Below are 108,450 nucleotides of genomic sequence, written 5' to 3'. Positions count from 1 at the left end.
AGGTGAAGCTACAAATGGAGTGCAAGACTCATGGGCAATGGCACATACTAGATGTTCCCCTTGACTTAGCACAAACAATTTCATAAAAGATGCAGTACAAACAGAGAAATCTTTTCCTCAGAACCCCAGCAGAATCTACGGAAGAATAAAGCACACCACTGGGCAGCTTTCCAAAATCACTTGTCATGTGTTTAACTTGCTTGGAATAAGCCCTTTCCTTTTTTATCCTTTTTACCCCAAATTCAGCATGAAATAACCTCAAACTTGAGTATCCTACACTGCCAAGTTCCAAATACCATATTTTTCCATGTATAAGACGATGGTTTTTATTATTAAAAAATGTTAAAAATTGGGGGTCGTCTTATACACGGATATTGCAGGGGGCACGGGTGACTGGTGGCAGCCGTGAGCAGGAGATTGTCAGTGGTGATTGGGTGGGTGATTGTTGGCTGTGGCAAGGCCTGCTGACGATTGGCTGCTACTATAGCAATTGGGTGGCGATTGGCAACTGCTGGCGGCAAGCGGGCAGACGATTGATGGGAGGCGTGCGATTGGCAGAAGTGGTAAGGCGGGTCAGCATTTGTCAGTAATCCCCCCCCAAAAAAAGGTCAACACCTCTGGGCAATCTCCTCCCGTTTCCTTAATTTGGGGTCCCAAAAAATAGGGGACATCTTATACACAGAAAAATACAGTAGTCCATGGAATCATTTCCCAACTATAAGCCATGGAACCTGCTGCACCCTTCTAGTTTCTCATAAGTGTGTATGGTTTGGAGCTGTCAACTTTTATGAGCCTGTGGGCACATATGCAAACCAGAGAAACTCATAGTCACCATGCAGACACTACAACCACACACAAATGTGTACACACATGGCACGCATGACAACTACATGTGTATCAAAACCACACACATGCGTGCACATTAACTCTCCTTGCCAGAAATTAGTTTGTGGGGCAAAGGGTTTGCTCCCCCCCAACACGGGGTTTGATAGGAGATCTTCCTGGAGACTACAGCTGAAGGAGCAAGAGTTAAATTCACCTCCCTAGCTTTAATTTCTAGGAAGATAAACCTTCACTGAAGAACACATGCAGCAATTAGGCTTCGGGAGGAAAGCCTGTTGGCGCCTGGCACCCACAAAGTCCCATCCTGCCCCCCACGCTGAAATTTGGCTTCAGAATTTTTAGTCAATGGAATTATTTTAAGCTTAACCTCAAAACATGGAGCATTTTTGGCATGCCCTCCCACAATACAATTATGCTGGGGGGGGAACCCAATTCAATCCTAATTTCAGCTGGGGGTGGGCACACAGGTACAAAATAATGTCTCCGTGGGTGTTGGCAAACCATGACAGATAGGTCCCATAGATGAAAGCTAACTATTTGAGGCTTGCAAATTGGGAGCAAGGCAAGGATAATATGAAAGAGATTGTACCTAGATGCTTATTTTCCTCTTTACCCCTTTTCATAAATGGCAAAACGTTATTACAAAATGTAAACAACCAAAGGAAACCTATAATAAATATAGTAAATGAAGAACCCAAGCTCAAAATCCCTGGATGTGTCATAGAAAAAAATCCTGGGCCTGTTCTCCCCCTATTCACAAAGAGTTTCCCCAAACAAACCATACAGCCAATTGGGAGTCAGGACAGCAATAATTTCCTACTCAAATTTTCTTCTACCTCCTGTACAAACCTCCCCCTCTAAAGAAAACCGACACATTGCCACTTAAATCAGTGACCTGTTGCCCTACCTGCAGTAATGGGAAATAATTATCCTACATCATTTCTGCATTGGCTATTGATGTACTTTTCTCTCTCTCCATCTAACAAAAGCCTGTTGTGTCCTTGGAAAAATTGCATGCATGTTTTATTCTTAAACACTTTCTTATCTTTGTTCCATCCTCCGGATTCTCTCCAGTTTATCAGTTCCCCTCCATTTCCAGCAATTAGGGATGAGGAAGATTCACTTTGCATCTAAAGGCAAACCTACCTCATTCACACTTTATGAAACACAAGAACTGAAACACAGCAGTCTTTCAAAATGTGCACCTCTTTGAACTTCACAACACTGTCCTCCAGCCAAGCAGTGTGTACAAAAATGCATATGCCAGGATAAAAGTTTGCATGTAAATGCATCTAGTAGTGAAAGTTACATACATAAATGCATTGTATTTGGAAAAATTGCTTTGCAAAAATCTGTGTAAGGGAAAATTGCTCACAAAATGTGTATATGGGCGAAATTTGCAAAAAAATGATCATGAATTTTCATCAGAACTCCCCCCCCCCATCGTAAATGGGAATCATGAAAATGTAGAGAACTGAACTTAAGCTTGGGAAAATGAGAGACTGAAATCGACACGTTCTCTCATCCCCACTGACTATTTATAATTCCACATGTTATCTTCCAGCTGAACATATAACCCTCCAGTGGAAGCAAATCAGGTCCAAATTATACATTACAAAGCAGGCAGGTCCAGGAGTTTCAGGGTTGCTTTTAAAGTGAAAACCAGCTGGAACATGGGGAGGGGGTGTATGCAATTGGAAGCAGAGGGTTTTCTGCTTTTCCCACCCAAGCACACATACCCCCATACGTTTTTACCTCGCACAGCAGGAGAAGCAGCTGGAGTACTGCTGTTGTGAGTTTAATCACAAAAAAGCAGTCAGGGGAAAGACTTAAGCAGCCCTCTGCTGCCATTTCAACACTCCCAGCTTCAGCCTTCTATGGCTGCTTTTCATTAAATAATTTGTTTTAAAAGTCAGGATGCTGTTATATGCTTCTGCCATGTAACATCTGGTTTGGTCCACCAGAGTCTTCAAAAAATAACCCGAGGAAAAATTATTTTAATGATTGTGATCATAGTAAACCTTTAAATACTGGGACTTCTTGGGCATTCCACATAGGCATAGGTTTGTAAAACTGCAATCCTAACCCTGCTTGCTTGATTTCAGTGGGACTTACTTCTGAATAAGGATTGCAGTCTAGGGGCACTATTTTCCAGTGGGATTCAGTCGCCTTCTGGCAAATTCAGGTTGCCTGGTAAAAGCTGATATGGAGCTCTTGCACCTGATTCCCTAAAACAAACAAAAAAACTGGAATTTGTGAGGAAAGTGTCAGGAAAATACATTGGAAAGTGTGGGAAAACACTTGTCTAATGCAACATCATTTAACCTCTCTACAAACAGGATTCAAGATGACTTCAACAGGTTGGAGAAGTGGGCCCAAATTAACAAAATAAATTTCAATAGGGACAAATGTCAAGTTCTGCACTTAGGCAGAAAGAACCAGTTGCGTAAATATAAGATGGGGGACACCTGGCTTGCCAGTAGGACATGTGAAAAGGATCTAGGGGGTCTTAGTAGACCACAAGCTTAACACGAGTCAGTGGTGTGATGCATCAGCAAAAATAGCTAAATCCAATTCTAGGCTGCATCAACAGAAATATAGTGGCCAGATTAAGGGAAGTCATATTACTGCTCTATTCTGCCTCGGTCAGGCCCCACCTGGAGTCTTGTGTCCATTTCTGGGCAATATAGGATATTGACAAGCTGGAATGTGTGCAGAGGAGGGCGACTCGGATGATCAAGGGTCTAGAAACTAAGCCTTATGAGGAATGGTTGAGGGAGCTGGGTATGTTTAACCTGGAAAAGAGGAGACTGGGAGGATATATGATAGCCATCTTCAAATATCTAAAGGGCTGTCACACGGAAGAGGGAACATAGTTGTTTTCTCCTGCACTGAAGGGTAGGACCAATAGATCCAAATTATAAGAAAGGTGATTCTGATCAAACACTGGGAAGAATTTCTTAATGGTAAGAACTTCACTTGGAACCAGTTTACCTATGAGATGGCCTTGCCCCATATGTACCTACTCAACCACTTCCATCTGCGGAATTGGCACTTTTACAAGTGCCCCATAACACCTGCCCCACATCTGTAAGAACTCTATTTAGTGTGGCAGCACCGGCACTTCGGAACTCTGTGCATTGATAACAGAGAGGTGCCTTTGCTGTATTCTCTCCGGCACCTGCCCAGATGTTTAGAAAGTTTGTGTGAGTTTATTCTACCATAGTATATAATTTTTTTAACCTATACAGTGGTACCTCGGTTTAAGAACTTAATTCGTTCTGGAGGTCCGTTCTTAACCTGAAACTGTTCTTAACCTGAGGTACCACTTTAGTGCCGTCGCCGTGTGATTTCTGTTCTCATCCTGAGGTAAAGTTCTTAACCTGAGGTACTATTTCTGGGTTAGCGGAGTCTGTAACCTGAGGTACCACTGTATTCATATAAATTTTATGAAATAAATAGCTGTTCGACAGTAAAAGGGACTACCTCAGAAGGTGGTGGACTCTCTTTCATTGGAGGTTTTTCAGCAAAGGTTGGATGGCCATCTGTCAGGGATTCTTTAGTTGCAATTCTTGCATTGCAGGAGGTTGGACTAGATGACCCTTGGGATCCCTTCAAACTCTACGATTCTATGATTCTATTAACAGAACTTCTGGAAGTGACCTTAGATGGCATTTGGGGAGACAGACCAGAGAGACAAGTGAACAGCAACGTCCCACCCACCCCCTCTTTCACATACTTTAATGTCCAGCCTTGTTTCTGAATGCTTGAATAGAATAGCATTTAGCTTTGAAGTTGCCATTTACCCTTTGAAGGCTAAATAAGCCGCCTGTGGTTATTTCAACATAGGACACAGTGAGATACCAAAATGTGCCACATAAGAAACCTGAGGTGGATACTGTGGGGCATATCCTTCCATCTTGTAATTTTTACCCTGGTTTCTGTGATCGTCCATTTAACCTCCTACTGACCTCCTTACATGCTAGGTCAATTAATTATTATGTGATGCATTTGTTTCTAGACAGTAACCTACCTGTCGATTTGTCAGTTACCACATCTTTTCAGCAGCAGGAAATAGGGTTAGAAAGCAGTCAAGAAAGCTGAAGTATTTCCCCATTTATTTCTGATTTTTTAGATACTGCTTTTCACGAAGGAGTTGCAAAGCACTTTGTACAGGGATATTAAAACAGCGAGCACAAATGATTAAAGTAATAAAATGGCAAAGGCAAGTTATAAAGGGGGTGGGGGAGCTTTTTGAAAGCTAAATCTTTCCTCCTTTTAGAGTCTCCACAGTCTTCTGAATGCCAGTTGCTGTGTCCTGGGAGCCACAAGAAGGGAGAGTCTTCATGAGCTCAGGCCCTGCTTGCTGGTTTCCCACAGGGAGTAGGCTGGCTACTGTGAGAACAGGATGCTGGACTAGATGGGCCATTGGCCTGATCCAGCAGGGCTGCTCTTATCTTCTTACATTCTTGAGACGGTTCTTGAGTATCCCTGTGGGGGGCCTTTGGGAAATGGAGAAGCCACCTCAGCAGGAAGCGGGGTGTATTAGTTGCATGATCCTGGATGGACCAATGATCTGGCCTAGTGAAAGGCAGCTCCCCGTGTTCCTAATTTTGGCTAAAGAGCTATGTGTGTCATGGGCTCTGAGTTTTAAGCGACAGGCTACCTACACACCATACATTTGAAACACATGTGAAGCACACAACTTTCCCCAGAGTATCCTGGGAACTAGTTTGGGAATTGTAGTGCTGGGGGGAGGGGTAAACCACAGTTCCCAGGATTCTTTGTGAGGAGACATGTGCTTTAAACATATAGTGTGTACACAGCCTTTAGAAACAGAAAAAAGAGGAAGTTATTCCAACAAAATATTCAACATCTTATTCAACATCTTTATCAACGACTTGGATGATGGACTCAAAGGCATCCTGATCAAATTTGCAGATGACACCAAACTGGGAGGGGTGGCTAACACCCCAGAGGACAGGATCACACTTCAAAACAACCTTGACAGATTGGAGAACTGGGCCAAAACAAACAAGATGAATTTTAACAGGGAGAAATGTAAAGTATTGCACTTGGGCAAAAAAAATGAGAGGCACAAATACAAGATGGGTGACACCTGGCTTGAGAGCAGTACATGTGAAAAGGATCTAGGAGTCTTGGTTGACCACAAACTTGAAATGAGCCAACAGTGTGACATGGCAGCTAAAAAAGCCAATGCAATTCTGGGCTGCATCAATAGGAGTATAGCATCTAGATCAAGGGAAGTAATAGTGCCACTGTATTCTGCTCTGGTCAGACCTCACCTGGAGTACTGTGTCCAGTTCTGGGCACCACAGTTCAAGAAGGACACTGACAAACTGGAATGTGTCCAGAGGAGGGCAACCAAAATGGTCAAAGGCCTGGAAACGATGCCTTATGAGGAACGGCTAAGGGAGCTGGGCATGTTTAGCCAGAAGAAGAGGAGGTTAAGGGGTGATATGATAGCCATGTTCAAATATATAAAAAGATGTCACATAGAGGAGGGAGAAAGGTTGTTTTCTGCTGCTCCAGAGAAGCGGACATGGAGCAATGGATCCAAACTACAAGAAAGAAGATTCCACCTAAACATTAGGAAGAACTTCCTGACAGTAAGAGCTGTTCGACAGTGGAATTTGCTGCCAAGGAGTGTGGTGGAGTCTCCTTCTTTGGAGGTCTTTAAGCAGAGGCTTGACAACCATATTTCAGGAGTGCTCTGATGGTGTTTCCTGCGTGGCAGGGGGTTGTACTCGATGGCCCTTGTGGTCTCTTCCAACTCTTTGATTCTATGATTCTATGAAAATATTAAAAATATGATAAAACATCAAACATTAAAAACTGCCTTCAGATGTCTTCTAAAAGTCAGATAGTTGTTTATTTCCTGGACATCTGGTGGGAGGGTGTTCCACATGGTGGACGCCACTACCGAGAAGGCCCTCTGCCTGGTTTCCTGTAACTTCGCTTCTCTCAGTGAGGGAACCGCCAGAAGGCCCTTGAAGCTGGACTTCAGTGTCTGGGCAGAATGATGAGGGTGGAGACGCTCCTTCAGGTATGCTGGGCTGAGGACTGTCAAAAGCAGTCCTGAAAAACGCTAGGGCCACAATTTTGTCGCCTGGGTTCTCCCTTTTCATCAACCACCTCCCATCCCATTCATACCCTCATCCACCTTCTGGTGAACTGAGCTTGCCTCCCAGTTTGTGCTGGCCAACATACACCCTGATAAGGATTTATTTTTTTATTGCCCACAGGAAGCAAAATACATTATAAATACCTTAGTGCAATAATAGGCATAAACCCAGGCTGAATTTCCTGAAGTGCAACCAGTTCCACAGGGATACAGAGGGCATGCAGCCTGCTCTGATGCACGTCTACTTGAAAGTACAGTATGTCCCTTTAGGTCCAGGAATACTCCCTTGAAAGTATCCACAGGCTGGTAGCATAAAGTGTGGAGAGGAAACTTTCAGGGAGAAGCACCTTCCACTGCCAGCAAACTGCTTAAAGGTGGCCTGCCGTGTCAGCAAACTTGGCATGAGAGCTCTTGAACAAATGTATCAGTACAAAATATTTGCTTGACCGCAGGACCTTTTAGTGATAGCTAAAGTAACAATAACTAGGAATGTGCATATACCGAAGCACATACTATGGGAGTGATTACAGAATTCAGCTTTCTGAGCCTCATAGCATTTTATATGTATAAAGAGCAAGCTGCTAGCCCTCATGGCCATAGAAATAGCCTTGATGGTACGTGAGGAATGCCATGTGAAATGTCAGAAGCCAGAGGCATAGCTGAATAGACTGTAAAGCTCCTGGACCCATGGCCTGCAAAACCTGTTCTTTATAAAGCGCCATGTCAGGAAGTGGAGCTATATAAATATGAATTGATGCTGGTTCCAATGTTTATCAAGATTCCAGTATTTCTGTGGTTGTATACTTCCTTGCCCATCTCCATGACTGGGAAAAGTAAAATGAATTATGGAAGTAAAAAAAAAGTTTCATAGCAATACTTTTAAAATGTGACGGTCTCCAGTTTTTCTTTGAATCATGTGGAATTTGGGTTATCTTTAGATACATAGCTATAACTTTTGTGGAGAAGTGGTGGAAAGAAAGGCGGGCAGAGTAAATGGGTTGGTTTTTTGTCTTCCTGAATCTTCCAACATGGTCCAAGAAGAAACTTCAAGATGATAGGGTGGGAGGGCAAGGGGAAGAGAGGAAAGAATTACACTCATTCTTCACAAATTTCATATATTTATTTGTGCCTTTATGTGTTTTTGGGGGGTGGGGATGTATGGGTGTGGACACACACACACGTATACACAAACACACACCTTCTCCCCATTTTCAAGCCTTAGCAGGTTAAGCTGTGTAGCCTGTGGGTTTAAATGCAACAGACTGCATTTAACTGAGTTTCAAGCTCCTTTTTTAATTCAGTTTTCTTAAGTTATGCAGGCATGTACCCAGCAGCAGAGTAGAAAATTTATGATTATTGGTGCAATTACATTTTAGAGTGCCCCAGGGGCTGCTGCTTCTTGCCTTGTTAAACCAAATTCCTCCTAAGCTGGGGCTCTCTGTCTTGCCACAGGGCGACACTATCGGTGCTTCTGCATGTGCTGGTAGCACTCTGAACAGAAGGGGAAGCTCTCACAGCAATAAGCCAACAATGAAACAGAATCAAGGGATGTGCTCCCCTCTGATAGGAAATCCTGATTTTACTTGGACATCATTTAAAAGTAACAACATCACAGATAAAAATACAGAGAGCAAAAAAACAACCCACTTTGGATAGATTTGCACGCCTTATTTTTAGGTTGCCTGTAACGAAAAGTTATTTAGGCCACTCGTGGAATAAAACTAGCAAGTGAAAAATATAACAATGCAAAAATACAGCAAGAGAAAACATCATTAGAACAAATAAGGTCTAAACCAGATAAAATGGGGGGGCAGGATCTACAGAGCTAAAACCACACAGCATGACTGGGATAATCAATCAACATATTAAAAATCCTTGCCTGGCACCAAAAACGATAAAGTGGGCACCAGATAGAGTTTTTTGGGGTGGGCATTCCACCACCACCAAAAAGGGCCTTTCACTTGTGGCAATCCTGCTGCACCATCCTTGGGGTGGGCACTCAAAGAAGGGCTGGTGATGATCTCAGGGTCCGAGTAGGCATGTGTAGGGAAAGGTCCCAAGCCAGTGTGGTGTAGTGGTTAAGAGCGGTAATCTCGTAATCTGGGGAACCGGGTTTGCGTCTCCGCTCCTCCACATGCAGCTGCTGGGTGACCTTGGGCCAGTCACACTTCTTCGAAGTCTCTCAGCCTCACTCACCTCACAGAGAGTTTGCTGTGGGGGAGGAAGGGAAAGGGGAATGTTAGCCGCTTTGACACTCCTTAAAGGGAGTGAAAGGCGGGATATCAAATCCAAACTCTTCTTTTTCTTCTTCTTCCCAAGGTGTGAAGGGTCTCCAGCACTTTGAATTGGGTCTGGGAAGAGACTGGATGTCAGTAATCATGCCTAATGCTGATATTACCCCTGTCCAGGACACCGAAGGGATTGAATACTTTTCTTATAGCAGGGTGGAGTGCAGGAATTTGTTGCTGGAATGTGACACTTCAGACCACTTCTCATTAAGGACACCCTTAAGGTTAAGGGTGTTAAGATTTCAAGAAGTCTAGACTCCAGAAGGCCACCTAGAAGCAGTTTGCTCCATTATGAGGCGCTATCTATTATTAAGAGGCAGTGTAGTGTTTAGTTCTACCTGGACACTGAGGTCCAGCGCCGAGGGCCTTCTGGCGGTTCCCTCACTGTGAGAAGCCAAGTTACAGGGAAGCAGGCAGAGGGCCTTCTCGGTAGTGGCACCCGCCCTGTGGAACGCCCTCCCACCAGATGTCAAAGAGAAAAACAACTACCAGAGTTTTAGAAGACATCTGAAGGCAGCCCTGTTCAGGGAATCTTTTAATGTTTGATGGATTACTGTATTTTCATGTTTTGTTGGAAGCCACCCAGAGTGGCTGGGGAAGCCCAGCCAGATGGGCGGGGTATAAATAATTATTATTATTATTATTATTATTATTATTATTATTATTATTATTATTATATTAATTATTATTATTATTATATATTATTATTATTATTATTATCTTCTTCTTCTTCTTCTTCTTCTTCTTCTTCTTCTTCTTCTTCTTCTTCTTCTTCTTATTATTATTATTATTATGTAAGAGAGGACCTGGGGGCCAGGGTTCAGATCCCCACTTGGCAGTGAAGTTCCTTGGGTTACTGCCTCTCATCCTAACCTACCTCACAGGATTGCTGTGGGGATTGAATAAAGAGAGGGAGAACCATGTAAAGCACCTTGAGCTCCTTGGAGAAAAAGGTGGGATATACAGTGGAACCTCTAGTTACAAACTTAATTCATTCCGGAGGTCCGTTCTTAACCTGAAACTGTTCTTAACCAGAGGCGTGCTTTTGCTAAAGGGGGCTCTTGCTGCTGCCACATCGCCAACACACAATTTCCATTCTCATCCTGGGGCAAAGTTCTCAACTTGAGGTAACTCTTCCAGGTTAGCAGAGTTTGCAACCTGAAGTGTTTGTAACCTGAGGCGTTTGTAACTCGAGGTACCACTGTATATGCAAATTTCCCCTTGTCATAAGTCTGTTGGTCCTCAGAGACTGTCACCACTACCTTTTGGGCAACTTTGGAGGGGGATGATGAGTGAGTGAAATTATTATTTTCACAAATAAAAAGCCCATAATTCCAAAAGGAAGGAAAGCATAAGCATAGGAAAAATGTGATGTTTACTACTACTGACACAATGTGCAAAAAGAAAATGGAGATGAAATTGAATGTGGCAAGTAGTGCTGGTGGAGATGTGCCAGCTATAGCTGCTTTTTGTCTGGCAGTGTGCTGAAAGGTAAATTCAGACATAGACTAATATTCTCCCAGAGGTTTGGACCCTGGAAATGGAAGGGCATAGCAAGCTAGACTCCCAGCCTCTGATTGGCCAGCAGGCTGAGCTCAACACCTCTCCAGAGAAGGTTATGCAAAAAACATAGCCATAGTCAAGGCAAATGAGTGTTTCTGTGTTCTATAATGTTTTCTTCAATAAGCTACTAGTCATTTCATTTTTATCTTTTTTATTCAAGTAGATGTATGATTGTGATATCTCAACAATATCAAATGTGATCGCATATCGCTTTCTTTTTATTCCATTACCTAAGCAGGTATTATTTTTTATTAAGTTTATGAATAAAATATGTTGCATATAAATTATAGCAACATTTTAACAGTCGTTCATAAATAACTATCATAATGGCCGTTGAGTCTGTAATACCATATAGCATCCACTAGTAATCTGCTCTAAATTTCAACAATATATAGAGAAAAATGTATTGCTGTATCTCATTTAAATAGTTATTATTCCAATAAATTATGAAAACAGACTCTTTTTCAATACTTCAATATTTTCCTGACTTCTATAGTAGCTCCTTGAAAAGTTTTCAATTTCTTCTTCTTCTTCTTTTAAAAAAGCCAAACCAATACCCCAAATCTTTTTGGTATATGTGAAGTTGTCAGAGGCTTGGCAATATTACAAATGAATTACATGATCTCTAAATCCATTGCTTTTTCCCTAGAAAAATAGGTGCCAGTACTCACCATGAAGTTGTCACAGTAAGTGCCAAACTTTTTAACAACAACCAAAAGAGGTGCTGGTACTGCATATCCTTGAGTACCCCCTGAAGAAGAAGAAAAGCACTGTCTAAATCAATTGGTTCAATTCTGCCCTTTAGGTAACTTTGTTGAATCAAAGGTGAAATGTTCTGGAAGGCCTGGAAACACCATCTTGGTAGTCAAGATAACCCCAAAACTCATTGGATGTTGTTGCAAGAATGAGCTTATATATTATACTCACTTGCTTTGATATATGCTAATAGGCTTGCTTTGATGCTGGGCTTATCTGTGGACCCTGGGATACTGGGCTCTTGGCCCAGAGAGGGGAGCCAACTATAACCTTTGGATGGTTGCCACCTGTGGCCTAACCAGTCGGGTGAATTTATCACTCTGACATTTTTGACATCCTTTCTTTGGTATCTCTGCAGCAAACAACTGTGACAAGCCCTTCTTTGGGCCGGCGGATTGGGACAATAACCCAAAAGAAAAATCTTTGGATCCAAAGAGATGTAATATCCTGATATGTCCCGAATCTCATGTATAACATTCTTCCAAGAAACAAGACTTATAATACACCCGAAAAGTAAGCAATATGAATCATGACGTGACAACCCTGTGCCCCCACCAACCTTAAAAATACTTGTGGTCCCTGAAGAATAGGCTGAAGTCTCCTGACACTCTGTTATTACTATTCCTTCAGCTACTTCCCCCTTTGAGATGGTGGCTCATGTTCTCTATGCTTCGCAAACATTCTTTACCCAAAAGATTGTGTCACCTGGTGTGAGTCAACTGTTTGCAAGAAAAACAACAGCAGCAAGAAGTACCCAGAGTGGAACCTGGGATACAACTTAAGGCTATCCTTTACTTCATTATCCATCACTCACCTTATGAGTCATCAGCAAAAAGGGATGTGTCCAGGATGTTTCACCAATAGTTGAAAACTAGAGCAATACAGTGATGTTTCATGTTGATGTAATTATTCAGGGTGTTAAAGTGCATAGAAATCAGGATTGTAATCTGGAACATGAACAATTATTGGACACAATGTTGGGTTCAGCTTGCAAGTATCTTGATGTCTCAAGTTATAATATCTTATTTATACTGCAGCATCAGAGTGAAAGTGGACCAGTCCCTGCCCTGAGGAGCTTATAGTCTAATATTCACACATCAGACAGGTATTCTGAGAGGCAGCACAGCATAAAGGGCAGCAGGGAAGAGAGGGTGGAGCCATTTGAGGGAGCCTTGGGGCAGTGGGTGATGGTGGAGCTGGCGGAGCAGACCTGTATCGAGATATAGGAGCCGAGGGATAAGGGGTGGGAATAACACATGAAGGATTTCTAAGGTAAAGGCAAGGAGCTTGTGCTACACCTGGGAGCATAGAAAGCCAATGAGAGAATTTAAAGAGAGAGGTTGCATGATTATAAGAAAAAGAAAGGTGAATGATTTTGGCAGCAGAGTGCAGAATAAGCATGAGGGATCAAGGTGGGACAACAAATGTCCAGCAAAGAGAAGGTTTTGGTTGTCTAGGTGAGTGTTTTTGCCAAGAGTACAGAGAGGAAAGGCCATATTTCTGCACTGCAATGTAAAAGCAGAAATGGCAGGACTTGGATACAGACTGAATATGGGAAACAAAGGCAAGAGTGGAGTCTCACCATGGTAGCATCTCCAAACTGACAAAAGGGTGAACAGAAATCTTTTTACCCCAGTGCCTAAAACACAATGATGGAGCCAGGAAAGTTTCCCTGGGTAAAGCATTCCATAAATGGGGAGCTACCAATGGAATTGCCACCCTCCACACCTACGACAGAGGAGGCACCCAGAGAAGGGCCTCTGTTGATAGTGTCCAGGTAAGTTCATGAGTACTTCAAATTGTGCACTTGGAGCTGTCTGTGGTGCTGCAACTACTGACCTGTCTGGTCCCATGGACTCCTCAGCAGGACCAGAACAGGGCAGCTACCATATTTTTCCATGTATAAGATGCCCCCTATTTTGGGGGACTCAAAATTAAGAAAACACCCCTCAGCATGACCCGTGTATAAGACGAGCCCCAATTTTAAACCTAATTTTTTGGTTAAAAAAAAAGACCTAGTCTTATACACGGAAAAATACGGTAATTTGGTGCGCATCACTAAGACCTTGGTGGGCAAAATGGGTGGAGTTGTTCTGACTCACCTTTGCCCACTAGGTTCTTGGTGCATTCCATCCCCCATCCCAGGAGACCCCTCCACCTTGGGGCACGCACCTGGTGTTGGGCCATAGAGACATGCTGCTGGTATACTGCTCAACTTGCTGCCTCACAGTGTCCCTGGCTGAGCTGACTGAGATGGTCCCAACAGCTGTGTTGGAGGAGCCCAGTACAGTGCTCCTGGATGATGCCAATAGCCATGCTGAAGTCACCACTAGGACTTCATGGCAACCATGGATTTGTCTCAAATAGTCATTGGTCCAGCACACAGAGCAGGAAATACCCATATTTATTTATTTTTGTCCCAGATGATGATGGAGGCTCAAGTGGCCTTGGTCTCTTGGAGTGCTTTTTGCCAGCTCTGGCTGGTGAAGAAGAGTTTGGATTTGATATCCCGCATTATCACTACCCGAAAGAGTCTCAAAGCGGCTCACATTCTCCTTTCCCTTCCTCCCCCACAACAAACACTCTGTGAGGTGAGTGGGGCTGAGAGACTTCAGAGAAGTGTGACTAGCCCAAGGTCACCCAGCAGCTGCATGTGGAGGAGCGGAGACGCGGACCCGGTTCACCAGATTACGAGTCTACCGCTCTTAACCACTACACCACATTGGCTCTGGTGCAAGTTTTGGGTTGTTTCAATGCGCTGTTTGTGAGGCTGCCCATGCACTTGGTCCAGAAACTGCAGCTAGGACAGAATGCAGCGGCAACAGTTTGTGGATGGGGTTGCCAGCATATCCAATATATCACCTTAACCCCCTACCCCAATATAACCGTTCACTGTTGTTGTCTATGGGGGCCATGTGTGCCTGAAGTTCATTTTACAGCAGCTCAGATTAGCTCTTTCAGTGCAGGAGCATCTGCCATGTGGACCACACAGGCCATTGAAGCTAGACAGATTGTACACACATTTCATGGTATGCGAAAACCATTTCCATGGGCATTCCTGGAAGGATGAGTTGACTCCAGATGGGCAGTGCTGAATTTCTCTTCAGGGGTTGTTTAAAAAGAATTTTAATACTTCTGAAAAACTTGGGTTTTACCCGCCAAGGCTGTTGATACCACCCTCATGGGTGTCAGCATGTGTGGTGCTGTTTTGATTACACAATCAACAGCCCTCTCAGCCCAATGATCAGAAATGGAGGGAATTATGAGGAACTGAAGGGGGAACTTATGAGTTGGATGTTTTCTCCAAAGTAGGTAAAAGGCCATAGAGCTGGCAGCGGTCTTTGACAGAGCTCCCCAGGAAGCTTTAATGATCAACAGATTCCCCCCTCTCTTCCGCTTTAATTTACACACACACACAGCTTTGTGTATCCAGGCCTGCATGTATTTAAGGACCCAGGCTGTTATTGGCTGGTCCATCTGCTTTTAATCCATCACTGGACAACAGCTGGATTTTGGGCCACATTTCACTCCCTTCTCCCGACCTGACCTTCCCTCTGAAAGATTCTTGGCCTTCAGGCTTATGCAATGGGTACACCGTGTGTAGGCACACGCAGGCGCAGGTTACAAGGCGTTAACAGCACCAGCCAGCACTGCTGCAGGAAAGAATAATATTTCTTGTTCCTGGAGCAAGAAAAGATACTGGTGTTTATTCTCTGGGAGGGAACCCTGGCCACAACAGCAGCAGCATTTTCACAGTATTCAGTACATGCTGTTTAGAGAGGCCACCAACTGGGTTTTGGAAACAAGAATTGCAAATGCTGTTTTCATTAATATTTTTTTAAAAAAGAATTAATACCATTTCATTCAATGCATCCTTCCACTTCACTCTCGGCTTAGTACTGGCACTGACTTTCCGGTCACGGTCATTTTTCTGAATAAAGCCAAGCAGACATGATTTTTTAGGTTGTAAGTCCGCCAGCTGGGCCTATTCCCTGAGCCATAAGCAGTCCTTTCTGCTGCTACTAGTATTCAGAGACATACTACTCTACTCCTGAACATGGAAGGTGAAACTTAACATGGTGCTAAAGAAATAATTTCACCTGTAAAGCGTCAAATGGTCTACCATTGAATTATAGAGTTCGAAGGCACTCCTAATGTCCTTTAGTCCAGTCCCCTGCAATGCAGAAATATGCAGGTAGCTTGTATGGGGATCGAATCCGTGACCTTGGTTTTATCAAAACCACACTCTAACCAACTGAGCTAACTGGCATTGATCAGAATACACTGAGAACTGCCTTCTCCCATATGATCCTTCTTGTACACGTCATTTTCAGAAGCCCTCGTATGCTTTTTTGATTCCTTAGAATCTTCAAGGTTCTTGTTGCGCAACCAGCACTTTTCTGAGAAAACATAAAAAGCAGAACTGACATGCTTCTCTGTGATTAACTCTGCATCACCTCACAGTACGAATGCGCACAGAATCATGGAAGTGATCATCAAATGCAAATGACGTGACATTAGGCACCCATAAGACTACTGCAATGTGCTCTACGTGGGGCTACCTTTGAAGGTGACCTGGAAACTACAACTAATTCAGAATGCAGCAGCTAGACTAGTGACTGGGAGCGGCTGCCAAGACCACATAACACCACTCCTGAAAGACCTAAATTGGCTCCCAGTACGTTTCCGGGCACAATTAAAAGTGTTGGTGCTGACCTTTAAAGCCCTAAATGGCCTCAGCCCAGTATACCTGAAGGAGCGTCTCCACCCCCATCATTCTACCTGGACACTGAGGTTCAGTGCCAAGGGCCTTCTGGCGGTTCCCTCACTGTGAGAAGCCAAGTTACAGGGAAGCAGGCAGAGGGCCTTCTCGGTAGTGGCACCCGCCCTGTGGAATGCCCTCCCATCAGATGTCAAAGAAATAAACAACTATCAGACTTTTAGAAGACATCTGAAGGCAGCCCTGTTTAAGGAAGCTTTTAATATTTGATGAATTATTGTATTTTAATATTTTGCTGGAAGCCACCCAGAGTGGCTGGGGAAACCCAGCCGGATGGGTGGGCTATTATTATTATTATTATTATTATTATTATTATTATTATTATTATTATACAGTCATCCACTGAGAAGTAAGTTTGGGTGTGAAATAAGTTCCACTGAAATAAGTGTGAGATGTGCAAGAATTCACGTTCATTTCAGTGGTGCTCACTCAGCGAAACTTCCCGGGAGATTGTGTGTCCTGAGGCGCTCATTCTTTATCTCTACCACAGGAAGCAAACTATAACAGATGTCATGTGACAGATAATGTGTCACAGGAGGTCTCATGAGGGATCAGGGGTCTCAGGTGTCCTGTGACAAGAGGTTTTCTAAAGCAAACAGTTGCACTCTTTGAGTTTTAAAAACAAATATTTTGATAGGGTTTTTTCGCTCAGAGATAGTGCATATGGGCAACATACGCATGTGCCATGTGAAAGTTTGGAAGGCAGTTGTAAAATCTGTGATGTAGGAGTTTTTTAAAGCATCTTATTTGTGAATGAGGAGATTAGAGGGAATGCATAGGCCTCTCTCTGTGTGTGTGTTTCTGTGGAGCATGTCAGCACCCCTGAGAGCAAGACTAGCCCAAGCCAATTTACTGCCCAAGTCGAAGGACAAGATGGTGGCCCTCTCATTCCATGTACAGAAGCTGAACAGACTGGTATTTGGATCTTATTTCAGCAGACCTAATGGCAGCAGAGTGGCTTAGAAAGCACAGGGCAGGCCATATGGAATACACAGATCAGCTCTCCAACATTTCACTGCCATTCCCCACATCATCTGCCATGTTAGGCCGCTTCACTTTGACTAATGGTAGGGCCAGTCCTGCCTGAAAGTCCCCTTTTCATGCTGGACCGGTTTACGTGCAAATATTCAACACATCCCTTATTTTTACTACAGTATCCTCTGTTGGAAGACCAAAATGCACATCCTTCACAGAAACACAGAATGTGTATCAAGGTTTTGCTGGGAGAGAATACTGAAAATGTGCAAGAATTCTCGAAGATTATAGACAGGCTCTGAGATGACATAGTCAAGGTCCTTTAGTACTCTTGGGTGCAGCTCAAACATAGCCAAAGAAACCCTTTGAAATTTGTTTTTAACGTCTCCTGCAATCTTGCAAACCTGAATTGTTGGAGGATAGGGCTACGTCTGGACTGGGGGCTTCCTTAAAAAAGTTCAACAACTTTCGGGGTTTCCTGGATTTTTATTAGAGGAGAATGGAGCTTTTTACAGATGACCTGCTTATTGTGCATTTATTCTGATCTTCTTGCATGAAGTTTGTAGGGAGGTCATACAGTGTCTACTATTCACTGAACATTTATTCTGATTTGTTTTGTGGGGAAGTTATACAATTCTGTGTCATGCATTTTTTACCCCACGCTTTCCAATGTATTTTCCCATCAGTTTCCTTGAAGTCATGTCCAATTTCTTTTTTTAAAAATTTTTTATTTTCAATGCAAAATTACAACAAAAATTACAAACATTGAATCCAAAATAAAACAGTACTTTTCCTTGTTTGTACTGTTTCGATTTCATTTTTTTTATTGCACAAGAGCACCAAAACCACTTTAATTGCCCAACCTAAATTTGGCAGTATATGTTTAGGTAAAGGTAAAGGGACCCCTGACCATTAGGTCCAGTCATGGCCGACTCTGGGGTTGCGGCGCTCATCTCGCTTTATTGGCCGAGGGAGCCGGCGTACAGCTTCTGGGTCATGTGGCCAGCATGAGTAAGCTGCTTCCGGCGAACCAGAGCAGCGCACGGAAACGCCGTTTACCTTCCCGCTGGAGTGGTACCTATTTAGCTACTTGCACTTTGTGCTTTCGAACTGCTAGGTTGGCAGGAGCAGGGACTGAGCAATGGGAGCTCACCCCATTGCGGGGATTCGAACCGCCGACCTTCTGATCAGTAAGCCCTAGGCTCTGTGGTTTAACCCACAGCGCAAATAGTGCCAATCTGGAAGCAGCTGGAATGTCAAGGGCTGGTCATACACAAACAAATGATCCATGCTAGGACACAGCTGGTGACAACAGAGGTTTAAAACTGTTGGGAGTGAAATCTTAAACTGCATATATACCATGGCTTGACTCCAAAATAGCATAAAGTCACCCACTCCATTAGCATAAGGATTTCTGTGTGTGCAATAGAACTTCTTCCCCTCTGCTCCATCCACGTGCCCTCTAAATCAGTTTTGGGTTTTGCTTTCTGGAGAATATTTGGTGAGGAGAAGAAATTGGCGCATATGGGGGTGGGAGTTCTGTTGTGCAAGTGCAAATACTTGTGCTAATGTAACAAAGGCATTGGATACCACTCTGTACATTTAAACTATGCTCCCAAAGAATCCTGATACAGTAGTTTGTTAAGGATGCTGGGTATTGTAGCTCTGTGAGGAGTAAACTATCGTTTTTCCAAAGAATCATAGGAAATGTGCTTTAAATATATGATGTGTGTATGCTGTCTTAGAGGAGAGTACCTCTCTCTCCTTGCTCACAGAACAAGTGGCCGGCCTCAACCTTGTGCTTTCTTTTGGGCTGTAAAGACTCAAAGGACAATATCACTTTCTCATTTCACTCTTTTCTTGAGTAAATATGCCCAGTTGGTTCAACATTTCTTCATAGGTTTAGCATTCCAAATACATCTTATCTAAAGCTTCTTATCTGAAAACCCTTCCTCTGAACCTTCATCAGTTTGTCAATGTCTTGTGTGAAGTGTGCAACATCCCAAACTGGGGGAAGTAGACCGGCTGAGGCCTGATTAGAGTACAGCAGAGCAATGACCTCTTCATGTGCTTTCCTCACAGCGTTCCTGGCTATTAGTGAGTCGGGAGTTGGGGGCTTCCAGATATGGACAATATAGAAGAACCTAATCACTGCTGTTCTGCTTTAAGTTGGAAGTGGAATAGCAACTCTGCTTCCACTGAGGTGTGTATGGGACATCATCTACTAAAGATGGTATACTAGTCCTTTACGCCTGCCTCACCTCAAGAACTAATTGCACAAATTGAGGCAAAAATAACTTGCCCTAACAGAACATAAGCAAAGTTGTCTTGAACTCCAAAAATGCAACTTAATTTATCTACCTGCACTTGATAAATTCTCTTTCCTTCTTGTGAAGGCTCTGCATATGAAGGCTTAGTGGTGTGCAAAGGTCTGAGGCCTGCTAAGGAACACATCATGGTTATAAAGGATATGCTCCTTCAGTTTAAGCAGGAAATCTCAGGTGAATTGCATTAAACAGCAGATCACATTTGAGAGAAGATTAAGGCCATGATGCCTGTAAGAATACCTCTGATTACCTCTACTTCTCCATAACATCTGAGCCAGGAGAGGCTGTTTGGGATAACCAACCTCATATAACTAACATGCTTCAATCAAATTAATGCATGAAGGGGTTAATACCATAGAGTAAGCTGTCCTGCCAGGTTTAGCTAGGTCCACTTCCTGTCATCTTGGGAGGAAATGGGCAACCAAGCCTATTGTTCACCTTCAGTCTACCTGAGAAGCTCAGTGTGTGAAGAGGTTTCAGCTGGTTGCTCCACCTCAACTGCAGGGGTCCTACAGTTCTTGAAATTCTTATACCAATAATTTCGGAATTTTCACTAATTTGTAACTAAGCTAAGATTTACTGCCTGTGCAACTTTTCTGAAGCACATGAATCTGATCTTTGGAGAGTTTGTAAGTAAACCATTTTTAACTTACCTAATATGTGGTCTTTTCCTATGCAGGGGCAAGGGGGGAGATGGAAACTTTGGAAAGAATTTTTTTTAATACGTTTTGGAGCTCACTTAGAAGGGCATATTTTAAAGATCTAACAGTCTATATTTCCACACGTTACTTAGCTCCGTATTTTGTGGCTTTAAATCTCTGCTGGGGTTCCCACACCAAAAAGTACTTGCCCCAAACTTGGATCTTGACATGCAGGAATTTTTCTCATATATATTTGAGAGTATATTTGTAATCTATATTTCCTCTGGAAATAATGTAATGTTGTTTTTGTTGTTGTTTTTGGTGTACTTAAAAAGAAATGAAGAATCTCTGGGAAATGCCTCTCCAAATTTTAGCTCAGGGTGGTTAATCAGCATTGTCATTACAAAGTTACCGCAAAAGATTGCAGGAAATATTGACTCACCATTTCGAAGGGGTGACTTCTCCATGTCTATAGAAAAGTATAAGTTGGATGTAAGACCCTTATTTATGCCTTATTTCCTGTTTCTGTTTATTTCATTGACTTCCTAGGCATTTCTCGTTTTGTTGGAAAATGGGTTAATTCATTGACAGCCCTTCTTCAAACCACCACTGCTTTCCTTTTATTCCATTGACCTCAATTTCTGTAGAAAGCTGTCTATGGAATAAGGATTTCTAATTTCCCCTCTCATCCTGCTCAAGCGTCTTCTGTACAGCTTCCCCTTTCCCTTCTTCCTCTTCCTCTTCCTCCCCTCACTTCAGGCCTGACACTGCAGTCCCTTTGAGGGATTGCTTGCCTTGAGTCAGCAGAGTCTGCCTATCTTCCTGTCCTTGCTGATCTGTTTTGTGCGTTATTTAATGCAAATGAGGAAACAGAGAATGACTAGCAAGCACAAACACAGGAAAGCAGCAGGAGACAAAACAACTGCCTTCTTTTCCTAGAAGTCCATACCGTCCAACTTTTTCAGACCCCAAACTGGGATGTGCCTCTTCAGAGATGTGCTCTCAGCTGAGTCATGTTACCCAGGGCCGGATTTAGGTTTGATGAGGCCCTAAGCTACTGAAGGTAATGGGGCCCTTTATATGTCCAGCTGTCCTTTGTCAACAACCAATTGTCGCTGTTTTTTTGTGTTGAATATATGCTATATGGTAATTTATGGACCTAATAGGTATCTAAAGCCATTTGCACATAACAACATATGTATTTTATCAAAGGAATTGTTGAACTGAAATACAATTAAGAATGATATTAATAGTGAAACACAATTTTTTTCTCTTTAATTTTTTGGGGGGCCCCAAGAGAGTGGGACCCTAAGCTATAGTTTGTTTAGCTTATACGTAAATTCGGCACTGATCCTGCTTATATGTAAATCTGCCCAAGTACTTTTTTCAGGGCAAGAGCAAAGCACAAGATTGCAGTACCCAAAGTGGCTACTGTGATTTCACATACAGAAATAGGATGTCCCATTTTTTTCTGGGGCACTTGGCAGGTATGGAAGTTTCAATCCTGACAGCAGGGGCAGACTTTGGTAATATGGCGCCCTGAGCAAGGACCTAAATATTTCTTATTTTCACACTGATTCCTTTTGGTACAGTTTACCCATATATTTACTCATATATTGGTATTATTATTATAATCATTGGCTTTATTATTTTGTGCCCCCTCAGCACAGTGCCCTGTGAATGGGAACCACCCACAATGCCCTAAATCTGGCGCTGTTGACAGTCTTCATCTGCTAATACAGGTGCTAAGCAATCAATGTTCCAGAGAATCTCTGAGTGTTTCACAATCTCCCAAACAACAAAAGGAATAGCTGCCAAGTCCCACAAATAGAATCATCCTAGGATATCTATAGCCACCATCTCTGCTTTCGTGGAGCAGCAAAAGGATCCAACATAGATACATACAGTGGTACCTCGGGTTAGGTACTTAATTCGTTCCGGAGGTCTGTTCTTAACCTGAAACTGTACTTAACCTGAAGCACCACTTTAGTTAATGGGGCCTGCTGCTGCCGCCGTGCCACCGGAGCACAATTTCTGTTTTCATCCTGAAGCAAAGTTCTTAACCTGAAGCACTATTTCTGGGTTAGCGGAGTCTGTAACCTGAAGCGTATGTAACCTGAAGCGTATGTAACCCGAGGTACCATTGTACTTTGGGCTAACCCAAAGTCCAAACAACCCAGGATTGTAGGGTTGTTGAGGTAGACTGGGCAGTTGCTTGTCATATCAGGTCAGGAGACCTTTCCCTTCTGTTGGGAGCATAAATATGAAACATAGATTTACTTGCCTATAATTATACATTCAGGGACGCGGGTGGCGCTGTGGGTTAAACCATAGAGCCTAGGACTTGCCGATCAGAAGGTTGGCGGTTCGAATCCCCGCGATGGGGTGAGCTCCCGTTGCTCGGTCACTGCTCCTGCCAACCTAGCAGTTCGAAAGCACGTCAAAGTGCAAGTAGATAAATAGGTACTGCTCCAGCGGGAAGGTAAACGGCGTTTCTGTGCACTGCTCTGGTTTGCCAGAAGCGGCTTAGTCATGCTGGCCACATGACCCGGAAGCTGTACGCCGGCTCCCTCGGCCAATAAAGCAAGATGAGCGCCGCAACCCCAGAGTCGGTCACGACTGGACCTAATGGTCAGGGATCCCTTTACCTTAACCTAATTATACATGCACTTTTTAAAAATTAGATTCTAACACAACTGAGTGAAAGAGAAATCAATGGAATTCTGTGCCTTTAGTTTGATAATGCTCTGAAAAAGAAGTTCATAAACCCAGTAAAAGCACAGCAGTACGCTATAACCATCTGCCTTATCTAGGCTTGGGAGCATCTCTAAAGGAATTTGTTCAGGAGAGGGCACGTTGATGCAATGTGCCCCCAGCTTTTACTGCAGCAGGTGGTAGCTTTGTATGAGCATACATAAAATTCAGGACCTCCCAGTGTACGAGGATGGCACGGCGAGACTACGTACGGAGTGCTGAAACACCCATAGAGTTGGGTGAATTTGTCAGTTTTGGCCTCTCTCCTTTTCTCATTTTTCCAATCTTAATTTCAGATCTCTACATTTCTGCAGAAATTAAAATTCTGCATTAAAAAAATCTTTATGAAAATTCATCAGTATTTTAAAGTGAATTTCTCCTAATGGACACACTTTGCATGCAGTTTTGACTAATATATACATTTTTGCGGTACGTTGTGCATTTCACATTCCTGATGTACCAAACCTTCATGAAAAGAATGACTTCTTTGAATGTGTGAGTTTGGATATGCACTTCCCCCACCTGCACCCTGAACTGGTTCAACCCCAACCGGCTATGCCATGCAATTATTCTGAATGTGTAGATCAGTTTTAAGGTATGCCCAATATTCTCTGGAATGGAGACTTGGTGAGAGATGTTACTGTGCAGTAAAAGATGATTCACCCATTATATACCTGCCCTGAATTTCCTTGAGAGGCAGTGTGATTCTTACTCTAATTAAGCCTGCCCAGTCCCCTAACTGGCGCCAAGAAGTCAATAAAACCATCCATCTTTATGTTTCCCTATCAAATAGCATGGGAAAACCTATGACTCAAGCCCAAGCTTTGCAAAATCTCATTTCCACTTTGACTTTTCCTGTCATTTGACCCCTTGATCCCCCACCTTTTTCTTTTCCAAGGAGAGGCATGTTTGGGAAGATCTTCCCTCAATGTTGCTGCCTGTGTCTTTCCTTTAATATTGTTCTCTTGACTGGAAAGACTAAGTAGCATGTCCATACCTCAATGGAAACAGACACCAGTCACCAGCTTCCTGTAGCCGCGGCGTCCTCCCTGTTCCTCCAGAGAGCCATTATTAAGGAAGAAGAAAAATGTACTCCTTGCAGATATAGCTCGCTGGATTGGGAGCTGCTTGTAACATCTATGAAATGACTCGCTGTTTTTCTCCTTCCTGAAACAACTTTATTTTTAAAATATCTAATAATAGCTGATTGCAATTCATTTAGATAAACACTACAAGGCACCAGTCGTATTCCCCGTTGTAGAAACAACTTTCCGTTGCTTCCACAAAAAAGTAAATCCACACAGTTAATCGGGGATAGCACAGAAAAAAACAAGAAATATTCTGACTGATTCCCTATGGAGCCTCAATAAGGCACAAAGTGACCACCTTTTCATAGCCAACACATCACAAAAAGCCATGTTGTCCTGGACTGATGCCAGCAATCCAGAGATGTAGTAGGGGCATCCCTACCAGAGATTAGATTTGCCAGATAACCGCTGAGTGGCAGAAATGTTTGCTGAGCTTCTCTGAGTTCAAATAGAAGTATAAGATGCATGTGGGACAGGAAATAGTGTGTGGCATGGAGGTTTTTGGGGCTATGTGTGTTAAAAATGGCTTGACATTCTCCGTGGGAGGTTGTGTCCTCGCAACCCTAGTGGAACAGCCTCCACTGCTTGAATGGCAAGCAACTTGTAAATGCAAATGAGCAAATACTTAGCTTGTAGAAGAAGGATAAACAGAAATTTGAATCTGACTGAGGTGAAAGAGATTGTTTGGATGAGATGAAAAGACAATGTAAGGCCAGGCTTACAGGCTTGGAACTGGAGTGGCAGAGAAGGCAGCCAGAAGGACGCTTTTCTTCTTCTTAGGAAATGTGTCTAATAAGGATCAAATATTCTACATGGAAACAGCATGGTAATAAATTTGAATGCTTGACCAGTAGCTAACAGATCTACAAAGGGGAAGTCAAAGCAGTTCTAAATGCAGTCTAGGTAGTAATATAACAAATAATGCAATACCTAGTTGGGGAAGAATAAAATTTTCCCACTTTTACATGATCTACCATTTTTACAGGGATCCAGAAAGCTTGGAACTCAGCACTCATAGTATCTGCCCACTGAATTACATAATCATTGAGAATCTGGTTCAGATTGACATGACCAATGCTCTTCAGGGAATGTATTTATACATTTTTATTTAGAATATTGAACTATTTATCAGAAAACTCATGTGCCTATAAAATAGGACCTGACTTTTTAAAGCAGGGGTGCTAAGCTATGACCCTTCAGATGATGCTGTGCCATCCTCGACCATTGATGGTTCAGCAACATCTGGAGGGCCACAGCTTCCCCACGTGTTCTAAAGCAGAGACCTGTGGTCCTCCAGATGTTGTTGGACTGTAGCTCCCATCATCCCTGACCATTGGCCATGCTGGCTGGGTCTGATGAGAGATGGAGGTCAACCACATTTGGACAGCCACCAGTCTCCACCGCTGTGCTAAAGAGAATACATTTCGGCCCATCCAAGCAAAGAGCAAACTGGCTGATCCAGTTGCTAAGGTGGCTGTCATTGCTGCTCATTGCTGATGTGGATTTGGTGCCTTTCTAAGAGGCACTGTGGCACAGTCCAAATATTTCCCCCTAAGAATTCTGAAATATGATTGCGGCAGTTTGACGTATGCTTTTGTGTTTATAGAGGCAGAAGTACATAATTTTGTATGTGCTTATTTCCTCCCATTTAATTTGCACAATAGTTCCACAGTCAGGCAAAACTTGAAGGTTCTGAAAGATATATTAGAGGGGAGGGAGCAGCAGATTGGAGTAGGGCATTTCAATTGCAGGGGCAGGGTTCTTCCTATTGTTGTTGTTGCTTTTTGTGAGTGTATTTGTAACATACCTCACATCATCTCTCCACCAGGCAGCTGTCATGGCTAAAAAGAATAAGTTGGAGTTCTTGTTATTAAATATACCAAGAAAAAAAGCACACCAAGAACTCAGGCCAATGTAAGTTTCAATAGTGGGAGTGGTCCCTACTCACAAGTCAAGTCAATAGTAACAAAAACTAATCCATTCAAAAGTATGTATTCTGACAAGAAATACAAACTCAAGTAGAGATTACAAACTCTAACAGAGATTACAAACTCAAACTCATAAAGATACGTATTCAAGGACAATAATTCGTTACAAAGATTCAAGATTCAAATTCAAGATTCAAGATTCAAATTCAAATTCAAGATTCAAGGACAATAATTTGTTACAAAGATTTTCTCTTTTCCACTCAACAATAATGTTGATCCTTATAATTTATCAGCTTGCAAATGGAGATTCAGTTTCAATCATAGAGCAGAAGTCAGAAGTCAATTATGGATTAGAAACCAGGACAGGGCTCTGTTTTGATGTATTTACAACATACAAATATATAAAATTACATTAATAATGTAATAAATACAACAAAAGGTTTAAAAACAACAGTGTACAATTCATTAAAAAGAGCCCAGCATCTGTCCTACTTTAACAAACAGACTCTTGTTTTCAAAAAGCCTGGTCAATGTCAGCACCAGCCGAAGGTGCAATTATATATTTTACACCCCAACATTAGTTTCACAAGTAGCGTATCAGCACAGCTACGTCATGGGAAATGCAAAGCTCAAATACGGCAATCTTGCACAGACACCTCTTTCCAGTGCAGTAGAGCACGTTCTACCAGATCCATAGTGGGGATTTATTACCTCCATACTTGATAGCACATGGCCAATTGTAAATAGCTTGTGGTGTCCCTTTTTGCTTTGTCCCAGAAATCCTCAAGACTCCATGATTATTATGTTTGCTTCGGCAGCACATATACTATACTGTAAGACTGTATGGTTTTCAAGCCCATGTTTGGTTTTCATTTGATTTACTCAATTATTACTTAGAATAAGGCCTGCTGAGATGCAATGGCCTCAGTCACAGGAACATCCAGTTATCAAACAGGCAGGGTTAAGTCAACATTCCAGGAGAGTTCAACAATGGCAAGGCAAATAAAGGGCAGACCTCTGTTGCGTGCATCACACTGACCAAGAGCAGAATTGGCCAAGAGAGCCAATGGAAGCATTAGGAAATGGGGTCTTTCAGATGTCCCCCGTCTTCACCACTGATGCTAAGCAGGAAACAGTCCACTTCTGCTGTTATCATCTCAGCTTGGCCTCCACTGAAATAGCATTTTTAAGGAACCAAGATAAAAGTAGAATGACATTTTAGTACAGAAACAAAGAACTTCCTGTTTTCAGTTGAGCATCCTAGAAGCCTTGACTCTACTAGTCTGACACACCCATTACAGAGCACTGCAGCGCTAGCTTTACCAGAGGTCCCAAATAAATCAGGATAAATTGTAGGTCATGTTGTATTCCCATCTGAGTCCCGTGGCCAAGCAAGCAGGAGCTGGGAGTCTGCAAGGAGCATTTGCCTGAGAGCAGAATCCACATACGAAGTCAGATAGTCCAGAGGTCAGGGAATCAAGATGTCCAAGGGTCCAGATGGAGAGCAGGAAGCAGCAAGGTAGGGCCTGGAAGCACAAGCATTGTTTCCAGCATCTGGCTGCTGCTGGAAGCTCTGCTTAAGAAGGCTGAAGCCAGCTAGTTCTCATCAATGCCTTTTCCTCTGTGTCTTTGCCGGCTGATCAGCTGCAGATGGGAGTCACTCCTGGGCCTTCTCCACCTTCAGCAGGTGCAGCTGACTCCTGGGCCATGACAGGTCATCTCCACATCCATTGAGCACAGTGAGCTCTGCTTTTGTGCCTTAATGAAGGGAAAGGATTAAGAATAAAAGAAGATACCTCCTGAATGAAAACAAAAGGCCCTCTAGTACAATATTCTTTTCTCACAGATGCCTATGAGAAGCCTCCCAAACAGCATTAATATTAAGTGTGCCTTCAGCAGCAGGCCTTGGAATCTATTGGCATGTAGCAAATTGTTGATTAAAAGCAGGCAGTACTCTTAAATTTTTACTATTAGCCATAGGAAACAGACGAGCAGCAGGTTAAAAACAAATACTTTAGCTCTTCTTTTTGCCAATGGAAGATATCAACATTGCTCAGTAAATGCCTCAGGGGCATACCTAGGGGTTGGTCAGGTTGGCCCCTGCTCCTCAGAGAAGTGCATTGATTGCACTGTATTTTTCTTGCCCTCCTCAGGAATGAAAAATGATGTGTTTCTTGCTTGTCTGCATGGGCATTGTGTGTGTTCCTTTGGTATCTAGAAGGAAAGAAGCCTAAGAATGTTGCGGCAATGGAGGAACCCAGGACTGGGGTGGCTCTTCCGGGAATGTGGACAGCACTCACTCCATTGGCCCATCTGAAGGCAGATGGAAGTGGAGCTGCACAGAGTGAACGTGGATCAAAGGGACTGGATGCATCACTGGTGCCAGCCCAGTCCAAGACAACAGAAGCCAATCTGTGATGCAAACACACAAGCCTGGAAACTATCCCAGTACATTTGAGGGCATAAAAGAATAGAAAAGGCCTAGCTTGTTCACAATTATTTTTAGCCACCCACTTCCACCCACTATGACTAAGGTCAAAAGGCTATCGTCCCTCCTGGGAGCCTGGTGGTCTTTCTTTTCTATACAGGGTGGGGGGGAAGTATGAGGTCAGTGGCTTTTCTCCTTTGTTTCGTTGTTTTGAAGCTATCGAGAAAAATCTACCAGGTTCCAAAGAAGTGGCTGTGGTGGGATCATCTTACTGAAATCGCTAAATAAGTTCAAGCACATTGAATAGAATTGTTTCGTAACTTGGTGTTTCATAAGTGTCAGAAAGCAAGAGTTGGACAGTGGGAAAAGGCAGCGAGATCTGATTTATTCAAATTAGAAAAATGATATATTTTCTGTTTGCTATGGATGTGTACACATTTTCAGGGTACTTTTGGATACATCTACAGTGACACTTCACCTTGGGTTGTCAGGACATGTTGCGGCTTCTGTACTGTTAATATAAAAGGAAGAATTGGAGCAAGAGCAGTTTTCCCATGAGCACAAGCAATATGACAGGAGAAGAAGCTACATGCGCAAAAAGACTCCCTTCCATGGGGATAGCCAAAGGGGGGGCAAGAAGGGCCACTGACCCCCTAAATCAATAAAAATACATGGCTAACTGAGGTTCTGCCTTTCCCTAAAAAAATCCTGGCTACGCCTATGGTCCCTTCCATGTGATTATCAAAGACACAGGAGCCCTGTCCTGCATTGCACTGAATTTGGCAACCGTACATCAGGGTTCAGCTGAAGGCTGCAGTCAGAGGGGAGCCATGAATTATGCAACAAAGTTTTGAGCAGGCAAGCACACCAGAACATGCCACTGCCAGGAAGACCATTGCAGCCCAGATAAACTCCCACAGTCCCACCCCAGACAGGAAGTCCTTTATTGCCCTTTCTGTCTAACAAGGCCCAGTGGCCAGCCTGGGGAAGAGCAGTGCGTAGGAACATAGGAAGCTGCCTTATCCTGAGTCAGACCATTGGTCACTCTAGTTCAATATTATCTGCACTGACTGGCAGCTTTTCTTCAGAATTTCAGACACAGAAAGTTTTCTCCCAGCCCTACTTGACACCCTATGTATAAACTACTCTAAATTAATAGTATTAACAGCACAGTTTATATCATTGTGAAGATAGCTCCTTCATAAAGCAATCCTGGACTGACTGCATTGGCTGCCAGTCAGTTTCCAGGCCCAATTCAAATGCTGGTGTTGACCAGCATTTGAAATTAACCCCACTCAATGGAGTAGAATGTGGTCTAAACCTCTCTTTGAGTCTGTATCAGCCAAAAGAAGGGAACTCACTCTGAAACTCACCTACAGGTGGTACGTAATGCCATGGAAACTGGGGCTGATACGCCCAGGAACCTCATGATGTTGGAGAAGCTGCACCTCCACAGGCACATACCTCCACCTATGGTGGAATGCCTTAAAATTCAACCCTTCTGGATAGCAAGAGATATGCAAAACAACTAAACAGGTATTAGAACTCACGCCAGAACTGGCCCTACTGAACATCTTCTAAGATCATAATGACCACTCACATTATACAGAGCTTATAACCCACTTACTCTCATCAGCCAGAAGCCTCGTAGCTAGACACTGGAGAGACCTGTCAGGAGTAAACATGGACCAATGGTATCAAATTGTACAGGAAACGGCCTTACTAGAAAGCTAACCAATGAACTGAAACTGACATGGGGACAAATAGAAGAGGACACCTTCACCCCAGTATGGCTCCCCTTTATCACATATATAGCCCAACAAGACAACAAGAAGAATCCACCGGCAGCATACGATTCAGTCTGGCTTACCTGACCCAACAAGGCCTCCCCCTCCATCACAAATGCAAACAAACCCCACTGTAGCCAATCACAGACAGCCAACCACACCCTGCCCCCCCAATACCTCTCACTACCAAGGAAATGTGAAAAACGAATAGAAAGAGAACCTACCCAGTTGACGCTGACACAAAACCCCACGTGTACACTATACAGAAGAATATAAGCCTCACCACCCCACCCCTCCTCTCCCCACTTTTCTTCCCAAACCTTAAACTGTACTCAACACTAATGTATCACAACAAATGTAAATGATTTGTAAGAATGACTGTACAACCTGAAAAAAGAGACAAGGCATGTCTTTTTGTAAACCAATAAAAACTTTATTAAAAAAGTGAAAAAATGTGATTGGGATTGTCTTATGTTTGGAAGCTCATTGATGAAACTGAATGGAAGCCAGTTGGATAAGCCAAGCTTGCCTTTCCTGATAAATTAGCAGATACCCTCGAGTGACAGTTCACAGCACTGCATACAGAATTAAGTGCACTTTTAAAATTAATGGATTGTGCAATAAAGTATAAAAATCATTCTGTGGCCTCAGGCAAGCACGCACAATGTTACTGATCTAGAGGAAACTTTTATCAAAAGGTAGATGCTGTAATGGGATAGTAAAGTTTGTTATTGTAGAGGGTTTTTTTTTTCTTTTTTAACATGTGGACTATCTGATCTTCCCAAGTTAAGAATCAAACAGGACCCTGAGGCTTTTCGTGCCATTGATATCAGCATCACAGCTGCTGCTTCTGCTGCTGCTCTTTATGCAGTAACCCGCCCATCAAGCTCCCAAATCTTCCTGGTCTTAAGGCATTTCCACAAGCAGGCTTGTGTGGAGGCTTGCCCACATTGCTCTGGAAAGCCCCCTGAGCCATCAAACTGACGTCAAAAGCTGTCAAACAATGGAGATTAAAACTTGGCAGCTCAAACTCATCAAGGATTTGCCCTTGAAGGGTCTGGGGGTGTGTGGCTTCTTGCTTTCCAAGAAATGAGAACAGACACATTAGATGATGCAGGGCTGCTGTGGAGACCTGTGTTGGCAAATGTGTTGGAGGAAAAAGCAAAACATGACCCAACCTGATGGCCTTCATGGAGTGAAGAATATCCCATCTGAAGTGTAGGTGGGTTCCCATGAAGCAAGACACAGTGATAACAGCAAGAACCTTTATTGAACTAATAGAACTGGACAACAGGGGCAAAGCAACTGCTTATATACCTTTCTGAAGACCTGGGCCACTCCCACTCTCAACATGATTGGCTGTCTAAACTCCCAAGCTGTGAATCATAATTCAGAGTTTAAGGGCCAATGGCAATAGCCCAAATCCTGAAATGTTCTGTGACTGCATATCATGTATTGAATCAGAACACAGACTCAAGCTCAGGCAAACACAGAGCACTGAATACATAACACCATTTGTATTTGAAAATTCAAAAAGATTTTGATCCCATTCCTGAAATAAATATTCAGTCCTCTCTGGGACGCTGTTGATTCCAGGATAAACACAAAGCCAATTAGCTCCTGTGTTTTTAAAATAGTTGCCTATGTTTAGCATATGCTGAATGCACATTAACAGGTTGTTCTGTCTATAAGGGCATACCATACTTATTACACACACACACACACACACACACACACACACACACACAGAGAGAGAGAGAGAGAGAGAGAGAGAGAGAGAGAGAGAGAGAGAGAATATAAATTGTTGGCCCAAGGAAATGTTTCATTGAGGGGAAATGATGCACCAGGCCAAGAGGAGGAAGTTTACCCAACCTCTTCACCCCACTCCAACTGTCCAGCTTCAGGGACAACTGTTCATCTCCTTTCTCCCCTTTAGGGTGCTTCCAGACCACCACCATTTTGTGGGTGGGATTCAATTGCATACTGGCAAATTAAGGTTGCACACTTGAACGGGATTTGATACACTTGTGGAATAAAACCCACTTTTGAGGTGGTGGTGGGGAATCAGACTTTTGTGACGGAAATACACTGGCAAGTGTGGGATATGAGTTGATTGAAACAAACATAACAGAATGAATGCTCTGTAGGCAGCCAGCAATGCTCTGTAGGCAGCTAGCTGCAAATTTTGCGCTATTTTATTTATTTTTAGCAAAATTTATGTACCTTTTGACTGCAAACAAAACCTCAAAGTGATTTACATGCACAAAAAGACATTAAAACTGTCAATATATGATTTAAATTAAAAGCATTCTAAATATTCAAAATTAAACATCTTTGGATGAGCTTGTTGAAACAAAGATGATTTTAGCAGGTTCTGGAAACAATAGAGTGAAGCCTGACTGATGTCAACAGGCAGGGAGTTCCATAGTGCGGGTGTTGCCATGCTAAAATATCAGAATGAATGGTCAGTGAATGGATTACCTAGAAGCAGCGCATGTCTCTTAAGTTCCAGAGGCCTTCTGTCTGAATGGTTCACTTTGCTACCTGGATTTCCATGACAGCAGAAGTTAACACTCCTACACAGGCCTCTCTCTCTACGACTTTTTAAACAAGGAAGCTCTGCAGGTTGTCTCTGGTGTGCAGAGTCATCTCCTGCCTTCTCCCTGGGTTCATCTTAACTCCCAGCATGTCTGTACACACAGCCTCCAACTTACTGTGGTAGTGGGGAATGAATGATAGATCTGGCATCTCTTGGTCACACTCCAGCTTGACCCAAAGGAGCAGTGGTAATGCGTAAAGCAAAATGAGACTCGATGTCCACCTCTTGTTCAACTTGTCTCCCAGACCAGCAACTGTATCCATGTGGGCTGTTTTTCCCCTAAGCACAGACAGCAAGCAGGGCTGTGAACTGAATCTCTTGGGTTGGCTGATGCTTTCTTGCCTGACTTCACCCACTCTATTTTTTAAGCTTCAGAAGCTCATTTCGCAGTCACTGTTTACACAAAAAACCCTCTCTTTGCCCAGCTTCCTGCTCCTCCATCGCTGACAGACTATTTTCTGATTCAAACCCCTGTTGATTTATCATTTGCTCTCAGACGGGCGCATTTCCTTAGTTTGCTACAATCTACCAATTCAAGTCCCCTCATAAATCTCTCATCTGCATGCACACTTTTGTGTGCGCATATGCGTACGCGCACACGAATGACGCAATGGAGGTGGAACTAATATCGAGGGCAGGGAGGGGAACACGAGGGATGTTTGCTAACTGGGTGGCCTCGCCGGGAAACAAGTGTGTACAGAAGGCTTTCTGAGATGCTCTTCAACACATTGGACATCTAAATAGATAGGAAAGGCTCTTTCGGGTAGCTTCAATGGAATACTGCAAGGCGACATTTCAAATGTGATAAATCATGTGGTTTACAATACAAAATTATACAATTTTATTATTATGTGCTGTATTTATAGTTGACTCTCTACTTATGGCCTGTTCACACTTCTGCTTGCCTCATGTTTTCTTCCTCTTGACCTGTAATTTCTAGGTACAGGTCTGAGAGCTTTTTCTTTTGTCCTGCCACTTTCCTCGGGAAGGCCTGATGTTTACCGCTGAATCAGAACAAATGTCAACCCGCAGAAAACTTGGTTTATTATGATTCAGCGGTAAACAGCGGGTTTTCCCAGGAGAAAGCAGCAGAGCAGATGAACCACATCTAGAAAGCCTGCGACAAGCAGAGGAGTGGACGAGCCCTGAATGTTTCCTGACTTATATCATTCTTCCAGTGACTGCTTTTGTTTGCTCATGATTTGTTTATCCTGGTGCTTTTGTGTTTCTGCCAACTGCTTAATACCTTCCAGGGATCTGATCACAATGGTAAACTACTTATTGGTGTTTTGATACGATGAGCTATTCCAAGGCTCTGCCATGATTGCAAGAAGAGATTAGAATGTGATAGTTGACTTAAGATCTATTTCTGCAAATTTGGGGCTGTGTACTGTATCATCACTCTAGAGCACATTTCTTAATGTAAAATGAAAGTAGGGGAGAGAGAATAAACTGAGAATTTCCAGGTGCCAGAAAGTTCTAAACCCAGCAGTTCTAAACCATCCACAGACTATTTGTTGGACAATAAGAACACAAGAGCCCTGCTAGATCAGACCAAAGGCCCATCTTTTCTTTTCTTTTAATGAAAGTCAGCCTCTAGGAGACTTAAAATATACATTTTTAAAGACAGAATTCATTAACTATCAAAACGTATGCTGGCATCTGTCTGTCTCGGGAGAAAATGGAGGAGTGTGCCTTGTGGGTGAAGTCAACCTATTAGAAGATTGCAGCGTCTGCTGTGGTTGTGGAGACTAATACATGAGCAACATGTTTTGTTGCAGCTGGGGCAGATGAAGGTGACCATTAGTCAAAACATAACCAAAAAACCCCAACCCAACCTCTAAAAACCCCCAATACAGTGGGACCTCTAGCTACGAACTTAATTTGTTCTGATGGTCTGTTCTTAACCTGAAACTGTTCTTAACCAGAGGCGTGCTTTTGCTAATGGGGCCTCTTGCTGCTGCTGCACCGTTGGCACACAATTTCCATTCTCATTGTGGGGCAAAGTTCTCAACTCGAGGTAACTCTTCCAGGTTAGCAGAGTTTGTAACCTGAAGCGTTTGTAACATGAGGCATTTGTAACTTGAGGTACCACTGTATCAATATTAGCAGCTCCTAAAAAAGTGACTCCCACATAAAAGCCCTAGCAACCAGCTCATCATATTCCACCAAATGCTCCCATACAGTGTTCAACCAGGTGCCTATGAGAAGTTCTGAAACACAGTATGAGTGCAATAGCCCTCTCTCACTGATCCCTGGTATCTGATATTTTGCCTCTGATCTTGGAGGCACTATATAGCCATTGTGACCAACCACTTTGGGCAGACCAGGTCCATTCACACACAATGAAACTCCTATGCCACATCAAACTATCTTTCAGGACTCCTATCTCCTAGGCCAGGGCTCTAGTCAGTGAGGCAAACCTCCTCCTATTCTTTAATACAAAGTCTGACCTGCTACAATATAACGGTTGCCACAAAATAAGGAAATTTCACTACAGCCAATATTGTAAACTAAACAAGAGAATTTCACCAGCCTACTTGCAAGACACATTCTTATCACGTGGGATGGTGGGAGGAAGGCAAAAGTACACCAGGAACCAAAGACAGATTCATACCTTATTCAATATCAGTATTACACAGTAACCTACATCAATGCTCTGGGCAGGCCTCTATGGCAAACGTCCAGCGCACAACTCAGCAGAATGAACAGGGAGGCCCTTAAGTGCAGCATGGCTAGCTTGCCACAATCTGAAGTAAATGAAGTAATTTATTTACATATTTTATTTTACTACATTTATAGCCTGCCTTTCTTTCATCACAGAACCCAAGATGGTGTACATGGTGTCCCAAGTAGCCTCCCATCCAGGCACTAACCAGACCCAAACCCCCTTAGCTTCAGCAAACTGTAGCTTCAGCAAACTGGCCGCATCACATGCCCTCAGACCATCCAGGAGACTTTCTAGAGCCTAAGTAAGACCATCAAGCCCCGAGTGTCAAATCCCCCACTGTATTGCTATATCAACGTCAGCCAATGGGGTGGGGGTGGGAACTCGCTTGAATGGCAGCTGCAAGCTTTGCTGTTTGTAGCCGGTAATAATAGGCCTTCTTGAAAAGATACCACAGCACAGCCATGAGAAATGTCCTTCCCTGAGTTGGACCAGACGTTCTAGCCTGGCCATAGAAAAGATCAGCCCGATAAGCTTGTGCCCACAGCACAAGGCCAAAATAAGTGTTTTGCTTCCTGCTTTCCCAAGTGTCTCTGAAAAGAACTTGATATCAGGAGAAAGGGCTTTCTTTTCCTCCCCTTGGGGATGTTGCCTTCAGCCAACATGCCATGTAAAGCAATGTTTTTTTTCCAAGAAGACAAGTGACCCTGTCTGTTATCGCAATGGGCAAACAAAGGAATATTCGATCAACAATTAAATTGCAAGAGGCATTTTTTCTCTCTCCAGCAGCTATGGCTTTTCCTCAATGAGCACACAATAGTGAAACTGGTTCTGTTGACGTCTTTTAAATTGTAATCTCCCAAAGACCAGAACCTGCATAAAGAAGCCAAGAGTGACTAATCCCAGGCATTCTCAGCACCTGCCTTTGTCAGCACAGTCAAGCACAGTATTTTGCTGCCTGAGGTGAAGACTAAGATGCAACTCCCCATTACATCCAGGAGACAACCAGACTAGCCCAACTCTCCAGGATTTGAACACCTCCCAGAATATAATTGAATAGCACCTGGAGGTGTGGAACAAGCACATCCTTCTCGTGGTTTATAAAATTCCCAAGTGTAACCATATTGTCCCAGAGATCTATTGGGTTTAAGCCTCTTTAAAACCTTTTGCTCCATAGATATGGGTTTATCCATAGCTTTGGGATAACCTGGATTCCAGCTTGATAGTTAATAATATCCTCCAGATTAGTGGCAGAAACCTTATACAAGTTTCCTAAATTTATAGCAAATTTATCAGTAATGATGACAGGGTCAAAATGCCATATACCACCTTCATTCTTTATAATTCAGATTTTAGTGTTGGCCTTCCTTTTTGTAAGGTTTAGACCCTTTGTGATCATGTTTTTAAAAAGTATTTAGTATATGAGATTCCCCATCATAGTTTTATTGAGTTCCAGCCAGTTGAGTTCTGTCTTCTTTTCATCCATTCATTGCCTTATTTTGACAGTTCCAGTTGTTCCATACTGCACCATGAGGTGACTGATATCCTGCACTTCTTTTGTGTTCTTATGCACAAATCTGACGCAATGCTGAGGCACTCATCCATCCATGTTTCAGCAGAGAAGGAATTTGAATCTTATGACCTAAGAAGACTGATAGACATCAACAGTGTTTTGGGGAGACATATTTACTGATGTCAAGCCCAGCCCCAGCCAATTGCAAAACAGCCATATTCTCTTGATTTTGCATCAAATGACAGCCTGTCAAATCACACCTTATTCTTAACTTGATTCATTATCCCAGTGGTGTAGCAGCTTTGTAATATCTTGCTGGCCTCTTCTCTTTGCTCACCCCCAGCTGGTTGGCAGCTTGAAAGGCTTCCTGCTTTCTTGATTCTTGGCAGCTCCTGCTTTTCCTTTACCATTACTTTTACAATCTCATTTTCGTCACAATCTTATCTCTAGCGCTACCAAAGACCCAACAGGAGCAAGCACAGTCCTGCAGTACCCTAGGAGTAAGCACCAGATGGCAACTGCATTGTAACAAATGACATAAAGGCTGGCATTCAGTTGTTGCATATTGTCGAAACACCTGCTTTCCAGAAAACGTTGCAGCTGTGATATGAGACATAACCGACTCAAAGCTCTTCTGTTTATAGTAGCCACCTGGATTTCAGGAGAGATGCCAGGTTCAGATTCCTCAATAATGTTCATCATCTTTTTTTTCCAGGGTTGGAGGCAGATACACCATGTTGCATCACAAAGAGGATATGCAACCCCACTCACAGATCTCAAGGACATCCAACCTGTAACAGATGGGGAACTCTTACTCTCCCCACTCCCCAAGCCAGTCTAGGCAGGCCAATAGCGTAAGACATTCTCAAGTCAGCTGCCACACATTTCCCTTCTATTCCCTCTAATCCCAAACTGCAGTAAACCCCAAGTGTGCAATGCAAATACTTGTGAGGGAAAGCACCTGGAGAAAGACAGTCAAGTTGTGTATCCATAGCAAAGACCAGAAGAGAAATAACCGCCGGGAGGAGCACAGAGAGAAGGAACGCCATGGTGCATCTGCAGAAGCACAACTAGATGTCTTCACTTGCCCCAGCTTTAAAAGCATGTCTCTTCCGCATCGTCTCTACAGCCACAGCAGGCGCTGAAACTGCCCACAGCTTGATCTCACCCCCAAATGTGCACTCTTCCATTGTTTCCCGAGACAGACGGATGCCAATGACTTATCCTTCACTGGACCCCAAGGAAGCAGAAAGGAATAAATTGTTATTTATGTCAAAAAATGGAATCCACCAAGGACTAGTATTGAGGCCAGTGCTTTTTAAATAATCTAGTTAGGGATGAGCAGTGAAATTCCCTATTAGCTGATGGTGCCCATTCATTCAATGTTGTTCAAATGAAATGGAATTGTGGGAAGCTCCAAAATGAGCTCTCCAAACTGGGTGAACGGCCAGAAAAATGGCAAACGCAACTGAATGTAAACAAGAATTAAGTGATGCATATTGGGATTAATTGTGGAATTAATGAAATGGAATTGTGGGAAGCTCCAAAATGAGCTCTCCAAACTGGGTGAACGGCCAGAAAAATGGCAAACGCAACTGAATGTAAACAAGAATTAAGTGATGCATATTGGGATTAAAAAAACCCATCAGCTCCAGCTAGCTTGGCCACGGGTCAGTGATGATGGGCGTTGCAGTCCAACAACTTTCCCTAGTCCTGCTGTAGCTTCTCAGCTTTCAGCTAGAAAAGGAGCTTGATTGACACCTCATCTCTTAAGCCTTTGTGCATGCTGTGTATTTTGCCTGTGACTGTACCAGACTTAGTTGCCCATTGGATGTGCACAAACAAGCCCAATGAGCACTAAGTTGAATGCTGGTTGCATATCCGATTGGCAGCCAACATACCCAGCCACTGCCAAAGACAAGTATGATCATAGTGTTAGAACCTATAATGTATCAAGAAGTGATTGTGGTGCCAAGTTATCCCAGGTCACATCATTCCTCTTTAAGCAAGTATATTTTGTTGCAGAATGATTTATTCCATTTGCGTGCCAGCACAAACCACAGGTGCTTACCACACCACACCACAATGCTATTAGAGCAAGAGCTTTGGGTCAGTTCTAGCTACCAAAACAACTGTTCCTGCAGTGTTGAAAAGCAATTTTTTTCCCCTTTTCTTTGCACCACTTGCAAAAATATTTACCTCTTAATATTATCTTTTCTTCCCCTGACTAACTTGGCCTCATGATGTCATAATGCAGCCAAAATCTGATTGGCTGAGGAGCATGAAAAGGTCACTTTGCTCAGTGTGTGATTCCAGGTTTTCTGGGTCATCTACATAAGCAGTTTGGAACTGTTTGGAAGCTACAGCTGCTGCAGCCCAGTCATATTGCATCTATCCCCCTGATCTGCAGTGTGTGCAGATACCTGTCCTAAGTATACTTCCCATCAATATCATGAGGCAACCTCATTCTAGTAGTGGTACCTTGGGTTATAGACGCTTCAGGTTACAGACTCCGCTAACCCAGAAATAGTACCTTGGGTTAAGAACTTTGCTTCAGGATGAGAACAGAAATCGTGCGGCCATGGCGTGGCGGCAGTGGGAGGCCCCATTAACTAAAGTGGTACCTCAGGTTAAGAACAATTTCAGGTTAAGAACAGACCTTCAGAATGAATTATGTAAGTTCTTAACCTGAGGTACCACTGTATTCAGCTCACTTTCCCCACAGCAGACGTTTTACAAACCACCTCCTATACACCTTACATCTTCCATCATAGGCAAGGTATTAGAACACTGATAGTTTGAGACACCATTTTCTGCATCTCTACAGCAGAAAGCCACTGTAGTGTACATGATGTTCCAAATGTAGCAATGCCCTTAAGTATGTTCTACTGTGGAATTTGTCTTTTTGACTGGCAAAACACAGGCAAACTTTCCTCTGAGCTGTCCACAATCAAAAATTCTTTCCTTTCCCTTCTCTCTCTTTCTTTCTTCACTGCCAGTTCAGACGTCATCAGTGTATACATGGAATTTGTTTTTTGACTGCTATCTGAACAGCATTCCATTAATTTATATGGAACTTGAGTTGCTATTTTGTTGCTCATGCATTCAGCCTGGACAGATGTTTTTGGAGGCCTTGGGTTTTCACCATCCTGGATTTTTTTCCTTGCCAATTGTAAGCTTGATCACCACACAAAGTACCCTTCTCGTTCCTATAGGTGGATGCTCCTTGAGAGGGATCCAGTATTTTTTGTTCCTTTCATGGTAAGAACTGCTTGCTTTGACCCCCCCCTTTCCTATTGTTTAATCAGTTACGAATCCTAAACATGTCATATTTAATGTATTCTTCCTTAGTATAGCTAATAGTCACACAGTCCCTAAATGAGAACCAAAGACAGAGAGCAATGGCTTTTGAATATTCTGTAGACTAAAGCAATCCATCAGCTGCTACAAATGCTTCCTCTCCTTGAATAGGCTAAAATAATAGCCCTTTCTTTCAGTCAGGCCCTCTGCTATAACAATTTCCTGTGTTAATGCTGTCTAGGACTAAATGGATTTATGGGGTAATTTATCATTGCAAGGAATGTTTCTTAATTTCAAAAAAGCCCACGTCTTAATTTCCACTTAAAAGAAGAGGACGGCGGGACCCTGATCTTCTTGATAAAAAGTGGCAGCATTAGTTGCCATTGGCATCCTATCCTAAAAAAAGAGAAGGGGCAGTTAACCTCTCCTGTCTCTGAAATAGCTTCCAAGACACAAAAAGGCAAGAGAGAGAGAGAGAGAGAGAGAGAGAGAGAGAGAGAGAGAGAGAAAGAAAGAAAGAGAGAGAGAGAGAGAGAGAGAGAAGAAAAGTTTCGTAAGACATCCTGTATGGGGCCAGGTAGAAATCTGCAAATGTTAGCCTAGCCTTCTGGACATGTCAGTTTTCTACATGGAGAGGCGCGTATTTATTGTACAACACAGGTGGGGCAGGGTGTGAAAGCCCATCTATGTTCCCATATCAGCTGCCCTACAGGGAAAGTTCCGCACCTTCATGTTGAATAAGGTTTACAGGGGTCTTCTACCCATGTTTGTTTGATTATGGGTAGAACCTTCTACATGGTCATGGACCCAGAGTCCTCAACTTTACAGAGGAGCCCATTCATGTTCAGACCTTCCCCATGCAACACTGAGGTCAGGGACTGAGGGGACGTGTGATGTCCCCAAGGAGGTTGGGGGCAGGGCTTGCATGCTTGCCCCTGCCACATGTTGAGCCTTTGCCTGTTGAGGCAAACACCTGAACACACCTAGTGATTGGGCTGTAGTCCCTGCTCACCTCAACCATGGTTTGCCCACTGGCAGCATGTGACCCTGCCAGTCTACAAAGTTTTAAGTTGTGGTAAAAGTTTGGTCTGTTTTACTTCTAAGGGGGGAAAGGCAATGAATCTCGATGTATTTGGTAATTTTTTTATCCCTGGGTCATGCACTCTTTGGGAAGTCAAACAGGCATTGCCAATGTGTCTCTTAGGAGCACAGACCTGTGTGAGGAGAAGGGTCACAGCTTAGTGGTACAGCATCTGCTTTGCATGCAGATGATCCCAAACTCAATCCCTGGTATCTCCAGTTATGGCTTGGAAAGACTTTGCCTGAAACTCCAGAGTGTGTCTGCCAGCAAGTTTAGACAATAACTGAGCTACATAGACCACTGACTATGTACATAATGCAGTTTACCGTGTGCCTTACGCCACATCACACCATTTATCCATCTGGTCCAGTCTTGTCCACTCTGTCTCACAATAGCTCTCTGGGGTTTCAGAACAAATGAACCTTTTTAAGGGAACTTCCAGGAAGTAATTTGTTGCTGTTCCAGCCTGCCCCCCACAAACTGATGAAATACCACCAAAGTGCAAAACCTTTACTGTTAAATCATGTCAACTTATTTGTAGAGCCTGATTATTCATAAGTGAGTTGGATTTTTCCAGCCCTTAGACTAGAGGCTGCATAATAGAGAGGCCCTCCATAATACTAGGCTAATAATGTCCTCTCTTTTTATTTCAATGTGGGGAAAAGCAGAGATAAGAAAGGCTGCAGAAACGTTCAAGCAAGTCACCTTCGTTCATTAATGGCTACTAGTCATGATGGCTATATAGAATGCTATGGATACATTTGGATTTTTGAGAGCCATGGGCATCACTGCCTCTAGTAACTTCTTCCCACCTTCCCTGGATCAGCCACCACTGACAGATATGGGCAAAAAACTGGATCTAGAAGTATTAATCTGAGCCTTGAAAAGCACAGAGCTGAAAGGGGACATGGGAAAGTGTTGCTCTTTCAACTTCCTCCTTCAGCTCTATGGACTTCTCAAGGGAGAAGAGAGTAACCATTCCCACCACCTCAAAACCAAAGGGGAGGTGAGTGGTGGGGCAGCTCAATGGTTTTGTAGGTGCCAGGGAAGACCTCAAAGGTGTTGTGATGCCCACAAGCACCATCTGGTAACCCATGCAATGTGCCAAGGAATACCAATTGCTGGGGAGCAACTGCTAAAGGTTATGGTCTTCACATCCCGCTTTTTCTTTGTGGCATCTGGCTGACTAGCAGAAAGAACCTATTAGACTAGATGGGCTGTCAGGCAAACCCAGCATGTCCTTGCAAGAGCCAGGCTACCTGCCACTGGCTGATCAGCCTTGTGTTCATCTGGCTGCCTGGGTGGATCTGGGTTAACTACACACGCTTTAGTTAACTACTAAAACCCTTTCCCCATATTTGTCCCGATTTATGCTGTTTTTGCAAAACCCAGCGCTCTGGAGTTCTGAATCTGTTACTGCCAGTGCTGTGGCCTGTGAGTCATCTTTGGAGATAAGGACAACTTGTTTTTAACAGGCACTCCCTGATTTTTGCTTATTGGTAAGATTTGGAAGTAGCTGCTCATGAGAAATTGGCAGCAGGGAAAATTTAGCCAGGAAATGAGCAGAAAACTGTGTTTTGCTCAAATGACTAAGAAAACAAAAAAACACAAAGCCATTCCAAATTGTGCTACGTCATGAGATGCAGAAACAAATCTTCAATACAGAATCAGAACTACGGTGGCTATGAGACCTACTTTACAAGGCTGAGGCTGGCAATTTGTTCACCCGCTACAATGCAACCTACCTGCACAGTTCCACATCTGCACACGTTCTTACCATTTTGTGGGCATCTCAGTAGTACAATGACCACATATCTATCTATCTATCTATCTATCTATCTATCTATCTATCTATCATCTATCTATCTATCTGAAATACATCACTGCTCATTTATATGTATAATTTTCTATAATTTAAGTAGAAATGCGTCAAACTATAGTGGAGGAGACTACAAGTAGGTGACCTGTGAACCTACTAAAGGTACAATACAAACCCCTGGGAGCTGGAGGCGGTTCTGCCAACGTCTGCTGGTATGGAAATCTTTGTGGAAGTGCTACCAACAGAACAATTCTTAGGGAAGCAGGTTGCCTTTATACTGGGTAAAAAATAAGGTATATTATTGCATTTTCAACTCTGCAACAAATCATCCCCCTAAGGGTACCAGAATATTCCCAACTCACTAAGAATTGATTGCAATCTAAACAAAATTCAAGTTGTGCAGAATTTGGATGGCTACTTATCAGTGTAGTATAATTAACACATTTGGCATTGCAGCCTTACCGAGCTGTACATGAATCTGAACACAAAAAAGATAACTGTTAGGGGTTTTCTGAAAAGGTGTCAATAAAAACGGAGTTTTAAATGGCCTAAATGTGGGCATCTTAGATTAAGGGAGGAAGGGCTGGTGCAGTCTTTTACCCAAGGTCTGCCCCAGAGATAATGATGAGGCAGTAACTGGAGTTAAGTGCCCATCCACATAGGACAAAAAAATAGTAGTTGGAATCAAAACCTTAGTTTAAGAGATACTTGGTTAACAGAAATCAGTATTTCCCATACATCATGGATCAACTGGCTCACATTTGGAGAGCCTATCTACTTGAGCAACAAACACACTCTCAAGCTACCTCTCATAAACTCTTAACCCACTTGGTAGCCTCTCCCAACAGCATTTGCCAATTATATGCCCAATGTTCTGGCACAGCATGCAGTTAAATATTTTTGCTATTTGACAGCTTAATTCAAAGCTAGTCTCACTTGACTTCAGTTGTGATATTTCTTTTTTGCTCATCCTTCACACCAGACTTTTGGGATCTCATTTTTCTTTCAGCACCTTTCTGGATGTCTTATTAAAACTAGAATAAACTCTTCTATCATGTTCAGACTGTACCAGCCAATTTGCTTCAGGTATTAAAATCAAAGGCATAAATCAACAATGAGAGGAGTTTACCAATTACAGATTGGACTTCTCATTTAAGTTGACTGGATGCCATTGTGTGAACTGCCAGAAATGGATTGTGCAATTTTCACGTACATAATTCATTCTCAAGAAGCATTGCTGCCCTGGAGCTAGAACTAACCACGTAGGATGGAATTTTTCAGAAGTGCTTAATGTTGGCCTAGGTCCATTTCTATTAAAGGCAATAGAAAAATATGTTGACTAGAGCTTTAGATGAGCATTCATTACTCTGGAAAACCACAAATTGCAAATGCTCTCAGATGTATTAGGTTTCTAAAGCACAAACTCACTTAATACAGCTTCTGATCTGGATCCTTGTTCATAGTACATGAAGTAAACCATTATAGATCTATGTGTTCCATCTCTCTCCTCCTGTTCACTGAATTTTGTTCTACAACCCTGCTATACCACAAATGTACAAAATCAGAATATATTCCCTATTGCAATTACAAAGTATAGGACTCCTCGTCTTTCTGATTCAAGGATTAAAAAAGAAAGAAAAAAAGACTGCTTCCTTCAAATGAAGGAAACTTTTGGGCCTAGGGGGTGAATTTGCCCCCTCCTGAAGGGACAGTCCTAGGTGATGATGCTGGGGACTTCTGTTCTGTGGTTCTTTGGCACATGCTGCATATCAGGACAGAGGATTAAGAGATAAGATGTTGATCAGGCTCCTGTTCCAGTTGAAAGCCAATAAGAAGCTACAGCAGGACTTGGGAATCTGTGGACCCTCCAGTTTTTGTTGGACAACTTCCATCACTCCAAAGTGCTTTGTTGCTGTGTATAAGTGTAGTCCATATGTAGCCTAGGTTCTGTGCTATTGGCACTTGTCTGGTTGCAAGTTTGAGTTTCCAAAGCAGGTGGTCTTGTAGCTCTCAACTCTGCTGCAAATTCAGTTGCCAGAGCTTCTTTCAATTTTCTGATGAGGTTTGAAATGACTGCTGAATTATTTTGTTGCTGTTCTTTGTTGTGTTGTATCAGCGTAAGATACCTCAGTTTATTGTTGCTGCTGTATTGTAATATTAGAAAGTAAACCATCTTGTTGATGCAATATAGTTACGGACTCATCCACAGGTCAAGGGACAGGTCCCTATGCACAAGTCCAGGAGGTTTTTCGTTTGCCTGTCCAGCTGCTTTGGCCAGGAAAACCATGTTTACTGCTGAATTGTAACAAATGTTACTCAGGTTGTCTGCAGATTGACACTTGTTTTGATTCAGCAGTTAACAGTGAGTTTTCCTGGCGAAAGCAATGGACCAGATGAAAACAAAAAAGAATCCCAGACCTCTGCCTAGAAATCATGAGTGAAACAAAATAACTGACCAAACCAAAGTGTGGCTGAGCCCTGTGTCTTGTTTGATGGTGCTGTATTTTGCTGGTGTAATACTGGTCTTCGGCCAGTGGTGGCAGCAGACATTACTGTAGCACACTGCTTGATCCATAGGTGGCAGTACAGTGTTGATAATGCAGTCCCTGTGGCAGCAGCAAGTTATTTAGCTGTAATGTGTCCCTTTGGCTGGTGGTTGGAGGATAGGGTTGTAATACCCAAAGTGCCTGAATTGGTAGGAGCCGACCACCAGGAGGAGTAGTGAGCAATGTAATAGAGTTTGTTTTCCCCAACGCCCAATATTGTGAGATGTCAGTTTGCGGTGCCCCCTCGCTTTTTCTGTTTGCTTTCTCTAGGTATGTGTGGAAACAGTGCTGTGTCAAAATTATCACATTTGTTTTCCACTTAGTTTGAGGTTTCTCCAGCACCTATTTGCTGTATCTTCAACATAAATTGTTCATCCATCCCTTTGTGGCCATTCTAGCATGGGCACCACTAATACAGTCATACCTTGGAAGTAGAATGGAATCCATTCCGGAGGTCCGTTCAACTTCCAAAATGTTTGGAACGCAAAGCATGGCTTCTGATTGGCTGCAGGAAGCTCCTGCAGCCAATCGGAAGCCACAGAACCCCTGTCAGACGTTCGGCTTCCAAAAATAGTTTGCAAACTGGAACAGTCACTTCCGGGTTTGCAGTGCTCAGGGGAGCCAAAACGTTTGAGAACTAAGCTGTTCAAAAACCAAGGTATGACTGTATAGGAAATTTGAAAGAAAGGTTAACTGAAGATGATTCACCAAGCAAACACTCTGACGGTTAGACACTGGGGAAAAAGTAAACGTACATAAGATGAGGGCGGAACAGCAGGACAATACCAGATATATGCTGGTCCTGCAAGCTTTTCTGTGCACAGTGGCACAGCCCAGACTGAACAGTTTGACCAGCCTCATTTGGGTAGCTGTTTCATGTTAGCGATGATTTAGCCATAACAGTCTACAGTTTCAAAGTTTGTTCATCTGTGCCATGTGACTGCAAGCCTTTCAAACAAAAGGCAGAGCAGCTATTTATATATGAAAAAAAATACTTCAGTCAGCAATCAGCATACGTTAACTCTGTAGGCATAATGAATCAGTACAGGATCAGAGAAATAACATTTCTCATTATCTGTGACGGCTTCTATGCTCAAGAGATCATCCCCAGAATTTGCATCAAGTGCTGATTCATGCATAATCACATGGTAAGCTGGATACAACCCCACAGTATCAGGGATGAAGTTTCTCATTAACTCATAATATACAGATATTTTTACTCTTCAAATGCGGATTTACAAATATATTTATATATTTAATTCCTTTTCAGGTCGTAAAAAATCCTAAACACATAAACCAGTACCTTTTTAACAAGAAAATCTGCATTCTACAGTCCGAGGTGAAAGGCTCCTAATAGAGGGCTGCTTTGGCACTTCTCTGAAGGCCTCTAGCACTTTTCTTTTTTCCATAAAATTTATATACCGCTTGATTGCAGAAAAAAACCTCTAAGCGGTTTTAGCCTTGCAACATGAGGCTCCATTTTACTCTTGAGGTAAACTGGAAACAGCTTTGTAGAACTGTCTGTCACTTTTAAAGGGGGAATAATGCATCTTGGAGGTAAGCTTTCCCCCCCCACAAAAACCATTGTTTAAGAATGGGATTAAAACATAATAAAAAGGCCACTTGTGGTTCCAACCATATTGTGCTGTCGTCTTTAAAAAAAAAGCAATGGATACTTTAAAAAAAAAGGCTATTCCAACTACAAACCTGAACACCAAAACCAGTCAAGTCATTTTAAATAGTTTAAGCTGCAGCACACGTAAGTCTTTTTTGGGGTGTGGGGGAAGGAGGAATTCTTTTTGCCACTTTAGATTTTTACACAAATGCCCCCATACATCAGTTCAAGCACCTATGAAATTAAGTTTGCATCTTCTTTAACCGTGCCAAAAATTCATCCAATTCACATTCCAGTTTCTTATACTTACGTTGCAGGTTGGGAAATTAAAATGTCTGATTTCCACTTAAGTGACACGTAGAATAAAACCTAACCTTACAAAAAATGCCAGACTGCTTTATTAAGGCACAGTGATTTTGGAAGAAGGCAATCTTCTAGTTAGTGTCTCTGCTTCACACATGGGCTCCCTGATCCTACTCGCATTATGTGAAAAATCCACTGAAATCAGTGAAGCCTACTTCCAAATAATGTGTTTTAGATCGACGTTATAGTGTATATAAATAGATGCAAACGCCACGTTTCACTGTTACATGGACACAGTGTCCCTTTCCAAGTAGAGCAGAGTGTGTATGCCTGGCATCAGACATAGGCTCCCAATGCTGCATGGAATTCGGTGAGGCACTGCACCAGCTGCTGGAATTTAGGTCTCTCCTCGGGGTCCAGTGCCCAGCAGCAAGCCATCACAGCAAATCTGGACGATAAAAAAAGCAAACAAAGGTAAGTAAGCTTGACACAAGTGGTAAGCCCTTCGGCCACAGGTTTAATAATAGATTAATAGTACCTTAATTATATGCCACCCATCTGACTGGGTTACCTGCAGCTACTCTGGGCAGCTTCCAACAAATTAACACACAGTAAGTAAAGGTATTAAAAGTGTGATATTTTCATCCCCTGCCATACACTTTAATGTGTGGTAAGTATTGGAGACCTTAGCAACATGGAAAGTATTTCACATTTTCACCTGTGTGAAAATTAGAAATCTACAGCAAGTGACATCTAGTGAAGATACTCCCCAAGTTAATGTCTCATAGCTGGTTACCCTTTTAAAAGAACACAGCGTATCTTCTCTGTTCTTTTCAGATTTCTTTTCTTTTAAGTATTTGCAGTTTTTGTGAGATATTTAACATCCACTTTAAATTTATGTGTATTGTTAGAAACATCTTTATCAGCAGCTTATAGCAAACTAACTTTAGCACAGCCTTAAAAATGACTCCTTACCTCTGGAATACAGTGGGCAGAAACTGAACCAGGATAGGAATCTAATGACTAAATTTTGCTTCAGTGTATAACAGGCTCAAAATTTAAGCCTCTTGAGATCAGGGGTTGCTGAAAAAGTCTAAAACAGGGATGCAGAAAAGGGAGGCATGGGGAAGTTGTCGAAATTGGGCTTAAGGAAAAAAAAGGTTATGAAATTATACATGTTTATATGTTTATTTGTTTTTGTATTGTCAGTTGTAATGTGTTATAATTTGTGTTGGAAAATCAATAAAAATATTAAAAAACAAAAAAACAAAATTTAAGCCTCAAGTGGTCAGATTAGTATAGTTTTTGAGGGTTACTAAGTAAGAAACTATAATGATTTCTCAGAAGATATAGTGCTGCGTATGTGCATGTATGCATGAATGATTTTAGGAAATGTAAAATTACATGCAACTTCACAATCTTCCTTTTAAAAGCAGCCCCATCTCCTAACAGAGTAGTTCCAAGGAGTACGATAAAAAAGAACCTGAAACACCACTATCATCAGTATGAGTCAATTTAAGACTGAGATTAACTGCTTATGTCCCCAAAAGAAGGAACCATAAAGTAGTGACAATGCACTTCAGCAATGAATTGAGGGATAGAACTTTATTCCATAGCAACGGAACAAGTGGAACAGGGACCACGGACTACTACAATGTCAACCACAAAAATCTGTATCACACATATAAGAAACAGGAAATATTCTCCACCTGTTCAGTTGTTCCCCACATGGTCCTCACTGAGTCAAGAGTATGAGTTGCACTTTACTGCATGTATCTAATGTCATTCTTTTGATTGCTTTTGAGGACTTCACTAATCACACCATATTTCCCAGTCTTCAAGACACAGAGGGATAAAAACACCAACATACAGGCAGCTTCCCATTTATGAGCATCCAACTGACGTGTTACCACACACATGCGCATCGTGCCGAACCCTACTATACCCAAATGAAGTCCAGTTAATGTAGAATGTATAATGCTTTCAAACACAGTTCTTATTCGTTCACACCAACTAATCATAGACATTATTTTCCACCTACATACACAATCTTAAGAATTATTATGCAACTCTAACAGTCACTTACAATTCATCAGGACAGTTGATTGGCTGAGCTATCCTGTATCCATCTTTTAGATAGGCTGCCATCTCAAAGGGGTCAATATCTACATATGGGGTTTGTCCCAAAGTCATCAGTTCCCACAAGGTTACTCCAAAAGACCACTGGAAAGAGTATCACATATAATAACTGGTTAGATTTTAGGAATGTTTCATATTTCTTTCAAACAAGTATCAGTGTCTTGCAAATAAGGTGCTCAGTCCATCTTTTATTTCAAATAAAGCTTGAAAACAAACAACTGTAAATTGCTGTGGCGTAAAATGGCCTATCAGACCTACTAACAGTTACCAGAGATATTTGTGTTACTGCTTTTACTCAGGTATGACTCCAAAATACAAAACATGTGTGCTGCATGTCTCAATATGAATTGCACATATTTTTAAAGGATTCAACACTTGTGGTGTGTGTATTGTTTCCTATTATCATGCCACTAAACTCCAGAGGTCATACCAAGAGTAGGCCTACTGATTTCAATGGGTCTACCCTGGGTATGATCAACACTGGACATCACTCCCAGTTCTATTAGCCTCAAATTTCTTTTTCTATAATCTCCTCAACTTACCTTATTAAAACGAATACTAGGATATTCAGTGTGGGTTTGCTGTTTATCCAAGGGCTGCTTACCTAACAAGTAAGTTGTTCTGTATGAAGATTTTTACAACTCGCATTGTTGTTTTAATTTAAAAATATATGGGAGGAATTCTACATTGTGCAATTGTTCAATCAAGGCAAGCATTTTGACTTGCAGGACAGAACAATTCCCACATCTCCTCTCCTCACTTGCTGTTCTGGGGTTCTCCTGATGGCACTCAATAGTTGATTCCTGCAATATGTTTTTGTTCTGCTACTGTATCTTAACTTACCACATCACTAGCGCCGGAAAACTCATTGTTAACCAAACTTTCAAGAGCCATCCACCGCACTGGCCTGTTTTCATTGTCTCCGAGGCAATGATAATCCATGGGAAATAGATCTCTGGACAGGGCATTGTCTGTAATCTTCACCTGAAGTGCATCATCAATGCTGTATATTAAAATACACACAGACAACCACTTAGATGGGTAAGTTAAGCTCTTTACAGTCATATGTTTGCAGCACTATCTAGGTGACACTCAGGAAATGACAAGGCATTTTTAGACATACTCTAGCCTACTATGCCTAGTGCAATAACAATTTGGAGTAAGACATGTATCAAGAACCTTGATGTCATTTTAAAGTATTTTTTAATTTTTAAATAAAAACCTAACAAACTGTATATTGGTAGCGTGATACCTTCCTATTTCATTGCTCCATTTGTCAGTCAAAATATAGAATGACAGCATGTGCAGGAATGTAGCCTATTGCCAACCATAAACTACTACAAATTCTTAACAAATGATGGACGGATGCCCAAAAGTGGTACTGCATAAAGGCAACTGTGAACCTTAGCTTTCCCTATTAAGACAACCAAATGCTAAGAATCAAAGCACCCCCTATCTACAATATCTCAAGCATAGTTTCTGTTTCTTGTCACATTATATTGAGAGAAAACATTTGGAGCTGGCATTTTATGGAATAATGGCAAGCAAAGACAACAATTCATTTGCATAAGCAACCTAAAACAACATGGTCATATTTTCCACAAATATGGTAGATGCTGGCCAATACCTACTAAGTTCTTCTAGTGCTGCTGTACCTCATACTTTGATTTCTGCTGCTCTCTGCAGGCATCTCTTTATTATGCTGCACCTTAAACATAAAACTAGCTGTGCCAGACAGGTGCAGCTATCAGCTTGCAATGGGAAAGAGTGACTTGTACAGTGAATGGACAGAAGACCCGTTAGAGGAGTATTTTACATTGCCCCCAACTGAGTGTCTTTAGCCCTTTACACTTTGGTACTTACACACAATTTCTAGCAGCCAGGTCTTTGTGAATGACCTCTCTTCGGGACAAGTAGCTCATTCCACAGGCAATCTGAATAGCCATATGTACAAGATCTTGTTGTGAAATTGCCTATAGAAATAGAGATTATAATTATAAACCTCCTTGAAATGTAAAGGTGGAGCTAATTTTTTAAAAAATATATATGCTTGAATAAAAATTCCTAGCTTAGTCATTATTTGCTACCTGTCCAAAGTACAAGCTTTTCTAATTTTCACTGAAAAACTGAGATCCAAAGGGGTTGTCCTTCCGATAAAATGAAAACTGCTGGTGCTTGTCCCAAAACTCAGGGACACCATATCTAATTTGCTTTCATAGTGGCAAAAACCAGAGTTAACAAACTTTCTGTTGCATTTCCTGTTACCACTTCTGTGAGAAGGGAGAACAGAATCCTTTGTGTGCTAGGTGCAAGTCACTGTGATCTGCTCAGTTCTAGCTTTCACAAGGCACAGGAGTCTGATTATATGCACTGGGCACATAATTCAGCATCCTGAGATGCAGGAATATGTTAACAAGCACATACTGTGAAGCTCTTCCTGCTAGATGACATCTACCGTGTCACAAGCCTCTTGTGATGGAATTAGTTTGTACAACATATGCTGGTGGCCCTCTGGAGAACAATGTGGCCCCTGAAAACACAAATGTTGGCTTTCCTAATCTGGGAAGCAGAAGAGATTAAGGTAATTTTGAGAAGCTGCCCTAGCAGGACTGGGAATATTAGGATTACACCTGCTGTTTCAGCCTTCCCCTTGTTATTACACTACTTTCCTATGTTTGTATTTAAGAAGCAACATGTATTTAAGCAGAGAATGAAACATTAAAGCAAATTGTTTTTAAAATATTGTTACCATGTTTGTTTCCTATGGCTCTACTGATGCTTTCACTGACCTGGTGTCCTCTGGGTGTTCTGGACTGCAACTCCCATGAGCCTTGTGCTGGGGTCCAACACTTCTGGAGGGCACCAGGTTGGCAAAGGCCGTTCTACTGAATGAGTTTTTCATACCTATGAATCCCTTGGAAATTCACCATGATCTCGACAGTTTGAATTTTAATTAAATCTAAATTGGTGACCAACTATTTTATATTCTAGATTAGCCACTTCTTACCTGAGGATTGTTAGCTTCTACCAGTTTGCACTGTCGCAAAAACAGCTTGAGATTCCCCCAGTTCATATAAGGCAACAGTACCATTGGTTTTTCTCCTTCCTCTATACAAACGTGAGTAATGGGGAGAAGATTTCTGAAAGAAATAAAGTTCTGGTTGGTTCTGGTGGTGGTGGGGATTCCATTAGCTGTTCAACCAACAGTCCCACAATTGTGCAGTGGACCCTCGGGTTATGTTACCTTCGGGTAACGTAACTTTCGGGTTGTGAACACGGCAAACCCGGAAGTGTGTACTTCCGGGTTTTGCCGTGCGCGCATGCGCAGAAGTGCTCTATCGCGCTGTGCACATGCACAGAATCGGCGCTTCTAGATGCGGACTTTTGGGGGTAAATACAGACCCCTGGAATGAATTAAGTTTGTGTCTGGAGGATCCACTGTACTGCACAATTACCACCACGTATCCCATTTCCTTGATTTATAATTTAGGAAAATGTATACCCCTTTTTTTTAAGTACAAACACTGCTCGCAATCATAACCAAATAGCTTTTTGCAATTGCATTATAGGCCAAATTCGTTATTTGAGAATTCTTGAATGAAGCAGATGCAAAGTACACTTCAATTCCAGTCACCTTCAAGTTTGCACTCTGCCCGACTGAAGACTAAAACTGAAGTCTAGTGTTTTTGCAGAATAATTAATAATTAATAACTGTTTTCAATAGACTGTTGTGAAACTAAACTTTAGATGATAAGCCATCAAATTCCCAAACACAAATGAAAACAACTTTGCTTTCATTTTGAAGAGCACTAACCTGTGATGGAGACCTCTGAGTTTACAGCTTTCTGTTAACATCATTGTCACTTGAACTTCTGAGGCCTGATCTAAAAAGCCAAAAGCTTATTAGAACAAATTTGCGTAGGCAAAAAAACCAAAAAACCAAAACAAAACAAAACCAGCAGCTAACAGACAGACACACATAAAATTCAAAATCCTCAAATAGCAAAATCACATACTAAGACATTAAACATTATTGATGAACAAGATCCAGACCAAGTTAATTGCATTAAAAATCCTATTGAAATCAATGGGATTTAAGTTAGACTTTGTGAACTATTTTCAATAGGACTTAAGCATGAGTCACATAGCTTAAGATGAAATTGACAAAATGTTGCTGTCAGTCCCTTTTAAGAGATTGTGGGGAGAGATCACAGAGAGGAACATATGAAGCTGCCTTAGAACAACGATCCACCTAGCTCACAAACTTCGTTATGGCCAGTAGTAGCTCTCCAAGCCCTTTCCCTCAGCCTTGATACCCCAAATCTTTTAAAGAGATGCCAGAATCTGGACTTGGGAACTTGTGTTCTGCCACTGTCTGTGGTCACTAAATCTTTATAATAAACTTATTAAGGCAGTGGCTTGCCTTCCTTGTCCTTCCACAAAACTTCTGAGGGGACTGAGATGAGGGGCCATGAGATGAAAGCTTCATGTGAAAAAGGACCAGTGAATTCTGGCAATCAGCTGAACATTGAAAATAGTTCACTCATTTTTAGATGCTGGGACCTGTAACGTCCTCTCTCCTCGGGGCTATGAGCTTCACATTCCACACTAGACAAAAATTAGCTAGTGCTACGGTCCCTCTTTACTTACCATTCAGGCCTTTTTTCTTTCCTGTGTCCCCTTTTATCTCCCAAGCTGCAGAGCTAACCTACTAGACTATGGAGTAGTCTTCCCTCAACCATATATTTCCCCAAGGCTCAATGGAAGCCAGCCGTCTCCCAAGTATGTACTAGCTCACCAAACCACCCCCTCTCTACTTCTTAGGGGGTCTCCATGTTTGGTTCAAAATACATACCTGAAATATACACACCCAATTCAATAAACTGAAGCCAGAGGCAGAAAAATTACTGTTGGAATTCTGCAATTGTGGAAGAGGTTTTGCCCCAACATTCATTTTTCAATACATCTAAGAAAGAACTATTTTGCAGAAGCAATGACTATCCTGTAACCTGCCTAATGCTGAACAAAAGTCATGCTGAAAGCCTACCTTTTACTGTTTTTACAAACATCTGCTTTTCTTTAGTAGGGTCTTTTTCTTCTATTAGCATTCCATGGAAAATTCGACCAAATGTGCCTGAGGATGAGAGCAATGAACGAAGAAAATTAGGTCAACAGCAATTTGTATACACATTCAATAAATCAACAGTGAAGGGAAATCAAGGTTAGCAGTGGACTCTCCTCTTGTGAAACTTCACATCCATCCATGGCCTCTTTGTTCAGCATTTCATCAACCTTTTCGTAGTTGGCACTTGAACCATTATTTGCCGATCTAATTTAGAGTTCAAAGGGAGATTGCCAACATAAGCAATAGAAGTTTTAACATTTTCGTGAAACCCTCTTTTGCTAACATTGTGGATTAGTAAGATTACCTGCAAAAATTTAGCTCATATATTAGTAGAGAAACTGATCAAACCTTAAAAAATATGCTAGTTTACAAGACTGACCAGAAGATTAGGAAAAAATAAAATGAGGCCCTGTTTTCCCCAGTTTAGTTTCATTAAACACCTTACCAAGATTTCAGAGCAATAAGATGTATCATCAGAAATGTTTTGAGATATATTTGCCCAATTCAATTTCCCCATAATATTCCCTATACCCAGGATAAGCAGCAATGAATATGGTATGCTTTTCAAAAACAGTATGTATAAAATCATTATGTACAAAACATAATCCTACACATCTAACCTCTTAAAAATGGAATTGCACACTTATCAGACACATTAGCCTAGATTAGAAATAATGGCTGAACCATTGTTAGACATCATTGTTAGAAACATGCCCATTTTTTTGCTGGCTATCCACCCTACTTATAACTACCACCCGTCATTTGAGGTATCAACAATCCACAGAAAAGGCAAAGAAAAATGAAAAGCATATCATCTGATTGATTGCAGATTGACACATATGAGGAACTGTTTACTCGTACCTTCTTGAAGAACGTCTTTTAATGTTATCCTCTCTCTGGAGATTGCTATGTCCTTTACTTTAGCCTTTGCCTCCATCAACGTTACACTTTTAAGGTCATTCTTCTCTATTCGTAAAGTAGGATAACCTGAGGAGCCAGCAGATCCAAACAATACCAATATAAATACCAAATGTAAATAGGAGTATTCATCATTATCTAGCAATGAAAGTATGCTGCAAAAAAAACCATGCAGGAAAAGAAACCTATTGCCCTGGATAGTACCTTTAAAGTATTTAATGTTTTGCCACAGGATGCAATAAGAAAAATGATCTTCTGGTTAATTACTGAGTACCATACACATTACAAGATTGAAACAAACAAGAAAGCAAACACATTGCCCTCTTCTGGGCTTTAGAAGACATTGCTATATGCAAAGTGAATCCTGTGTTTATAATTTTTTTAAAATTGGTAAAGCATCTCAAAATTATTTTGGTTTCTAGTAAGAAATGTTCCAACGCCTTTCACAAGGACTTTTGTTTATGTAGACTGGGCAAAGCTTTATGCAGCTGGTCAATCTGGAACATTCATAGCAGCAAACTGAGAGGTCTCTTCAGCAGGAGGAAAGGTTACATAAACGAAATAAACTCTCCTGCCCCAATTCTTCCCAATGTCTCAAAGAGCTGCAGTTGCACAGACTGATTCTTTACTTCCAAGAACTGTTTCTTGCTGGTATTCTATTCTAGTCTAATGGGCTCAGACGATCTAGACACTCATAGATATTACTGTTTTTTGAAACCTCCTTGAGGTTTTTTAGAATCAAACATTATCCTAATTGTATGAAATTGCTAGGGCATTGTCCTTTCAAACAGTTTCTGATCTAGCACATCTTAATGGTTACCTTGCTGCCCCATAATAGGGAAGTGTCAAAGAGAAACTACTAACAGCAGTGCAGTCTAAGGAACTGTTGCCCCAAGAACAGAGGCACAGAATATTTGGCCCCACTGTCTGGGGATGATGGAGGCTATAGCCCAACACCATCTGGAGACCCAGAAACAGAACACAAGTGAAACAGTAATCTTCCCATCTGTGATTCCCTGCAATTGGCATTGCATACTGCCTCTAACAATGAAGTTAGAACACAGCCAAATCCACTGATAAGAAAATTACTTACACAAGCAGTGATGATGGATGCTATCATTCAACTCACTTTGGGAACATTTGTAGTATTGTGCTACATTCTGGGAACCTCTTGAAATTGTGGGGTGGGCACCCAGAGTGTAATGGGACAGGAAACATTTATTTCCCCTCTACGCCTGAACCCACATCATTCAGGGGGATCTTGAAGGAATATGGGTGGGGGCAGCAAATTGTCCTTCATGAGCTTACTGAAGTTAACTTATTTTAGGATCCAAGTCAATTGATTCAACCAATTTAAAAGTATGGTGAAAATTAACAATTATGCATATACCGAGAAAAGTTTGAACACATGGCAACAGTGTCTGCTGCAGTCTCACAAAGCAGAAGGGCAAGGACATGTCAATAACCTGAGGCAGCACAGAAGAACACACAGAAAAAATGATTTGACGGTCATCATCCTACCCGTACACATTAATTGTTTTGCCAGCAGTCTGAAAATAAGTGCAGGCTGAGATCTAGCAATGAAACAGACACTCCAGGCAGAGCTACATGCACTTGGCATAAGCATGTCATCCCTGTGTTAGCTCCTTCAGGGGGATTGAACCTTTATATAGGAGAATCAGGGAGGAGCCTTTGAAGAAAGTCAGGGTTCTCTATGGGTTGAGAATCCCGTTTCTCATACAATGTGCAGTATTGTGATCTTATAGCCCAGAGAAACAAAGGTCACTAGGATGCCAACTCTAGACTTTTCACACATCTCTTAGATCACTATGACTAACACTCACACATAGAAAGTTGAGGTGTGTGGGTATCTGTAATTAGATTAACACTTACTAGTAATTGGTGTTGCATTGTTTGGAGTGTCAGCTCTCAGGTACTGTGTTGTTTGCGTTGAGGGCTGAGATAAGCCTTGAGAACTACTGCTGTCACTAATGCTGTTTTGGAAAAGAAAACACAATCATTTTCTAATTTTCAACCACTTAACTTTTGCTGAGGCTAAGATACCACTTCAGTTGTGCAGTTAAAAAAGATTAACAAAACCAGACTTCTCCAAAACTCAACTTGAATATGGCAAAAATGTCAAAAGCTTGTAATACTTTAAATGAATATCAGAACATGAAAAGGCAATCAAATAGCATTTTGATTAATAACGTTTTCAATCAAATCAACCATAATTTAAGCAATTACACCTTTAACTATTGCAAATCTTGCCGAAAAGGAAAACAAAATCTGTAGCGTTGTGGGGAAAGTCCAAACTTTTAAGTTTGTAGATTGAGTTCTGATGTGTTATAGGTTTCAAATACATTAGAGCAGAATTAAGGGAAACTATACTGGGCCTAGCATTTTTCCAGAGTTTAGCTGGTGATATGTACAACGGAAGTCAGAGTGTTCTTGTTGATGTCCCCAACAGAGAAAAGGGGTAGGACTGTGCTTATATAGCACTTACGGGGGGAGGGGGGAACACCTCTATTGAGTATTTGCGCCTGTCTTTGTAAATTGACTATGACCACAATAAAGAAATGCATCCATTTTTTAAAAAGGAGTAACAGCCACACATTTTAAAACATATTTTCAAGTATTTTACAGTGTTGTTAAAGGGTTCCTCCCCCCACCAATAAATCACCCCTTGCTCCAAGAATCTTCACTTTCAGTCCAACTGTTAGGGATGTGCAGTTTGTAAGTAAGGAAATGAAGCTTAAGAATATTATTTAAATGGAGAGAATCTAGGGGTGGGAGAATCCCAAGAACTATCAGCATTCCTTAACCAGTGCTATTTGGAACCTATTATGATTAATCTTAACTCTATTTCACAGAATATGCCAGTCCCTTAGAGCAGCCCCACTAGCTTAGGCTCAACACCCATGTAGCTAGCAGCCTGTTTTCACAGAGGCCAGCCAGATGGCTATGTGAAGTCCACAAACAGGAGGACATGAATGCAATAGTACTCTCCCACTTGTGTTCCCCTGCAACTGCTATTCAGAGACATGCTGTCTTTGAAACTTGAGGCAGTATTAAGCCAACATGGCTAGCAGCCTGATAACTTAGTAAGTCTTGTATTGCATTATCTGGGAACATTGAAAAATAAGTTATATACTGCACTGACATTAAGTTCTCAATGTCAACTCTGCCAAAGCCTAGGAGCTACCTTTAGTGCATCAAGAAGTCCATATAACGTCTCAAGCATGAAAACTGGAAAGAAAATTGAAGTCCACGTTTTTTCTTTACCTGTCTTCCAATTCTATTCTCTTCATACTGTGAAGATGCAAAACAGCTAGTATTATTGCTACCAGGAATATGACTGCACAGCAAACTCCTACACTGATATAAAACACACGCGTAGAAGTGGTGGGAGCTGCATTTACAGGATCAACTGAAATGGAAGAGCAAAGCATTACTGCAACAAAATGGATATAACATTTGCCAGCTTCAGCTAAGTTCACATACAAATAAATAAGTAACATGTTTATTTTTATTTTCCTATTATACTGTAGTATATAATTTAAGCTTATGGTGAAGGAAAAAAGTGACTTCCAAGATTAGTTTTAGAAGTCTAAATATAAAATATTGAAAAGTCACTAAGAGATCCCTAGAAAAACTAAACATCATAGCCTTTAGATACAAAACCTCTACATTAAATTCTTCTCTAAGCCTTGTTTTCCTTGAAGTACAAAAAGAGAAGACTCTGATGAGTACCAAGGACAGAGAGATGCCCTCCACTACAAAGAACTCAGCTAATTATGCTAATAACTCAACATGAAAAAAATTATGAAATTGCTTCCACCAGAAGGCCAATGGAGTTTTTTGTAATATCTTCACTAGCAAGTTGCCTTCTCTCTATTTACTGTTCACAGGAATTCAATGCATATACCAAAATATGCAGCCATGTAACATGCAAATTCAAAAATACATTACATAAAAAGGCTGATGGCAAAACTAATCTCTTACAGATCTGCTTGGTGGAGTACCTGGTTTACAACATGATAATCAATAAAAAGCATGAAATGCAAAAATGCAAAAGTACAAGCTGCTGGGGATTTATACTTTTTAATTTCCATTAATGAACAAAAAGTTTGACTCTTAAAAAATCTGACCAATATTCCTTATCTAACAACATAAGGGGAAGAAATATGTTTGAATTATATAGACTGATAATTTTAAAAGAAAATGACAAAGATCCTCAACTTCTCCTGTATGCTGCATACAAATAATGCTTTCAGGTATCTTCCATTTAAAAATATGAAACACATTTACTTACAAATAGCTTTACTGTTATTTTTGTCCAATACTGGTGGTTTTACTTCTAGCTCAGGTTCTAAAGACAAAAGGGATAAAAAGGGACATTTGATATCACTTTTCCTCTGAGTTTTACTTTTCATACCAAGACAATGAACAGAAGAAAACTTTATTCCATCTTCTATTAATACTAAGTCAAAAAAATATCTATCAATATCTGGCAAACCTGAGAATTCAATGTAGTTCACCTACTATAAGGAGGAAGTAACATACCACATAGTAACACCAACCACAAGGTTTCAGTAGCATGAAGACTGGTCCTTTTACTTGCCTTGAAATAAAAAATAAATACAATGCTAACTGCTGATGGTTGACCCTCGTTTAAACATGTGCCCATTAAAGAACATAAGCTGAACTTTCAGATGTAAAACCCAACAACAGAACGGGGGTAGATTTAGCACATGGATACATTTGTATTTCATCCTTTGTGTTTCATGGGAACACAATATTTAACTTTCAAGCTTTCCTGTAATCATTGCAACTATTCATTCCCATGAGTAGATGCTATTGAGAAGAAATTTATTTACTGTATTTCAAATCCACCCTGCAACCCAAACTTTCTCAGGACACATAAATGTAGCCAATGATATTAACCCTTCCCTAGGTCTCCACCTTTCTAGAGGTCTGAAGCATATTGGTTATGGGTAGCTTCTGTTTCCAGTCATGCATCTTGGTTTAAATATTGATTTCCTGCATTCCCAATGTTAGTAATGATCCTTTCTGGTTAACAATACCCCTTTTACTGAGATACTGCTGCAAAGTTTTAGTACTGGTAAGCAAAGCCCTTAAATCACCTGCTCCCCTTAAAGGCCAGACCCTGTACCAAGATTGCCTGGGCTTGGTGAATTTACTGAGGTTTGGCTGGAAGTGCAGCAGGGAGAGCCTTCTTGGTGGTGGCACCTCAGCTTTGGAATTGCCTTCCCTCTGAAATACAACTGGCACACACATTGTTGGAAGCTCGACACCATGTAGAGCCTTGATTATTTGCCCAGACCTCTGCAGAAATATATTGTCAGATTGCATTGGTTTGGAATTGCCATGCTTTATGCCATTTCATGTTGGTTTTTACGCTGTTTTATGAATATGGAATTGCTTTTTGCAATGAAGAACAGGATAGAGTTTAAATAAATAATGTTGCTGACATCTTTACAAACATACAATAAACGAACAAGTTTAAACCTCGTATCACAATATACAAAAAAATTCCTTTAAAATTCAACAAAAATAGTATACAAGTTGCAGTTGAAGAAGAAAATATTGGAACTTCATAAAATATTAAATCAATTATGTTAGTATTGAGCATTTATCAATGTTTTCAAAAATCAATAAACAGTAGCCAAGCCTTTTCAAAAGTTTGCACTTTTCTTTCAAGCCCTATAGGCCAATATTACTAAGTTTTCAGCAAAACTCCCGTGTTTTATAGAGCATGGCATTTAGAGACAATTACAGTCTTCACTGCAGTTATTGGGTATTATATTTTCTTTCATCTGCACTTTCCTTCAGCTTTGTAGAAATTCGTTTCTCCACATTTATTTGAAGCTCTTTTTGACACATTCTCTGCTCCAGTACACCCCTGACCCCAACACCCCTCACCTCACACTGCTCAAACAGGTCTGTCCAGTACTCTCAAAGCCAATCTAAACAGATCTGAAATGTCTGCTTCCAACTAGGCAAATTACAGCTCCCAACACTGGTGGCAGCTCCTACACACTTGCTTTCTCTGGTGTTAGGTGAAAGGGAAAGAATAGGAAAAGGGTGGTGGTGGAGGGACTCTAGCTGTGTGCAATGCAAGTGAAAAAAATTACAAAGCTGTATTGCCCCTTTAATATGAACAGTGAATAAAAATGTCTTACTTTTGTAGCACATTTTCCTTCGTTTGAAATTTAAGACTGTGATATTTTTGGAAGCATTAACGGTCATGTTGAGCTGCATTAGTACCGTAACATCAGAGTCTAATCTGCCTGTGCAAGAGAGTTCCACCCGAAACACTGTAAATAGAAAAGCCACATACATACATGTTTTTAAAAGATAAAATGAAAAACCACACACTTTAAATCAGCAGTGCAAAACTGCCTTAACTCCTGAGTATTTTTAATTCCTTTGTTACAGCTTTTTTAAAAAAAATTAAGGCATTTATACCTTTAGCCAAAAATGTTCTCAGGGTAACTTTTAAAACTAATTTTAAAAACTGACACGATTTCTTGATTCCTCCTTTCATGTTCTTTAAGAAAGTTAAGAATAACCGTGCTAGATGAGACCAAAGTTCTTTCTAGTCTGGTATCCTAGTTCCCACAGTGGCTAACCAGATGCCTGTGAGAGGCCACAAGCAGGACATGAGTGCAACAGCCTTCACTCACTCTTGCTTTCCAGTGGTTGCTATTCAGTCGCTGCCACTAACATTAACACTGATATTGGAGACAGTATATAACCAGCAGAATTAGGAGCTATTGACAGTTGCATTTTCCATGAATTTGGCTTGAATTTTTTTTTATATAAATAATTTTTATTAATTTTCCAACACAAATATACAATTTTATCGAAATTTCCACAAATTTAGTTCTTTTTGGACTTCCTTCAGCTTCTCTGGCAATCATCCATATTTACCTCTCAGTTACGCATTTCTCTGTTTATATTGCCATTAAACTTCCCTCCCACTCCTGTTGAATTTGGCTTGAATTTAGACAAACCGCGCTTCGGCTAAACAAACTATGGTTTATATTCAAATCATCCTTTTCTCTAATGCCTTCTTTTAAAATTAATTTTATTGTACAAACTAGTGATATACAGACCACCTTCAATATATGAATATGTAAATGCCCCCCAACACACAGGTATAACACATCGACTTTATAAACATTGTATTCATAAAACTAGGAATTTCAAAATTGGCACATGGACAATAACTTACATACCCACATAAAACACTGAATTCTTTTCAAAGATTAAGAAACCAAGATTTGAAACTTGACAATGGCTTATATAGGGTTTCAACTAAGATACTCAAAGCAGACCCACTAAAATCAATGAAGTTACTTGAGTCTACTCATTTCAATAGGTCAACTCCAAGTATAATTAGCTTATTTTTATTATATTTTTTCCCCAAACAGCATAATACTTAAAATCTCTAAGCAAATCTCAAAAATACAGACTTGAAAACAGGTAAGAGAAATCTTGGAAAAACAGGGTCCAGTTTTACAAGTCAGGGAAAGCCTGATGTACGTTTTTGCAACACATCTGAAAAAACTGATGGGATGGTGCTTCACATACAGTGGACCCTCGGGTTATGTTACCTTTGGGTAATGTAACTTTCAGGTTGCGAACGCAGCAAACCCGCCTCTAGATGTGGACTTTTTGGGGTACGCACGGACCCCTGGAACGAATTAAGTTCGTATCCGGAGGGTCCACTGTATTTCAGAAGGAAGGGCATTCCACGGTGCATGTGCAATAGGTGGAGGAAATGTCCATTTTGGGATCAGCGCCTTGTGATATTCTGTAGGGTTTGGTGCCACAAGTAAAATTTCCCCACACAATCAAAGTGATCTTACAGTTCTATACATGGGCAGGCAGTCCTTCAAGTAAACCTGGACCTGAGTTGTCCAGGGATTTATATTAATTTTATTACAGACTTTACATTCCTTCTTCCAAGGTTCATATGCTAATAGCAGAAACTGAGCACACCCTAGTAGCTAACTGGCAGCCAGGGCAATTCCCTCAGCATGTGAGTAATATCTGCACATTCAGGTACTTCACTCCACAACTGAGTCACAGTGCTCTGAACCAGCTGCAGTGTGCAGATCAATCCCAAAGGAAAAACCACATGAAGCACATTACAGCAGTTCAACCGTGAGGTTACCAACACATGAATCACGGCAGTGAAGGTATCCCCATCAGCACATAGCATTACAGTTTGTGTAATGAAAGACTACTTACCTGATAAAGTACGAGGGACTTCTCCTTGTTCAGAAATATTTGCTTGTGGCATATCCATAGCCAATAGATTATCAACCTGAAATCCCAGTTTATATTCAATCTGTAATGATATGCAGAACAAGCCAAAAAGAAAATATGCTCAATAAAACGGTATGTATTTGCAATGATTTCTACTTGAGATAAATTAAGAACCAAATTATCAGAAGCATGTTGCTAAGTGTCCAACAAAAATGAACAAGTTAAATTCAGAGGATGAAATCAGACATTGCCTTAATCTACATGCATCTCAACCAAGCAATTATTAGGGGGAAGGGTAGAATCTGGATCAAAACCAGAAAAAGGGATCTGTAAGCAGAACAGATGCTAAACCATACCAAGATGTGGAGATAACCAATACAAAGTGACAGGCGGGAATCACTTTCTGCTAGAAAAACACATTTCCATTCACCCCCAGAGATCTACCCAAAGACCTAGTTTTCGATACTGCTAGAACAGTTAATACTTCAGCTTTAAGCTGGATGCCAAAATATCACTGTTTGAATTATATTTAAATATTCAAACCACAAGCCAGCTATCCTTTTAAATGTCAAACAACTTTTCTGAGTCATGTGTGCATTGATACAATTTAATACATGTTGTATGGTTTCCAATCCTGAACTCGAGGCAAAATTATGGTTTACAGATATCTGAATTGGGCAAACTATAGCTACTGAGAAACAGGGAAGGAGGGACTCTTATGTATTTAAAGATGAAGCAGCACACAAGCCTAAAGCTCATTCATGAAAACCAAACTGTGTTTAGGACAAGTCATTTGAATCAAGCCTATGAAATGAAGAGGAAAGCCTTCTCACACACTATACTTCTTAAGTGCAATCCTAGTGTATGTCTAATAAGAAATAAATCCCACTGTGTTCAATGATACTTTCTCCTTGGTAAGTGTACACTGGGGTTTTATGGGTGCAATGGAGTTTACTTTCAAATGGACAATATTTAAGAATGGGATGTTGATCATGGACACACGCTGCACATTCTGCACAAGTTCATGGACTTCTGCTTCCTTCCCCCAGCTCCATGCTTGAAGCTGAAGAGGGGGCGGACAGAATCCATGAAACTGCTCCAGGCAGCAAAGGGTCTCAAAACCCCACCACAACTGCTACAGACAAAGGTGCAGTGTGTTATACCAGCTGTAGCACACCTTACACATGCAGCTTCAGTCTTAGGTTACCCACCCTGGTTAAGCCCTCCAGTGCCACACAATGAATACTGTTGCTTAATTCATCCACATAAAATAATAGTTGGTGCTTACCTTGGCCTTGGAATGCCAACTGAAATGGAGGCTGTTTGTCTCACTTGGTACCAGCAGATTAAAGGACAAAGCGTAGTGATTGATAAGGTCATTTCTCACATAATAAAGTTCTGCATCAATACCTAAAACATGTTTAAAACAAAGAGGGGCATGAAAATGAAGTTAAAAGCTAAGCTACAGCCACAGGCAATTTAGTAAACAAGAAATAAAGATTACTTGTTTAAGAGGAAGAAAACTAACATTTAGTTCCAGTTAAGCCATTTTGACCCAATTTACCTTCAACATTTAAAGAAATGTTTAAAATCAACTACAGTTTTTCTCTCTCACCCCCCCCCCACCTCCTTCTCTACTCATTAATGGGGGAGAAAACAATCCAGAGCCTGGCTTGTTGTGGCATGGGAGCACTCTGAGCAATAAGCCTAGAATAAACCTTTATTATAAAATATGAATTAATACAGCATGCAAACCAGGCTTTGGAATTGATAAAATCTCAGGTAGAATAGATTCATGAGTCCTTAGCATCAATGGAAACTTTCCTCCTATTGTGTATAGCTGGTGTAGTCTCCTCCAATCCCACATCAGTTCCAATCAGGACCACAGCAGGAGCAAAGGACTAAAGCATTCCTCTTCCCCACAGTTCTGATGAGGCTAAGGGGTGTGTGTCAATGTTTGGTTGCAGTTGTTGTTTTAAAAAGCTGCTATGAAATACATAACTATGGGCTAAGTCATGTCTAGTATGGAAAAAGTATGGAAGGAGATAAGGAAAACACTACAAAAAGTTATGAATGTCCAAGGAAACATGTACATAGACTCTCTGATCAACTGCAGACAAAACAACAGAATAATAATTGAATAACTTATTTAACTGGCATAAAGAAAAACTTTTCTGGAATCAACTAAACAAATCTACTTTAAAACTCTTCTGACTTGCAGACCTCATTAAGCAAGCTCATATATAGAAAGCTTAAGGCTCAAGGATCTAGTTTCTTGTTACTGGATCTTACCTAACTTAAAGCAAACCACATGACAAGGCCTGCTTTTTTTTTGCTTTAGATTTTAAGAGGAAACACTGTTTTGCACAGGCAAACCCTAAATCACATTAACATATATCTTTGTGCTCCACACTTGGACATAAACCAGAGAGAATAAATTAAATCAAGCATAGAACAAGAAGGTAGGCTTATGCCATACCACAGAAATACAAGGTCATTCTTTAAAGATTTTAACATAACACATTATGAAGCAGACAAGGAGAGGCAGGGATTTCATTCTTAGAATGAAGGATGCTGAGGAACCCTTGTATTCATTACAAAACTGGATCATGTCACTCTAGAAGCCTTAACAAAACCGTGGCTTTTTCAAGGGGCTCTTGCATAAAAGAGCTTTAAATCTTTGCAGTTTTAGAAAATACAAAAAGCTCTCCTCAATTAGCATGGGAAAGTGATTTTTGTTTATTTAAGAGGGGCTCTTGTGAGAACTCCCCCCCTTGAGGAGCAAGACAGACAAACAATAGGTGGGTTTCATTTTCTAAAGTTCAACAGAGTTTGAATTACTAGAAGCAATTCAAGTATTATCTTCATCTTTATAGCTTATGTTCCTTGTGTCTCCTGTAAATTAAAACAATTTATATGTGTCAGTTTGCCTTTCTTTTTAACAAGTGGGTAGCTTTTTAAAAGTTAGGAATGCTTTATCAGAAATTTAAGCTATCATCCATAATCATTCAGATGGGACTTTTGTAAGAAAGCCTTTGTATGTGGACTTGGAAACATGCAATACAGGTTTTCCTCTTAACCAAGTGTGCACAAAATCACATTTATTATATTAATCACCTTCCTTTGACTTACATATTCTGCTACAATTCACATCTTACCAACAACCATGCATAGCAAGAGCTAATATCCACTGAATGACCTACAGGAACTGGCATGATCCTAACGGTTCACAATTCTATTCAGTCTCATGGAGCAGAAGATATTTCCAACTTCTATTTTGCAATCCAGTTCATGTGTGCATCTTATGGTATGAGAAGGTGGAAACTGCACAAATATGTCCCTTTCCTCTCTCACTTGATGCTGTGCAAGGCCAGCAGCCAACTGATTTCTCAGTTTTGTTTCCTTGGCGCTTACATCATCATGAAAATTTATGCTGCTCCCAACCAATTGATTTTGTTTGAGCTTCACCAAGTTTCGTAGTTGAGACATAAATGTAACAAGAGATTTGAGAACTTCTGGCACAAACTAAGAAGAAACACAACAAATATAAATTCTCATGGATACTACTGAATACACAAAACATAGGAACAAAAATCCTAATGTAGCTAAAATTCATGCCTTCAGTTGCCACAGTAGTGCCAAAGGGACCCTTGAGAATGTCTTTGTTTCTCTTCCCATCCACTACAATGCAATTCATGACTGAATAAATTTGTTTACTATGAGGTATTAGGGCAGGGTTGTTAATTGTGCCCGCTGCAACAAATCACGCTAAATAGAAGACATTCTACATCATTTAGGCTGTGCACCATACATTTAAAGCAGATTTTTCATCTCCAAAGAATCTTGGGAGCTGTAGTTTCCCTTGAAGACAGTTGCAATTCTCAGCCCCCTTCACTACAGTTCCCAGGATTCTTTTTTGGGGGGAGGGAGATTAAAGTTTGAATGTATGGTGTGTACACAGCCTTTCATAGCTAATTAAAGGAAGCTAAGGAAGAGATCCTGGATCTAAGAAATAGGTAACTCTAATTTCATGTTGCTTTTTGCATCTTTTAAAAACAGGCAAGAAGATATCAGACTGTTTTATATTATGCTGCCCCTATCTTTGCTCTTCTTTTGCACATCTAAGTTACATTGCCTATGGGCACGTTTGACCAAAATGTTTACTGCATGTCAGATACATAATGTCAATGAATCTAACATGGGGAATTGACTTCCATAAATCACTCCCCGCCCCCTGCAATCAAGAGACAGAGCACACACATGTACTTCACTTTTCCAAGCAATCCGAATAAAAGTCAAGGAGAATTAATTGGAACCATTAAAAACACAGAGCTGAAACAGGAAGTGAGAAAGTGCACCTCTTACAACTTCCTTCTTCAGCTCTATGTACTTTTTCAAGAGAGAAAAGGGGGGCAGTGAGGGGGTAGGCTTAGAGGCTTCATGAGAATCAAGTGAACCTCAAGGACACCACTGTGCACACAAGCATCATGCTAGTTTTTGCTGGGCTATATAGCTAGAATTGTACAGACACCATCTATCTGAAGGCAAAGCATAACAAATTAGTTTCAAATTTTAAAATCCATTATTAATTACAAAGACAACCACTGGACATCTCATATCAATCAGTCATTCTTCAAATTTTGGTAATTACTAATCAGACTCAAGACAAGGCTTCTCCAACCTAGTGCCCACCAGCTGTACTGGCTTCCAACTCCCATCAGCCCCATAAAGCATGGTCAGGGATGATGAGAACTGTAGTCCAAAAGATTAGAGGGCGCCAGGTTGGGGAATGCTACTCTAGGTACTTTAGTGGGTTGAACAAGGTCACCAAGAATGCAAAGGGACCTAGAGACCTCTGCATCTACTACAGTCATTCAGGAGTAGATTCCCACCTCTATAGCATCATTCACAGGTCCAGAAGATTATGAACCACTTACTGAAAATACACACTAGACACTGCATCCTGTAGGCACCATCACATAGGTAACTTAGACACTGCATCCTGTAGGCACCATCACATAGGTAACAGAGCACACAAAAGGTTTTAGAGCCTTGGGGAAGGCCTTAATCACTTAAGAGTCCCTTCTGGAGTCCTGACTTTAAAATCCAATGACTGTGTCTGAGAATTCTGAAGTTTGGCACCGACTCTAAAAGCAATTGTCCACATTATATAAAACATACCCCAAAACAGCACACTGCACTAAAATTTATGAACCATGAAGGGGGAGAGAAATCACGACAGTGTAATAAACCATCAGCACTGAATTAGTAAAATGATATATTTTATTAGACTACTGAGTGTTTAGAAATATAGTAAACATTCATCCTTTGAAAATTCTTTAGGCATGAATATTCAGAGTAAAAGTGCAATAAACATCTAAAGTTCTTTCAGGTCCTGGTGTGCCATTGCTCATCCCATGACAACAAATACTGCCAAAGATTCATTCTGCTGCATCAACATACTTTTACATCTAGAGTTGGTAAGCATATTTCAAATTTGTGGGCATCGGAATGAAGTTCTGGCCAGCATTAATTTTCTTCATGCCCTAACAATTTGGCCTCTGGAATTTATCCAGGCACTCTAATCTGCACAAAATGATCTTTATCTAAGCTTGAGTTCCACTCTGCCTCGTGATCCCAGATGGATATAGGCTGCCTCATCAAGAGCAAAGGGAACCGTGAAACACATCTGTATCAGCTGTACATGCACAGCTCCTTTGTACAACTGGAAAACATATTCAGCCATTTTAGCATCTGTCTCTACCATCTCAGACTTAGATATTTAATAAGCTGGAGCATCCTCAAAGAAGATTCAGTCAACTTAACAAAGTAAGCTCCTTCCTCAAGGTTGTTTTGCCTTCAGTAATTGTTACTGTGTAGTCATCTTTTCTCCCTGAGCACTATGTTAAAGGACAGTTTTCAGCTAAGAAATAATAGTTCTGCAATATATCACACAACTCCAGGCAGATATATTCAAGTAGGACCATACAACTGATGAGATGGTGACATACAAAAAATCTAAAAAGGTTGTGTTCAAAAGATTTTAAAAACAGCTCAGCCTTATACACTAAAAGATGCAAGTCTTTCAATGTGCAGCATTTTCATATTTTGTTAAGAGAAGCACTTAATTCAAATTAACATCCATATCTAAATATCAGATCAAAATAGAAGAGTAAATATAGATAGTATGTAAGTACTTTATTTAGCAGCTCAAACTTAATGGAAAATAAGACACCTAACAAGCACTGGCTCTCTTCACACATTAGAATTCTAAACCATTGTTTGGTGCTACACCAACAAATATTCTGTTCCCTCACACACCAATTCAATAAATTAGTCTCTCAACAACTGCAGCACCTTGAAATGCCTTTCCACAGGAGAGGCAGGAATGTGGCGCGCAGGTGACTGCCATGGGTTAAGAGAATAGCTGAAAATCAGGTTAAAACAGCTCAGTTGAGTGGGCATTTGGATACAATTTATCAGGCAGTGATAAGAGATGTGAACATATGCTAGAGCTTTTCTGAGTTTCCCTCCCAGCTTTTGCCCCCCCCCCCCATGCTTTTGAAAAGAGCATTTTCTAAGCTGTTTGGGTATTCAGTAATGAAAGCTGCTGAAAGGGAAGCGTCAAGTACTCCAGAAACAACTTTCAGTACCTGTGCATAAATCATTAGATACTGTACCTATCTTTAATTAAAAGTTTGCAGTACATTATTACCAGAAGACTCCCCAATACCATCTGAGCAGTAAGTTGCAATGTATCAACTAAGAGATAGGATGGCTTTGAAAATGTTTGGTGAAGAGAGGCTACGACAAGTATAGCAAGAATTATAAAGAAAACAGGCCTTTTCACTTTTTGTTTTATAATTTCTCTGTGATACAATATTCTCTGCACAAGTCCCCAGGAAAGCAGAGTTACAGCTGAAGTAAATATCATAGATATGCAACAGGAACAGGCAACTGGCGATGTACAGGCAGAAGTACTACTGACATGCCTGGACCCCCAAGCTATTTTTAGAATCTTAAAGGTTCTGGTTTTGTAGTGATTTCCGTCATAGATAAGTTTGAAAAAGTGGAGACAATTATGTTACTAGGATTACGAAGGTGGGAGTAAAGGAGGTCTTGTAATAATCTTAGGGACCTACCAGAGAAAATAATGTCCTGCAACCATTGTTTGATAGCTTTAAAAGAGAGAAGTTATGAACATTTGAAGTTGCCACATCAGTCTAACTGGGTAGACCTAAAGTGCCTTGTGTACACCTACACAAGACTGGAGTGGATTTACACCACTGGATATAGCTCAGTTGGTCAGAGCATGGTGCTGATAATGCCACAGTCACAGGTTCAATTCGCACATGGGACAGCTGCAGATTCCTGCATTGCAAGAGGTTGGACTAGATCATTCTTTCAGTCATTTCTAACTCTATGGTTCTATGAAGAATATTTTATCCATTCACAACTGTGAAAATTTTCCCGCAAGACATTGTGTGTACCTAGTCCCAACCCAATGAGTCTGAGATATACACAACCCTATCAAGTAGAACTGCTAGGCAAACATACAGGAACACATTGTAACACCCCTCTTTCTGCAGTTATACCCATCCTACAAAATTTAACATGAATCCGTCTTCTGTCAGTTTCTTATTTAATCACGCTTAGCACCTTCCTCCACATAAGTGATTCTTTACTTCCATGATATCCTGGTCAAACCTATTCTCAGGCCCCCTTGAAACTATAGAAAGCCTCTGTGACCTCAGACAAATTACCTAGTTTAAGGCAGCATCAGGAGAGCAAGCCAGCACATCTAAAGACAAGCATCTGGCTAATAACTAAATGTTGTTAATAATATAAATTTCCAAGCTATGAAAATAGACTTGTACAGAGAACACTGTTATACTGTAGCAAATTTATAAACAAATTGTGAAAAACTGTTTCTTTCTTTGACAGAAGTAAAATCACCCACATCAAACTACCTTTACGTATTGGCAAATTTCAGTTTTGAAGATTGCTTACTTTAATTATCATTTCTCCCCATCCCAACATCTAGTTAACCACAGACTTATAAACACGCACTTGTCTAGTCACCTGTGGCAAGTAAGCATTTCAATGAGAAAACCAGACAGTTATATTTTAATTTTTGTAATGTAGAAGAGACAGGGGGAGGAACATCAATGTATACATGAAAAAATGAGTTAATAATTATTATTTTGAGCTAGTAACTTTGCCATATTTTGGTACATTCCATAAAGCAGTCAATATGCTAGAAACAAGATAAACAAATTAACATAAGGTATAAAGTGTTTACCCAGTCAAGTCTTAAGGATTTAGCATCTCACAGCATGAACTTCTAGGGCACAGCTGCATAAAATAATTTATTGTGTATGCACTGTACAAGCAGTACCACAAACCAACCCTTGTAGCACGTAAAAGGGCTTGAGTCTGAACTGAGTGCGACCGTCCCTATTTGCAAAACACACCCACCCGCCAAGGAAAGTCTGCTGCTGCTGCTGCTGCTGCTGGCCTTGGTTCTAGGCTTCTCCCGCTCCCTCCTCCTTCATCATGAAGTGGTTTGGGTGGCTTTTGGGTGGAGAATGTCAGCGCCTCACCCGGGCAGTTGCAAAGCGCGGATTTGGGAATTTGCACCGTGAAGCACATTTGAAGCCATTAGATCCCCCCTCCCTCCCCCAGCCACGTATTTTGTTTCCACCCCGAAACCCAAATCCAGCCCCCTCTCATAAAGCCCTGGCAAGCAGGCGAGTCGCTGAGCGGCATTAGCAGAGCAAGGCCGTACAAGGAACGAAGGCAGGACCAGCCGGGGAGAGGCGGGGAAGGGGGTGCCTGGCCAGACGCCCCCCACCCACCGCCGCACGGCCCTCTCGGGATCCCCCTCCCCTCCCGGAGGAAGACGAGCCTGGACCGAGACACCGCGGGGCCCCTCCCCCCTCGCAGGCGGGCGCGCACGCGGAGAGGCAGCCGCCGCCCCTCACTCACCGATGAGGCGCCGCACCTCCTCCTGGCTCATGTAGACGCTCAGGCCGGGCCCGGGAAGGGGCGCCTCGACGGACCCCCCCGGAGCCTCGGAGGCCGCCGCCGCCGACAGCAAGAGGAGGAGGAGGAAGGGGCGGAGGCGGCAGGGCAGCCTCTCCTCAGCCGCGCCGCAGCTTCCATCCCCCCGGCCACCCCGCACCATCGCTCGCTTCCCGGCTCCCTCGGCGGGGCGGGGAGGGAACCCGGGGCCCCTCCCCACCCGCGAGCCCCTCACACTCGGCGGCGGCCCCTCATGCTCCGGCCGCGGCGCGCGCCCGCGCTCTCAGGGCCGGGAGTCATGGAGCAGCCTCTTTTCTTTTCCCTTCTCTCTCTCTCTCTCTCTTTCCCTCCGTGCGCGCCCGTGCGCGCGCACCCCCCTTTTTCCGCCCGCCCCTCCGGCGGAGCCGAGTCAGGCGAGCGAGAGAGCGAGCGAGCGAGGCCTATCCCCCCGCTCCAGTGCGCGTGCGCGCAGCGCCGGCGGACGCGGCAGCCCGCCTCTCCTTCCTCCCGCGCTTGCGCAAAAGGGTCCACAAGGGGCAGGCGGACTCCTGCGAGTAGAGGTGCGGTTTGGTTTTTCTTGCCCACCGCGCCCCCTCCCTTCTGTATACCGTGACGTCCCATTTCACTGAACGCTGAGATTCACCTCCCCGAGATGGATCGTGCTGTTTACCTTTCTGGTAAGAGTGAGAGCAACTCAGCTGCAAAGCTGATTTTAAGAATTCCTGCGAAGGAACCTGCTCTGTGTAGGTGCCGCCTGCACAGTGTCATTACCGATTTCTGACGTTGCGAAGGGTCGTTTTGCATATATATTAAGTGCTTATTGAATTGCCACTGGCTGCACTTCGGCATTTCATTGCTGTTAACTGGAGACACCGTGCCCCTGATGAAGTGAGTTCTGGTCCACCGAAAAATGTTATACCATGATAAAATTCGTTAGTCTTTAAGGTGCCGCGGCAAGACTCTTGTTTTTGTTCGACGCCTTTATGTATGACAGAACCAATGTTTGTATAAAACCATAACAAAAAGAAACAAATATGAAAAGAACAACATGTCTGCTGAATAAAATAAATTGTCAATAAACATAAAGTGAGTTCACTGTCACGATTCTTATTATTGGACGTAGCCCCACCATATTGCTTTTGGGGGTGCTGGTGGCCTAGGGAGACTGGGATTTATTAATATAATGAATGGAAACCATGTAACATCAAAATCATCCCATTTCGCTTTGCCTTCAATGACTCGCCTTTGTTGGATCCAATGTCCAGATAATGCTATGTCCCAAATTGGGTCATATCATCCCTCCTTTGTGGGCACAGAGCCTGCCCCCTCCAATGACTAGCTAGTTCCAGCCGCACTGCAGCCAGTAGCATTATTACTAGCACTTCCCGTCAGGAAGAGTGCTAGAATCAGATCTAAGTACAGGCTCAATCAACTCTCACATGACCGCATATATATGCGGCTCCAGGAAATAAATGAATACATTCAACTCCTGCAGAGAGCTGGGGAGTCTTAGTGGCTTGCAAGGAGACTGTCCCTGGAGCCCCAAGAGGGCATCAGTGAGGGCAAAGGAAGCCCTGAAGAGACTGGAGGCACAGTGCAGCTTTCTTGAGGCTGCTCAGCCTCCTTGCCTAACAGCTGACGTGTGGGGTAGCACAGCAGCCGCCGCTTTTCCCCGTGCCTTCCAGCCGGCCTCAGAGCTACAATTCTAGTCGTGGATATTTTTGGATACAGATTGTAGACAGGGCATTTAAAGGGTGGTTGAAGGGTGCTCCCCCATGTACATGGGAGGACGCCTGCAGAGGGTTTGGCTGGTCATGTTGCCTAGTTCAGAAAACGCCTCCCCAAAATTTTGTTGTTTCATTGCTAATTTTAAAAGGACTAAACTGCTGTTTAAAATTGTTTTTATTTTTGCCATTTTTGCCTGCTGCCTCATCAGAGCATTTATTCCGCAATATAAACGTTTTAGCGATAATAAAGTAAAATAAAGGATTGTGTTTTCAGCCACTGCCACACAGCACTGGTTGCATTTTCCTGAATCAGGCCCACTTTATGGTTGCAACAGCGACTTAGCAGTGTATTTAAAAGCTCATATTTGGTCAGGTTTCTACCAATCTAATTTATACAATCTACTTTCTCTTAGCAAATTGTCTTTAATGAGCTAGGCGGGCAAGGCAGCTTTCATCAGAGGACAGTTATGCTCTGAACACCTCGGGGCAGAGGGTTATTTATTTATTTATTTATTTAGTCAGCCTGTTTGTTCCCAGAATTTTTTCCAGGATGGATGTGGGTTAGAAAAACTCAAGCATTCAGGCAGTTAGTATTTCACACAGAGCAGATTCTGGAGAAAGCATTCTAGGAACATTAAGAACATTAATTGAGGGCTATAACTGTTACTGCAACTGAATTAAATAAGCAGATGCATGTGGTCTGAAGCTGGAAAAGAGCAGAGCATCTGCACATTATTACAGCCTGTGGTCGGGAGCCTACATACCATTCTTTTGTTTGCCTTATAAGGGGAGCGGTGTGTGGTGTAATGGTGCTAAGCATGAAAGGGCTTTTCCTCTGGGATTTTACATGTGGCCATTGCCTATGCGCCTATTTCTGTATGCGTCTGGAATGTTGGCCAGGCTGCAAGGTAGTCTGAATATTAATTCATCTTACATTTCTGAAGCATTTTCATGGTAAATAGATGACAAAGCCATTGATTGTCCCGACTGCTAGCTGAGCATTACGTTTCCAATTACACACATGATTCTGTTTTATGTTTAGCAGACTAGAGCATAATTCGGTGGAAAAGATAAAATGTCTCTTTCTCCCCTGCTCCTTGTCCTCTTCCCTCAAAGGAAAAACGACAACATTGCAGACCAGCAGTGCCCTCCGGCATGCTTAGTTCTGCAGCTCAAAATTTGACATGCTCAAAGGCAGGCATAGATTTACATGTCTCCTTTCCTCATATGATTGCTAAAAGGGTATTGCTATATCCAGGAGACAGTGAATGTGCTATACTTGTATCTTGTCCATCCTTTAAGGAGTTCTGAGTGGCATTTTAGTTTCACAACAACCCTGTGAGGTAGATAGGGTTGTCATATGTTCTCTTTTTCCAGAACACAGTCTTTTTCTCATGGGTATGTAAAATGAGAGTCGTCATAGTGATCCATAGTTAAAAGTAGAAGTTGGCAAATGTGTCCTCTTTTTTGCTCTTCAAAATATGGCAGCCCCAGAACTTCAGTGAACATCAGTGTCATGTCTTGGGCTATCTATCTATCTATCTATCTAAGCCAATGCACAAGTCACTGTACCTCAAGTCACTGGCTGTCAGTTGTCACTGCTCATCTGTTTCATAATGCAGAAGAGTTGTTAAGCAGGTGTGCTAACAGTGGTGCATGCAGCACATCTGGAATTTGTGTGGAACTCCAGTGCCTGTAAGCAGAGTGACAAGTGTTTTGGCTGCCATGTAATATGGGAAGCAGTCCTCTTAAAAAAGGAGGTGGGGGGGAAGAAACCAGTATGTATGAGCAGTAGTCAACAAAATAGTTTCACTAGTGCAAACATTAGCACTAGCACTGTGGGATTCCTCACCCCTGCACACACACTATACCTGTGGTTCCCATCCAGTGGTCCACCAACCCCAGGGGGTCTGTGGCACATATTCAACAACTGTCCAGTATATCCCATTGGGAGGGGGGGCTGTGTTCTTGCATGGGTCATGTGGCTCACATGGGAGCATGGCCCGGAAAACACACGTCCCAGTTTTGCATTGTGACACGTTGAAGGGTATAGTGGCATCATTCACATAACAAAAACTACCACAGAGATATCAGTGTTTTCAAAAGAAGGGGTTCTATGGCCTGGGTTTTCAAAAAACCGGGTTTGCAGTACTTAGCCCACTGGGAACCACTGCTCTGTTCCATTCCTACATCTGCTCCAGAGGGTTATGGGGAAACCCAGAAGAGATTTAGGGGCCACACAGGGAAAGCAGAGGGGGATATCATTCGATTGCACAGGGAGAATTCCTTGGGCTGACAGAACAATCTGCTTAACACTGCATTGAATACAAGCCTGTATGTCACAAGGCCTTTAAAAGGTAAAGGTAAAGGGACCACTGTCCATTAGGTCCAGTTGTGGCCGACTCTGGCGTTGCAGCGCTCATCTCGCTTTATTGGCCGAGGGAGCCGGCGTACAGCTTCCAGGTCATGTGGCCAGCATGACTAAGCTGCTTCTGGCGAACCAGAGCAGCACACGGAAACACCGTTTACCTTCCCGCCGGAGCGGTACCTATTTATCTACTTGCACTTTGCCCAGGGACCGAGCAATGGGAGCTCACCCCGTCGCGGGGATTCGAACCACCGACCTTCTGATTGGCAAGTCCTGGGCTCTGTGGTTTAACCCACAGCACCACCCGCATCAAGGCCTTACCTTGGCCAGAATATTAATTCTGCTGACCATACATGGATGGTGGAGAGGAGACCAGCACACTCTATTATGTTACAAAGACATGGGCTTTGTTTTTCTGTTCCTTATTTGCTTATTTAAGATGGGAACAAGAAAGTTGTGGAAAGCAGCTCCTGGGCTGTAACCCACATTACAGCTCTAATATGCTTAAAACAGAAATTGGCAAACACATGCTCTTGCATTACATTCAAAACAGTGAAAACATAAGGCTAACATGTCCTGTCTCATCAGCAAACAGGCTCTCTCCTTAACAGTCATGTGTCCTGCTGCCACATCAAACAAGAAGGTGCAAGTGTCTTGTAATATTTGGTGTCAGCACATCCTGCCACAGGGGAAGCGGGGAGAGGCAGCAGGGAGGGGGAATTGCAATATTCATCCAACATCTGGGAAAATTTGTCTTGTGAAACTGTGGGGGAAATGGCAATTTTCTCATTGTCTTGACACCCTGACCCAACAAGGGGGATCTGCATGCATTCCAGCTTCTGCAGGCAGGTTCGCTTTCTGGGTTCAGAGAACTGTACACATATAAGAACATTTCCTCCATATACTTGAACCAGAAGCTCAGCTTCTGGGAGGGAGGGGACTTCAAGCGGTGGAGCGCAGTGAGGTAAGTTAGGGAAATGACTGGGTTTCGCTCCCATTCCCCATACACTCTTTTTGGAGTTAAAAAATTAGCTGCCTCATCCCCACTTTATAGCTGAACTAGCAAGCATATTTTTTAATAATAAACTCAACACATGACTGGTTTGGTCCTGGAGGTCCCCCAGCTGTGATCTCCACCCATATGGCAATTTGTAGGTTTAAATACACTTTCTCATCCAGCCCATAATCTACATGTGGATGCACATCTTCAGCTGCTGTCTCAGGCCACTAGCCCTGCTTATCTTGGTGTATCGTGGGGGACTACCTGCAGCCAAGGATCAGAGTGTTTCTCTATGTGTGTATATAATTAAAAGTATATCTAACAAAGGTGTGAATCAGTTAAATAATTTATTAATCAATTTTAAATGATATATTGAGTTGTTCCTGTCTTTAAAATAGGAAACAAACTTCCAGGGCTACTCATTTCATGCCTGGCATTTTGCAGTGTGTGGCAATGTGTGTCCAACTGAAAATCATAACTGCACTGCCACCTGCTGTTTTAACGGGGTTAAAAATTTAAAGCACTACTATCACATACTTAGCAATTTTAAAATCATCATCATCATCTTTATACCCCACCCATCTGGCTGGGTTTCCCCAGCCATTCTGGGCGGCTCCCAACAGAATAATAATAATAATAATAATAATAATAATAATAATAATAATGAAGTGATAAAATATCAAACATTAAAAACTTCCCTAAACAGGGCTGCCTTCAGATGTCCGAAGGTACATATGATCTGCACCAAAAAGTTGTGGTGTAGAATTCTGCTCAGGATTCCAGCCATCTACGGTACATCTGCTTCCACAATACTCCCTTCCATTTCCTACCCCACAACAGACAACTAGCATTTATTTGACAGCCAACTTCATTGGATTGTTTTCTTCCCTGTTACTTATTTGGAGACGTATTAATACTATTTTTTGTAGTTTTCATTTACATTTCATATATATTTTGTACACACACACCAGCAACAATACCACCACTGGAACACATTATTATTCTTTGGTTTAGACTTGGTCTGACCCTTATGTTTCCCTCCCCTTATGGTCTTGATTTATCGGCTATTTTAAAATGAGGCTGCATTTTAAATTGCATTTTAACCTGTATTTTAAATTGGTCCCCCCCCCATTATGTTTTTACTGTGATTTTATTGGTGTGTGGCCGACGCTGGGGTTGCGGCGCTCATCTCGTTTTACTGGCTGAGGGAGCCGGTGTACAGCTTCCGGGTCATGTGGCCAGCATGACTGAGCTGCTTCTGGCGAACCAGAGCAGCGCACGGAAACGCTGTTTACCTTCCCACTGGAGCGGTACCTATTTATCTACTTGCACTTTGAGGTGCTTTCGAACTGCTAGGTTGGCAGGAGCGGGGACCACGCAACGGGAGCTCACCCCGTTGCTAATCCCCTGGTCTTGCGCTGAACTTGATCCAACAAAGTCCAACAATCTTGATCTGATGAAGAAGAGCTGGGCATTTGGGGGCTGGCGTGGCTGGTTTTAAATCCCCCTGGGAGCAGTCCTGAGGGAAGCCTGATTGTTCCCTCAAGCCCGTCCCTGGACAGCCCAGCCCTCTGCGCCAGCCTGCCATTGGCCAATTTGGCAGGCTGATGCAGAGCAGGATTTCAAGGCGGGAGCATGAGCCGAAGCTCATGCTCCAGCAGGTATCAGATCCTGACCCTAAGCCCTGCATTGTTGGCAGGAGGGGAGGCGCTGTGGGTAAGCGGACTTATCTTACAATGTAGCACATTAGTCTTCAGCTGGTAGGTGTGGATCCACTACCAGGTCGCAGTGTAATCTAAGGGAGGTCACAACAGCAGCACTGCAACTATATAAATATATTGAGAAAGAAAGAAAAGGTAAAGGGACCCCTGACCATTAGGTCCAGTCATGGACGACTCTGGGGTTGTGGCGCTCATCTCGCTTTATTGGCCGAGGGACCCAGCGTACAGCTTCCGGGTCATGTGGCCAGCATGACTAAGCCGCTTCTGATGATCCAGAGCAGTGCACGGAAACACCGTTTACCTTCCAGGAGCAAGGCCCAAGCAACGGGAGCTCACCCCGTTGTGGGGATTCGAACCACCAACCTACTGATCGGCAAGCCCTAGGCTCTGTGGTTTAACCCACAGTGCTACCCCAAACTGGGTCCCCAAATGCATGTTTGAGATCAGACTACTCTGTGATATCATAATCTAAATCCAAGCAAGCTCTGGGACCACTAGGTGTCAGTGTTCCCTAAGGCCCCAACACAACAAGGAAAAAAAAAACATTGTTAGACTAAGAATCCTATATATAAGAAAGCTTGAGTTTTCAGGCAAATTCTCCAGCTCCCCATGCGCTAATGTTATATATTTATAACATGGGTGTACAGAAAAACATGACCCCCATTTTAAGAAGTGAGACCTTCATTTCCTTATTTCTTTGGAAACACCAGAAGAAGCTTCATTACTTTCATTCATGATCACATGGCTGAGAGAATTCATTGCTTTAAGAAGCTGCTGTAAATGACCTCTAGAAAAGCACCACCGCTTTCCATTAGTAAGAAAACATTATGGTTTTGTATACATCAATGGTGTGCCTGCTGATTCACTAAGATAAGCAGCCCTGGTCACTTCATCATTTTCTAAAGGATATGGGAAAACTAGGAAGAGCACCCAAAATTAATTCCTTCCATATGAGTGAAAAGCCAGCATGATCCAGTCTTTCTGTGCTATCAGTTTTTTTATTCAGTCAGTGTGCATACTTTCCCTTTGGTTGCACATATTTTGAACAATTCCTTCAGAGTACAGTATGTTGTATCTTGGTACAGTAATTCATTTATTGCCATTGTAATTGTTGTGCCGAATATGGTCACAGGCACGTAGTGTGTTGTGAGTAATCCTGAGCCACACAATTTCTCTCTCCATACTTAAATAATTTTGTAAACCACTGTCTACTTTTATTTTCTATTTTCTATACTCTTTGTAGTGTCCAATCATTGGTTTTTAAGCTTCTCAGAATTTTGCAATGCAGTTCTCAGCTCAGAAAATGTATCAAAATGCAAATAAAAATTCATATCTTTAGTTAAAATGCATACAACAGTGCACATTTTAGGGTGTGTGCAAAGCTGTATATGACAGAATAAAATGCATACAAAACTTAGAATAGTTTGTGAAAATTCGTTAAGAATAATATTTTTGTGTATGCGTTTTAGATTGATGTGGAGACAGAATGGTACAGATTTATGCCTGAACACATGAGAAAAGGTCACATGCTGGAAACAAGCTGGTCTGTCCATCTCTTACTCCTGCATAGCAAGAATAACATGCCCCCCCCAATCTATTAGACACAGGTTATATTATGCCAGCAGCATTTGGGCAAGTTGCTTCAGATACTCTGTAACATTTGAAAGTGCAAGATTGCTCCTAAAGAAGAAACACCTCTTGCAAAATGTGTTCTGCTGCAGTAAATTTAATGGGCCACAATTTTGAGGACTAGTTTCTCCTCCTTGCATTCTTTTCAGTTTCTTGTGTTCCTCCTGTTTGTTATGTGAAAACAGCTGCCAGCTTTAGGGGGAAGCAGATGGGCAATGAATGGCGTGATTCAAACAAATTGGTCACATTTATGCACAGTTCTGTACAGCATCCGAGTTTAAAACAAGAATCAAAAAAGTATCTTTCAAGAGTTGATTTTGCCTGGTTTTAGCCAGGTTCATTCCTGCTATTGTCAGAGATATTTTTTTTAGGTTGATATTTAATTAATGTATTATCTGCAGTGGAGGCTGGTCCATTAGGGTGAACGAGGGCACTGCCTCGCCAACCTTGGTTTGCCCTCAACCAGTCCTCATCTGGTTCCTGCTAAGTGGGTGAACCCTGACAGTCATCCACCTCCTGCTCCCTGGTGTCAATTTTGCCCTTATAGACCTCAGCAGGGAGGAAGATGGGGACAGAGATAGAATCAGTTGGCTCTGACTGTCTTTTGCTCTGGCTCCACCTATGACTGGCCTCCCTGCCTCCTATCCTAACAGTTCCAAGGGCACTGCCACCCAAAAGCTTTGGATGCCGTGTCCAGAAGGCAAGGTAAACATGAATCAATCAAAAGAAAAGGGAAGTGACTGTTTCTTCATATGGCTCATAAGTGACCTTTGAAACTCAGCTACAGGCCAAGGCACATTCCAATAGTATAATTAGGCTTCAGGAAGCATAAAGCCAGCTGCAAGGAATATCAGTGGTTAGGGGATCCATCCAATTACTGATGAAGCCATGATCTTAGACCGGGGTGTACAGCCTGGGGTGCAGCCTGCGTGCTAATTTCATGTAGCCCACACCCTAATTTCATCTGGGTGGTAAGGAGGGGGGGAGGGGTGGCAAGGAGAGAAAGGGGTGCCTGCCCATATTTGGCTTCAGCCCTGCCCATCATGTTCCCCATCCTTCTCTTAGGCCATGGGAAGCTGGGTGTGATTCAAAAGGCAGGCATCCCAAAACAAACAGAACAATTGACCATTGTGGGAGAAAGGAGAACTTGGCTAGAAGGATTAGGAAGAAGTTTCTGATGGTAAGAGTAGAACAGACTCCTTTGGAAGGTGCTGGACTCTCCTTCATTGCAGGTTGTTACGCAGAGGTTGGGTGGCCATTTGTCAGGGATTTTTGGCTGTAATTCCTGCATTGCAGAGGATTGGACTAGATGACCCTTGGGATCCCTTCCAACTCTGCAGTTCTATGTTTTTTAAATCTGGTGTGGCTGAGCTACTTTGTCCAGCAACACATCCCTTGCTTCTACCTGCCTGTGATTTTCTTCCCTTCCATTGCTTTCTTGCTGTTTGGCACCATGATTTGCATGACCAATGTTTGATACACATTCTGAAAAAAATACGTGGCAGACAGACTGTGGATTTCAATATTTGGGTGAAACTTCCTTATGGCCTAAAACTGAGATGGGGGGGGGGGAGGGGGAGAGGTTTGTGGAGGCGAGCATTCCAGCAATTCCCTCTTGATAGTGTGTGTTGTAAACACAAACTGCTCTCTCACAGTTTTCAGCACAAAAACAACAATGACAATTTAATATATGTTTTGAAAACACCCTCCTGTGTTTTTAACTGGGAATCCTCTGTCCTGGGCAGAAGCAATGCTCCTGCATTCTCTCTGGAGAGGATCTTGGCATTTTTGAGAGCAACATCTTGAAGGAATGTGGCCTCTGGCATCAGAACAGGACCTGACATTCCAGCCTTGCATCCAAGAATGTGGACAGAGTGTTCGCTCCTAGATCCTGGCACACGAGTTCATTCACCTTCTCTGCACTGTGCTAGGAGATGGGAGGGATATTGCTGGATAGGGTGATGGGCTTGAATTGGAGTGACTGGAGGGGTGCTGTAGATTTTTAGGCGGAGATGCCTGTTTTTGTCCAGCTATGAGCGAGCACTGGTGATCTGCCAGATATTCAAATCCTTCCTCCACGTCTGGAACTCTTGAACATTTTTCCTAGTGTGGGTTACACACTGGTTGGGAAATTGCTTCCCAACCATCTAACTTGCTCCTATTTACAATTGCGTAAAATCTCCCTTGTGTGGCAACGGCAATTGCTACGTGGAATGTAATGTTGGGAGGGAAAACTAAGGGCATTTTCAGTTCTTAAGTGATGGAAACTCAGAGTCTAGTTTATTTATCCATGTCTCTACGTACTTCCATTAAGCTCTCTAGGGAACAACTGGCAGGGTGCAGACCTTAGCGTGACTTCAGATGTATCCTGTTTTAGGATTTCATTCAAAAATGTAACCAGGCCATTTGGGGTAGCTGTATTGCGAAAGCGTTGTGAGAGGTTTCTTCAGAGATAGGGAAAGCCAACTTTTGGCTTAAATCCCTTCTTTCCTCCAGTGATCTTCTCATCTCGCTGCCACAGCACGCCTCTCATAAGCAGTCGTTTCTCATCATTACAGAGCCAACTACAAGTGCGAGATAATTACTCTACCCTTCACAACACACCCCTTGGAAATCAGCATATTATCTATTTATTTTTAAAACACTTTACCCATAACTTGAGTTGTGTCGGCATTACAGGATATTCTTGTTGAATTTGGTGCGATTTTGTTTTTACATTCCTTTCTGGACATTTGCATTCTTGTTGCCTGTTCCTTCCTGTGTTCTTTGTACATGCTGCACATTTTCAGATGGTGAAATCAGCACATAAGAATGACTTTTTGCTGGTTCAAATCAATGGTCTGTCCATCTATCTGGTTCAGCACGACATTTCCAGCAACAATTAGTTATCTGCACCTGGGAAATTCAACAACCAGGTCATGCTGGTGGTAGGCACCTCCTGTTGTTTCTTTCTGGAGCTGGTATGGAGAAGTCCTTGGAACATAAAGATTCCAATTAGTTAACATGGCAAAGAGCTCTTGAAAGACTTAGCACTCAGAATTTCTTTTAGGATATATATCAGGGGTGTGAAATATTTTTCAGCCTTCCCAGTGGGCAGTCATGGATGTGGCTTCTACCTTTGTACACATTTTCTCCAGGAGAAAGCACTTGAAGATGGTACACAACAGGTGAGGAATGTGGCCTGGGGAGAAAAGTGTGGCCTAAGGACAATCCAAAGCCCTGGCTAGAGAGGCCTACATCTGGCCCACAGGCCTGAGTTTCCCCACCCCTGATATACCCCATGGGTGGCCGGCATGCGACACGAGTGCCAGAAGTATTAATGTCAGCAGTATTTATGGCATTTCCAGACAGGACCGGGAGAAACCTGGCTTTGGACCCTGCCAAGACATAAATGTGCAGCCTGCGCTAGTCAGTGCCTTGCCAACTGTGCTGTGGCCTGCTCTGCAGCTCAGTAAACTAGAAGCAAAAATGGGTCCACACTCCAAAATGGGGCAGGGGTTGAATATGTACGGTCATGCACACTAGAACAGCATTATCCACTCGTGTTTTTCCATTTGACTTGTGGTATGCACTCTGAGGCCAGCATATAACTGAGAGCATGGTCAGCCTTCAGGTAAAAGTCAGCGGCTCTTGAAATGTTGTTGGCTTTCAACCGCCCATCATCCCTGACCATTGACCATGCTGGCTGGGGCTGATGGGAAGGGGAATCTAGCAACATCTGGAGGGGGCACAGGTTCCCCATCTTTGGGGTACAGAGTTGGCAAGAGGCCTTTGATCCTTTCTGGCGCTTTGAATACTCAACCTAGCCCAAATGACGGCCACCAATTTATTTATTTATTTAAACGATTGCACCCACAGGTGATGAAACACACCAGCTCTGGACCTTAATGTCTGAAGGAGATTGACCATTTCCTTAGCATAAATCATACCCCCCGCCCACTTTATTATTCCTAGGCTTCTGCTATGATTCACTAATTCGGCTGAAAACAATGTGAAGCTGGATGCATGGGAAGGTCAAATAAATATGAATTAGAAATGATTTCAATTCCAAAGAAAGAAAGAAGGAAGGAAACCTCACATTTATTGCAGCCAGGCTGTGCTTGGAGAGCAAATTGCTTGGCTGCTTTCTGCATTTCTCAGGCTCAGCCCCAGCTGCAGATGACACACCCCATACTTCCCACAGGTTCCTCATTCCTCTCACCTGATCTGCTTTGTGAGGCAAAGGTTGACACTTGATTGAGTTTCACAGCTTTTTTTTTTAATGTCATCTGAGTTGCCAACTTTTATTACTGGCTTCAGTCCTGTGCCTTTTAAGAAGAACTGTCTGTGCAGCCATTAGCAGATTATCATGCTTATCTCCACGCTTCCATCTCCCGATTCCTCCATGGTCAAACTGCTCTTGGAAGGTGTAAAGGCAGGGAGGAGAAACCTGTGGCCTTTCAGGTGTCACTGAGCTGCCACTCCCATCAGCCCTAGCCAGCAGGGCCAGTGGCCAGGGATGATGGGAGTTGTAGTTCAACAGCTTCAGGAAGTCCACAGGTTCCCCACTGCTGGTGCAGGGAAAACCTAGGCCATTTTTCTTGTAGCCAGTTGGCAATTCTACACAGTGTCACTGGTATATGGAACACAATGGCGCCCATTTTCAAAGCGCAAAGAGGAACTTGAAGTATGGTGCATTTGGGCACATCCACAATGTGGGCATAAGTTGGTTTAAGATTACAGAAGATATGTATAAACTTGCAACGCATGAACAAGTTGAGTATAAACATAGATTTGCCATGGACAAATTCAACGATATTTGGAAATTATTTGCATATTACACTGTACAGTATTTGATAAAGTTCAGGATAAGTGTAATAACAATAACAATCTTGTAAGAGTGTGTGTGTGTGTGTGTGTGTGTGTGTGTGTGTGTGAGAGAGAGAGAGAGAGAGAGAGAGAGAGAGAGAGATTCATTCTCTTGTCCCCCCCCCTCTGTGGAATGGTCTTGCTGCATGCAGATTTCTAACAGAGAATTGTCAGCATCTTCACCAAAGTACAATTCTCAGGATCTTTTTGCAGACTCCACGGCAGTTAAACTGGTATAAAACGGATACAGGTTTATAGGTGTTTAGATAAGCCCTTAGGTTTCTCCCTGCAAGAGATTAGGGAAGGCTGCAGAGGACTGGAGGTGCGATATTCTGCAAATTGATAAGCACCCTTGGCTGCTTTGTTTAATATCAGAGGTCAGCAAACTTTTTCAGCAGGGGGCCGGTCCACTGTTCCTCAGACTTTGTGGGGGGCCGGACTGTATTTGGGGGGGGGAATGAACGAATTCCTATGCCCCACAAAGAACTCACGAGATACATTTTTTAAAAGTACACATTCTACTCATGTAAAAACACCAGGCAGGCCCCACAAATAACCCAGAGATGCATTTTAAATAAAAGGACACATTCTCATGTAAAAACATGCTGATTCCCGGACTGTCCGTGGGCTGGATTTAGAAGGCGATTGGGCCAGATCCGGCCCCCGGGCCTTAGGTTGCCTACCCATGGTTTAGCTAGTATTGCCTGCTGGACTGGAGAAGACTAATACTCCAAATGCATGCAAAACAAGTGAAAATGTGATCAAAGCCAGTTTCAAATTTCCAAAGTGCAAGGGGTTCTCGCCCTCTCCTAAAGAGGTCAGCTACCTGAAATCTGGTGAGATGGCAGGCTCTATTAAGTCAGTGTTTATATAAACAGCATCTGAAGCAGGCCTTCGTCACTATCAACATGCACAGCACTTTCCAGTGTGGAAGAGGACAGGCTCTTGCTCCAAGGAGCTTACAATCTTTTTTAAAAAGGGGGAGCCACTACTGAAAAGGCTCTCCTTTTATTTGTCACCTTTAAACAAATCTCTGCAGGCTGCAGGGTAACCAGAAGGCAAACATTTGTGTTTTCACAAGACAGTGTACATTTATTCATTTACTGTAATGGATTTATGTCCAGCCTTCCTTCTCCAAGGAACCCAGGGCGGCAAACAACAGATACACAGTATAAAAGCAACAATGAAGCAAAAACATTGCAAAACAAATCCTCACTTGGCCATGAAGCTCACTGGACCTCAGCCAGTCACTGCCTCTCGGCCTAACCTACCTCACAGGGTTGTTGAGCAACTTGGAGAAAAAGGTGGAATATAAGTGCAATAAATAAATTAAATAAATAGAGCCTTCTGGTGTAGCGAAAGAGCATTAACGGGCCTCTTTTATGGGATTCCTGTTTCCATTGGCTTAGAGGTTTGATTTTCAAATGTTTTATTTTTATTTTGGAAGCGTTTCTTCAAGAATGGGAGCAGGGAGCTGAAAGAAAAAGCTCGCCTGCTATTTTTCCAGTTTATTTCATTTTCTCAGAATTTCCTCTCTTGCTTTCTATTCCAACCTCCCCCCCCCCCTTTTCAGATTCAACATTTTTTGACAGCTGGAAAAAATAACATGTTTCCATTGCCATGGCAATGCACTTCTAAACCTTGGATGGGCTCTGAGGAATGCCAAGAGCTCCAGGCCATTCGGCAGCCTTTTGGGGAGAAGTTATTACAGTTTCCATAAAAGAACATACAGCTTTGTAAGCGGTTTTGGTGTCCACACTTCATCCATGCAGGTGGGCGGTTGTGCGCAGGGCCCTGACGGCAGCTTCAAAACCACATTATGGGATCATAAGACAGAGTGCCAAAAAGCATGGCATGACTTCAGGCTGGTTTTTATGCTAAAAGCAAAGACCTCATGTTAAGGCAATTAAAATGTGGGTGGGTATATTCTCCAGTGAGTGTCACTTTCCACACTTGGCATATTACGTTTATTTTTATGTCCCCAACACCTAACAACCCTCCAGAGTTTTATTGTACTTTTCCACCACCCATGGTTTTGAGCACGCCCAAGAGGATTGTAATCGAAGCCATATTGATACAATGGGGGAGCTATTGGAACAAGTAGCATGTCATTTCTATAGCTAGTACATCTCAGCACAGGTGCCGGTTTTAACTCGTGAATTCCTAAATGGCCCAGGGCCTAGGGAGTGAGAGCTCCAAGGTGAACCGACCTACATGAAGATCTGGGTCTTCAACCAAAGCCCTGCTTTACAACTCTCTGCCATCTGATGTAAGGGATGTCATGTGGGACAGAGCCTTCTTGGTGCTTGCACCTAGCATCTGGAATTCCCTTTCACAGAAAGTCCACTTGGCCTCTTCGCTTCTCGATTTTCACTGTACTGTCATTGTTATTTCCAGAGGGTGTTTAAGAGAATGGTCACTTGAGTATGATCTGATGGTGCTAACTCTCCATATGAAGATAGGAATTTCCCTTATATTGGAGCCAGGTCATTGCTTTATCTAGTTTAGTACTGCCCACACTAACTGGTAGCAACCCTGCAGTGTTTCCTCAGTTCTACCTGGAGATGATAACAACAACAACAACAGCAGTAAAGGTACCCCTGACTGTTAGGTCTAGTCATGGACGACTATGGGGTTGCGAGCTCATCTCGCTCTATAGGCTGAGAGAGCCGGCGTTTGTCCACAGACAGTTTCCGGGTCATGTGGCCAGCATGACTAAGCCGCTTCTGGCGAACCAGAGCAGCGCACAGAAATGCCATTTACCTTCCCGTCGGAGCAGTACCTATTTATCTACTTGCACTTGACGTGCTTTCAAACTGCTAGGTGGGCAGGAACTGGGACCGAATAATGGGAGCTCACCCCGTAGTGGGGATTTGAACTGCTGACCTTCTGATCAGCAAGCCCTAGGCTTTGTGGTTTAGACCACAGTGCTACCCGCGTCCCTAATAATAATAATAATAATAATGTTTATACCCCGCCCATCTAGGTGGCTCCCAATAGAATATTAAAAATACGATAAATACATCAAACATTAAAAACTTTCCTAAACAGGGCTGCCTTCAGATGTTTTCTAAAAGTCAGGTAGTTGTTTATTTCCTTGACATCTGATGGGAGGGTGTTCCACAGGGCAGGTGTCATTACTGAGAAGGCCCTCTGCCTGGTTGCTTGTAACCTTGGCCCTCAGCACTGGACCTCAGTGTCCAGGCTGAATGATGAGGGTGGAGATGCTCCTTCAGGTATTTGAACCTGCAACCTTCTGATCACTCTCTCTTGCTGCTGTGTTTTCCTTTTTGAGGATTGTGCTACTGTTTCATGTTATCGTTTAAATAATGTGATAGTCTAGTGTCTTGTTTTGTGTTTACATTGGGATGTGTTAGCTACCTTGGGTGACAGAAAGGAAGGATCTAAAATATTTCCACACATAAAACTGCCTCAGCTTCAGGAAATGAGATCCACACGTAAGGTCCAACTTTGGCTGCCAACACCATCTAAAACAAGATGGCCAGAAAGAGCACTAACTCCCTCTTTATTTTGGCAGTTCCATTCATGGCTTTCCCTCCCCAGCTGCAGCGGAGCATTTAGAAAACCAGTCAAGACTGTTTTCATCTTTGAAAGCTGGGAACCAGTAATCCCATTCACTCCAGTTATTGCTGGTTTAATTCCCCTGCTGTTGTTAACTCTTTATACAATGAACACTTCAATTTCATTTTGTGTAAGTTTTACTACTACGGTGGTGTCTTCTTCATATTCACGCCACCTTGACATCCCCAGAAGAGATCAAAGATGAGACGCAAGTGTAAAAATGAATAAATAGTGATCTGTGTTTGGAAGAAAGTCCCATTGCCTCCTGTGAAATTTACTTTTTTAGAATAAAAAATGCTAATGGGCAGAGGAGTCCTATACAGTGGTACCTCAGAAGTCGAACGGAAACTCCTGCAGCCAATCGGACGTTCGGGTTCCAAAGAACGTTCGCAAACCAGAATGCTCACTTCCAGGTTTGCGGAGTTCGGGAGCCAAAATGTTTGACTTGCAAGGTGTTTGGGATCCAAGGTACGACAGTACTCACACTGCAGTGTTCCTGGAGATATGCCACTGCCACACTGGTGAAACGACCACAAAAATCTGGTGCATGCTCAACCCAAGAAGGGAGGAGACAACACAGAGCTGCCTGGCCCTAACGTTAGGCAGAGTGAGGCAACTGCCTCAGGTGGCAAAAGTTGGGGGAGTGGGAGTGGCAGCAGCAGAGCCCCAACTGCTTCTCCTGAGGCCTTCCCCCCCCTAGAAGTCATTGCATAGAAGACATGGCCTGTGCTGCATCATCTAAGTTCATTTGCTGCCCTCCAAAGGGGCAATGGAAGAGACTGTTCTGTCACCAGTGCTGAAGGAAGGTTCATCCGAGAACCCACTCAGCTCCTGTGCATCAAATGCTGGGAGTGTGTGAGTGTTTGCCATTTTGTCCTTTGCCTTAGGTGGCAAAATATTTTGGGCTGGCCCTGGGAAAACACCCCCCCCCCCAGGTGTAAAATGATAGGAATGTTCACAGCATCCTTGGAAACGCCATCATTGCATGCCAGCCAGTCTGTTCCACACACTTAGGCAGACAACAAGCTCCTGACAACTGAGACACACACCACTGCATCACAATAAACAAGATGACACCACAGTATCCCCACCCTGTCGGCCTTAGAGGCACAGTCCCCTACAGCATGTCCCCAGGCGTCCCATTCCTCACTTAGCAGTGCTACAAATCCTCCTCATGCTTCTCTCAGCCACTGTTTTGTGACCACGGAGCATAAAGGGAGGAAGGAGAGGTCAGAGAACACAGTCCTCTCCCAGCTCCCTGGGCAGGACATCTGCAAACATAGCATACCGCCAACAGAGTTTAGTGTCTTTCTAAAAAAGAACACTACAGGAAAGATCACTGACCTGGCCACAGACAAAATGCCAATACCATACTTCAATTAAAGGCAAATTGTCCTGTTTTGGGGAATCTGGTGCCATCTCTAGACTTCTGAGCATTATGTCTTGAACTAGATGAGCAGAAATCAGTGCAGGATAGGAAAAAATGATGTTGCATTTAAATTATATAACCACCTTTCTATTATAAATCAAATTTTAAATGCATTTCAAAAGGTTGGCTGTGGCTGTTTTTTTAATAAAAAAAATAGAAATGTATTGGCCAGAACACAAAATACTCAAGATTGCTTGAAGGTTAGGAAATCTGGCTGCCTGCATGGGCTATTTTGTTTATTGTAAAATCTTTCATTAATTTGAAAATAGCTTTAAAAAACAGTTTGGGCTTCTAGCTGCAGATTTGTCCTGAATCTGAACTTGCCATATTTTAGAGCAGGTTGGGCATCTAATCTGGTCTGCCTAGTGTGATGAAGTCTTAAAACTGGGTCACCCTGCCCTTGTGGATAGCAAGTCATTAACCCTTTAAAAGGAGTATTCCTGATTCCATGCACAAGGAAGTGCATTCTCATCTTTTTCTAGGAATGAAACACGCGGGAATACTATTAACTTTAAAATACAAGTCATGTTAGCTATGCAATGTTTCCATCTTTGTCAGACATCGAGTCTCCTAAATCTGCCCACAAAGTCATCTGTGTTCCCATTTGATTCCCCACCCATCCTTCTACCTTCTCTGCAACCAATATTTGATTTCTAAAACTGGAAGGGGTGAGGTTTGTAGGCCTAGAAATCACAGGTCCTGTTATGTGTGTACAGTATCTGATGTGAGTGGGATTGTTTTTGTGGTCACCATTCAGTGATAAGAGAAATGGTATGTTCCCAGGATTGAAATGAGACTTAGTCAGATGAAGCTCTGCATGGAAACTTGTGAGGGGCAAAACTTCCAGAATCTTATTCAGTAGCACAGCAGCTTCTAGAGATACCGTATTTTTCGTTCTATAGGGCGCACCGGCCCATAGGACGCACCTCTTTTTTTGGGGGGGGGGAAATGAATAAAAAAAAATTATTCCCCCCCCCCCAGCCGTGGCTGCCGCCCCAAGCCTTGCGCACACCTGCCCGAAGCACGGGGCACCCTCCGGAGGGCTCCCCGTGCTTCGGGTGACAGGCTGCCGCCCCAAGCCTCGCGCGCCCATCGGGACCTCCCGCCGGGCGCGCAAGGCTTGCAGACACTCGCCCGAAGCACGGAGAGCCCTCCGGAGGGCTCCCCGTGCTTCGGGTGACAGGCTGCCGCCCCAAGCCTCGCGCGCCCGTCGGGACCTCCCGCCGGGCGCGCAAGGCTTGCAGACACTCGCCTGAAGCACGGAGAGCCCTCCGGAGGGCTCCCCGTGCTTCGGGCGACAGGCTGCCGCCCCAAGCCTCGCGCGCCCATCGGGACCTCCCGCCGGGCGCGCAAGGCTTGCAGACACTCGCCGGGGCTGCAGGCTGCTGCCCGCAAGCCTTGTGAACCCGCGGGAACTCCCGCTGGGCTTGCAAGGCTTGCGGATAGCTTCCTGAAGCCTGGAGAGCGAGAGGGGTCGGTGCGCACCGATGCCTCTCGCTCTCCAGGCTTCAGCGAAAGCCTGCATTCGCACCATAGGACGCACACACATTTCCCCTTCATTTTTGGAGGGGGAAAAGTGCGTCCTATGGTGCGAAAAATACGGTACATGCCCCCTATGTGGATATCCTATACCCAGTGGTGTAGCATGGAGGGGGCCACAGGGGCAGTTGACCCAGGCACAAAATTGTTTGGGGTGCAAAAATTTAACACCCAGTGCTGTCTCAATACAACTGCGCTCTTCTGTTGCTGGGCTCCGTTGAATACAGCTTCTCCATGTGAACCAGGAAGTGACCTCTCCAGACAGCGGAACGACTCTTGTGATCTCTGTGGCTGTGATCTCTTGGGTGACACAGTCACCGTTAGGCAGTTGAATGCGCATGTATACTCTGTCCATTTCCCTGCCACCCACTCCTCCATGTGGCCCCGAGCACTGACAACCCATGCTACACCACTGCCCATACTGTTTTGGTGGTGGAGTGGAAAAATTTATTAACACCTTACAGACACAATTCAGCAGACATCAGCATGAGCTCTGATCACCAACACACGATGGTGTAAAAGATCATGTACACACTATACCTTTAAAACACATTTGAAGCATATTCTTTCCCTCCAAGAATTCTGGGCACTGTAGGTTACCCCTCACAGAGTTACAATTCCCAGCAAGCCTTAACAAACTACAGCATCCAGAATTCTTTGAGGGGGGAAATGTGCTTTAAAGTTATGGTGCATACAAAGCCCAAGATAGAAGTAAAAAGGAAAGAACTATAGACTGGGAAAAGAGCAAACCTAGCCATCTCACTCTAAGTTTACTAAATTCATAGGTCAGGAAATGATTCCAGCATCTTTTGCACCTGGCTGTTTCAGGAACTTCGTAACATGTATTTTAACTTTTTAGGAGGTGTTTATTCTAATGATGTTGCCTACAGGAACATCAACCAGTTGTATCTGAAAATACGTTTTTGAGGCTTGCTGTTTTTGGGAAGAGCCTGGCTTCTTTGTGAGTGGGTGATTCTCTGAACCACCCCCTCAGAACAAGTCTCAGCATCTGTGGAAATACCCAAGAGCAGGTTCCTTTTCCTCCCAGACAAGGTGGGGCCACAAAAGCAGTCACTGCATATTGCTCAATGGACACCGAGCATTCAAAATATTCCAACCATTTTCCAGAGGTTAAGCAAACAAGGATTAAACCTGGGCCCAGCCTATGCCAGCACCAGCCTTTATTTAATAGAGGCAAAATAGCAGAGTATCCAGAGAATGTTCTCTTAACTGTGAGCAGAGCACAGAGCAGGCAAAAGATGGAGAGGAGATGATGAGGGACAGCAAAAATATTGGTGAAGGACAGCTTCCCAGACCTGAGGGTGGTTGACAAATATATAGGAAAAGCAACCAGCCTCATCCTGTGCATTCCCATGAACATCTGGAAACATAAATTGTTGTTAACAAAAGGTACAGTTAGTCACCTGTCTGCTAGTGGATGGGAACTGGAGTCCAACAGCTTCTGGAATAGTTGTATTATCAGCAGTCTCACAGCTGATTTAAACTAGTTGAGTCAAAGGTAATTGAGATGATTCAGAGACACTACTGAGGTGTCTCTCTCGCTGCTTGTTTAGCATATGTGCCACACCATATATTCACTAGATTAGCATAGCAAGCTAATAATAACCTTCCATTAAGAAAAACCCATTGGCATCTTTACCTTTTCATGGAATAGATGTTGCCACATACATTATAAAGATAAGCTCTGTTTCATTAATGAAATATGTGCAGAAGGCGAGAGGCTTTTAATTATGGATGTCTTCCCCCCACCCCACCCCACCAAGTCTCCTACATGTGGGCGGCAAAGGAAAGAGGGTTGTTTCCAGCACATCTCTTGCAATGACTCTACCAAACTTTTCCATCCAGATGGAGACTTATGCACCAACATAGGCTTTTTAGACAAGCGCAAATAATTCAAAATTTCTAACCTGACCACAATGAGGTCCCAAAAGCATATACCTTCAACTCAAACATCTGAAAATCCAGTTTACAAAAACCACAGGATGCTGATAGCTGATCTCCCAGAACTGATATCAAGTGTGTTTTCTTGGCAATTTGCTACAAAGCCATAGTCAAGACCAGGATATTCCTTGCAGACACAGCAACCCCAGACTCTTGTAAGCTACGTATATAAGGGAGGGGCCTTTCTCATAGCCCTAAAAATAGGGTAAGAGACTCTCCACCTCAGCAAAGACCGACTAACAGCTTCCATCTGTGGGAAAGGCATGGTTAGACCTGGAATGACTTGTATAGCAACTTGGCTCTGGGCAAAGAGGGGCTGACTAATTTTCTTTGTGTAACAAGTAGAGTTGGCACCTTCCCCCCATCCCGACGGAGATTTAACAGTTGCATCACAGGCAGAAATCTAAAAAGTATTACTTTCCCATCATTGCAGCTCCAAGCCTGGAAAGGTTGTGCAAGTTGTATTTCTGACTTCTATACAGAAAATAAAGGCACACTTTCTGTGGTGGAAAACAAAGGTGCAAAACCAACTACACCCATACTGTTCTATATTGTTGCATGCCACCCCAATCTCCGAGCGGTGAGGGACTCCAAGGGCTCCTCCAGGGTTTGTGTTTCCTTCAGAATGGTATGTAGCTGAGCCTGTGGTGTCTTTATATCAAATACATTTTATTTATACATATATACAACCTGAGTCTAAATAAATCTGCCTGACATATATACACCAGCTTTAACCAGTCCCTCTGTGGAAGTGGACTTTTAAAGAAAGATAAAAAGGTAAAGGTATCCCTGCCCGTATGGGCCAGTCTTGACAGACTCTAGGGTTGTGCACCCATCTCACTCAAGAGGCCGGGGGCCAGCGCTGTCCGCAGACACTTCCGGGTCACGTGGCTAGCGTGATATCGTTGCTCTGGCAAGCCAGAGCTGCACACGGAAACGCCGTTTACCTTCCCGCTGGTAAGCGGTCCCTATTTATCTACTTGCACCCAGGGGTGCTTTCGAACTGCTAGGTTGGCAGGCGCTGGGACCGAACAGCGGGAGCGCACCCCGCCGCGGGGATTCGAACCACGACATTTCGATCGGCAAGCCCTAGGCACTGAGGCTTTTACCCACAGCGCCACCCGCGTCCCAAAAGATAGAAAGATAGATGAGCACAAACTGGGAGGAATCTAGTATTCCCTGCTGCCCTGCACAGATCTTTCCTGGCAAATCTTTCCTGGAATTTCAGTTCTGACATAACTTTTCCACACGTACTTCTCTACTTGAGTATTTCCAAAACTGCTGGCTGTAGGGTGGTCATAGATGCAGCAGAGGCCCAAGGCGCTCTCTGTATCTTAGTACATAGTAGCAATTGTTTAAAAGAGGGCATTTTGGGGTGCAAGCTGTTGACCCTGTTACTCTTTTGTGTCTGGTTGCTCCCCAAAAGCCAGTACCTATCTTCAGGATATGCATACTTGACCTGGGTAAAATTACCCAGAGGAGCCGCCTGTATCTTTGAGAGATGCATAGGAGAGAAGATTCCTTTCCTCCAGATATGCGTCTCTTGTCACTCAGGCACTTTGCTTAGAAAAGCGGCACTACGTGAAATTCTCCCTGGCGCACAGCTCACACAGGCGCTCTGGGAGCTTGCCCCTGGCAATGAACCACCAGTGTGCGCAAGCAGCAGGGTGGATCATGGGAGCACATGCTCTGGGAAGAGTATTCACCAGTTCTGACTCATCACAGCTTGCATGCCGCATCTTGAATATACCTGCCCTTCATGCAGTGCTGGGAAGCAGTGTAAGCCTACACACAAAATGGACCAGGCTACATCACTGAAGTCTACACATATCTCTGCTTGGGCGGGAAGCGGGTGCGTTCTAAATTCCATTCATACTAGGGTTGCCGGTTTTCCCACCAGCCAGCATAGCTGCGCCTTGAACACCAGCTTAATCCACAGATATTAGCAGGTGCTGTTGTTTTTCTTTAGAGAATCATAGAATTGTACAGTTGGAAGGGATCCCAAGGATCATCTACTCCAACCCTCTGCAATGCGTGGATCTCAGCTAAAGCACCTATGACAGATGGCCATACAACCTCTGCTTAAAAAACTCCAAGTAGTCTTTGAGTAAACTCTGTAAATAATATATATTAAGGAAAATACATAGAAATCGTAAATATTGTGTTATTAAATAACTAGACAAATTTATGCAATATGTTTATCAAAATGAAAGTAATATGGAGGGGACGGGAAGTCAGGTGTTTGTGAAGAAAATTTATTGTTGGAAAATGTACCGTATTTTTCCCTCTATTACACGCAGATTTTTTCTCCTAAAAAGTAAGGGGAAATGTCTGTGCGTGTTATTGAGCGAATGTGTGGTCCCTGGAGCTGACAAGCGCGAGTGAAGGCAAAAATCAGGCAAATATCAAATCGTCCGGAGAAGGGAAGCCTTGAAAGGAGGAAGCTCTGCCTCAGGGTCTTACTGCCCACCCGCTTCTGTTTCCTTACTGTGTTTGCTCAAACGGAACAAAGAGCAGAGAAAACCCCTCCCCTCCAGGCAAGCAGAGTGGAAAGCAGCAGAGCGTCCTTCTAATTCCTCTCCGTGCGTCTGGGACTCGAAGGCAACATGCAGGTTGGGGGGGGGGGAGAGAGAGAGAGCTGGTTGGCTTGTGTGTGGGGGGGGGGACTTTTGCCTTCCTTTCCTCCCTCCGGTAAAACCCCTCTCCTGCATTCTTAGCCAGCTGCTTCTCTGCACACCCCTCTCCTTGTCGCTTCTATGTTTTTCCTTCCCTCCCTACTTAAAACGTGGTTCCAATCACGGATCCACATGGATCCTCAGGATCTTTGCATTGAGTCACCCCAAATTCACCATCAGATCACATAGCAATGATCTGATGCAAAAACAGGGCTGCAATGGTGCAAAAACATGGTTACAAAGCACGGATCTACATGGATCCTCAGGATCTTTGCATTGGGTCACCCCAAATTCACCATCAGATCACATAGCATGTCCATGGCTACAGCCTGCACCAAAAAAATCACGCACCCACTGTTGCCTGGGGCTGCAATGGTGCAAAAACGTGGTTACAAAGCATGGATCCACATGGATCCTCAGGATCTTTGCATTGGGTCACCCCAAATTCACCATCAGATCACATAGCATGTCCATGGCTACAGCCTGCACCAAAAAAATCACGCACCCACTGTTGCCTGGGGCTGCAATGGTGCAAAAACGTGGTTACAAAGCATGGATCCACATGGATCCTCAGGATCTTTGCATTGGGCTACCCCAAACTCACCATCAAATCACATGTCTGTGGCCGCAGCATGAAGCACAAAAATGATACATCCACTGTTTCATTCAGAATTTTTTTTTCTTGTTTTCCTCCTCTAAAAACTATGTGCGTGTTATGGTCAGGTGCGTGTTATCGAGCGAAAAATACGGTAGGTATTTTTTGTGACTTTTGATGTTTTTGATAAATAACAATGATTATGTTTACGTTGTACAAATGCGATTACGAACAATAAATCATTTTTAAAAACCTCCAAGGAAGGAGAGTCCACAATCTCCCAAGAAAATCCTACTCTCTGGGTTGGACACATAAAGCTGTTGTTAAAGGCACATTAGCCATAGCTCATTTTCTTGCTCACTTGACAACTTTTACTTTTTTTTTTTAAAGAACACCTAGCCTGGCTTATATGCCAGTCATACTATTGGGAGTTCGCATAGTTTTGCGGCTAAGAGACTGAACCTCTTTTCCAGTTTTGCCTCTGCTACAAAAGCACTGGGAGGTTTTAGCCAAACGTTCTGCATTCTCTGCTCTCCCATCTGTGGTGTGCCACTTCTGCAGGTTGGGGTGCTGGGAGCAGGGTCGGAAGAAAAGGTAGCAACTCAGCTTCCAATGTGCCACAGCACAGGCTAATCCATTTCTGTATGCACGAACAGTCAGATAGCAGTTTGCGATGCTCAGTACATCTTGCCATGCTAAAATGATGATATGAATTGACCCCTGGTCACTTGCAGAAGGAGCCTACAGCTGAACAACTCACAATAAATCATGAGTAGAGTCTGGGGGTCTCCCTCCAGCCCACTCTCCTGCTCAGGAATGCCTGCAAATAGCTTTCAAAAGTAGCCCACCATTATTTTTATTACATGTTAAGCTTATCTCATCAGCGGCTAGCATCTGCAAATATTTGCTGCACCAGCTAGTTCTAACTAGCTGCTGGATTAAACGGCATGGAATTGTTTCTTTTTTGTGTGTATTTATTTAGCACAAGCACTTTTTGGCGTGAATACTTGCATACACATACCACTAGAGGTGGAATTTGAATTCTAGAGACAATTGAATTCAAGGAGATACGGGAAACTGCTGCTCATTGTATTTCAGTACTATTTGCCCTGCCCTGTTAAGAAGGCATGTCTGCCTGGAGCCTGCAAACATGGCTTGGAGGTGGTTCATATACTCACTCGCTTTGCACATTGTCCAACCAGTTAGACCAGACGTGGCATCTCAGAAATGCTCGTCAGTGTCTGCTGCTGGCATACCAAGGTTAAACTGGGTGGACCGAGTCTCCCCAAAAAAGAGCAGGTTCCCTAGCAAAATTTAATCCAGCCACACTGACTCCAACACACATCGTCAAAAGCTTTTCTCATCTGGGGAATAGGATGACACCACAGCAAGCATTTGAGAACTCTGGTTTTAATAGCGTATGAATAAGAACCGTTTCACATAGGCCGATTCCATGCACACTCACTTAAGAGCAAGTCCCATTGAACCTAATGGGGCTTACATTTGAAAAAACACACACGTGTATGATTTCACTGCAATGTGTCATTATGGGCATCCGGTGCACATAAATATGGGTATTTGTTTAAGGGGTTGGAGAATGTTGTTTAAGTTATTAAGGTTCACTGTACTGATCTCATCAGAAACTAGAGCTGGTACTGGGGAAACTGGCAAGGTCCCTCCCCCTCCCCCAATATTGGGTGCCTCCAAATTGTCCCTATTATTTTGTGAGAAGGATTCGAGCTCATACTCAAATTTTAGGCTTTTTGAGCACTCCGTGGCCCTAGCACAATAATATTACACTTTTTAAAAAAGATAGTTTTTTGTGTGGTTAGGAAAGTGACCGGGAAATGCACTGGGAAGTGTGAGATGAAGGAACGATCGACTGAAAGATGTGTAAACACCCAGCCAGCCAGCAAAACAGGATGAATCCTCATTGCAACCCTCAGCAGGTCCTCTCAAGGTGTTTGGTGGAACTTATTTCCAAGTAGGTATGATTGTAGGAGGGCGGCCAACATTGCAGCCTCTACCAGAGCTGCTTCATATTACAGCTCTTCTGTACTAGACTCACCTGCTACCTGCATGCAGACTGTTGTATGATTATCCTTAATGTATATACATTTCTGCATGCGCACACACTTAGTGGTTATTGCATAAGATGGTCTACACATCTTTGCAGGGAGACATTCATTTCCACACAAAAAGAGCTCTGGAATGTATAGCAAGCCCTTTAAGCAGTGGGATACAGTGGTACCTCAGGTTACATACGCTTCAGGTTACAGACTCCGCTAACCCAGAAATATTACCTCGGGTTAAGAACTTTGCTTCAGGATAAGAACAGAAATCATGCAGCCGCGGCACAGCAACAGCAGGAGGCCCCATTAGCTAAAGTGGTGCTTCAGGTTAAGAACAGTTTCAGGTTAAGAACAGTTTCAGGTTAAGAACAGACCTCCAGAACGAATTAAGTTCTTAACCCGAGGTACCACTGTATCTTAAAGCAGCAGCAATGCTACAAATCTAACAGGGGAAATGGAGGAAGAAGGTTTCTCCCTTGCCTTGCCCCAAGGTTGCGGAGGTGGTGGGAAGAAAGATTGAAGGAGCCGGCTCAAAAACAGCTCGCTCCCATTCTCTCTGATTTCTTTTTTCTTTTTTTGGCCTTTTTAGAATTCTGGGAAGAGAGAAAATAGCCACAGTTATTCCAAGCATGTCAGGATAATAACAGGCTGTTTACTGTTTATACGCGAGGAATGTCAGGCAGGCAGTACAGTGCAGGCAAGGAGGAGGGGAGTTTTGGCAGGCTTGTTCAGACATACAAGATCTTCTGCTTATTCAAGCAAATGGAGAGAGATGCGTAGATCCTGGCTTTGTTCTATCTGGGACGCACAGAGCACCAAACGCTCTTGATATTTAGGTCATATACATTCCTATATGCTGTGATTCAGCCCCATCGGATTTGGAAGCGACGTGATGACACGTCAGGCAAAGCGTTGCCAAACCCTCAGAGAAAAGGGGCCCGTTCATAAGACTTTGTGAGGTGACGAATCTGTGGCTTGCAGCTGATCCTCTGTGCTTTTGTCCTCACGGCCCACCCTGACCTGGTGGCAGCTTACACACCTCTGCCATCTTGCTCCTTTCCCCGAGGTCAGATACCGTTTCTTCTTCACCATTTCCTGGTGAGCCATCACATCATGACGGGTTCAAGGAATTTGTTTCCTTGCACGTCCTCATATTTCAACCGCTAGCCTAAAGAAGCCTGCTATCACTATTGTGTCAACATTTAACCTCAACAGCAAGTCCGCCTGGTGGTTGTGAAGAGGGATGGATATATATCTAGATACTACTGTGTCTATATCTAGACACAACACTTTGTGTCTACGCACATGTCCTGATATTTATTCTATCGTGTTCTTACTATGGCTGCCTTTTTTATAAAATAATAAAATAAAATAATCTGGCACTCTGGTCTGAATACTTTTGAATATGCGCAGGAATCCCCTTACCTTTGTAAAATAATCTAGCTTCTAATTTTTTAAAAATGGGTCTAAGCAGTGGGCAAAAGGCCTCTGAATGGTTTGGATTCATACTTGGACATGTTTAGAGTAGACCCGCTGAAATGAATGGGATTTAAGTTAGTCATAACTGAGTTAACTTGCACTTGTTGTAACAGATCTACTCTAAGCGTGGCTAAGTCTGGCTCCAATCCTATATGTGCAAAATGCCTCTTTCCTCTGATAGGAAGCCTTCCCCCTTTATATCAAACTAAGGACATAATACATCTAAGTCTATGCAATGGCAGAGTCTCTTCTGTAGCTTGCAAAAAAAAAAGTCCCCTTGCTTGCCAACATGTCCAGTGGTGGAGCTTCATGCTCCAGCACTGGTGTGTGTGTGTGTGTGTGTGTGTGTGTGTGTGTGTGTGTGGTGAAGAGCAGGTGGGGGCGGTGCTGGCGTGCGTCCTGGGGGTGGGTCACCCAGCACAGGTGGGGGCAGCCATGATGGCACTCTGCTGGGATCATGCTGCCGGGGGCGGTGCACTTCCCCCACGCTCTTCTTCCTCCGCCAGTTCACATGTCCAAGGACAAGAGTGAGGAACCTGTGGTCCTCCAGGTGTGGTTTGACTCCCATCAGCCCCTGTCAGCATGGCCATTGGTTGAGGTCATGGGAATTGTAGTCCAACAGTCCAAGAGCTATATAGTCCCCAGCCCTGTCTAAATAAGAAGAATTTCCATATTTCTACGTAGAATAAAACAGGTAACGAAGTGATATTAAAGTACAATAACATAGGTAATAAATATAGAATTAAAAAGGTAATGTTAAAAAAAAGCTTCTGTACTTCTAATAAATATGTAAAAGAGGGAATTTTGGCAGGTGCAGCTTGTGGTGCATGAATGGGAAAAGTTGCAACTGCTAAGATTCCCTCTTCTGTATTTCTACTAAAGACACAATTCACTTGCCCTGCCCTTCTTTGCATCTGGGTTCCCAGATGTTGTTGGACTACAGTTCCCATCATCCCTGACCACTGGCCATGCTGACCAGGAATGATGGGAATTGTAGTCCAACAGCATCTGGGAACCCCAGGTTGAGAAAGGCTGAGTGGGCATTTAGTGGTACAACTGCAATTGTGGGAGCTACCATCCATAAAGAGCCTTCAAAGACATTCAGGGGTGGATTCTGAGATAGAACTCCCTTGCTGCTGGACGATCTTGGAGTCACATTCAGATGGTAGCTTCCTATGTTCCCAGGTGGGAACTCAGTCAGAAAGTGTCCCCCCAAAAGGCAGGCACCTTTTCCTTTAAGATAATGAGAAAATGTGGAAAATACTTTATTTGTTTTTCTAACGTTATCTTCTGAGGTCAGGAGAGTACATGATGAACCTACGTGCTGCTCAAACAGTTTAGCCTTGACCTGTAGTTGCATGTGGTCTACCCACTAAAATGCAAACTATGAAGCAGCACAATGGAGTGAAGACACTCAGTGTTTTCGCCCTGGTAAAACTAAGCAAGACTCACCCTAAGGCAAAGTGAGGTATCTGTTGTTAAAGGCAGCAGAGGGGGAGACAGGTTTGACCCAAGTGGATCTATCAGAAGTCCCATTGAAAGTACTGTCCTTTTGGACAGTTTCCATTTCTTTCCATTATGCTTGTGTGGAAAGTGCACATCCTCTGGTGTAATGTGGCCATGGAGGGTAACGATTTGGGTACCAAAATATATTTGGTTGGATCTGCAGACAAACAACAAAATGTAGGTGTGATTGATGACCTTTCCAACTGTTCTCCAAGAAGCTCAAGGTGGAATACATGGTTCTTCTCCCATTTCATCCTCAGAACAATCCTGTGAGGTAGGTTGAGGTGAGAGATATTGACTAGCCCCAAGTCACCCTGTTAGCATCGTGGCTGAGTAAAGACTTGAACCTGGGACTCTCCAGTCCTAGTCAAACACTCTAAACCTTAAAGCTCACAGTGTCTGTAGCATAAGCATACCTATTTTAAAGCATAAAGCAATATGATTTTGATTTCATTTCATTTATTATATCAGTATCCTGCCTTTCCTCCTTCTGTCAAGGAACACAAGGCAGCATCCCAGGTCTTCTCAACCCAGCACTGACCTTTCACCTTCATTTCTCAAGAGTGGGATGAGTTCCTTGATTTAGGATAAGGTAATTGAAAGGATGGATGTACAAATGTCCCATCTCAGTATTCATTTGTCATAACCTACCAATCATTCCATTCTCTTGCAATTCTGCTTCTGCCCTATTGTGTGCTATCCATTTCATCACCACTGATGCGGAATTGCACTTTAAAACAACAACAACAACACCGTGAAGAATGCTGATTGCATTCGCTTCGAAGAATTATGTTTCTGGTCACTGAGTGAACAGGCAGACAGAGGGGATTTCTGCATCTGCAGCCACTTACAGCAGAATCCTCCGCCGTCACTAAAAGAGAATAAGATTCTGAATTTGGTCACCCTTTCTCCAGCTTGTAGCAAGTGATATGTGGAGGATTACATACGTCAGTCAAATTCGCCATGTAGTCTTTTAATCTTGAAAGGTGCAATCTTTTTTTTTAAGTGGGACTTAGAGGTCACTCAGAACTGGCAAATTACAAAGGAATTAATAAAAACTAAGCAACACTGAGACGCGGATGGCGCTGTGGGTTAAACCACAGAGCCTAGGGCTTGCCAATCAGAAGGTCGGCGGTTCGAATCCCCGCAACAGGGTGAGCCCCCATTGTTTGGTCCCTGCTCCTGCCAACCTAGCAGTTCGAAAGCATGTCAAAGTGCAAGTAGATAAATAGGTACTGCTCCGACGGGAAGGTAAACGGCGTTCCGTGTGCTGTTCTGGTTCGCCAGTCATGCTGGCCACATGACCCAGAAACTGTACGCCGGCTCCCTCGGCCAATAAAGCAAGATGAGCGCTGCAACCCCAGAGTCGGTCACGACTGGACCTAATGGTCAGGGGTCCCTTTACCTTTACCTTTAAGCAACACTGTCATGATAGAAAATTACATCCAAAAAGTGGGCAATCATGGTTTGGGAGAGCTGCGGGGGACCATGAAGGAAGACCTCATGGCAAGAATAAAATGCCCCCTCTCCACCCTTCACTATACATACAGAAAGCAGCTGGACAGGCAGTTGAATCTCATGTCATCATTTCTGATAGGGCATCGTATCCCACCACATCTGAGAGCAACAGACTTACGTAAGGGACACAGAGCAGCTCATTTGACATTCGCAGTTCTGTTGTCCAACATCTCACCATCGGGAACAACAGAAGGTAGGCAGAGGGACTGAGGGGGAAAGAGATACCTTTCCCCCTCCCCCTGGTTTCTACTGACAGAGCTGTAAAATAATCACCAGGTGAATTATTTTTTATTTTATTTTGTAAATACCACACTGTTGTGTCACGACTAACGATGGCAGCCAGTTTTCGACAGCATATCGAGAGAAAAACGTGCCTCAGAAGCTCGGTGGAATTGTTTTTGCATTTCAGAAATAACTAAACAGTGACTACCGAGGCCACAGATTTCATTGTCCCTGTGGGGATCCTGGCTCAGATAAGGGGGGGGGGGGAAGGACAAGATTAAAAGAGTGATTCCAGTCTACCCGCCCCCGCTCCCTGCCTCAACTTTGTCTCCATACACACACCCTAAACGTATGGAGAAATTTAATGGGTCGCTGTGTAAATCTTTTCTGCATTCTCTTCATACCGCTCTGTCTCCCAGTTCTTTGGGAGTTGAAACAATCAATCTGTGTAGCAGGCTGAACATTCCAAACCTTATATAACAGAGATAATGAACACTCATCTGTAGCACAGCAAGACTCTCATTCCAACAGGGATTTTGGAGTCATTGTATTACTGCTTCTTCCCTGGTCCTGCATGTCCTCTGATATACATTAATGGATGATAGAATCAGAGGGCTGAAAGAAACAGAGATCTTCAAGGCCGTTTCTCCCTGCCCTAAGCATAGATTCTCCACCCAGGGAAAATGCCATAGACTAAGATGACTACCGGTGGGTCTTCACTGAAGCCTGAAACAGCTACAAATGTGTTTATAGGACAATAAGGAGTCACACTCTCACATGCCGCAAAAATGCATTATTGGGGCTGCATTCCCGATTAAAGAGCAATTCCTGTTCTAGAACTATGCAATAAAATGTGTTTTTCCCCACCAATCATTGGGTGGGTGGGAGAAAAACGAAACTTTCCTGGAAACCGTGGGGTGGGAAAGATAAATTTACTTAGAATTGTCAGGAGAGGGTTGCTACTTGTGTTACTTAACCTTAGGAAGTGGCCAATGTGTTTCTTTTTATTATTATTTCTTCCTTGACTTTGAAGAAAAGCCCCATGCCACTCACAGTGGTACAAGGTGAACCTCAAGTTTCCCAGCAGTCAATCTTTCTTAAGAGTGTAATGCCACATTATATTGCATCACTTTCAAGGCATTCTGGGAAGTGTGGCTGGTGGAAAGGGGCACAAAGCTCTCTCTCCACAGCTTTCCACAGGCCACACTTCCTGGTGAGACCCACGAAGGGCTCATCCATCCTGTACCTACATTAATTATCTTCTGTCCATATGATATTCCCCTCTAAATCACCACTTTCCCACACTTTCCCCTCCCTCAGTCTGGATTTTCTTACGCCCTCTCCCTTTCAGAGTATCCCCTTTATGAGAAAGTATGTGAAGGTAATAATTTGGAGACCATCATATGGGCAACCAAGAAGTAATAGAGGTACAGGACGTTTACTATCCATGTTAAATGGATGAGCTCAATGGTAAGTTAGCAACAACCTTCCCCCTCCCACAATATTTTTGAAAATATATTCCCTCATTCAAGAAAGCAGCAGAAAATTGTGCCCCCCCCCAAAAAAAAAACCAGGGGGAGAATAAATGGGCAGGGCTTTTTTAATCCGGAACTAGGTGGAACTCTGTTCTAGCACCTCTTAGGTAGGTTCTGGACCCTCTCAGGTGGACACCATTGCCATGCTAAGAGAACAAAGTGAGTTCCAACACCTCTTTTTATAGACAAATAACACTGCTTATGGGAAACGGGGGTGGAGAATTTTGTCTACGCCTGGCATTTGAACTCCGAAAGACTTCCTTCCAAGCCTTTCCTGGGCAGCAACAGCAGAGGGATGATGCCCCTAAGCTTCCTTTGCAGTTGGAATATCTTACACGTATATAATGGTTTGAGTCCCTCTTTACGCTCTAAGATTAATGGCTTCTTCCTTGCATGTCTACTTAGAAATGGAGCTTCAACACTCCACCCTTTGATACTCTGCTGGCCTTGGAAAGCCATAATCTGAGGCCTTGAAATTATGCTTGGAATTCAGTCAGTCAATGAAGCAATTGGGATGAGTGCGTTTACAAGAATTTCAAAACCATCTGATAGGGCGAAATAAATAGAGATACTAGGGCAGGATCTCAACAAAGGCCAAGATCTCAGGGTGTTAACTAATGGGAGAAAAATGCTTCTGTATGTATCAAAGGCATCTTTCTTGTGGAAAGAGAGCCACTGCCTCTTGCCCAAGAAAGCAGATTTCCAAATAACTTGGCACAACTGCCTGTGTGTCTGTCTCTCTGTGTATGTGTTTGCATGTGGGTGCAGGGATTTGTGGGTGTGTCATTTGTCTGCGAGACGGTAGGAAAGTTTCTGAATCACTTTTATTTTCATCGTAGACCAGTTTGACAAAATCCCCACTGAACTCCCTGCCCTGGGCCAGAAAGGAAGCTCTCCAGACCCTCTTCTGTTTTCATGCACAAGGGGAAATAGGTGAGCTGAATAAGCATATGAGTCCAGTCTGTGAAATAAACAGCTCATAGCTATGTGCATGGGGCATGGCAAGAAAGACTCATTCCTGCCAGCCTCGGCAACGTGTTGGTACATGTGGTATTGCACTCCAGTTGGAAAAGCCGATGGAGCACAGGGCAAAGGCAACTATTCCCCCCCCCCCGCATGTGTGGGAATAACAAGCACACTCTCCTTAAGATAGCACGGCACACATGACTTGATTAATATGCCACCAGTGTGGCAAGGCTGAGGCTGTGGGCAGTTGATCTAGAATACAATATTGGGATTGGTATGTGGGAGGAGTGAAAGTAACAGGCAAGCTCTACTGGGAAATAAGGACAGGAAATTTAAATGAATGTGATGAGGCTAAGGCTACATACATACCATACATTCATTTAAAGCACATGATGTCCACCAAGGTATCTTGGGAGTTGCAGTCTACACACAGAGCTACAATTCCCAGCCTTAACCTTAACATACTGCAGTTCCCAGGATTCTGTGGGGAGAAGTAATACACTTCAAATGTGCTTTAAATGCCTGCTGTGTATGCACCCTGAGGCTATGGATCTACAATATATCACAGATCTCCAGTCCATGATTGCCTCATTCAACCTTATGCTTTCACACCAGGGCCCAGGCTGATAGCGGCACTCCTACAATGCATCTTAGGGTTATCTGGGGCAGCCCTACCATTAGGCAAAGTGAGGTGACTGCCTCAGGTGGCAGATTCTAGGAAGTAGCAGAAGTCTCTCCCAGCTGGTCCTCCGAAACTACTGTGCCCACATGGCCTATCCCAGGCCCTCTAATATGGCCTGCCACCTCAGATATGGTGCAGGAC

At 42.9% G+C, this 108,450-nt stretch overlaps 1 protein-coding gene across 2 annotated transcripts; it reads right to left on the bottom strand.

The window, feature by feature from the left end:
* Positions 1-47,029: 47,029 nt before the first annotated feature.
* On the bottom strand, positions 47,030-73,624 carry RYK (receptor like tyrosine kinase). 2 transcript variants are annotated; one of them, XM_053389864.1, is made up of 15 exons: positions 73,219-73,624; positions 65,519-65,640; positions 64,213-64,312; positions 62,136-62,270; positions 60,245-60,301; positions 59,215-59,359; positions 57,823-57,923; positions 55,873-56,007; positions 54,934-55,020; positions 53,701-53,770; positions 52,894-53,026; positions 51,750-51,859; positions 50,730-50,889; positions 49,834-49,970; positions 47,030-48,195 (listed from the first exon to the last, which is right to left on the bottom strand). In XM_053389864.1, the coding sequence occupies exons 1-15, from the start codon at positions 73,415-73,417 to the stop codon at positions 48,084-48,086; spliced, it is 1,803 nt and encodes a 600-aa protein (XP_053245839.1). In that variant the 5' UTR covers positions 73,418-73,624; the 3' UTR covers positions 47,030-48,083. The 2 variants fall into 2 exon arrangements, with proteins under 2 accessions (XP_053245839.1, XP_053245840.1); XM_053389865.1 differs by having other exon boundaries at positions 55,873-55,998.
* Between the last annotated feature and the right edge of the window lie 34,826 nt (positions 73,625-108,450).

The sequence above is a fragment of the Podarcis raffonei genome, chromosome 5, assembly GCF_027172205.1.
Source record: "Podarcis raffonei isolate rPodRaf1 chromosome 5, rPodRaf1.pri, whole genome shotgun sequence".
NCBI lineage: Eukaryota > Metazoa > Chordata > Lepidosauria > Squamata > Lacertidae > Podarcis > Podarcis raffonei.
Note: the sequence above shows the minus strand (reverse complement) of the source record. Positions and strands in the feature narration are given on the sequence as shown.

Excerpts from the sequence above, each read along its gene's own strand:
- RYK (XM_053389864.1), bottom strand. The coding sequence starts at position 73,417 with ATGGTGCGGGGTGGCCGGGGGGATGGAAGCTGCGGCGCGGCTGAGGAG. Across the intron at positions 62,271-64,212 it reads AGTCCCTCGTACTTTATCAG|TGTTTCGGGTGGAACTCTCT; the intron begins GTAAGTAGTCTT and ends TTCTATTTACAG. Across the intron at positions 49,971-50,729 it reads TTTCCGGCGCTAGTGATGTG|TGGTCTTTTGGAGTAACCTT; the intron begins GTAAGTTAAGAT and ends TACTCTTTCCAG.